This window comes from Scyliorhinus torazame, chromosome 17 (assembly GCF_047496885.1).
Source record: "Scyliorhinus torazame isolate Kashiwa2021f chromosome 17, sScyTor2.1, whole genome shotgun sequence".
Taxonomy (NCBI): Eukaryota; Metazoa; Chordata; class Chondrichthyes; order Carcharhiniformes; family Scyliorhinidae; genus Scyliorhinus; species Scyliorhinus torazame.
In genome coordinates, this window is record NC_092723.1 from 10,330,927 (window position 1) to 10,465,935 (window position 135,009).

General features: G+C 48.5%; 1 protein-coding gene across 2 annotated transcripts; it reads left to right on the top strand.

Moving 5' to 3' along the window:
* Positions 1-31,224: 31,224 nt before the first annotated feature.
* On the top strand, positions 31,225-109,205 carry LOC140393704 (solute carrier family 41 member 1-like). Of its 2 annotated transcripts, none has more exons than XM_072480003.1 (11): positions 31,225-31,375; positions 32,079-32,892; positions 77,548-77,655; positions 85,709-85,780; positions 87,721-87,865; positions 89,537-89,683; positions 91,616-91,763; positions 94,573-94,652; positions 96,443-96,577; positions 102,777-102,925; positions 104,719-109,205. In XM_072480003.1, the coding sequence occupies exons 2-11, from the start codon at positions 32,482-32,484 to the stop codon at positions 104,902-104,904; spliced, it is 1,581 nt and encodes a 526-aa protein (XP_072336104.1). In that variant the 5' UTR covers positions 31,225-31,375; positions 32,079-32,481; the 3' UTR covers positions 104,905-109,205. The 2 variants fall into 2 exon arrangements, with proteins under 2 accessions (XP_072336104.1, XP_072336105.1); XM_072480004.1 differs by lacking the exon at positions 31,225-31,375 and adding an exon at positions 31,427-31,590.
* The last annotated feature ends 25,804 nt before the right edge of the window (positions 109,206-135,009 follow it).

The following is a 135,009-nucleotide window of genomic DNA, read 5'->3' on the forward strand; positions in this document are numbered from 1 at the left end:
CCCTAAGCAGGGTAAATTCCTCTTCCTCATGCGCCAGGCTTAGCCTGATTCAATTTAAGGTGCTACATAGAGCACACATAACGGGAGCAAGATTGAGCAGGTTCTTTGGAGTGGAGGACAAATGTGGGAGGTGTGGCGGGAGCCCGGCAAACCACGCACATATGTTTTGGGCATGCCCGGCACTGGAAGGGTATTGGAAGGGAGTGACGGGAGTGATTTCGCGGGTGGTGAAGGCCCGGGTCAAACCAGGCTGGGGGTTAGCTCTATTTGGAGTTGCGGAAGAGCCGGGAGTGCAGGAGGCGAAAGAGGCCGACGTTGTGGCCTTTGCGTCCCTAGTAGCCCGGCGCAGGATCCTACACATGTGGAAGGAGGCGAAACCCCCCGGACTGGAGGCCTGGGTAAATGATATGGCGGGGTTCATTAAACTGGAGCAGATAAAGTTTGCCCTGAGAGGATCGGCTCAAGGGTTCACCAGGCGGTGGCAGCCATTTCTCGACTACCTAGGGGAACGTTAGAGGGAAGACAGATGACCAGCAGCAGCAACCCAGGGGGGGGGGGGGGGGGGAGGGGGGGTTTAGTTTAGGTCAAAGATAAAGGGGTTTTGTTACTTGTGTATTGTTTAAAATTTCTGTATTGTTATTGTTGCGTTTGCTTTGTAAGAGGGGAAAAATTGTTGTTTGGGAAAAAATTTTCAATAAAACATTTATAAAAAAAAAAAAAAAAGTGATCCTGGTGCAGCGAAAAGTGCGAGGGAGGAAAAGCAAGATGGCGGCGGGTGGAGACCAAGCAGCGTGGGCGCAATGGTCGCAGGAGCAGCAGGAGTTTCTTAAACGCTGCTTTGAGGAGCTGAGGATAGAAATGCTGGCGCCAATGAAGGCGGCGATTGAGAAGCTTGTGGAGACCCAGAAGGCCTATGGGGCGGCGATCCGGGAGGTGCGGCTAAATGCCTCGGAGAACGAGGATGAGGACGAGATCTTGGGCCTGGCGGTGAAGGTGGAGGCGCACGAGGCGCTGCACAAGGGGTGGGCGGAAAAATTTGAGGACCTGGAGAATAGGTCAAGGAGGAAGAATCTTCGGATTCTGGGTCTCCCTGAAGGAGTGGAGGGGCCTGATGCCGGGGCACATATGAGCACGATGCTCAATTCGCTGATGGGCGCGGGAGCTTTCCCGAGGCCCCTGGAGCTGGATGGGGTTCATCGGGTCCTGGCAAGGAGACCCAAAGCCAACGAGCCACCAAGGGCTGTAGTGGTGAGGTTCCACCGCTTTGTGGACAGAGAGTGTGTTCTGAGATGGGCCAAAAAAGTGCGGAGCAGCAGGTGGGAGAATACGGAGATCCGAATTTACCAGGACTGGAGTGCGGAGGCGGCTAAGAAGAGGGCTGGTTTTAACCGGGCTAAGGCGGTGCTCCATCGGAAGGGGGTGAAGTTCGGGTTGCTGCAGCCAGCACGATTGTGGGTCACGTTCCAAGATCGGCACCACTATTTTGAAACGCCTGATGAGGCATGGAACCTTATACAGCATTGTGGATAGCACAATTGCTTCACAGCTCCAGGGTCCCAGGTTCGATTCCAGCTTGGGTCACTGTCTGTGCGGAATCTGCACATCCTCCCCGTGTGTGCGTGGGTTTCCTCCGGGTGCTCCGGTTTCCTCCCACAGTCCAAAGATGTGCAGGTTAGGTGGATTGGCCATGATAAATTGCCCTTAGTGTCCAAAATTGCCCTTAGTGTTGGGTGGGGTTACTGGGTTATGGGGATAGGGTGGAGGTGTGGGCTTGGGTGGGGTGCTCTTTCCAAGAGCTGGTGCAGACACGATGGGCTGAATGGCCTCCTTCTGCACTGTAAATTCTATGATCTATGATGAAAAGTTGGACTCAAATTGAAGGTTTGTCGTGGGGGGATGTTTACTGTGTTTACTGCGTTTGGGGAATATTCTTTTTGTTTGAGTGCTGGGTGGGGATGGGTGAATGGATTTGATGTGGGGGCTGTGGGAGAGTGTGGGCGTCAGTGTTGGAGGGGCAGGCCCCCACGGAGGAAGAGGGGGGCTGGAGGCCCGGGGATGGGGAGTTGGGGTAAGGCCGCAAAAAGGAGGTGCGCCAAGAGGGGACGGGGCCGGCTCAGGAAAGCGCGGGCTTTTTCCTACGTTAGGGAAGGATGGGGCGGGGCTGGGGGGGAAGGGCGGTGCTGGAGAGGAGTGCACACTGACTGCCAAGGGGTGGGGGGATTCTCACGCTGTGGGGTCGATGGAATGGCGGGAGAGGCCGGGGTCAGCAGGAGTCAGCTGACTTACGGGAGTGTCATGGGGGGAGCAAAATGGCTAGATGAGGATCTAGCGGGGGGGGGCGAGGGGAAGGGGAGAGTGGGGGGGGGGAACTGGGTTGCTGCTGCATTGGCCAAAGGGGAGCTGGAAGTAGGAGAGGTAGTCGGGGCGGGGGTCCGCCGCCTGGGGGACTGGAGGGTGATGGAGGCGCAGGCACGTGGCAGGGGGGGGGGCAAGTAGCAGGGGGGGGCAAGTAGCCCCCTGATCCGGCCGATAACTTGGAATGTGAGGGGCCTGAACAGGCTGGTCAAGAGGGCCCGGGTGTTTGCGCACTTAAAGGGACTGAAGGCAGACGTGGTTATGCTCCAGGAGACACATCTGAAGGTGGCAGATCAGGTTAGGCTGAGAAAGGGATGGGGAGGGCAGGTCTTCCATTCAGGGCTGGATGCGAAGAACAGAGGGGTTGCAATGCTGGTGGGGAAGCGGGTGTCGTTCGAGGCACTGAATATTCTAGTGGATAATGGAGGTCGATATGTGATGGTGAGCGGTAGGTTGCAGGGGGTGCGGGTGGTACTGGTGAACGTATATGCCCCGAATTGGGATGATGCCGGATTTATGAAACGCATGCTGGGTCGGATTCCCGTTCTAGGTCCAGGACGGGTAAGAGGCCGGCTGCTTAATGTGATTATGATGACCTCGGTGGAGGGGGAAGCGGAAGTAGTGGCAGCTATGGACGCGGAGAAGGCCTTTGATCGGGTGGAGTGGGAGTATCTTTGGGAAGTGTTGCGGAGGTTTGGGTTCGGGGAGGGATTCATATAGAATATGAATATGCTATATAGCTATATGCTATATAGAGCCCCGGTGGCAAGTGTGGCTATGAACCGGCGGAGGTCAGAGTACTTTCGACTGTACCGGGGGATGAGGCAGGGGTGCCCCCTATCCCCCTTGTTGTTTGCACTGGCAATTGAGCCACCGGCCATGGCACTAAGGGAGTCCAGGAAATGGAGGGGATTGGTCCGGGGGGGAGAGGAGCACCGCGTGTCGTTGTATGCCGATGACCTGTTGTTGCGGATCCAGTGGAGGGGATGGCGGAGGTCATGCGGATCCTTCGGGAGTTTGGGGATTTTGCGGGGTATAAACTCAACGTAGGGAAGAGTGAGCTCTTTGTGGTGCACTCAGGGGACTAGGCAAGGGGGATAAACGGGTTACCGCTGAAGAGGGCGGAAAGGAGCTTTCGTTACCTAGGGATCCAAGTAGCTAGGAGTTGGGGGGCCTTGCACAAGCTCAATTTGACGCGGTTGGTGGAGCAGATGGAGGAGGTTTTTGAAAGATGGGATATGCAGCCACTCTCACTAGCGGGTAGGGTGCAGTCGGTCAAGATGACGGTCCTCCCAAGGTTTCTTTTTGTGTTCCAGTGCCTTCCCATTTTGATCCCCAAGGCCTTTTTCAAACGGGTAAGCAGGAGCATCATGGGATTTGTGTGGGCGAATCAGACCCCAAGGGTGAAGAGAGTGTTTCTGGAGCGTAGCAGGGTAAGGGGGGGGGGGCTGGCGCTGCCAAATTTGTGTGGCTATTATGTTGCGATGATCCGTAAGTGGGTAATGGAGGGAGAGGGGGCAGCGTGGAAGAGGCTACAGATGGCGTCTTGGCAACCAGGCACGAGCCTGAGGGCGCTGGTGACGGCACCGCTGCCGCTCTCGTCGATAAGGTACACCACAAATCCATTGGTGGCGGCGACGCTGAAGATCTGGGGGCAGTGGAGGCGACACAGGGGCAAGATGGGGGCCTCGGTTTGGTCCCCGATTCAGGAGAACCATCGGTTCATCCCGGGAAGGATGGATGGGGGGTTTCGGAGCTGGCATCGGGCAGGGATTAGAAGAATGGGGGACCTGTTCATCGATGGGACGTTTGCGAGCCTAGGGGCGCTGGAGGAGAGGTTTGGGCTACCCCGGGAAACGCTTTCAGGTACATGCAAGTGAGGGCGTTTGTGAGGCGGCAGGTGAGGGAATTCCCGCTGCTTCCGGCACAGGGGATTCAGGACAGGGTGATTTCGGGTGTATGGGTCGGAGAAGGCAAGGTTTCGGCGATTTACCAGGAGCTACAGGAAGAGGAGGAGGCCTCGGTGAAGGAGTTAAAGGGCAAGTGGGAGGAGGAGTTTGGGGAGGAGATAGATGAAGGTCTCTGGGCTGATGCCCTGAGTAGGGTTAATTCTTCCTCCTCTTGCGCCAGGCTCAGCCTAATACAATTCAAGGTTACTCACAGAGCGCATATGACAGGGGCGAGGTTGAGTAGGTTCTTTGGGGTGGAGGACAGATGTGGGAGGTGCTCAGGGAGCCCAGCAAACCACGTCCATATGTTCTGGTCGTGCCCGGCGCTGGATGGGTTTTGGAGGGGTTTTGTGAGGACGATGTCCAAGGTGGTGAATGCCCGGGTCAAGCCGAGCTGGGGGCTGGCACTATTTGGGGTAATGGATGAGCCGGGAGTGCAGGAGGCGAAAGAGGCCGGTATTCTGGCCTTTGCGTCCTTGGTAGCCCGCCGGAGGATTTTGCTTCTATGGAAAGATGCGAAGCCCCCTAGTGTGGAAGCCTGGATCAATGACATGGCAGGGTTCATCAAGTTGGAGAGGATAAAGTTTGCCTTGCTAGGGTCTGTGCAGGGGTTCCTCAGGCAGTGGCAACCGTTCCTAGACTATCTCGCGGAGCGTTAGGAGGAGGTCAGCAGCAGCAGCAGCTCAAGGGCGGGGGGGGTTCTTTTGGGGTGGCGTTTGGGTGAAGGTGGGGGGTTTTCCCTATTTGTGTTTTTAAATGTTACATGGGGGGTTATTGTATATGGGGGAAAGCCAATGTATAATTTCTGATTGTTGTGTTCTTGTTTCTTTCTTTTTGTTGGAGGGGGGGTTTGTTGAAAATTTGTTGAAAAATTTGAATAAATATATATTTTTTTAAAATAAAATATTCAGGTGTGAGGAACGAAACTTTTTACCCCATCGGTCTCAGAGTCTCTTTTCAGAATTAATTTCAGCATTTTCATGGAAAGAGTTTTGGCTTCTACTTGCATAACTTGTAACTTTTCAGAAAAAAAAATGCGTAATAAATTGTGCCTTCAATTAGTAACAGTTCAGTTTCAGTTACCCATTTGCCATTTCCAGGAAGGCTGCTAAATATGTACCAGAGCAGGTAGCATGTCACCATAATGGGCGATTGTGCGCATAGTGCCCAATGAGTCATTGGGCACTTGCGCCACAATAACATAAAACGTTATTTTTGAAACTGCTTCTAACAGCGTTTCCTGTGCCTTAATTGGGATGTTTTATAATGTTCTCGGTGTGATTATAAAAGCAACTAGCTGTTGTTGGCTACGATGCTTTCAAGATGGCGAGGTAAAAATCACCTCGTGTATGGCAACAGGGATATTCCAGCGTGCTCTGAACCCACAATATTCCCCAGTGAATTTGTACAACAGAAACATTGGCCTGAATTTTACGTTTGCAGGCAGGGTACACCCTCGAACCAACCGAGCGTAAGACAGAGTGAAACGATGTTGGGCATGTTTCCCGATGTCATTGTGCATGCATGCAGCATCAAGGTCGGCGGGCACACGCACAATGCGGGTTCGTGCCCACCGACAATTAAAGGGGCAATTAAGGTTTTTACAAGCCAATTGAAGCGGCTTCCGTTAGCGTTATGTAGGGGGAAGGGCACGGGCTAAATGGCTCCCGCTAGAGGACTGTACCTTTTGCCCCTTTCTCTCAGCATCAGGGGGTATTTTTTTTTCAAAAACTCACATAATTAATGGAATAAGGATCCTATATGATTGAAATGTCCCGGAAAGTCAAGGAAAAGAAGATGGACAGCAGAAGTTCATCGAAGGAGTTGGGGGCCTCTCAGAGTTCTTTGGCAGATAAAATGGCGGAGACAGCCTCTGGGGGTCCGGCCGCATCAGTAACGGCTGAGGTGCTTTCTAGTACCTTGGCGGAGGAATTTGAGAAACACTGGCAGATTGTGTCGGAGGACCTCTGGAAATCAATGGCGGAGGCCTTGGCCCCCATCCGAGCGGGTCTGGAGAAGACCAATAAAAACCGTGAAAGCCCATGGAGCCAAGATAAAAGACATGGGCCACAGTGATCAGGTTGCCTCACTGGAAGCGGAGGTGTCTCTGATGGCCGAAGTGAACCAAGTCATTGAAGGCCAAGGTTGATGATCTAGAGAATCGGTCCAGAAGGCAAAACATTCGAATTGTGGGGCTGCCAGAGGGGGTGGAAGGCCCAACGCCCACTGAGTACTTCGCAGAGATGTTCAGTAAGAGAGTGGAGTCTCCTCATGAGTTGGACCGAGCCCACCACACATTCAACCCCCCCCCCCCCCCAAAACCCATACAGAGCACCCCCAGCTCAATCATGGGCACACATAAAATGACGGCTTAGCACCCTGGCAGTGCCCATACGAGTTGGCAATGCCATCTGGCCACCCTGAAAGTGCCAGGATGGCACCCAGGTGGCACTACTAGGGTGCCCAGGTGGCAGCAGCAGTGCCAGGACACCCACCCCCACCCCACCCCACCCTGACCAAAAGGCATGCAGTTGGGGGCCTCTGATCCCCTTGGAGACCTCCATGAGTGCCGTTCCATCTGGTCCCCGTTTGTGGGGACCAATGCTGAACCAGCACTCACCCGAGGTCTCGGAGGTGAAGGGGATGAGGCCCCGAGGAACCTCAAGAATCTACACATTAGAGTGAGACTAGCTGTCTCATTCTGATATGCAGATTTGCCAAAAAGTGCTCCCGCCCACAATGGATCTCATGTTGGATCACGGCAGGCGTTGCAAACCGGGTAGGTCCCGGGAGCGGGGTCTCTCGGTTTCTATCGGCCACACCGCACCACAGCAAGTTGCATTTCGGGTGCAGCATGGTCATTGGACCTCACCCTCAATCTTTTGATTTGGTTTGGTGGCCATCTTGGGTGGGCCTGGTCGGTGGGGGAGTTGAGGGGCTGAGGGGGTGTAGCCGGCAGGGGAGTCTCACTTGGGACTGCGCCTCCGATCTGGCATGGTGCTACCTCCTGGGTGGCGGCTCCCCCAGCGAGGTCCAGAGCCCCCTGCTCATGGACGGTGAGGGGGTGCAGCACAGGTGATTCCCCCTCCGGTTCTTGCACGCTCACGATGGTTGTGGGCTGTCTTGTCCTGCGGGGGAGGGGGGGGAAAGCATCAGAGATAGGTGGTTAGCAGCAAGACGCCCAGATGTTGGCAACATTATGATGGGGGGCACTGGGCACCACGCCATGGCAGCTCGCAAGGGGGGGTGGTGCCCATGTGGGTCGGGTGCAACATGGTGACCCCCCATCCTGGCGCGCGCATCACGTGGTGGGGGGGGAAGGAGAGGTGGGGTGTGGCCCGGGGAACTCTCGGGGTACTTACCCTGGCTGCCCTCGTGAGGTTGTTGAGCTTCTTGTGGCACTGGCGGGGGGGGGGGGGGGGGGGGGGGGGGGTGGGGGGGGGGGGGGGGGGGGGGGGGAGGGGTGCCCCCACAGCGCTGACGGCGATGCCCACCTCACGCCAGCCACGCTTGACTGTGCTGGCCGGGTACCGGGGGCCACGTCTTGGGCACAGGATCGCCCCGCGCTCCTCCACTGCGTCCAGCAATGCCTCCAGGTCACTGTCCCGGGACCTGGGAGCGGCACGGCGGGGCGCAGCCAGCTCTCTGTGTCGGGGCCTGCGCGCGGATCGCGCACATAAAATGACGCGGTGCGGCGTCATCCGGGCGCCGCGTGATGACGGCGCCGCTCTGGCGCCACGCCCACCGCGTTTCTCGTGGCCCCGCTGCTGGCCTCGTTTCGGGGCCTGAATCGATGCTGCCGGCAGCCCGTTCGCGCCGTCGTGAAATGCGACGGCGTTCACGACACCGCGGACACTCTGACTCGCCATCGGAGAATCCCGCCCAAGTTATTGTCGGTGACTCTCTGGTGGGCACCCTGGTGGTTATGGTTAGTATCTACACCTCAAAATGGGAGAATACGAATTTTAAGAATAATCTGCTGGCCACCCTCCCCAATTTAGATTCACAACGACTTATTCTGGGTGGGGGCATAAAGTGTGTTCTGGACCCCAGTCTGATCGGTCGGTCCAAGCCCAAATCTCTGCCTGCATCAGGAGTGGCCAGAGCTCTGTTGTGTTTCATGGTACAGACTGGGAGGGGGCAAGATCCTTGGCGCATTTTACGCCCAGGTGGCAAACATCCCGCCTGTTTATCCAGTATGCTCGCGAGTCGATTTTATTGGGGCGGACCTGTCTCGCCCTCCGTCAGTGCTCCGTATTCAGCGATTCCGATTTTGGCCCATGCCCCGCATTTTATTGATTTGCCGCTGGAGTCTGGTCCCTCCCAACATCCGCCACGGAGATTAGACACAACGCTACTCGTGGATAAGAAACTTTGTGAACACCTGTTCACCGCCCTTGGAGTGGATATAAAATTGAATAAAACCGAGTCAACCTCAACTTCCACGCTGTGGGAAGCCCTTAAGGTGGGAGATGGCCAGTCGCCTTTCGACTCACCAACTTAAGCGGCAGGCAGCTTCCCGGGAAATCATACACAACTCGAGCGATAGCTTGGTTCCCGCTCCTCCTCAGATTAATAGGGCTTTTGAATTGTTCTATCGGGATCTTTGTGATCAGAGCCTTCAGCAGAGGGATTGGCCATGACTGACATTTTGGACAGCTTTTCCAACCCAGTGGTAGATATGGAAAGGAGCGATGAGTTGGAATCCCAGTTGAACCCAGATGCAATTATAAAATGCACTGGTTTGATACAGACTGGTAAAGCCTCTGGCCCGGATGGTTATCCCATTGATTTCGATAAGAAATTCGCAGGGCATTTGGTGCCTTTAATTCTGGACCTCTTTAATGATTCCTTATCCCACGGTTCATTGACCTCTACCTTCACACAGGCCTCTATCGCCTTGATTGTCAAGAAGGACAAAGACCCAACAGGGTGTGGATCGTATCAACTGTCATGCGAGAGTACCTTTAAGAAATGGGTGTTTATAAATGGGTGTGTATACAAGTATCTGTAGTGAGAGTACCTTTAAGAAATGGGTGTTTATTACTGCAGTGATGTCAGAGAGTGGGTGGAGCTGGGCTGTCTGTCAGCTTTTTACTTTTGTTTTAGGCTGTTTGCTGCAGGGTGTGTTTTAGTTTTCTTTTCAGAGCTGGATAGCTGCACTCACAGCCAGAAGGTGTATGAATCTCTCTCTGTAATCTAAAGACTGTAATTCGATCCTGGTGATTTAAAACTAATAACAGTAGTGACTTTAACCTGATGTGCTTCTGGTAAAAGGTGTTTTAAGTCTTATGGATGTTAAAAGGAAAGCTTAAAGGATTACTTAGTGTTGTATTCTTTGGGGGTTGTATTTGAATTGATGGTTGCTAAGATGTTCACTGTACGTTTTAAGAAGGTTAACTTGAGTTCATAGAATAAACATTGTTTTGCTTTAAAATATACTTTTCCATTTCTGCTGTACCACACCTGTAGAGTGGCAATTTTTGGTGTGTGGAAGACGCGGGAGTCCAGGGGGCGAGACAGGCTGATGTTTTGGCCTTTGCCTCCCTGGTAGCCCAGAGACAGATCTTATTGGCGTGGAGGGACTCGGAGCCCCCGAAATCGGGGGTATGGGTCAGTGACATGGCCGGGTTTCTCAGGCTTGAGGAGATCAAGTTCGCCCTGAGAGGATCGATGCTTGGGTTCGCCCGGAGGTGGCAGCCGTTTATCGACTTCTTTGGGGGAAATTAAGCTGTCAGCAGAGGGGTGAGGGGGTTGCAAAAGGAAAGAGGGAAGCATGGGGGTTGGTTGAGGTGGGAAATAGTTAGTGGGAAAGTGGGAATGGGGAATGGTGTATGTAAGCCATGTTGACTGGGTTTGGTTGTTGGTTGGGTGGGTGTTATTTGCTTTGTTGTTTTTTCTCTTGAAAATTGTTAAAACTATGTATGCCTTAATAAAATATATATATTTTTTAACTTATGTGTGCGGGTATGTGCCTTGTGCCCCCCCCCCCTTTCTCTGGCAGCAGCATTGGACTCAGCCTGCTGACTTTGCTATCCTGGTGACCATGGTGACTTTGGCACTCATCCTGTGGTCACGGAAGGCTGAGCAGGCTCCGCCTGGGAGTGTGGGTCCAGACACATGGCTGGGCACAACCTCAGTCACGACCACATCATCAGATGCAGAAGAGGGGTGGGGGAGCTGCTACCCTTGTGGTCTGAGAGGAGCTCACAGGGATCACAGCCAGCTCGTCCATCAGCATGATGCACCTTGTGGGCCTTCCTGCTCACCATAAATGGGCAGGCACCAAGCAGAGAGACGAGGTGCTTCATCCATCTCCCACATTGGCAGTGACCACTTGAGGTCACCACTGGTGTACTGGATTGTAGGTCCGACTGTGAACCCTGGAGCACCTGAGTCTGTGGCTGACGCTGCCTCTCCCTGAGAGTCTCCACTCTCTCTCAATGGAGGAGTCTGTGCGCTTGGAGCTCAGGGTCATCGCAGTGCTCCGACTCCACATAGACCATGGCGCACACAGCCTCATGAGTCTCCGCAAGATCTTCCCGCGCATCCCAGTAGACATCCTGCATCTGCCACCTGATGGACAACTCCAGAGGCTCGTTATCTGCCTCACACTCAGCACAATCCTGGTTTCCAGCAGTGCTCTCACAGTCGGCACACTGGCACCTCTGTGAGTGTGAAGTGCCGTCACCACTGTACAGCACCCGTGAAGCCGAAGACCTAATACCCACTGACATGTTAGTCTCTGCAGTGGTGCCTGCCTCCGAGACAAGGTGTGACACCAGGGCGGGTGTGATATCTTCTGCTGAACTTAATGGGGGGTCCTCGGGATCACCGGCAGCTCTTGCAGGTGGTGCATCTGTGGAAGGAACACAACATCTCAGTTCCTTCAATCAACACAGTCACCATGCATGCTAGGCAGGCTGGTGATTCACTGGAGATCTGCAGCACCAGAGCAGCGCTCTCATACTTGGTGAGGACACATAGATTGGATACGCCACTGCCCGTTCTGCGGAGCCCCGCAGCATTGTGGCTTTTCTTCTCCTGAAAGGGAAAAATAGAATTGTTTGTTAGTATCCCCTCTCCCTGAAGGTCTATTCCAGCATGCCCCTTCCCCCCAGCCCAATCACCCCCACCGACCCCGCAGTCAGTTAGTGGGGCATGTCACAGGGGCCCAACGCCCATTCTCGCCTGCACTGAAAGCCCAACCGGTAGACACGTTTTGTGTTGAGTGGGCCTTAATTGGCCCCCACGCCTGATATCACATGGAGAATGTGATCTTAGCCGGAGGCAGATTTTACATCAGCTTCGGGCCTTGCTGACTTGGCGCGTGAGAGTGAAACGCAGGCCATTCTTCATTTCAAAAATTACATTTTATGCGAGACTTATGATGTAAGAAAAACTCTCAACTGTGAAACGCGGGTAACCATATTTATTATATACCCCGGAGACAAAGTATCTGCATCACCCATGTGTCTACTCCAATTCTGAGTTATCCAGTTCTCTTCTGGGATAAGTTACATATTTGAAAGATAAATGTTGTTCCTGCATCACTGGCAATGTATATTTGCCCAACAGTGAACATTTGGAAATCAAATGCAAGTCCACCTTTAAAATGTACCCTGGTGTAAATGATATTATCTGAACTGAAATCTTAAGAGTTGCTTAACCGACAATCTCGTGGTCAACGTTTATTCCAGGCGATTGCCTCTTGTTCCTCTTGAACATCGCACCTCGTGGCCAACATCTTCCTTCCTTGTTCACAGCCGGGATTTTGCGGTGACAGAGAGTGGACTTTTGGCTGGAGCGCCCAATTTCCCATTCTCGTCGTAACGATCCCCGTCACGGACAAGACCGGAGAATCCCGCCCCATGTATCTGCCCTTGATTAAGTTATTTGACACGAGGGTTCTATAAGTGTTATTAGAAGGTGTGCATTCATTCTCAATGCTAATTCTACATTTGTCTAAATTGCCATTTAAAACATACATGTAATTACGGAATTTGTACCTCTGCTCTGTGGATGCAAAGATATTACAGACTCTGGAAGCCAATTGGAGTGTCATTGATGAATGAAGCTTTGGGCTTCTTGGGAGAAAAAAAGAGTTTTTAACCGTACATTGTTCAAACTTCATTTTATCACAATCATAAATCTAAGTTAGTTATATCCTCTGAGCTCAGTACAACTTATACTTGTTTATCACAAGGAAAGCAATAAAAATAAATAAATAGACTACTAGAGAGGTGGCAGCTGGTTACAAGGCTATCCTCCAATAAAGGACTGCAGGAGGCATTAAACGTCATGAGAGCGAAAAACTCCAAACAAGTTTCATTTATAAATACTGTTGTTTAATTGTTGCATCTCTGTCCTTGGTTATGCCCAATGATCAGGGCCCTGATCGAACTTTCTTCAATGACACCCTTCCTTCAATTAAGCCAATGTCGCAGTAATGATTGCTGTTTTGGGGGGAAAGTACAACATCTGCATTATCTGTCTCAATGCAAATGTTAAATCTTGGTCTCATTTATCAAGTGTTAGGCGGCACGGTGGCGCAATGGGTTAGCCCTGCTGTCTCATGACGCCGAGGTCCCAGGTCCGATCCTGGCTCTGGGTCACTGTCCGTGTGGCGTTTGCACATTCTCCCCGTGTTTGCGTGGGTTTCACCCGCACAACCCAAAAAGATGTGCAGGGTAGGTGGATTGGCCACTCTAAATTACCCCTTAATTGGAAAAAATGAATTGGGTACTCTAAATTTATTTTAAAAGAATGCACCGGAGTCTCAGCTTAATTTTATACTCAGGCCTCTCGAATCCAAAAGCTCCTGATTCAAAGGTGGGAATGCTGCCACCGAGCCACAGCAATCACCAATCGGATTCTAATCTATTCTGAATATATTTTCTCTCTCTTTTTTTTAATTTTTATTCATTCACAGGGTGTGGGCATTGCTGGCAAGGCCAGCATTTACTGCCCATCCCCTTGAGCAGGTGGTGGTGAGTTGCCTTCTTGAGTCGCTGCAGTCCATACGGTGCAGGTACACCCACTGTGCTGTCAGGGAGGGAGTTCCAGGATTTTGGCCCAGCGACAGTGAAGGAAGAGTGATATACAGGAGGATGTTCTGTACTCAATGGTACACTGTGCTCTGGAAGTTTAGCTTCTGAACAGAAAATACTCAGACTTTTCGGCAACCGAGGTTTTGGAGGGATTCAGTTCGATTGGCAGGCTGGGGGCCAATGAATTGGCAAACGGCCGTCTTCTGCCCGGCGACCCGAGTGGGCTGGTTTTCAGACGACGCAGGAAGAGAGAGCCCAATCCTGGATCGGATTGGATTTTGTTTATTGTCCCGTGTACCGAGGTACAGTCAAAAGTATTTTTCTGCGAGCAGCTCAAAGAGATCATGAAAAGAAAAGAAAAGAAAAAGAAAATACATAAAACGGCAACACAAGGTCCACAATGCAAATACATAGACACCGGCATTGGATGAAGCTTACAGGAGTGTAGTATTAATCAGGTCAGTCTATAAGAGGGTCATTTAGGAGTCTGGTTACAGGGGGGAAGAAGCTGTTTTTGAGTCTGTTTGTGCGTGTTCTCAGACTTTTGTATCTCCTGCCTGATGGAAAATGATGGAAAAGCCGGGTGGGAGGGGTCTTTGATTATGCTGCCCGCTTTCCCCAGGCAGCGGGAGGTGTAGATGGAGTCAATGGATGGGAGGCAGGTTTGTGTGATGGACTGGGCGGTGTTCACGACTCTCTGAAGGTTCTTGCGGTCTTGGGCCGAGCAGTTGCCATACCAGGCTGTGATGCAGCCCGATAGGATGCTTTCTATGGTGCATCTGTGAAAGTTGGTGAGTTGGATGCTGAGAGGAGCAGCTGTGAGTGTCTGCCTCTCTCTCACTCCAAATGTTGCCTATCTGTTGTTTTTCTGAACTTGCAGACATGTTTTTGAGACCTGGATGAATCTACAGTGAAAACCATTAAAGACTGAAAACAAAACCTCCAAATGAAGGCCTGGGTTGAAGGAAGAAGTACAGGAAATTGTCCATCTGAAACAAAGACTCATCCTTTTACTTTCACCATTATTTTTCTCCCCTCTTTCCCCTCTGTGTTTGTCTGTCTCGTGTGTGTGGAGGGTGGGGCAAGTTAAAGGGGGGGGGGGGGGTTAGGAATTAGATAATAGTTAACCAGTTGTATTTGCTGCATATTGTCATTAATAAAAACGAATTGAGTTTAAATTTACAAACCTGGGGTGAGATTCTCCGCCCCCCCCCGCCCCCACCGGTTGCCGAATTCTCCGGCACCGGTTATTCGGCGGGGGCGGGAATCGCGCCGCGCCGGTTGGCGGGCCCCCCCCCCGGCGATTCTCCGGCCCGGATGGGCCGAAGTCCCGCTGCTAGAATGCCTGCCCCGCCGGCGTGGATTAAACCACCTCTCTTACCGGCGGGACAAGGCGGTGCAGGCGGGCTCCGGGGTCCTGGGGGGGGGCGCGGGGCGATCTGGCCCAGGGTGGCCTGGCCCGTGATCGGGGCCCACCGATCCGCGGGCGGGCCTGTGCCGTGGGGGCACTCTTTTCCTTCCGCCTTCGCCACGGTCTCCACCATGGCGGAGGCGGAAGAGACCCCCTCCACTGCGCATGCGCGGGGATGCCGTGAGCGGCCGCTGACGCTCCCGCGCATGCGCCGCCCTGCAAAGTCATTTCCGCGCCAGCTGGCGGGGCACCAAAGGCCTTTCCCGCCGGCTGGCGGGGTGGAAATCAGTCCTGCGCGTGCCTAGCCCCTCAACGTTAGGGCTCGGCCGCTCAAGATGCGGATGATTCCGCACCTTTGGGGCGGCGCGATGCCGGACTGATTCACGCCGTTTTTGGCGCCGATCGGCGGACATCGCGCCGATTGCGGAGAATCCCGCCCCTGGTGTCTGTAGTTATTGGGCAGCCGAGGGCAAAGACTTTTGGTATTTTCTGAGAATCATTTATTAATTTCAATTTTGTCTGACTCTGGGTCAAGTGGCGCTGGAAGTGACAAGAACAAAGAACAAAGAAAAGTACAGCACAGGAACAGGCCCTTCGGCCCTCCAAGCCCGTGCCGACCATGCTGCCCGACTAAACTACAACCTTCTACACTTCCTGGGTCCGTATCCCTCTATTCCCATCCTATTCATGTATTTGTCAAGATGCCCCTTAAATGTCACTATCGTCCCTGCTTCCACCACCTCCTCCGGTAGCGAGTTCCAGGCACCCACTACCCTCTGCGTAAAAAACTTGCCTCGTACATCTACTCTAAACCTTGCCCTCACACCTTAAACCTATGCCCCCTAGTAATTGACCCCTCTACCCTGGGGAAAAGCCTCTGACTATCCACTCTGTCTATGCCCCTCATAATTTTGTAGACCGCTATCAGGTCGCCCCTCAACCTCTGTCGTTCCAGTGAGAACAAACCGAGTTTATTCAACCGCTCCTCATAGCTAATGCCCTCCATACCAGGCAACATCCTGGTAAATCTCTTCTGCACCCTCTCTAAAGCCTCCACATCCTTCTGGTAGTGTGGCGACCAGAATTGAACACTATACTCCAAGTGTGGCCTAACTAAGGTTCTAAACAAGTATGTCTTTCGGGACTTGTGGGAGGAAACCGGAGCACCCGGAGGAAACCCACGCAGCCTCCGCACAGACAGTGACCCAAGCAGGAATCGAACCTAGGACCCTGGCACTGTGAAGCAACAGTGCCAACCACTGTGCTACCGTGCCGGTCACCGTACCCAAGGGGATGTAACATCTTTGTCAATGGGATTCCAGCGGCAGAGGTTCACCGTAAGCAGAACCAAAAGATCCCACTGGCGAGACCAGCTGGGAACCCCCACACACCCCCACCCCCCACCCCCACCACAGTTTCAAGGCAGGATGTTGTGTGACTTTGCAGGTGGTGGTATTCCCAGGCATCTGCTGCCTCTTGTCCTTCTAGATGGTAGAAGGCATGGGTTTGGAAGGTGCTAGTGAGTTTCTGCAGTTCATCTTGTAGATGGTACACCCTGCCGTCACTGCGCCCTGGTGGTGGAGGGAATGAATGGGGGGCCAATCAAGCGGCGCTGCTTCGTCCTGGGTGGCGTCGAGCATCTTGAGTGTTGTTGGAGCTGCACTCATGCAGGCAAGGAGAGAGTATTCCATCACACTCCTGACGTGTCTTGCAGATGGTGGTCCAGGCTTTGAGGAGTCAGAAGCTGAGTTATTCTCCGCAGGATTCCCAGCCTCTGACTTGCTATTCTAGCCACAGTATTTATATGGCCGGCCCACTTCAGTTTCGGGTCAATGGCAATATTAGTCACATGCTTAGAAGGCTGAATTGGGTTTTGAAATTGAACTAACATTCGGCTCATACCAAACACCTCAGGCACTGAAGCAGTCTGGTTCCTGGGTAACCCCCAAGATGTTAACAGTGGCGGAATTAGCGATGGTAATGCCGTTGAATGACATGGGGAGATGGTTAGATAGTCTCTTGTTGGAGATGGCCATCGTCTGACAGTAGCTTGGCACAAATGTTATTGGTCACATATCAGCCCAAACCTGAATATCGCCACGGTCTTGCTGCATAAGGAACTGGACTGCTTCAGTATCTCAGGAGTTTGGTATGATCAGAATAGTAGTTCAGTTTCAAAACCCAATGAAGCCTTGTGAGCATGTGGCTATTGTTGATGAATGAGGAGTTTTCAGCTACGGATAATTAAAGCGGACCTGAATCCTGTCTGCACCTGACATCTGCACAATGTGTGTTCCCAAGCCTTTGAGTTATGAATAAAAGTTTAAAAGGAAGTGTCATATTGTTAAAAATTATGTAGCAGCAAAAAAAAAAAACATTGTACCCTAACTGCAGCAGTGTATTCCATATCATCTTGTTAATAATTCCTGTTTCTCTTTGTACAAGTTCCTTGTTGAGGTAACGCGGGTACATGGGAGCAGGAGTTGGAGCTGAAGCTGGTGACTGGGGGAGACTGGGTGTTTGGGGGACCAGCCAAACCCCACTCCCCAAACTCCCAGGCCTGCCAGGCTCTGCTGGATCAACCCTCCTCCCAGTCCTGCTGGTCCCCCACCGCCTCGGCATCCCTGGGCTTGTTGGAGCCCACCAGTCCCCTGGGTTTAACAGACCTCCTATCACCTTCTCAGGTCTTCCGGAACGCACCCCGCTCCAGGTCTGCTGTCCCCACCTCCCCCGCCCCGGCCTCCAGGCCTGCCGGAACCCCCTGGGCCTAACGGAGCCCCCTCCATCATGGTGCAAGTGCCCTGAAAAGCATACGTACTGCCCTCAAACATGGCCCTTCCCACGTCTGCAGGGCAAGAATGGGGGCACATCTCGGACATTTGTAGCCCAGGAATGTGAAACCCAAAGTGTGCCGGATAGACCCGGTAAGTGGGTTCATTTGGATATCCTTTGGAGAGGCAAGGTACTCCTTATGGTCTGGTCCTGGGACACCTTTCGTGGTGGTGGGGGAAGCTCGCCATTGGTCAGCGGCAGGATCAGTTAGGCTTCCCATTCAATGCATCCCTCGCTGCATCCCTCAATGCATCCTGCAGCGGGGGCGCACCATCGGCGGGCCCGGAAGATTCCGGCAGCGTGTACGGTCAGAAAATTCCGGCTGAGGATTGGCCTGTCAAAATCAGCTGTCAAAATTAGTGGTTAGCCCTGCCGCCTCACGCCGCTGAGGACCCGGGTTCGATCCTGGCCCCGGGGCACTAACCATGTGGTGTTTGCACATTCTCCCCGTGTCTGCGTGGGTCTCATCCCCACAACCCAAAGATGTACAGGGTAGATGGATTGGTCACGCTAAATTGCCCGTTATTTGGAAAAAAAGAATTGGCTACTCGAAATTTAAAAAGCAAATCAACAAGCAAAATTGTCAAGAGCACCTGTCAAAAGGAGCCATAAGTGTCAAGAGAAATTGCCAAAGGCAGCTGTCAAGGCATTTAAAAGTCCTGCTTTTAAATCTTTAAAAAATGTCTTGAGTAATTTTTTAAATGCATAATTACTTGGTATTTCGCTCTCTGTTGACAGGAACCTGAGGGTTTCTTTTACTGGATTATGTCTGCCTGACTAATTTCATAACCATCCATTATCATAATGAAATGAAAATGAAAACCGCTTATTGTCACAAGTAGACTTCAATGAAGTTACTGTGAAAAGCCACTAGTCACCACATTCCAGTGCATGTTCGGGGAGGCTGGTGCGGGAATTGAACCGTGCTGCTGGCCTGCCTTGGTCTGCTTTAAAAGCCAGCGATTTAGCCCAGTGAGCTAAACCACCCCAGAGTAGGGTGTCTGCCATTTCAGTGTTTGACTGGCAGCCACAAATGGTTCTAGACACTTTGAAGTGGGATTATGAATTCTAATACTGCACTTGAATGAAATGATTGCTGTTCTAAGGCTTTATGTAATTGAGGGAATGTAAACGTAATGAATGGGTTTATACAAATTGGAGTATTTTTTCAATAAAGTAAAGTCTGCAATAGACAATTGGAAGTTTATTTCATAGAAATGTATCTAATCTCCGTAGGGGTCCTGAGATCTGCCCACAGTGGATTGGTGGACACTGGGTGAGTAAATGCAATGACAAATGGTAGTGTGTGGGGGCATGGGTTGACATGAGTTAACACTCAGTTGCCATAAGCACTATAAAAGGTCATGTCGTGGTTACAGAGGCATAAATTGACATTGAGGGCAAGGTTCTTGAGGGGACATGAATTGGTGGAGGTGAGTGTATGCGTGTCTGAGGGGTGAGGTATTGTGGTTTATTGTTTTGAATTATAGGGCACAGTGCCTGAGCCCGAGGTAGGCCTTCCACTTCCGCACCCAGCAACCGCATCAGTTCTTCCAGAGACACCTGCCACCTCCCAAACCAAAAGTCCAATGTCCTGGCAACTGTTTTTTGGAAGTGGGGTTTGTGGAGCAGTTTCTACCCTACCCAAGGTTCACGCACTTGCAGCAAAATATGTTGAATCGTGATTGGGGAACGAATACGACCTGATCTCAAAATTTTAAAGGAAAAATTAAGACAGGTTCAAGATTCATTTCGAGATTGCTAGAATACAAGAGTAGGATTGTACTGCTGAGGCTGTATAAGGTTCTGGTCAGACCCATTTGGAGTATTGTGATCAGTTCTGGGCCCTGTATCTAAGGAAGGATGTGCTGGCCTTGGAGAGGGTCCAGAGGAGGTTCTTAAGAATGATCCCTCGAGTGAGGAGTTTGTCATATGGAGAGCAGTTGAGAACTCTGGATCTGTACTCAATGGAGTTTAGAAGGATGGGGGGGGGGGGGGGGGGGATATCTTACTGAAACTTACAGAATACTGAGATACTGAGAGGCGTAGATGAAAAAAATGAAGATAAAGTGGAGTGGAGAAGAGGTTTCCACTATTAGCAGAGACTAGAACCAGAGGGCACAGCCTCAGACTGAAGGGACGATCCTTTAAAACTGAGAGGAGGAGGAATTTCTTCAGCCATATGGTGGTGAATCTGTGGAACTCTTTGCCGCAGAAGGCTGTGGAGGTCAAGTGTGTCTTTAAGACAGAGATAGATAGGTTCTTGATTAATAAGGGGATTAGGCTTTACGGGGAGAAGGCAGGAGAATGGGGCTGAGAAACATAACAGGCATGATAGAATGGCGGAGCAGACTCGATGGGCCGAGTGGCCTAATCCTGCTCCTGTATTTATAGATGCTGCAATGGAAGGACTCCTAATGCTACCTACACTGAGAATAACTCACCAGCACAGAATGATTGAACTGGATCGTTCCTAATTCGTATGTTTCACTGGATCAATTTGCTGAACGAATATAAAATTAAAATGAAAAATGAAAATCGCTTATTGTCACAAGTAGGCTTCAAATTAAGTTACTGTGAAAAGCCCCTCGTCGCCACATTGTAATGTCGCCACATTAGTGGGACCTGCTTTATCACCTGTCTTAACAAGCCCAGGTGGTTGGCCGAGCGTACTCATATTCGATGAGTCCCACACAGAGAGAGAGAGAGCTATCGATAACGGTTTCCCCATGGGGGTTTTAACACCCCTCTCCCCCTCATCCCCCCGAACCCGTAAATCCACATCGACTGCCGGAGGCATTCTGTGCCCGCGCCAGAGCATCCATTTATGGTGGATCTGGGTCAGGTGGAGCTGCACGCCGCTTCCCATCAAAGGGGAACCATTGGGCCCTCAGTGCGGACACCCCGATGCCAGTCAGCCGTTGCCCCAAGGTTTGGAGGAGTAAGACTCAAACGGAGACGTCGTCCCATCAAGAGATCTGCTGGAGCAATCCCGGTGGTCACGTGCGCCGTTGTACGGTAATTGAAGAAGCGCACCAAACGCGTGTCCATAGACCAGGTCATCTGCTTTTTCAAACCTTGTGTTTGGACCGCCCTCTATGCCAGTCCATTAGAGGAAGGATGATATGGCACGGTGTGGATATGCCCAATGCCATTGCGCCGCTTACGAACTCCTCGCTGGTGAAAAGAGTTCCATTGTCCGTAACCAGGACCTCCAGAAGTGGGTACAAACCAGCCCCCCCCCCCAGCATCTCAATAGTAGCCCTGGAAGACATCCTGAAAACCTCCACCCACTTTGAGTGGGCATCCACAATTATTAAAAACATGGAGCCCATGAATGGACCAGCAAAGTCCGCGTGGTGGTGAATCGATGGAGGACCCGGCCATTCCCACAGTGGAGAGTTGCTGACGAGGGCAGATTCGGATGTTTGCATTGATACCCGGCTACCAAACACAGCTCCTTGCCAACATTTGCAATGTGGAAGCACCCGATGGCCAGCGTGCAAATCCTGTAACCGTCTGTAGTCTGCATGATGTGGTGATGCCGGCGTTGGACTGGGGTGAGCACAGTACGAAGTCTTACAACACCAGGTTAAAGTCCAACAGGTTTGTTTCGATGTCACTAGCTTTCGGAGCGCTGCTCCTTCCTCAGGTGAATGAAGAGGTATGTTCCAGAAACACATATATAGACAAATTCAAAGATGCCAAACAATGCTTGGAATGCGACTATTAGCAGGTGATTAAATCTTTACAGATCCAGAGATGGGGTAACCCCAGGTTAAAGAGGTGTGAATTGTATCAAGCCAGGACAGTTGGTAGGATTTCGCAGGCCAGATGGTGGGGGATGAATGTAGTGTGACATGAATCCCAGGTCCCAGTTGAGGCCGCACTCATGTGTGCGGAACTTGGCTATAAGTTTCTGCTCGGCGATTCTGCGTTGTCGCGCGTCCTGAAGGCCGCCTTGGAGAACGCTTACCCGGAGATCAGAGGCTGAATGCCCTTGACTGCTGAAGTGTTCCCCGACTGGAAGGGAACATTCCTGCCTGGTGATTGTTGCGCGATGTCCGTTCATTCGTTGTCGCAGCGTCTGCATGGTCTCACCAATGTACCACGCTTCGGGACATCCTTTCCTGCAGTGTATGAGGTAGACAACGTTGGCCGAGTCGCACGAGTATGTACCACGTACCTGGTGGGTGGTGTTCTCACGTGTAATAGTGGTATCTCTCACATGACACTCGCCATCCATGCTCGAGCTGCTGTCACCGGTGGGAGTCCATAAAATCTATGGCCGCAATCACCTTGTCTGCCACAAGCGTGGATGGGGCGCTCGCAGGCAAAGGCAACCAGCTGAGTGCGTCCACATGGTCGATCCTGGTACCCAAACGGTGTACTTGCGAGTGGCAGGCAGGAGTACCCCCCGCTGGATCCGGACTGACACAATCGGCCGGGTGCTCGTGTCCTCCCGGAAGAGGCCGAGCTTGTGGTCCGTTATGACAGTGAAATACCGACCATACACATACTGATGGAATTTCTAAAGTCCAAAGATATCACCCAGACCTTCCTTCTCAAATTATGCGTATGCCAAGGTTCAAGAAAAACGTAATGTGGCCGTCCAGGCCGTCACTCCACACATGGGCAGCGTCGTCCAGTGCCATAAGGGAAAGTATTGCACGTTAGAATTAAGGGTCTCAGGGAAGGTACAGTAGCGCAGTGGTTAGCACTGCTGCCCCACAGTGCCGAGGATCAAGGTTTGATCCTGGCTCCGGGTCACTGTAAACTTGGAGTCCCCACATAGCTGGACAGTTTTATCAGGTTTCATCACTGACACCACCGGCACAGCCCATTCTGCAAACTGTATGGGTCGGGTGACTCCTAGATCTTGCAACCATTGCAGTTCTGTGTCCACCTTAGGAAGTTCACCTTAGCGCATATGGAACCAGCCTTGCCCAAAAGTGCTGGGGCTGAGCATTAGGGTGGACATAAATGTGGGCTCTGGTACCCTTAATCCTGCCCAGACTTTCCTGAAAAACCTCCGGATATTTACTCAACGCATTGCAAAGATTGACGGAGCCATTTTGAATGATTTGCTGACAATCAAATTGAAGGACCCTCAACTCGTCTCTTCCAGGTAAGTTTGGACCTGGACTATGTGTGACTACTAGGGGCAGGTGGACCACCTGCTGTCCACATGCCTCCAGCGTCACAGTGGTCCCACAATTTTTTACTGGTTCCTCTGTATAGCATGAGTCCCATATGCAGCCATTCAACAGTGTGAAGGTCCACAATGGAGACGGCAGCCCCCATATCCATCTCCATGGATACCGGGTGCCCATTAACCTGTAAAGTAACCTGAATTGGTGCAACCTTTGGAGTCAAAACACAATTCAACTGCCTTTGAAGTCTTCGTCCTGGGAGTCCACGTGCAAGGTCCTCGTACAGGATGGCTGCTGCTGTTGTCGCGGGCGGCGTGTCCTGTGCTGCTCTGGGCGGTCCTGACGCTCACGAGAACTTCAACCACAATGGCGGCACCCCGTCCTCCTTCGAGCGAGGCACACCACCGGGCTGCGGCAGCGCCCGCGACGCGAACACCGTCATGAACCTGCCTTGGTGACTGCTCCGCTGGAGGAAGTCACGGCGGACCTGCATCGTCCCGTGGCTGACATGGCGACTGAACGAAAGGGCGACCCAAGTTATGCACACTATAAGCAAGGGCGCACACACACACACACACACACACACACACACACATAGGTGAGGACACGCATACACATCTGTCCTGTACCTTTTCTGCGGGATGGCCCGTCCAAGCACCGTAAATGAGTTTAAAAAGTCTGTAACGACGCACCGTGATGCACAATCAATACTCTCGAGACAAAGAGGAGTCATATCTAATCGGCTTTAATCAGCTAGAACTGTACCCAGCAGCGATGATACAGAAAGTGAAGGCTGCTGGGACAGCATCAGTTCTTATACCCCGCCTCTCAAGGCGGGGCTATGTACATGAAATGAAAATTGAAAATTGCTTATTGTCACAAGTAGGCTTCAATGAAGTTACTGTGAAAAGCCCCTAGTCGCCACATTCCGGCGCCTGTTCGGGGAGGCTGTTACGGGAATTGAACCGTGCTGCTGGCCTGCCTTGGTCTGCTTCCAAAGCCAGCGATTTAGCCCAGTGTGCTAAACAGCCCCTATCAGCCAATGGTAGACCCCTAGGTCTAGCCAATGGTCATTCACCTCTCAGGTATCGCAATACCTGGTATTACCACATCCGCTACCTTTGCATAATCACAGTTTGGGGTCCAAATCCATTGCCACAACTTCATTGAACGACCTGGAATCCAGTGCAGCTGGGTAGGTCAAACGTTTGACGTTTCCAAATTCCTGGGCCCCGCCGGCAATCAGAAGGAACTCATTTTGTCAGCCTTCCCCCAATATTGCATTTGCTTGGAGGAAGCATCGCATGCGCTCTGCGTACTGATTCCAATCCTGCAGCCCCGCATCGAAGGCATCCAATTTACCCAACAACAGTATTTCAAATGATGCAACGCACCACACTCAACATGAACTTCCTGCGGATAGGCGAATCGCCAGGCATGTCCGGGGCTTCCTTAGATCCTCGTCGCCACTATATTAACTCATAAGGAAGCTGTTGGTAATGAGGGTGAATTTATTTACAATTGCAAGCTTAGCACAGCATCTCACTCCCAGGGCAGACCTCGCTGGGAGGTTGGGTCTGATCAGGCCCTGAGTCGGGCCTGCTTTTATAACCTGCCATAACAGCCCAGGTAGTTGGCCTTCGCTCCAGGCCTAAGGAGCTCGTATTCTATGACTCCCACAGGGAGGTCAATGATTGTTTTCCCATGGTCCTCACGGGGGTTATAACATTCTCACATGAAAAGGCTGAGCTGTGATATGATTTCTGCATTGTGGAATGCCCTGGGTGCTGGATAATGGAGATCAAGACAGGCTTTTCACCTTGCCTGGAACAGTAGAACCAGAGGAGAAGGCCTGCGCTAAAAGGAAATGAACATCAAGACTATTCTGTGGTAATAATATAGGAGGCAAGTGGTTGCAGTAGAGAGGGTGCGGAGGAGATTCACCAGGATGTTACCTGGGCTGGAGCATTTCAATTATCAAGAAAGATTGGATAGACAAGGATTGTTTTCCTTGGGGCGGCTGAGGCTGAGGGGGGACCCGATTGGGGTGTGTAAAATTATGAGGGGTATAGAGAGGGTGGAGAGGAAGGAACATTCTTCTCCATTCCTCAATAGCCAGGGGATATAGATTTAAGGTAAGGGGCAGGAGGTTTAGAGGGGATGTGAGGGAAAGCTTTTTCACCCAGAGAGTGTTTGGAATCTGGAACTCGCTGCCTGAATGGGTGAAAGAGAGAGGAAATCACAACATTTAAGAAATATTTCAATTGAGCATTTGAAATGCCATCGCACACAAGGCTTTGGAACAAATGCTGGAAAATGGGATTAGAGTAGGTATGTTCTTGATGGCCAGCACAGACATGGTGGGTGAAAGAGCCTCTTTTCCTGCTGTAAAACCTCTATGTCTCCATGACGGTAACAATATTTGAGTGAGCAAAAGGTTAACCTATGAAATGGACATGCTGGGGATCAGTGGAAACAGTTAGTATCGAGCCATTCAAATGCAAAATCGATTCCTTTCTGAATCTGATTTTTTTGAGATTACGTCTATGTGTAATTGGAGCCATGAATTACAGTGAATGTAGAATATTTGGTAGCAAGAAGGTAACTTTGAAAACAAAAGTTCCCGAAGCTTTCCTCCACTGGGGATTTTCTGATGCCAGTTCTAGGGTCTGCTGTAGACTGATTGATGGGAAATTGATCCCTTCGGTCAGCCATCAATGTCATTCTATTGTGTGACTACAAGTTGAATGGATATTGGCATTTCTTCAGCCTAACCATTGCAGAGCCCCATAAACCCATTTCACTTCGAGGTTTTGCTCATTTGTTTTCTCATGAAATGATGGTTGGTGCAGGAAAGTGAATTTTTTTTAATGGGAAACATGAGAATCAGAATATCAGCTTTTGTCCCTTTTCTGCATTGCTGGATGAACTTGGTATGTCTTTGTCGTATGACTAACATAGCCTGCAACCAACCAAAACTGAGGGGCACATTCTTAATTCAGGGCCTTCGTGTTACTCACAGAATATTTTACAAAGCGGTTACAGTATTGTTAAACCATTACCAAGAAAGTGACATTAATATGTGTTTTGGATGGATGGCGGGCAGCAATATGGAAACAAAGTCTAACTCAAGTTTCCTGTTCTGATTACTTACTATGCTGTAAGTGCGAGTGTTAAACCCAAGTGACCCAAGAAGAACAATCTGTAGTTAGTCATATTTAGATGAGAACACAAATGGTGCTCCGTGTTCAGTCAGGCATGCATCCTGTACATGCCCATACCAGAATTTTCCATGCCCTATTATTATTGCTGTGTTTGGCAAAGAGAATCATTGTTTCACAATGTGCACACCGAAGGCTATTTTGCTTGCCCTTGTCAATAGTTATGATATCAAAAAATGTTATATCTTGGGCTGGAACCAAAGCAAGAAAAATGGGTACAGTGATTGTCATTTTATTTTAAAACATTATTCGGGTACTTAATCCTTGATGGTCCAGTATGGGAGCGTCCGAGTCTTTCCGATTCCAGATTGGAATATGCATCTCAGCTCTTTCTGCAAAATTTCAGAGATGAGAGTGTATCTTTATTCTAGCCAAGTACACAAGATTATATGCAGTATTGTACATTTGCGGTATATTCTGCATGCGTTCGTGTAAAAGATGAGTTTCTGAGACAAAATTCTTATCCAGAAAGTAAGGGGTTAACCACTAATCCGCCCCCCCTCCCACTATCACAGAGTGCCAGGTCGGAGACTTCCTGCATAACGTGCCCTCCAAAAATAGCTCAATAAGTATTCTTAATATTGAATTTTTATTCACGTCATGGAGACAGAGGGAGAGGTCTTGTGGTGCATTGTGTAGGGTCCCCGCCTCTGAGTCAGAAGCCTGGGTTTTAGCCCCCCCCCCACCCCCTAGGATTTGATGGCCAAGGAAGGTGCGTTCGTAATGCGCTGAAACTGGCTGTCAATCTGCAAAACTTGCCAATGGCTGGTGGTCTGACCTGGAGAGATCCTTGGTCAACCATGCTTGATGGGGGCTGGCGTCTCTTAAGCTATAAGCCCCTAGCAACAGATAAACAACCTGTTCCAGAAATTACTAACTATGGAAACAGAAAAAAGTCTGCTTTAGTGCTCCACTAGGGGTGGGGAGAAAAATGGAATTGGAATGGGGACAGAATTTACGCTAAATTCATCAGATTCGTCAAAATAAAGCAAAATAACTGTGCAAATTTGTAACATTTAATTCAATTTTGTTCACAGCACAGAAAGAAATACGGTTCAGTAGCAGAGCATAGAATCATAGAATTTACAGTGCAGAAGGAGGCCATTCGGCCTATCAAGTCTGCACAGGCCCTTGGAAAGAGCACCCTACCCAAGCCCATGCCTCCAACTTGTCCCCATAACCCAGGAACACCACCTAACCTCTGGGCACTAAGGGGCAATTTAGCATGGCCAATCCACCTAACATGCACATCTTTGGATGCACAGAACTTGTACTAAAATCCATAAAAAGCACTCTCCTCCTCATCTTCAAATACTGCACCCCAACCTGTTTTTTTGAATTATATCATCATATGGATCATCAACATCATCTTCATCAGCAATCATGTCATCATTGGCCATATCTTTCCCCAAATACTCATCTTCTGTACCATCAAGTGGATTGGATATCCCACATTTCTGAAATTATTTGCCGGCAATCTCTGTTCTGACTTCATCCTGGGCCTTTGCAACCCATCCACACAGGATGACTAACGACTGAACCATATGCCGCCTCACTTGGTGGATGTCTTCTCTCCTCTGATCATCCAGTTATTCCACTCTTTTCTCACACTATCCTTGAAGGGCTTGTTTAGAGAGACGTCCAATGGTTGAGCGAGACCGGTTAGAGATCACCGGGGATCATTGCTACATCAACGTTTTGGGATCTAACTCCAGCAAAAACATCATCGACAAGGTGTACATGGCCCAGATGTGAAAACCTTTCTCTTTACGTAATCCTCCAGGTTGAAAACTTGAAACTTTCCTCAGCCATATTTTCAAGCCACCTTCATCCATCCATCCTCTATGCGAACGTGGATAACCCACTCCTTTGGGAGTTGCTGTTTGCCCTTGAATATCACCATTGGCTTGAGCTTTGTCCCACTGGAAATACAGCGGGTGAATCTATTCTTTTCACGGCCAGTTGTTTTCACTAGCACTGTTTTTTCTCTAACTTTCCTCACAGTTTAAGCAGCTGGCATGTCAAAATTCATGGCAGTCTCAACCATGTTCCCAAGACAGACCAATCTGTATCCATTCTTTGTCGGTGTTTGATTCTAAAGCACTGAAATGCGATAGGTTTGTCATTACGTCCTGCTGCGTAATCTTGGCCTTCTGTTGCAGTGCACAATTGTCTCTCTTCGTAAACCTGGTCTACCATCTAGGGCTGGCTTTGGAATCTACAATACCTAATTTTCTTGCTTGTTTCAGGGTGAAGATTTGGGTAGATCCACGAGAAACTGAAAAGCCATTCTGGCGATTTTCATTGCCAGATTTTGCAACTTTATTTTCTGATGCAGTACAACAACAGGTGGCATTTATTTATTTTTTTACCCAGAGGTTGATGACTAATGTTGCTCTTTTTAGCTTTAGTTTTATTACCTCTGATTATGTCACCTTTGCTCACGAGTCGCCAGGTATCTTTCTGATACAGCCACGTGGTTCAAGCTCCAGTTATGATTAATAGGTCGGCACACCGCTTAGTAAGATTGAAATCAACGGTCATTTATTAGATACAACAATTAATGTTTACACAATAATCCTACTATCTATATCGAAACCTACCACTACTGGCCAATACGTAACTTTAGGAAGGGCCCGCCAGGTCAGGGAAACGAATGGCTTATCGAATCGGATCTGGCCCGCGGGATTCAAAAGGCTGATACGGGTCGATGGCTAGGAGTCTTTATCGGGTAGCGATCGCTGGAGTCAAACTTACAGTTTCTGGTCGATGTTCTTGCGAAGGTCGCGAGCAGGAGAAGAAGGGAGAGAGAGAGAGATCTGAACTTGGCCCCTCACTTTATAGGGCCCAGGGGCTTCCTGCCTCTCGGGGCGGCCCTTGACCCTGAGTCCCAAGTGATTGGACTTGTTCCCAGTCACTGGGTTCGATATGCTCCAATAGTGGGGCGATTCCTTGATCGGGGGGTGGTCGTTCACCTGTCTTTGTTTCGGCCACTGCAGGCGCCGACAGGTCTGGCCCGGCATTCAATTGCTAATATGTTGCAATTGTTCCCGGGGATAGCCGATTAAACTGCAGATGTCTGGGTTGATGTGCTGCTAATAGTCTTGAGTATCGATCTGGGCCAACTTCCCCAGAGCCGAATACGCTTTTCTGTCTGCAGCTGTCCGTTTGTGTCCTGGTGGCTGCTTTTCCCATCAGTCTTTTTGGTTAGCTATTTTAAATCGGGTTTTGGCCAAATTAATAGGGAATCAGCCATTTTAGGTGGCTACACTAACTGGAGCTCATTGGCTGAAGGGGTGGTGGGGTCGGAAACCCTTCTTTTATTTTTAAAAACACTTGCATATGCACCTCATGTGCTATCGCACTTACAGGGCTACAAACCAAGAGTTGCAAGGTGAGATTTGACAGGATAGCTGTTTTGTGGTTGGCACAGACACACTGAGACAAATGGTCTCCTTCTGTGGCCATTTGGTGATTAGAATCATAAAATTCCTACAGTGCAGAAGGAGGCCATTCGGCCCATTGAATTTGCGCCGACTCTCTAAAGGAGTACCCCATCCTGGCCCACTCACCCGACCTATCCCTGGAACCCCACCTAACCTACACATCTTTGGACATTAAATAGCAATTTTATCATGGCCAATCCACCTGATCTGCACATCTTTGGACTATGGAAGGAAACTGGAGGAAACCCATGTAGACACAGGGAAAGTGCAAATTACACACCGACAGCCACCCGAGGTCGGAATTGAACCCAGGTTCCTGCGCTGTGAGGCAGCAGTGTGCCACCCTGCCACCCTACAGCACAGGAGGAGGTAATTTGGCCCATTGACTCCATGCCTGTTAAACAATCTAGTCAGCCGCTTCCCCCACTCTATCCTTTCAGCTTGCAGATTTATTTCCCTTAAGCGCCCATCCAATTTCCTTTTGAAATTATTGATCGTCTCTCTCCACTTCCACCGCCTCTGCAAGGTGCTGCCTTCCAGAGTTCCACCCTGTAACTCTCATTAAAACAGCTATTTACAGGTGGAAACCTCCAACTCCAATGACGTTGTCATACTTACTGTGTTTCTATGGTGCACATACCAACCAGATTCACCTGCTCTTGGAACTAGTCTGTCCCTTTTGTGGGGGGAACGATGAATTGGATTCAATTTGAATCGGCTTTTGGAGCATGCAAGGAGATGGGTTAGGGGCTCACCCTGTCCACTTTGCTTACTGGCTTTGTAACTCTGGGATGGCACAGTGACTAACACTGCTGCCTCCCAGCGCCAGGGACCTGGGTTCAATTCCGGCGTCGGGTGACTATCTGTGTGGAGTTAGGCATGCTCACCCCGTGTCTGTGTGGGTTACCTCCGTGTGCTCTGGTTTCCTCCCACAGCCCAAGATATTCAGGGTAAGTGGATTGGCCACCCTAAATTGCCCGTTGGGAGTCCAAAGATGTGCAGGTTAGACTAAGGGGTTTGGCGGATAGGATGGGGGTGTGGGCTTGGGTGGTGTTCTTTCAGGGGGGTGGGTGCACACCCGATGGGCCAAATTGCCTCCTTCTGTACTGTAGGGATTTTAAAGGGTGGGGGGAATTGAAAACTTTGGAAAAGGTTTAAATGGGGGGTTTGCAATCTGCCTGAATGTTAATCATCACGTCACGGTTGGACTGTGGGGGAGGTGGCACAGTAGTACTGTGGTCAGCACTGTTGCTGCACAGCTCTAGGGTCCCAGGTTCGATTCCCGGCTTGGGTCACTGGCTGTGCGGAGTCTGCACGTTGTCCCCGTGTCTGTGTGGGTTTCCTCCGGTAGCTCCGGTTTCCTCCTACAGCCCAAAGACGTGTGGGTTAGGCGGATTGGCCGCACTCAATTGCCCCTCGGTGTCCAAAGGGGCAATTGGTGGGTTCCGGGTATGGGGGCAGAGGTGTAGGTTTAAAAGTGGGGTGGTCTTGCCAAGAGCTGGTGCAGACTCGATGGGCCGAATGGCCTGCTTCTGCACTGTGAACTGTAGATCTATAAATCCTCGCCCATTCCGCCAGCCCCAGCATTGGGCTCAGTCTGTGGAGTGGCAACTTTGCCCACTCGCTACTTTGCCCATTCGCTACTTTCTCTGATACATGGGGAGTTCCAAGGCGCCGTGACGCGGAGGGCGGGCTCTGCTGCCCCCCTCCCTCGGCCGACGCTGATTGGTCCGACCACCTGTCAATCCGCGGCGCAGGCGCTCCGATTGACGGGCGGTGATGTCATTGCCGGGGGGGGGGGCACGCGCGCGCCTGCGCGGGGATGGAGGGACGCTGCGCTGCTGGAGTGGCGCTGGGAGCCGGCGGAGGAGCTGCTGGAGCGGGAGGCCCCGTGTCACTGACTGACTGAACGGCCCGTTAATGAGTTACCGCCGGCAGTGCCTCACATCCTCCATCAGGTAACACTTTAACCCGAATAAAGGGAATGAGGTGTCTCAATCTGTCCAATCCCAGCACCAACTCCCCCTCCCCTCCTCCTCTCTGAGGGAGGGGGACAGCAAAGAAAACCCAAAAGGCAGGAGCCGGAGAGAGGGAGACACCCACCCACCCACCAGGAGAGGAGACCTGCAGGAGGCTCCCACACCAAAGCCAACCTGCTTCAAAGCTGACAGGGGTAACAAAGCGGTTCCTTCCTTCCCTCTCTGTTTGTAAATGTCTTTGGGGACCCACTGGCAGGAGGAAACTTTCCAAACTCTGAGAACTGGGAGTGGGAAATAATTGATTCTCTGGGCTCGATCCTCAAGCAATCTTTTTGACTGACAGTTCAGGATTGGAAATGCAATTTGATTTTCTTTCTGTTCTCTCTCCCCCCCCCCCCCCCCCCACACACACACACACACTCACAAGTTTTGTCAGAGGATTTATTTTAGTAATATTTATTAAATCTTCCATCCCCAATGTCATCATCATAGTCAGAGTGGGAGTTGAATGATCAAAATGTTGGCCGCCTTTTTTTTTTTTGCCACAGTGGTTTCCTGACTGAATCACATTGAGACTGGTTTCGAACAAAATGCAGTGTGTCGATTTGGCCCCCTTCCCTCCCCTAAATACATTACTTCAATGAAATGTTAAATGTGTCTTTTTTTCCCACTCTGTTCACAGAAACGAGATTGTAACTGTTTCCCATGCCAGACTGACTCGAGAGATACCACAGAAAGAACCCTTCGCCCTCACTGTTCCTGTTATTGCACTGGAAGGGAGTTTTTCTTTTAACGTTTGAAAAAGTGCCACATTTCCACCATGAAGCTGGTCGGGTGGATTGAATTCTGACGACAAGTACAGTTCTGCCAATTCCACCTGGGGATGAGAAGCTGAAAAGGATCTTTCTTGCCTAAATCTTACAGTCAGTTTGCAACCACAACAAAAACTGCAGAGCTTGCCTTTATTTTTTTTTGAGGGGGAAAGGGGAAACAAACATTTAAAAGCTTTTTAATATTTGAAACCGATTAAGAGGAAAAGAGAACAAGGAGACGGATTATGATATTCCAAAGATTGTGAATACACGATGTCTAACACCACAGAACAGAAGGAGCTTGGCCCACTTTACCACGCCAACGGGAATGTCTACCCTGTTGGCAGCTCTGATGAATTTGCCATTTCTATAATTCCAAGTTCCTCCATGGAGCTGGTTGAGGCAGACAGTTCAGACTATTTAACAGAGGGGCGAGAACAGGGTGAAAGAGTGGAGGCCGTAGCGAGAGACTCTCATGCCAATGCCAAGGGTCTGAGGGAGGAAGATGCCCTTCTGGAGAATGGCAGTCAGAGTATCGACAGCGATGAGATTATCAGCGAGCCAAGTCGAGGTCATGATTCCCTAAAAGAGACCTCTTTCTCTATAGGACTGCAGGTTGTGTTCCCATTCCTGCTGGCAGGCTTCGGGACGGTGGCAGCTGGGATGGTCTTGGATATTGTACAGGTAAGTGCACATATGTTTGTTTTTGTGTGTGGCTCCACCATCAGTAGCACCAGACAATCTCTCCAGACTAATAACTGCAAGTAGAGGACTCGGGTCTTCAACCAAACTGCTTCTGAAATAGCCCCAGGCTTTTTTCCTAAAAGTGGGAAGACTCCCTTTCATTCATCTCTCTGCCCGGAGGGGGAAATTAAAGGTGGTCTCCATTGCAGTGACCGTTCAACAATGTGGAAATTTTTGGCAGGGGACACGTACTCTACCACGTTCTGCAGTTGGCGCACTCCGGTGCCCAGTTAATACTTTTTCCACTGAAGAAAATGTAACTCCTCCTTTAAAGTCCACTTTGCATTTCCCTTGTAATGACTGTATGGTTTTGAAACTGGTTCTTGTTAAAATTGAAATAAGTAAAGTGTACATGGCATGCATAAAAATCACTCCCATGTTTACTTGTGGAATGTCAGAACCCCCTTGGATAGAAAAGGCTGCCTTGTGTGCCTTGTACTAGCTGCAATCCAGCAGAAATGCTAAATGTAACCTTTTATTCACATGTTATACTCAGTGGCAACTGTGAAATATCGTTGTTCTTTTTTTGTGAGGGGGAAAGAACTTGCTGGCAAGTTTCTAAATCTTTCTGATGGGCTAAGTGATTTGTTCAACCTCTTCAGTTTAGTATTTTGATATTTGCTTCGGGAGATTTGACATTTTATTGAACCACTTAATTCAGTTGTAAAAATTGATCAGTAGCGTACTCTACGCTGATGTTATTTTAGAATAATAATTTAGCTTTGCCTTTTCATGTTTTGCTCTCCCTAGACTCTGGTACAGTTTGTTCCTTTTATGTAAAATTGGAACAAAATTTGTCTATAAGCATTGAGAATTGGGTTTTGGCATTCTTTCATGAACCTGGTGGGGAAAATGACTTCAATGGCCGGCTGGAAAACCACAGTGGGTGTCATTTAATAGTGGCACTCTCGCTGTGTTGCGTGGGGTGCCCAGGTATCTTAACTGTACAACTGGAAGGATTTCTCTCCTTGAGATTGGCACCTATTGCAATTTGAATACAACACTGCAGAGTGATGCCACTTTGCTGGCCAAGAATTGCCCTCCTGTGTCCCACTCCAGCTCACAGAGTGCTTTTTAAAATGGGAGAAAAATATTTATTGCGGCTTGGAGACCGGGGGGGAGGGGGGAGGGGGAGATGTCATGCATTCTGAGTCACACTCCGATATTAGGGGAAATGGCCAAAAAAGATAGGCTTTAAAAAGTGCCTTGAAAGAAGAGAGAGGGAGTACCAGAGCGGTTTAGGGAGGTACTACCTGAGTTTAGGGTCTTGGCACATGGAGGCTTGGTGACTAGTGGTGGAGTAACTAAAATCCGGAATGCTCAAAAGGCCAGGGTTGTGAGCCTGGAGGAGGTCGCAGAGAGAGGGAGGGGGAAAAATAGTGGAGGGATTTGAAAACGTGGAGGTGAATTTTAAAATTGAGGCAATGCTTAAATCGATGGACCTGAAAATAGGCCAATAAGGATCTGTGGTGTGTGAGCGGGTTCAGTGCAAGCTCGGACACCGAGCAGCAGAATTTTCAGTGACTCCTAATTTCTGGAGAGTAAAATGTCCGAGGCTGGTCAGGGATAGTCAATTCTAGGGGTAATGTGTCAATGGGGGCTTCAGCGGATGAGACTCAACCGGATGAGACTCAACAAGGAGGAGATGACCAATGTTATGAAGGTGGACATAAGTGATCTTGGTGATTGGCCTGGGTAAATATGGGCGGCACGGTAACACAGTGGTTAGCACTGTTGCTTCACTGCTCCAGGGTCCCGGGTTCGATTCCCGGCTTGGGTCACTGTCTGTGTGGAGTCTGCATGTTCTCTCCTTGTCTGCGTGGGTTTCCTCCCACAAGTCCCGAAAGACGTGCTTGTTAGGTAATTTGAAAATTCTGAATTCTCCCTTAGTGTGGCGACTAGGGGCTTTTCACAGTAACTTCATTGCAGTGTTAATGAAAATGAAATGAAAATCGCTCATTGTCACAAGTAGGCTTCAAATGAAGTTACTGTGAAAAGCCCCTAGTCGCCACATTCCGGCGCCTGTTCGGGGAGGCTGGTACGGGAATCGAACTGTGCTGCTGGCCTGCCTTGGTCTGCTTTAAAAGCCAGCGATTTAGCCCAGTGTGCTAAATCAGCCCCATGTACTTGTGACAATCAAGATTATTATCATTATAACCTTTGCATTTGCTTAGCAAATCTTTGACAAAACTCCCTTTTGCCAGTTTGCCATTTTTAATGATTTGGGAGCCAAGAACGTAATTTTCTGCATACTAATGAAAATAATAATGTAAACAAATATTTTCCGAGACATTTCTTTGCCTAACTTCATCTTGCTGAAGAAAGGGAGAATTAATACAAAATATTGGTTGAGAGTAATTCCGCATTGGCATTCCCAAATACTTGTAGCACAAAGACAAAGAATGCATCCAATCCCGTTCTTCTGGTCTATGTTGATCTAAGGATCGTGGCTTGGGTGGTATGCGTGAATATCAATAAGGATTTGAAAAGTCACACCATAAAAATGGCACTTTAATACCATGTGCCATTAGTTGTTCTTTTTTTTAAAATCTATCAATTTGCAAGACAAATAGTGTGGTGTTAATAATCAGCTTAAAATTCAAATTCCATTGCCAACCTCTTGCAGCAATTTTACTTTGCATTCGGTGGGAAAGTGCTCATGCCTTAATCATGATAATCTTTGTTATTGTCACAAGTAGGATTCCATTACTGCAATGAAGTTACTGTGAAAGTCCCCTAGTCGCCACACTCCGGCGCCTGTTCGGGTACACTGAGGGAGAATTCAGAATGTCCAAATTACCTAACAAGCACGTCTTTCGGGACTTGTGGGAGGAAACTGGAGTCCCCGGAGGAAACCCACGCAGACATGGGGAGAACGTGCAGACTCCGCACAGACCGTGACCCCAACCGGGAATCGAACCTGGGACCCTAGTGCTGTGAAGCAACAGTGCTAACCACTGTGTTACCGTGCCAACCATCATATGGAAAAGCTGCTCTGAATTTGCCTTTTTTTTTACAATACCAGTTATCTGTAAGTCACGTTCACGGCTTCTCAAATTTTTGGCTATGGAAAACAGATGGCGTGTGTCTCACACGCACGCGCAGACGCACCGCACGCGCAGACACACCGCACGCGCAGACACACCGCACGCGCAGACACACCGCACGCGCAGACACCCCGCACGCGCAGACACCCCGCACGCGCAGACACCCCGCACGCGCAGACGCCCCGGCACGCGCAGATATCCCGCACGCGCAAATACCCCGCACGCGCAGACACACACGCATGCGGAGACACCACGCACGCGCAGACACCCCCGCACGCGCAGACACCCCCGCACGCGCGGACACCCCCGCACGCGCGGACACCCCCGCACGCGCGGACACCCCTGCACGCGCGGACCCACCCGCACGCGCAGACACACCCGCACGCGCAGACACACCCGCACGCGCAGACACACCCGCACGCGCAGACACACCCGCAGGCGCAGACACACCCGCAGGCGCAGACACACCCGCACGCGCAGACACACACCCGCACGCGCAGACACACACTCGCACGCGCCGCACGCGCAGACACCCCGCACGCGCAGACACCCCGCACGCGCAGGCACCCCCGCAGGCGCAGACACCCCCGCAGGCGCAGACACCCCCGCAGGCGCAGACACCCCCGCAGGCGCAGACACCCCCGCAGGCGCAGACACCCCCGCAGGCGCAGACACCCCCGCAGGCGCAGACACCCCCGCAGGCGCAGACACCCCCGCAGGCGCAGACACCCCCGCAGGCGCAGACACCCCCGCAGGCGCAGACACCCCCGCAGGCGCAGACACCCCCGCAGGCGCAGACACCCCCGCAGGCGCAGACACCCCCGCAGGTGCAGACACCCCCGCAGGCGCAGACACCCCCGCAGGCGCAGACACCCCCGCAGGCGCAGACACCCCCGCAGGCGCAGACACCCCCGCAGGCGCAGACACCCCCGCAGGCGCAGACACCCCCGCAGGCGCAGACACCCCCGCAGGCGCAGACACCCCCGCAGGCGCAGACACCCCCGCAGGCGCAGACACCCCCGCAGGCGCAGACACCCCCGCAGGCGCAGACACCCCCGCAGGCGCAGACACCCCCGCAGGCGCAGACACCCCCGCAGGCGCAGACACCCCCGCAGGCGCAGACACCCCCGCAGGCGCAGACACCCCCGCAGGCGCAGACACCCCCGCAGGCGCAGACACCCCCGCAGGCGCAGACACCCCCGCAGGCGCAGACACCCCCGCAGGCGCAGACACCCCCGCAGGCGCAGACACCCCCGCAGGCGCAGACACCCCCGCAGGCGCAGACACCCCCGCAGGCGCAGACACCCCCGCAGGCGCAGACACCCCCGCAGGCGCAGACACCCCCGCAGGCGCAGACACCCCCGCAGGCGCAGACACCCCCGCAGGCGCAGACACCCCCGCAGGCGCAGACACCCCCGCAGGCGCAGACACCCCCGCAGGCGCAGACACCCCCGCAGGCGCAGACACCCCCGCAGGCGCAGACACCCCCGCAGGCGCAGACACCCCCGCAGGCGCAGACACCCCCGCAGGCGCAGACACCCCCGCAGGCGCAGACACCCCCGCAGGCGCAGACACCCCCGCAGGCGCAGACACCCCCGCAGGCGCAGACACCCCCGCAGGCGCAGACACCCCCGCAGGCGCAGACACCCCCGCAGGCGCAGACACCCCCGCAGGCGCAGACACCCCCGCAGGCGCAGACACCCCCGCAGGCGCAGACACCCCCGCAGGCGCAGACACCCCCGCAGGCGCAGACACCCCCGCAGGCGCAGACACCCCCGCAGGCGCAGACACAGCCGCAGGCGCAGACACAGCCGCAGGCGCAGACACAGCCGCAGGCGCAGACACACGCGCACCGCAGACACACGCGCACCGCAGACACACGCGCACCGCAGACACACGCGCACCGCAGACACACGCGCACCGCAGACACACGCGCACCGCAGACACACGCGCACCGCAGACACACGCGCACCGCAGACACACGCGCACCGCAGACACACGCGCACCGCAGACACACGCGCACCGCAGACACACGCGCACCGCAGACACACGCGCACCGCAGACACACGCGCACCGCAGACACACGCGCACCGCAGACACACGCGCACCGCAGACACACGCGCACCGCAGACACACGCGCACCGCAGACACACAGGCACGCGCAGACACACAGGCACGCGCAGACATAGAACATAGAACAATACAGCGCAGTACAGGCCCTTCGGCCCACGATGTTGCACCGAAACAAAAGCCATCTAACCTACACTATGCCATTATCATCCATATGTTTATCCAATAAACTTTTAAATGCCCTCAATGTTGGCGAGTTCACTACTGTAGCAGGTAGGGCATTCCACGGCCTCACTACTCTTTGCGTAAAGAACCTACCTCTGACCTCTGTCCTATATCTATTACCCCTCAGTTTAAAGTTATGTCCCCTCGTGCCAGCCATTTCCATCCGCGGGAGAAGGCTCTCACTGTCCACCCTATCCAACCCCCTAATCATTTTGTATGCCTCTATTAAGTCTCCTCTTAACCTTCTTATCTCCAACGAAAACAACCTCAAGTCCATCAGCCTTTCCTCATAAGATTTTCCCTCCATACCAGGCAACATCCTGGTAAATCTCCTCTGCACCCGCTCCAAAGCCTCCACGTCCTTCCTATAATGCGGTGACCAGAACTGTACGCAATACTCCAAATGCGGCCGGACCAGAGTTCTGTACAGCTGCAACATGACCTCCCGACTCCAGAACTCAATCCCTCTACCAATAAAGGCCAACACTCCATAGGCCTTCTTCACAACCCTATCAACCTGGGTGGCAACTTTCAGGGATCTATGTACATGGACACCTAGATCCCTCTGCTCATCCACACTTTCAAGAACTTTACCATTAGCCAAATATTCCGCATTCCTGTTATTCCTTCCAAAGTGAATCACCTCACACTTCTCTACATTAAACTCCATTTGCCACCTCTCAGCCCAGCTCTGCAGCTTATCTATATCCCTCTGTAACCTGCTACATCCTTCCACACTATCGACAACACCACCGACTTTAGTATCGTCTGCAAATTTACTCACCCACCCTTCTGCGCCTTCCTCTAGGTCATTGATAAAAATGACAAACAGCAACGGCCCCAGAACAGATCCTTGTGGTACTCCACTTGTGACTGTACTCCATTCTGAACATTTCACATCACCCACTACCCTCTGTCTTCTTTCAGCTAGCCAATTTCTGATCCACATCTCTAAATCACCCTCAATCCCCAGCCTCCGTATTTTCTGCAATAGCCTACCGTGGGGAACCTTATCAAACGCTTTGCTGAAATCCATATACACCACATCAACTGCTCTACCCTCGTCTACCTGTTCAGTCACCTTCTCAAAGAACTCGATAAGGTTTGTGAGGCATGACCTACCCTTCACAAAGCCATGCTGACTATCCCTGATCATATTATTCCTATCTAGATGATTATAAATCTTGTCTCTTATAATCCCCTCCAAGACTTTACCCACTACAGACGTGAGGCTCACCGGTCTATAGTTGCCGGGGTTGTCTCTGCTCCCCTTTTTGAACAAAGGGACCACATTTGCTGTCCTCCAGTCCTCTGGCACTATTCCTGTAGCCAATGATGACATAAAAATCAAAGCCAAAGGTCCAGCAATCTCTTCCCTGGCCTCCCAGAGAATCCTAGGATAAATCCCATCAGGTCCCGGGGACTTATCTATTTTCAGCCTGTCCAGAATTGCCAACACCTCTTCCCTACGTACCTCAATGCCATCTATTCTATTAGCCTGGGGCTCAGCATTCTCCTCCACAACATTATCTTTTTCCTGAGTGAATACTGACGAAAAATATTCATTTAGTATCTCGCCTATCTCTTCAGACTCCACACACAATTTCCCATCCCTGTCCTTGACTGGTCCTACTCTTTCCCTAGTCATTCGCTTATTCCTGACATACCTATAGAAAGCTTTTGGGTTTTCCTTGATCCTTCCTGCCAAATACTTCTCATGTCCCCTCCTTGCTCGTCTTAGCTCTCTCTTTAGATCCTTCCTTGCTACCTTGTAACTATACATCGCCCCAACTGAAACTTCACACCTCATCTTCACATAGGCCTCCTTCTTCCTCTTAACAAGAGATTCCACTTCCTTGGTAAACCACGGTTCCCTCGCTCGACGCCTTCCTCCCTGCCTGACCGGTACATACTTATCAAGAACACGCAGTAGCTGATCCTTGAACAAGCCCCACTTATCCAGTGTGCCCAACACTTGCAGCCTACTTCTCCACCTTATCCCCCCCAAGTCACGTCTAATGGCATCATAATTGCCCTTCCCCCAGCTATAACTCTTGCCCTGCGGTGTATACTTATCCCTTTCCATCATTAACGTAAACGTCACCGAATTGTGGTCACTGTCCCCAAAGTGCTCTCCTACCTCCAAATCCAACACCTGGCCTGGTTCATTGCCCAAAACCAAATCCAACGTGGCCTCGCCTCTTGTTGGCCTGTCAACATATTGTTTCAGGAAACCCTCCTGCACACACTGTACAAAAAACGACCCATCTATTGTACTCGAACTATATCTTTTCCAGTCAATATTTGGAAAGTTAAAGTCTCCCATAATAACCACCCTGTTACTTTCGCTCTTATCCAGAATCATCTTCGCCATCCTTTCCTCTACATCCCTAGAACTATTAGGAGGCCTATAAAAAAACTCCCAACAGGGTGACCTCTCCTTTCCTGTTTCTAACTTCAGCCCATACTACCTCGGAAGAAGAGTCCCCATCTAGCATCCCCTCCGCCACCGTAATACTGCTCTTGACTAGCAGCGCCACACCTCCCCCTCTTTTGCCTCCTTCTCTGAGCTTACTAAAACACCTGAACCCCGGAACCTGCAACATCCATTCCTGTCCCTGCTCTATCCATGTCTCCGAAATGGCCACAACATCGAAGTCCCAGGTACCAACCCATGCTGCCAGTTCCCCTACCTTGTTTTGTATACTCCTGGCATTGAAGTAGACACACTTCAAACCACCTACCTGAACACTGGCCCCCTCCTGCGACGTCAAATCTGTGCTCCTGACCTCTATACTCTCATTCTCCCTTACCCTAAAACTACAATCCAGGTTCCCATGCCCCTGCTGCATTAGTTTAAACCCCCCCAAAGAGCACTAACAAATCTCCCCCCCAGGATATTTGTGCCCCTCAGGTTCAGATGTAGTCCATCCTGTCTGTAGAGGTCCCACATTCCCCAGAAAGAGCCCCAGTTATCCAGAAATCTGAATCCCTCCCGCCTGCACCATCCCTGTAGCCACGTGTTTAAATGCTCTCTCTCCCTATTCCTCATCTCACTATCACGTGGCACGGGCAACAACCCAGAGATAATAACTCTGTTTGTTCTAGTTCTGAGCTTCCATCCTAGCTCCCTGAAAGCCTGCCTGACATCCTTGTCCCCTTTCCTACCTATGTCGTTAGTGCCAATGTGGACCACGACTTGGGGCTGCTCCCCATCCCCCCTAAGGACCCGGAAAACACGATCCGAGACATCACGTACCCTTGCACCTGGGAGGCAACATACCAAACGTGAGTCTCTCACGCTCCCACAAAATCTCCTATCTGTGCCCCTGACTATCGAGTCCCCAATTACTAATGCTCTGCTCCTCTCCCCCCTTCCCTTCTGAGCAACAGGGACAGACTCCTTGCCAGAGGCCCGTACCCCATGGCTAACCCCTGGTAAGTCCCCCCCCCCCCACAAGTATCCAAAGCGGTATACTTGTTTCTCAGGGGAACGACCGCAGGGGATCCCTGCACTGACTGCTTTTTCCCAGTCCCTCTTACAGTTACCCACCTATCTCCAATCTTTGGTGTAACTAATTCTCTGAAGCTGCTATCTATGACCCCTTCTGCCTCCCGAATGATCCGAAGTTCTTCCAACTCCAGCTCCAGTTCCCTAACTCGGTCTTGGAGGAGCTGGAGATGGCAGCACTTCCTGCAGGTAAAATCAGCAGGGACACTAACTGCATCCCTCACCTCAAACATCCTGCAGGAGGAACATTGCACTCCCTTCCCTGCCATTCCTCTAACTTTCTACCAAGATCTGGCTAACAACTAAATTAAATTTTTTATAAAAAATAATAATAATATAATAAAATATGGTACTTACCTCAGACCAATGGGTTTTATTAATAGGTTAGAGGAGGAGGGCGGGTGGGAGACACTACACGTGTAGTGTCTCGGGTTTCCTCTCCACCAGAATTTATTGGTGAGGGTCTTCCCAGACGTCCGCGGGTCGACTTCCTGTTCCCGCCTAAAACACTAATTTTAAAAAAAAAATTCTCAGCTCCTGCTGAAATTGACTAACCAGCCAGCTCCACTCCCGCCGAAATCGACTGGCCTGCCCCTGCAAAGACAAGTACTTTTAAAGGACAGACTTACCTCCCAGCAGCCACTTCCGCACTGCTCCCGCTGAAACTGACTCACCAGCTGTTCTCCCTCCGAAATCGACTGGCCTGCCCCTGCAAAGACAAGTGCTTTTAAAGGACAGACTTACCTCCCAGCAGCCACTTCCGCACTGCTCCCGCTGAAACTGACTCACCAGCTGTTCTCCCGCCGAAATCGACTGGCCTGCCCCTGCAAAGACAAGTGCTTTTAAAGGACAGACTTATCTCCCAGCAGCCACTTCCGCACTGCTCCCGCTGAAACTGACTCACCAGCTGTTCTCCCGCTGAAATCGCTCTCTTTCTCGCTCTCTTTCTCGCTCTCTTGCTCTCTTTTTCTTTTTCTCTTTCTCTCTTTCTTTCTCTCTCTCTCTCTCTCTCTCTCTCTCTCTCTTTCTCTCTTCCTCTCTCTATCTCTCTTTCTTTCTCGCTCTTTCTCGCTCGCTCTCTCTCTTTCTCTCTCTCTTTCTCTCTCTCTTTCTTTCTCTCTCTCTCGCTCTCTTTCTCGCTCTCTTTCTCGCTCTCTTTCTCGCTCTCTTTCTCGCTCTCTTTCTCGCTCTCTTTCTCGCTCTCTTTCTCGCTCTCTTTCTCGCTCTCTTTCTCGCTCTCTTTCTCGCTCTCTTTCTCTCTCTCTCTCTCTCTTTCTCTTTCTTTCTCTCTTTCTCTCTCTCTTTCGCTCTCTCTTTCTCTCGCTCTCTCTCGCTCTCTTTCTCTCTCTCTCTTTCTCGCTCTCTTTCTCTCTCTCTCTCTTTCTCTTTCTCTCTCTCTTTCTCTTTCTTTCTCTCTCTCTTTCTCTCTCTTTCTCTCTCTTTCTTTCTCGCTCTCTCTTTCTCTCTCGCTCTCTCTCTTTCTCTCTCGCTCTCTCCTTCTCGCTCTCTTTCTCTTTCTCTCTCTCTCTCTCTCTCTCTCTCCTTCTCTCCTTTTTCTCTCTCTCTCTTTTTCTCCTTTTTTTCCTCTTTCCCTCTGTAGCATTCCAGGTCGTCTCCGACTTTGTGCGTTTTTTTTTAAACAAATGTTCTACCTCTTGGTGGTTGCTTCACCTTTAATCTGGTTTTCTTTCAGAGGAAGAGGAGGTTGATCTGGGTTACACTATTCTAGGATAGAAACACTTCTGATCTGACAGTGCAGTTTTACTTGTTTATCCAAGGGCAGCACGGCTGTGAAGTGGTTAGCACTGCTGCCTCACGGCACCGAGGTCCCGGGTTCGATCCCGGCCCTGGGACACTGTCCGTGTGGAGTTTGCACATTCTCCCCGTGTCTGCGTGGGTCTCAGCCCCTCAACCCAAAGATGTGCAGGGTAGGTGGATTGGCCACGCTGAAAATCCCCTTCATTGGAAAAATAATAAATGTGTACTCTAAATTTATATTTTTTAAAAGTTGATTGTTTTTCCTTTTTGCCCACACTGAAATGTTAGTCTTCCGATAGGAGGTTGCAACCGGACTTAAAATGGGCAGCACGGTAACATAGTGGTTAGCACAATTGCTTCACAGCTCCAGGGTCCCAGGTTCGATTCCCGGCTTGGGTCACTGTCTGTGCGGAGTCTGCACATTCTCCCCGTGTCTGCGTGGGTTTCCTCCGGGTGCTCCGGTTTCCTCCCACAGTCCAAAGATGTGCAGGTTAAGTGGATTGGACATGGTAAATTGCCCTTGGTGTCCAAAATTGGGGTTACTGAGTTATGGGGATAGGGTGGTGGGGTGGTGTGGGCTTGGGTAGGGTGCTCTTTCCAAGGGCCGGTGCAGACTCGATGGGCCGAATGGCCTCCTTCTGCACTGTAAATTCTATGAAATAAAAGTTGACTTCATCAGTCCAGGGCAGCACGGTGGCGCAGTGGGTTAGCCCTGGTGCCTCACGGCGCCGAGGTCCCAGGTTCGATCCCAGCTCTGGGTCACTGTCCGTGTGGAGTTAGCACATTCTCCCCATGTTTGCGTGGGTGTCGCCCCCACAACCCAAAGATGTGCAGGGTAGGTGGATTGGCCACGCTAAATTGCTCCTTAATTGGAAAAAAATGAATTGGGTACTCTAAATTAAAAAGAAAAAAGACTTCATCAGTCCAACTGGGTCCCAATTCCAGCATTGGGTCCACCAGCGACCCTAGATTTAACTCTCTGTTTTGGGAGTTAAGAGCTCAACAGCATAAGCTGGAAATTGTTTTCAGATGCTTGTGTAACCTTCTTCAGTTCCAGGCTTGGTGAGTTTGGGATGACCACCGTAACCTTTTAAGCAGCAGTGATCCAAAATAATGAGGGTTTAAAGTTGCTCTTTGTGGTTGGCCAGAAATTGCCACCTCCCCACCCCGTTCTCCGCAATTCAGTCTGTGCTTCCAGACTCCCGTCGTGTCTGGCTGCTCGCAAGTCCTATGCGGAGAGCAGAAATTTCCAGATCCAATCGAACGCGGCCAAAGAATCTTGATTATTTTGGAACGTGCTTGATTTTTTTTTTTACAGCCCAAATGAATCCTGTAGTTTATTGCCTGCTCCTGATCAGCTCAAAGAAAGGGGAGCGAGTAAACTTACCCAGAACCGTTTCTAGTGGAGCTGCTTAGTTACCGTTCCCTGAGTGAATCTGCAGCATATTCCTCTTTTAATTAAGAATCCATAAACATTTCCAAAGCCCTGAACAAACTGGATTGCTTTGGACAACTTGCTGTATGGTTAAAGCCATTTGCTCAACCTGGAAATATGAAAGACAATGTGATATACTCACAGCTCTGTAGTGAAAGTTCTTGCAGTGTGCTCTCATCATCCCATACGGGCTTTGACCTGCCCTTATTGTGATGTAACAAATTGTACTGCCGTTTATTTTTAAATCTGTACTTTTATTAGTCTGCCTGAAGTGCTGGACAGTTCATTCAGAGAGTAGAAAATTGTGAAATAGAGAACCATCTGGCTGTCCGAAAGCACTTTCTAACCAGTGAAGTACTTCAGAAGTATGGGCACGTGTTTGTTATGTAAGAAATGGAACAGTAGAACATGTGACTCTATGGAATTTCTTGCCCAGTGAAGCAGTTGAGGCTCCTTCATTCAATGTTTTTAAGATAAAGATAGATAGTTTTTTGAAGAATAAAGGGATTAAGGGTTATGGTGTTCGGGCCGGAAAGTGGAGCTGAGTCCACACAAGACCAGCCATGATCTCATTGAATGGTGGAGCAGGCTCGAGGGGCCAGATGGCCTACTCCTGCTCCTAGTTCTTATGTTCTTAAGACCCCACAAACAGCAACATAACCACCAGTAATCTGCTGACCAGCAATCAATGGTGTAAAATATACTTTATTCGCAAATTGTCTGAAAGAACGTCACAAGCATTTCAAATTGGCCATCGCAGAAAGAGCATTAATATTCAAGCTTTCTGGATAGACCAAGTTGTACTCTTCGAGGTGCTGAAGGATGATTATTGACAAAGACATGGGGCAGGTGGGCGGGAACTTCCCTGTTTTTCCACGTGGCAGAGTTTTACAGCACAAAGTGGTCCATTGTGTCCACACTGGACATCAAGCACCAATTGACTCGAATCCCATTTTCCAGCACTTGGCCTTGTATGCTGGGGCATTTCAAGTGCTCCATGTAAAAACGTCTGAAATGTTGTGAGGGTCCCTGCCTCTGCCACCCCTTCAAGCAGCGAGTTCCAGATCCCCAACACCCTCTGGGTGAAAATGACACACCGTCACAGTCTCTAACCCGGCAACACACACACACCGTCATAGTCTCTAACACGGCAACACACACACACACACACACACACACACCGTCACAGTCTCTAACCCGGCAACACACACACACACACACCGTCACAGTCTCTAACCCGGCAACACACACACACACACACCGTCACAGTCTCTAACCCGGCAACACACACACACACACACACCGTCACAGTCTCTAACCCGGCAACACACACACACACACACCGTCACAGTCTCTAACCCGGCAACACACACACACACACACACCGTCACAGTCTCTAACACGGCAACACACACACACACACACACACACACACCGTCACAGCCTCTAACCCGGCAACACGCAAACACACACACCCCGTCACAGTCTCTCTAACCCGGCAACACACACACACCGTCACAGTCTCTAATCCAGAAAAACACACACCATCACAGTCTCTAACCCGGCAACACATACACACCGTCACAGTCTCTAACCCACAAAAACACACACACACCGTCACAGTCTCTAACCCGGCAACACACACACACACACACCGTCACAGTCTCTAACCCGGCAACACAAACACACCCCGTCACAGTCTCTAACCCGGCAACACACACACGCACACACACACACCGTCACAGTCTCTAACCCGGCAACACACACACACTGTCACAGTCTCTAACCCGGCAACACACACACACACATACACACACACACACCGTCACAGTCTCTAACCCGGCAACACACACACACACCGTCACAGTCTCTAACCCAGAAAAACACACACACACACAGTCACAGTCTCTAACCCAGAAAAACACACACACACACCGTCACAGTCTCTAACCCAGAAAAACACACACCGTCACAGTCTCTAACCCAGAAAAACACACACACGCACCGTCACAGTCACAGTCTCTAACCCAGAAAAACACACACCGTCACAGTCTCTAACCCCGCAACACACACACAAACACACACCGTCTCAGTCTCTAACCCGGCAACACACACACACACACACCGTCACAGTCTCTAACCCGACCACACACACACACCGTCACAGTCTCTCTAACCCGGCAACACACACACACACACACACACACACACACCGTCACAGTCTCTAACCCAGAAAAACACACACACACACCGTCACAGTCTCTAACCCGGCAACACACACACACCCACACCCCGTCACAGTCTCTCTAACCCGGCAACACACACACACACACACACACACACACACACCGTCACAGTCTCTAACCCGGCTATATACACACACACACACACAAACACCGTCACAGTCTCTAACACGGCAACACACACACACCGTCACAGTCTCTCGAACCCGGCAACACACACACACACACACACCCCGTCACAGTCTCTCTAACCCGGCAACACACACACACACACCGTCACAGTCTCTAACCCGGCAACACACACACACCGTCACAGTCTCTAACCCAGAAAAACACACACCGTCACAGTCTCTAACCCTGAAAAACACACACACGCACCGTCACAGTCTCTAACCCCGCAACACACACACACACCGTCACAGTCTCTATTCCGGCAACACACACCGTCACAGTCTCTATTCCGGCAACACACACACACACACCGTCACAGTCTCTAACCCGGCAACACACACACACACCGTCGCAGTCTCTAACCCGTCAACACGCACACACACCGTCACAGTCTCTAACCCCGCAACACACACACACACCGTCACAGTCTCTATTCCGGCAACACACACACACACACACACCCCGTCACAGTCTCTAACCCGGCAACACGCACACACACCGTCACAGTCTCTAACCCGGCAACACACACCCACACCGTCACAGTCTCTAACCCGGCAACACACACACACACACCGTCACAGTCTCTCTAACCCGGCAACACACACACACACACACACCCACACCGTCACAGTCTCTAACCCGGCAACACACACACACACACCGTCACAGTCTCTAACCCAGAAAAACACACACCGTCACAGTCTCTAACCCTGAAAAACACACACACGCACCGTCACAATCTCTAACCCCGCAACACACACACACACCGTCGCAGTCTCTAACCCGTCAACACGCACATACACCGTCACAGTCTCTAACCCCGCAACACACACACACACACCGTCACAGTCTCTATTCCGGCAACACACACACACACCCCGTCACAGTCTCTAACCCGGCAACAAGCACACACACCGTCACAGTCTCTAACCCGGCAACACACACCCACACCGTCACAGTCTCTAACCCGGCAACACACACACACACACCGTCACAGTCTCTCTAACCCGGCAACACACACACACACACACACCCACACCGTCACAGTCTCTAACCCGGCAACACACACACACACACACACCGTCACAGTCTCTAACCCGGCAACACGCACACACACACCGTCACAGTCTCTCTAACCCGCAACACACACCCACACCGTCACAGTCTCTAACCCGGCAACACACACACACACACCGTCACAGTCTCTCTAACCCGGCAACACACACACACACACACACACACACACCGTCACAGTCTCTAACCCGGCAACACACACACACACACCGTCACAGTCTCTAACCCGGCAACACACACACACACCGTCACAGTCTCTAACCCGGCAACACACACACACACCGTCACAGTCTCTAACCCAGAAAAACACACACACACACCGTCACAGTCTCTAACCCGGCAACACACACACACACCGTCACAGTCTCTAACCCAGAAAAACACACACACACACCGTCACAGTCTCTAACCCGGCAACACACACACACACCGTCACTGGGCAGAATTTTCCGGTTGCTTCCTCCCCGGTCAACGGACCTTTAAATGGTCTGTCAAATTTTCCATTCCGCCTGCGACGATCGCCATGGCGGGCAGGATCGGAAGACTTTTCCACACCGTTTCCATCGCCGCAACGCACAAGGTCACAATTTTACGTTTTCCACGTTCTCCCTGCTGTCTTGCAAGAGGACGAAGAACCAACCCGAGGTGTGCGTGATTACAACAAGGGCCTCAGACCATTTAATCCAACCAGTTTATCTGTGAGAATGTGGCCCTAATTCCGTTAACCTGCCATCAGTTACCTTTCCCTCATCCACCTGTCCATGCTAATCCTAAATGTTATTGCAGCTCTTGTCTAAAACCACCAGCCCTGACTACACTCAGTGTTCTGGTACCACACAGCGTGAAGATTTAATTTTCAGATCAGGTTCTGTCTCCAGAGTGTCGACGGTTTCGAGACACTTGTCACAACAGGGAAGATTATTGTGACGCCCATATAACCGATTCCTTTGCAGTAATTATGATATTTTTGTTCTGTCTCTATTTCCCTTTCCTCAATTCCAGCACACATTTGGGAAGGCCTATTTCAAAAAATAAATAGTGGGAAATTATACTTCTGAGTTGTGGGAAGTGCCCACCATGTGCAAATATTCAGCTCAAATGGGAGATGAGGTTTTATTTGCTATTCCTACTCCAATATTGTCAATGGATTTATTTACCTTAGTGTTCCTAATCTAGTGTGCCTGTGGTCAGGAATTCAAATGTCACAGTTGCTTTCTCCAGGACGGCCTATAAAGCTACACTCCAGAATTATATAGTGCAGATTGCTGTACCTTGCTGTTCAAGTTGGATTCTTTAAAATACAATTTTGAGTTGACTTGGTAAAGTTTCAACAGATACACAGTTGTTCTTCGTGGAAGTCGCAGATTGTTCCCCAGGTTTATAGTATGACCACATTGGCTCGGAATTATGGAATTTACAGTGCAGAAGGAGGCCATTCGGCCCATCGAGTCTGCACCGGGCCTTGGAGAGAAGACCCTACCCAAGCCCACACCGCCACCATATCCCCGTAATCCTTTAGGGCACTAAGGGCAATTTATCACGGCCAATCCACCTAACCTGCACATCTTTGGACTGTGGGAGGAAACCGGAGCACCCGGAGGAAACCCACGCAGACAAGGGGAGAACGTGCAGACTCCGCACAGGCAGTCACCCAAGCCGGGAATCGAACCTGGGACCCTGGAGCTGTGAAGCAACTGTGCTAACCACTTTGCTACCGTGCTGCCCTTAGATAAGGGGACCAAAACCGTTCACAATATTCCAGGTGTGGTCTAATTGTGAGCCTATCCCCAATCTTAAAGACTTATTCTTTACCTTCACCCGTTTTGTTGTACATGCAGCGAGGCTAAACCCTGTTCACCTGGTTTTAATTTGTACCTTTCTACTTTTAGCATGCGAGCAGGGTTAGGGGAATTATTCTCTTCCTACTCTTCACGCCCCACAGAAAATAGTACGAAGTCTTACAACACCAGGTTAAAGTCCAACAGGTTTGTTTCGATGTCACTAGCTTACGGAGCGCTGCTCCTTCCTCAGGTGAATGAAGAGGTCTGTTCCAGAAACACATATATGGACAAATTCAAAGATGCCAAACAATGCTTGGAATGCGAGCATTAGCAGGTGATTAAATCTTTACAGATCCAGAGATGGCGTAACCCCAGGTTAAAGAGGTGTGAATTGTACCAAGCCAGGACAGTTGGTAGGATTTTGCAGGCCAGATGGTGGGGGATGAATGTAATGCGACATGAATCCCAGGTCCCGGTTGAGGCCGCACTCGTGTGCGGAACTTGGCTATAAGTTTCTGCTCGGCGATTCTGCGTTGTCGCGGGTCCTGAAGGCCGCCTTGGAGAACGCTTACCCGGAGATCAGAGGCTGAATGCCCTTGACTGCTGAAGTGTTCCCCGACTGGAAGGGAACATTCCTGCCTGGTGATTGTTGCGCGATGTCCATTCATTCGTTGTCGCAGCATCTGCATGGTCTCGCCAATGTACCACGCTTCGGGACATCCTTTCCTGCAGCGTATGAGGTAGACAACGTTGGCCGAGTCGCATGAGTATGTACCGCGTACCTGGTGGGTGGTGTTCTCACGTGTAATTGTGGTATCCATGTCGATGATCTGGCACGTCTTGCAGAGATTGCCATGACAGGGTTGTGTGGTGTCGTGGTCACTGTTCTGAAGACTGGGTAGTTTGCTGCAAACAATGGTTCGTTTGAGGTTGCGCGGTTGTTTGAAGGCAAGTAGTGGGGGTGTGGGGATGACCTTGGCAAGATGTTCATCGTCATCAATGACGTGTTGAAGGCTGTGAAGAAGATGACGTAGTTTCTCCGCTCCGGGGAAGTACTGGATGACGAAGGGTATTCTGTCGGTTGTGTCCCATGTTTGTCTTCTGAGGAGGTCGGTCCGGTTTTTCGCTGTGGCGCGTTGGAACTGTCGATCGATGAGTCGAGTGCCATATCCCGTTCGTACGAGGGCATCTTTCAACGTCTGTAGATGTCTGTTACGCTCCTCCTCGTCTGAGCGGATCCTGTGTATACGGAGCGCTTGTCCAGATTTAATCACCTGCTAATGCTCGCATTCCAAGCATTGTTTGGCATCTTTGAATTTGTCTATATATGTGTTTCTGGAACAGACCTCTTCATTCACCTGAGGAAGGAGCAGCGCTCCGAAAGCTAGTGACATCGAAACAAACCTGTTGGACTTTAACCTGATGTTGTAAGACTTCGTACTGTGCTCACCCCAGTCCAACGCCGGCATCTCCACACCACAGAAAATAGTAAGACCATGTCTTTTTCATTACAAGGTTTCCCCCTTAAGGAGATCTAGAAGTTTCCAGCACACAACATCATGTCTGTGTGCATTGATTTGATTTGTTTGTACAAATGATGATTCCTCTGAAGGTGAATTGGTCACCTCCACTATCGAATACACGCCAGTTCTTGCCCATGTGGGTCTCGCATGCCCCTACCGAGCCTGGAGTGGCATTTGAGTTGGGAATGCTTTTGTCTGTTGTTGAGGGTGAGATTGGGAGAACAATATTCATCAGCTTTTTCGTGAGTTGTAAAAATGGTGTAGGCTTGAGCGACAGACGAGCGACGTTACAGACCTTGCAATTTTCACTGCAGCCACTCCGTGTCCTGGTAATTGATTGAATTTCAGGAGCTGAGCTGTGTACGTGTGGATGAAACAGCACCATGGAAATGGGGCGACCGGGAGCCTCATGTGAACAGTTCACGAGGCCCGTTTCAGTTCTTGCACGCAGTCCTTTTGCACATTGTCCCCCCCAATTATGTTTGTGGCTAGCCAATTCGATTCACTCCCGATTGGGCCAATCTGAAAAGGGTTTGTTGCAAAGTAATTACTTTTGGGTGAGCTGATGTGTTGCTCGTTAGGCAAGACTGCATCAAATCGATTTTCAAAGCAGTGAATACGTTTTCTTTTGAGGTCTTGGCATCGTTTTGGGAAGGTCATGTTTGAACTCGGGAGCACACGCCTGGATTCTGTCCTCGCAAAATGAGTGTAGTTTACTGTGACGCCGAGGTGCAGAGCCAAGGTCCAGAGTGTAAGACCTCGCCAATGCTCGGAGGAAAGACTGAGGTCGGTGGAGAAGGGGCGCAGATTTGAGTTTTGAGGTTGTCGGTGGAAGGGAAGACCAAAGGAAGTAATTTGTTTCTAATTTGGATTTGAACGGCAGTACTGTGTCTTAATTGTCAACAAATGGTGGGTACTCAGCGAGACCTTGGTGTCCTCGTGCGTCAGTCGCTGAAAGTAAGGATGTAGGTACAGCAGGCAGTAAAGAAGGTAAATGGTATGTTGGCCTTCATGGCGAGAGGATTGAGTATAGGAATAGAGATGTTTTACTGCAATTGTATAGGGCATTGGTGAGGCCACACCTGGAGTATTGTGGGCAGTTTTGGTGTCCTTCTCTGAGGAAGGATGTTCTTGCTGTGGAGGGAGTGCAGCGAAGGTTTACCAGACTGATTCCTGGGATGGCGGGACCCCATAGAAGGAGAGATTACGTCGGTTAGGATTATATTCACTGGAGTTTAGAAGAGTGAGAGGGGAGGGCAGCACGATGGCGCAGTGGGTTAGCACTGATGCCTCACGGCGCCGAGGTCCCAGGTTCGATCCCGGCTCTGGGTCACTGTCCGTGTACAGTTTGCACATTCTCCCCGTGTTTGCGTGGGTTTCGCCCCCACAGCCCAAAAGATGTACAGGCTAGGTGGATTGGCCACGCTAAATTGCCCCTTAATTGGAAAAATGAATTGGGTACTCTAAATTTATTTTAAAAAAAGAAGAGTGAGAGAGGATCTCATAGAAACTTGTAAAACTCTAGCAGGATTAGACAGGGTAGATTCAGGACCAATGTTCCCGATGGTGGGTGAGTCCAGAACTAGGGATCATAGTTTGAGGATAAGGGGTAAACCTTTTAGGACTGAGGTGAGGAGAAACTTCTTCACCCAGAGAGCGGTGAATCTGTGGAATTCTCTCCCACAGAAAGTAGTTGAGGCCAAAATGCCAATTTCAAGAAGGAATTGGATATGGCTCTTGTGGTTAATGGAATACAGGGGGAAGGCTGGATCAGGGTATTGAATGTGATGATCACCCATGATCATGATGACTGGCGGAACAGGCTCGAAGGGTCGAATGGCCTCCTCCTGCGTCTATTTTCTATGTATGTTTCTGTGCAATAAAAGCGCAATGCTCAAAGTCTTAAAGCAGAAAATGTCAAAAACCCATCTACCTGTGGAGAGAACAGATGAATTCATGCAACAACAAAAAATGATGAGAACCTAGAAGTATGGCAGTAAAGTTGCTGTTTGCCCAAACTTGTCACCAGGCTTGTACCCGACTCCCCAGTTCTGATGCATTGATACACCTGCTCTCTCCTGAAGTTAAAATATTACTGACAACACTGGGGAGATGAGAGAATCTGTGATTATTCCCCTGAAAGAGCAGAGGAGATCCGGGAAAAGTTCTTAATAGGAATGTTGAAAGATTTTGGTTAGGGTCTAGATCAGGAAAAAATTGTGCCACTGGCTGGGGGGGCAGGGGGGGGGGGGGGGGTCAATACTCGGTGGGCAAAAGAACCAGAGGGGGAGACGAGGGAATATTTTGACGCAGCAAAGTTGTGGTCAGGAATGCACTGGTTGATGGAAACAGAATTAGTAATAACTTTCCAAGGGCAGCACGGTGGCACAGTGGTTAGCACTGCTGCCTGACGGCGCCGAGGTCCCAGGTTCGATCCCGGCTCTGGGTCACTGTCCGTGTGGAGTTTGCACATTCTCCCCATGTCGGATTGGATTTCACCCCCAAAGATGTGCAGGGTAGGTGGATTGGCCACGCTAAATTGGCCCTTAATTGGAAAAAATGAATTGGGTAATCAATATTTTTTTTTTAAAGTAGTAACTTTCAAAAGGCAATTTGATGAATGCCAGGAAGGGAAAGCATTGCGAGGCTCTGAGAAAGAGCAGGGGTTTGTTGGATAAGTCCTTGAAGTAGCTGGCATGGGCATGATGTGCTGAGGGCCCTCATCCATTCTGTTTAATCCTATAAACGCTATCTACGCCACGACAAATCATTGCTGGATGAGGACAAAATGGAGAGATTGGAAGTTTTTTTTATTCACCGTATTGCCACCCGCTGTGCTTCAATAACGTCCCCATCCTGACTAGGCTGATGTGGCCGTAAATGCGAGGACTTGACACCTGCTGAGAATTTGCATTGTTGTGAATGCTTGTAAACCTCCGTGCTTTTAGTCTGCAGAGGAGAGGGAGAGAAGGGGAGAGACGAGGCGTGGGCTCTGCTGAGACGTTCATGCAAAATAGGCATGGTTTTGTTTCTCTAGCTTGTGCATTGCTGGCCCAAATGTCTGAAATGCTGCGGAGCTCTGGGCTTGGCAGTGTGGTGACAGTCGCTGATTTGAGGTTGTGCCACGTAGAATGTGCCCCTACAGAAAGCCACTCGGGGGAAATAATGATTCTTTTGAAAGGCATGGCAAAAGGTCACAAAGCTAAGATTTAAAATGAATGCCAGCAAAAAAAAAACGCAGCAACCTTCCATTTTCCCCCTGTTCTTCCTCCACCATCGTCAACACCACTTGCTCCAAACATAACAACAAACATTACTTTCCCCTCCTCCTCCTCCTCTTCAGCAGTGTGGCTGCGGTGGGCCATATTTTGTCAGAATTCAAACTAAAACGTGCAATAAGTTTAAATTTATCCCAGATGTATGAATGCATTCTGAGTAACTGGCAATTTATATTCCAGTTAATTTCAGTAGCAGTTCAACAATGTTTTATTGCGCACGACTTTTAAAGTTCTTTTTAAATAGGTCTGCCTTTTCCTCTGATTGTCTCGTAGTAGCTGCGAAGATTGAACCATGTTTCTGTAACTGTTGCAGCCGCTCCTAGATAAAATGTCTGGAGCGTGGTTTGATCCTGATGCGATTCCCTCATGCCATTATATCTGGGCAGTCCCAACAAATGCATTAAACCCGCACACTAGCTCAGTTCAATACATAATGAAGTCCCGATCAGATCACCAGGGTATGAGATTATTTCCTCCAATTGCTGCAACACACTCGCTTAATTCTCACACTGTACAATATATATTAATTAAACTGTCGCTACCTTGCTGCTTATTTTCCCACACAATGACAACCAAGGAAAAATATTACACCCAATTGCGTCCTTCAATAAGTATAATTACTTCTTGGAGTTGCTAATTATCTCTTCTCCTCTTCCTTATTATCTTCACCATCTCTGATTATCTCTCTGGTGCATAATTTTCAGCTCTGCAGCTCTCTCTCCTTCCTGTTCCTTCATGCATTTTATTTACTCTTTCTTCCCACATTCTGACCTTCTCCTGTTAATCGTAACAGTGCCCTGTACAATTGCAATAAATACATTAACCTATCTGCAAATAACAGCCTCTTTTTTTTAATACAGTCCCTTCTCCTTCCTCTTGAAGAAACAGTTTGCGGCGGCAGCACGGTGGCCCAGTGGTTAGCACTGCAGCCTCACGGCGCCGAGGACCCGGGTTCGATCCCGGCCCCGGGTTGCTGTCCATGTGGAGTTTGCACATTCTCCGTGTCTGCGTGGGCCTCACCCCCACAACCCAAAAAGATGTGCAGGGTAGGTGGATTGGCCACGCTAAAAATTGCCCCTTGATTGGAAAAAAATAATTGGACGCCCTAAATTGATTTAAAAAACGAAACCGTTTGCATTTTATAAGCATCTTTTATGGTAGCCCATTGATGCACTGAGGTCCCTCCAACAGTAAATAAAAAGAAAGCCTCATTTTTTTTTTGGTTGGTGGCGGTCATTAAGAGTGTTACCCGGGGCCGAATGAGAACTTCATACTCCAGTTCACTTGATGCCACAGAAACACACTTTCACACGTACATAAGGCGTCTATTTAACACCTTTCTTGGGAAAATAAATGGAACCGCCAACAAAGAACTTGCATTTGTACAAGGCTGAGGTCTATGGATATCTCAAAGGGTTAGTTAAGGACTTTCGAAACGTAGCACTGTTGTGCTAGAGGGCAAGCTGAAGCCAATTTGCACTGAGCACTGAAATAAATGTAAACCCTTCCTTTTTAACGTTGGCTGAGGTGAGATCTCCCTGTATGTAACAATATAAATTCTCTGCCTAGATTATGTGCTCGGGTCCTTGAAACATAGCGCACTGATTTGGGCAAAGTGCTACAATTGAGTCAAGCTGACCCGATGTGCTTCCCCTGTAACTGAAAGTTCTGCTCTGTTGATGTCCGTCATTTCTTGTTTTTGTCCCTTTGCTGTTGGCTTTCTCTCTGCAGCCCCCCCCCATCTTTCGGCTTTCTGCATTCCAACAGTTTTAAATGCTGAATGCTGCTTGTGTGTTGCTCAGAACTGACTTTCCCACACCAGCTGTCTATTAGAGTACACCCTCCACACAGCTGAACCGCACCCCCACTCCCACCTGCGATGATCTCTCTCCAGAGTCCCCCAAATCTTTTTTTAAATTTTTATTAAAAAAAAAAAAAAATTGTTTTAGAATATCCAATTAAGGGGCAATTTAGCGAGGGCAATCTACCTACCCTGCACAACATTTTGGGGTGCGGGGGCTGAGACCCACGCAGACATGGGGAGAGTGTGCAAACTCCACACGGACAGTGACCCAGGGCCAGGATCGAACCGGGGACCTCTGTGCGTGAGGCAGCAGTGCTAACCACTGCGCCGCCGTGCCGCCCAAAGTCCCCCATTCTTTAACCTCTGGGAACCGAGAGTTCAAATATAGAGGCGCAAAATGTACCTCCCAATACTTAACTACTCTACGCTATCACTTCAGATATCGCCCTGTTGATTGTTTTATGTATAAGTTGTTAGATAAAATTCCACATTTTCTTTCATAAGTTAGCCAATGTCCCCATGTTATTACAGGGAGCAGTCTTCAAGTGACTAGGGTCTGGGGGTGAAAAATAATTGGACCAGGATGTACAAACATTTTCATTATCTGCAAATAATACTTGTATATTGTTATTTATAGTTTCATAGCAAAACCTGGTGGAATCTCGAATGTTGCAAAGGTTAGTTATTTGGAAAATAGGATTTTCTCTGCCATTTTCCATGAAGCTGTGCATTGGAACAGGAGCCTGCAGCACCATTGCTGGTGGGAGGATGTAATTACAAAGTAACAAGATTATATAACCCATTTCTACTGTAAAGGTGGGCATGACTTGTATTGGATATGGTTAAAAGATGTGCGACAATAGGATTTTGCAGATAGGTTAATGTATTTATTGCAATTGTATAGGGCATTGGTGAGGCCACACCTGGAGTATTGTGTGCAGACTTTTTGTGTCCTTGTCTGGGGAAGGGTGTACTTGCCATGGAGGGAGTGCAGTGAAGGTTTACCAGGCTGATTCCAGTCTTAAGAGGAGAGACTAAGTCGGTTAGGATTATATTCATTTGAGTTTAGAAGAATGAGAGGGGATCTTGTAGAAACATCCAAAATTCTAACAGGATTAGACAGGGTAGATTCAGAAAGAATGTTCCCGGTGGTGGGGGGGTCCAGACCTAGGGGACAGAGTTTGAGGATAAGGGGTAAACCTTTTAGGACTGAGGTGAGGAGAAATTTCTTCACCCAGCGAGTGGTGAATCTGTGAAATTCACTCCCACAGAAAGTAGTTGAGGCCAAAACATTGTGTAATTTCAAGACGGAATTAGATATAGCCCTTGGGGCTATCAAGAGATATGGGGGGTGGGGGTGGGGGTGGGGGGGGGGTCAGGGTCAGGGTATTGAACTTGATCAGCCATGATCATAATGAATGGTGGAACAGGCTCGAAGGGCCGAATGGCTCCTCCTATTTTCTATGTATGTTTCTGTGCATTTTCAAGCTTTGAAATGGCTTCTTTATACAGCACGGTTATCTAATCGGGTTGGCCTGTTGAATTTAACTTGAAAACATGGAAACAAATATCTTTTTCTATCAATGATCCTCCTTGTGGCACTTAAATTTCAGGGCACTCATTGGGCCACATTGTATTAACATTGCTGACTTGACGTAACCGCGAGTGTCAAAACTTTCGTAGGTTGGCAATAGTGTATCAGTAGAAACCTCCCAAGTCTCCAGCAGCTTGAGCCTCTCAAGACATTGGGTAGATTTCATTGCATTTTTGGAGTATGTTTCTTGTCCTCTGATAACAAACCCGAGCTACACAAATAAGTACTTCCGTAGCCACGCACATTGATCATCCAATAAAGTGCTGCTTCCATCATCTTATCATGTAGGCTTGCTTAGAAGATCCCTCTTGCAATCTCCTCGAGTGCTGAAGTCTTAGTGATGTCTTTATAGACTTAATAGTCTCTTGAGTTGGCACAGCTAATGCAGCTTAGGAAATAGAAACCTTTAGTTAAATTAAATTGATCAAGATTGCTGAATGATTTACTGTTTTGGGGTGGGGTTAATGGGGGGAAGCTTGTTAGCAGTTTGGTATGAGTGGACAATTCTTTACAACAATCTCCTGATATTTGGAAATTAACTTTTTTCTAAAGTCCCAACAAAACTTAATTTAAGAATTGGTTGAATAGTACACCAGGGGAAAAAGTCAAAATAATTGTGTTTATGTTTTTTTCCCCTGTTTTGGCAGGTTTGCGAATGCATCTTGCTAAATGGACAGAGGGGATAAAAGTTATTTTGGCCCACTTACCATTTTTTAAAATAATCTTTATTGTCACAAGTAGGCTTACATTAACACGGCAATGAAGTTACTGTGAAAAGCCCCTAGTCGCCACACTCCGGCACCTGTTCGGGTACACGGAGGGCGAATTCAGAATGCCCATTTCACCTAACAAGTACGTCTTTCGGGACTTGTGGGAGGAAACCGGAGCGTCCGGAAGAATCCCACGCAGACACGGGGAGAACGTGCAGACTCCACACAGACAGTGACCCAAGCTGAGAATCAAACCTGGGACCCTGGCGCTGTGAAGCAACAGTGCTAACCACTGTGCGACCGTGCTTTTAAAAAGGGATCTGGTGGAGTGGCAGTCGGCATCGCCACCGGGGGTGGCAGCATGATTGGGTGACCTGTGTGACTTCCTGCGGTTAGAGAAAGTATGAGTTAAGGGGCTCAGCAGGGGAGTTTGAGAAAAGGTGGAGGATGATTGTGACCATGTTTGAGGAGCTGTTCGTTGCAGGGGGGTGGGGGGGATGAAAAAGGAGAAAACTCTGTACAAACTGTATAGTTGATTGTTGGGAAGAATGTTTCCCGGGGTGTTTATTTGCTGTAACCTACTTTGATACAAGTTTGAATAAAATGCGTTTATTTAAAAAAAAGGGATCTGGCATTTGATGTAACTGTCGAGTGCTTGGTACTCGATTTTAAATGCTAAGACCTTCTAAAAGGCTGAGGGAGGTGGCATCTATACAGATTTAAAATCTGCAACATCCCTTCCCAGGATGCACATCCTGGCTGATGCTTATATTAACTTACCAGGCAAGCTGAAAGTGACGTTTCAGATGCTGTCGTTCTCACCCGCAGTAAATACAAGAGTTTGGAGATGATTGGTCAGTTTTTAAAATTCCTCCTCTTGCTTCCTGCGTTATTCCCCTCTTTTTCACAGCCCCACTCTCATTTTCTCAGTTCCTGTTCTTCATAAAGTAACTCACACTGGAATCTGGTTCTACAAAGGGCAGCCCTATATGACTTGGATTTGATTTATTGTCACGTGTACCGAGGTACAGATCATTCCATCGGGTGAAGCATACAGGAGTGTACTACTCACTAGAGAACATGTGCAAAGGGTCATTCAGGAATCGTAACAGTGGGGAAGAAGTTGTTTTTGAACCTGTTCGTGCCTGTTCTCAGACTTTTGTATCTCCTGCCCGATGGAAGAAGTTGGAAGACGGGTGGGCGAGGTCTTTCATAGAATTTACAGTGCAGGAGGAGGTCATTCAGTCCATCAAGTCTGCACCGGCTCTTGGAAAGAGCACCCTACCCAAAGTCAACACCTCCACCCTATCCCCATAACCCAGTAACCCTACCCAACACTAAGGGCAATTTTGGACACTAAGGGCAATTTATCATGGCCAATCCACCTAACCTGCACATCTTTGGACTGTGGGAGGAAACCGGAGCACCCAGAGGAAACCCACGCACACACGGGGAGGATGTGCAGACTCCACATAGACAGTGACCCAAGCTGGAATCGAACCTGGGACCCTGGAGCTGTGAAGCAATTGTGCTATCCACAATGCTACCGTGCTGCCCTTTGATTATGCTGCCTGCTTTTCCATGGCAGCGGGAGGTGTAGACAGAGTCAATGGATAGCAGGTGGGTTCATGTAATGGGCTGGGCTGTGTTCACGACTCTCTGTAGTCTCTTACGGTCTTGGGCCGTGCAGTTGCCATACCAGTCAGATAGGATGCTTTCTGTGGTGCACCTGTAAAGGTTGAGTGGACATGGCGAATTTCCTTCGTTTCCTGAGTGAGTGTAGGCGCTGTTGTGCTTTCTTGGTCATAGCGCCGACGTGGGTGGACCAGGACAGACTGTTGGTGATGTGCACACCTAGGAATTCGAAGCTGTCAACCATCTCCACCTCGGCATCATTGATGTAACCACTGTGCCACATGACGTCCAAGGGAGAGATTGTTGTCGCTGCACTGTTGCTAACTTTGCCTTAGTTTAATTGCTCTGTTTTATTACCTTTGCTCTTGAGTCCCCAGGTATCTTTATGATACCCCCACGTGGTTCACGTCCGAGTAATGATCAATAATCCAATACACCTATTAGTAAGATTTAAATCAAAGCACATTTATTATACACTACTCATGCACAAATTCTACGTTTAAGCTACTTCTACAACTAACTAACAGGCCTATACTTAGCTTGGAACTGGCCCACCAGGTCAGGGAAACAAATGGCCTTTCATTCGGGTTCTGAGCCTGCGGGATTCGAAGTTGGTACGGATTGATAGCTAGGAGTGCCTATCTCGTAGCGAGCGTTGAAGTAAGACTTACAGTTTTGATCAGCTGCTGAAGAGCTTGAGAAGCAGTGGAGAAGAGAGCGACTTGAACTTGGGGCTCAATTCTTATAGTCCTCAGGGGCTTCCCGCCTTTCGGGGCGGACCCTGTACCTGGTCCCAAGTGATTGGACTTTGTCCCAATCGCTTGGTTCGATTTTCTCCAATGCTGGAGCGGTCCCCTGGTCGATGGGCGGTCCTGAGGTGGTCGTTCACCTCCCTTTGTGTCGGCTTCTACCGGCGCCGAAGAGTCTGGTTTTGCTTTTTGTGTCTAAATGTTGCTTATTGTTCCCGGGGATTGCTTATTAATATGCAGGTGGCTGGTGTTTTGTTATGCTGATGGTTGCTGAATCGATCTTGTCTGGCCTTTCCAGAGGTAAATACACAGCCAACCTGCAGCTGCTGGTTTTTGTCTTGTTGGCTGACTTTCCCATCAGCCTTTCCCGTTCGCCATTTTGAATCGGGAGTTGGCCATTTTAAGTGGCTACAGCACCACTCCACGAGGCTCTCTATCGTCTTCCTGTACTCTGACTCATTGTTCGCGATCCGACCCACTATGGTCGTATCGTCAGCAAACTTGTAGATGGAGTTGGAGCCAAATTTTGCTACGCAGTCATGTTTGTATAGGGAGTATAGTAGGGGGCTATGTATGCAGCCTTACGGGGCCCCGGTATTGAGGACTATCGTGGAGGAAGTGTTGTTGTTTACCATTACTGATTGTGGTCTGTGGGTCAGGAAGTCGAGGATCCAATTGCAGAGGGAGGAGCCAAGTCCTCGGTTTTGGAGTTTTGATATGAGGTTGGCGGGGATTATGGCGTTGAAGGCGGAGCTGTAGTCAATGAATAGGAGTCTTAACGTAGGAGTCACTGTCGTCGAGATGCTCCAGGGATGAGTGTACGACCAGGGAGATGGCTTCTGCTGTGGGGCGGTTGTTGCGGTATGCGAATTACAGTGGATCAAGGCATTCTGGGAGAATTGAGTTGTTTTCCCTCATGACCAACCTCTCAACTTGTCCCGAATGGCCATTTTATAAATGTGAACCTGAAGGAACAAAGGGATTTGAATTCGTATTGAGGCCTTCACGACCTCTGAAGCTCCCAATGCACTTTGCAACCAGTAATGTTCCTTCAAAATGTACTTCCTTACAGCAGCTAATCTACACACAGCAAGGCCCATAAACAGCAGTGGAGAATGACCAGATAACCTGCTTGTTGATTTAAGGCGTAGATGCTGGCCAGGACACCGGGTAGAACTCCCCAACTCCTCTTCAGTCTCATTGGACCGTTTTGTGCTACCTTCTCAATCAGGGTCTCCATTGAATGTTTCATCTGTGAGGCAATGTAACCCTCCCATCAGTAAGGCACCATTAAATGCCAGCCTCGATTTATCTGCTCCAATCTAGAGCAGATTTCATCAGTGTTATTGCATTTGAGGCTGAGCCTGTGTGTAGTCAGATGCTGGCTAAGAACGCCACACACCTGCACCTTCCTAGAGTGGTCATGAACGAGAGATCTAGCTATTTACTTTTCCCTGTTCCTCTCCCTTCCTCCGACGCGAGAACACTGTCCAGCTATAGCCCCGCACTGATTACTAGTACAAAACGATCCATCGTTGGTATAATTCCATCCCACACACCATGAGTTGCATTCATCCACTGGGGCACAGTGGAACTAGGCCAGGTCGAATTTATTTTCCTGCTTTAGAACAAGAAATGTGAAGCAGGTTTGACTAGAATTTGGTTATCAGTTTGAAATCCAACGATGAACAATGTTTCCAAGCATGAATACGTTTTGTGAGCTTGAGATCCAGCCCATAACATACAAAATACGTTTTGGCAAGTCGATGCATATGCTGACCAAATTATCCTCTTTTGCCACCTCCGCCTCCCCTACCCTCCCAGGCCGTCTTTGATCAGAATGTGTAGCAATGTACAGCACACTGGGAAACTGTTTACTCTTCTAAAAGTAAAATTAAATAGTTTTTATATCCAGTAGAGGTGATAACTATTTTGTTACTTGAGCAGTAAGTCTAGCGAAGGTGATTGACTTCCTGTGAGCCTTGGGAAGTGACTACACACTTTAACGTGCATTTGTAAAATCTTCACACTGAAGTTTTCCTGATGCATTCGAAATATGAATAGATGGAAGGACTTGCAATTGTGTATGGGCGGCACAGTGGTTTGCACCGTTGCTTCACAGCGGCAGGGACCTGGGTTCGATTTCCGGTTTGGATCACTGTCTGTGCGGAGTCTGCACGTTCTCCCCATGTCTGCGTGGGTTTCCTCCCACAAGTCCCAAAAGACGTGCTCTTAGATGAATCGGACATTCTGAATTCTCCCTCGTGTACCCGAATGGGCACCGGAATGTGGCGACGAGGGGATTTTCACAGTAACTTCATTGCAGTGTGAATGTAAGCCTACTTGTGACAATAATAAAGATTATTATTATTATGGTGCCTTACAGCACTGCCCAAAGTGATTTCGAGCCAAGTAGTCACTGTGAATATATGGTTGAAGGGTGGTAAATGCAGAGGCTCAATCTGGGGGAGACCTAGGGGGATTCTGCTGACTGATAACACTCCTGTGCTGTAACAATTCAATGATTTTTTTAACCACCCCATGAAAGTTTTGATACTCATGTTTCCATGAGGTGAGCAATGTGAATATGACAACGTGGCCCAGTTAATGCTCTGAAATTTGAGTACCACAAAAAAATAGTATTTGCTGATGGGTGGCAATTGAGCGTTACTGGAATAACCACAAAAGAACAGCGTAGCCGCGAGTTTTTAGGCTACGGCTTATGTGTACAGTAAGATCCCATAGCACTTATCCTCCAGCTGGTGTTGTTTGACTCTTATGTTGATCACGACTCCGGGAGCGCTCCGTGTTTACTTCTCTCAACCAGCACGGTAGCATTGTGGTTAGCACAATTGCTTCACAGCTCCAGGGTCCCAGGTTCGATTCCCAGCTTGGGTGACTGTCTGTGCGGAGTCTGCACGTTCTCCCCGTGTGTGCGTGGGTTTCCTCCGGCAGCTCCGGTTTCCTCCCACAATCCAAAGATGTGCAGGTTAGGTGGATTGGCCATGCTAAGTTGCCCTTCCAAAATTGCCCTTAGTGTTGGGATGGGGTTACTGGGTTATGGGGATAGGGTGGAGGTGTGGTCTTGGGTAGGGGTGCTCTTTCAAAGAGCCGGTGCAGACCTGATGGGCCGAATGGCCTCCTTCTGCACTGTAAATTCTATGATTCTATGTCATGCTGCTTGCATTCATCTGAGGGGCCAGGTGGGACTTGGGTGCGTCATCCCATGTGTTTGAAATATATCTTTATTTTCTCCCAGCGTGGGAAGAGGATTCTTACAACTCCAGTTCTAGTATTAATTGAGCAGCAGTCCCAAAGGTACGACAGAACCAATATTGACTCCAGACCTGCCAGATACAGAAATCACTTTTTGGGTATTGAATAATTTACAAACTCTGTGCTGCTCAAACCCTCGGGACACGAGTGGCGCCAATTCATATTCTGCTCCTCAGGGGCCCTGGTTTTATTTTTCATGTGAAAAGAAAAGTAGCCTTTTTATGATTTTTGTTTTCCCCTTCCCAGCCTTCTAATGTTCCTGATGTTTTTGCATTGCTGCTATTGCTGTATTCAGATGGAACCTTCCTTCCTGTAGGCCGTTAATCTCCCACAGCGCACCAAGCCAGAGTACTAGAGTGTCATGGAACTGAATGCTCACTGGACGGTTCAGGGTACAGAATTTAGCTTTTTCTGTTACAAGGAATTGAGAACTGAAGTTAGTTGGACTAAATGGTTACTCAATATGATCACTTGTTGCTGTGCAAGTAAGGACTTTAATGATTCATATCTGGTCTTGTCTTTTTTCTAATTAATTTACGGTATGTGGGCCTCGCTGGCTGGGCCAGTATTTATTGACCATTCAGAAGGTGGTGGTGAGCTGCCTTCTTGACTGACTGCAGTCCCCAAGGTGTAAGTACACCCACCATGCTTTTAGGAAGGGAGTTCCAGGAGTTCCAGAATCCCCCCCCCACCCCCCCCCAACCCAGGGTGTTGTTAGCGGGGGATTCGGCGATGGAAATGCCTGGGAATGTCATGGGGCAATGGTTAGATTCTCGCTTGTTGAGATGGTCATTGTCTGGCACCTGGATGCGATTTGTCCATCTCTTCCTGCATTTGGGCACAGACTGCGTTAGTGTCTAAAGAGTTGTGAATGGTGCTGAACACATGCAGTCATCCACGAGCATCCCCACTTCTGACCTTGTGATGGAAGGAAGGTCATTGATAATCAGCCGAAGATGGTTTGGCCGAGGATACTAACCTGAGGACCTCCTGCAGTGATGTCCTGGAACTACGATCACTGGCCTCCTACCACCACAACCAGCTTCCTTTGGGGTAGCACAGTAGTTAGCACTGTGCTTCACAGCACCAGGGACCTGGGTTCGATTCCCGGCTTGGGACACTGTCTGTGCGGAGTCTGCATGTACTCCCCATATCTGCGTGGGTTTCCTCCGGTTGCTGGGAGTCCCGAAAGACGTGCTTGTTTGGTGAATTCAACATTCTGAATTCTCCCTCCGCGTATCTGAACAGGTGGCAGAATGTGGCGACTAGGGGATTTTCACAGTAACTTCATTGCAGTGTTAATGTAAGCCTACATGTGACACTAATAAAGATTGTTATTGATAATATTTATGAAACAAAATATCACAAGTGGTCATTTAAGGGGATAATGGTGATGTCCAAAATCTGTTCAAAGAGATAATTTTTTTAAGGGGTGTCTTAAGAAGCAAAGCAAGACAGAGAGGCGGAGGGATGGAGTGGGGGAGTTTCAGACCTTGGGGTCTCGGCAACTGAAGGTGGCGGAATGATTAAAATCGGAGATGGTCAGGAGTCTCGAATTGGAATGGGGCAACTTCCTGGAAATCCCTCCCTAACAGCACGGTGGGTGTACCTACATCTCAAGGACTGCAGCGGTTCAAGAAGGCAGCTCACCACCCCCTTCTGAAGGGCAACTAGGGATGGGCAATAAATGCTGGCCCAACCAATAAATGCTCGCCCACATCCTGTAAAAATGAATTTTTAAAAAAATACTGAGTGCAGATACCTTGGAGGGGGGTAGGCCACTGATCAGAGGCGTGAAGGACACTGAAGAATAACAATGAACTGATGTTGGCTATCACTTCGCAATGGATTTTTAAAAATAAATCGTGCAGGCTGGAGGGGCTACGTTCTGTTCCTATTTATCAACTTGGTGACCACTGATGGCACAGCTCTTGTAGCTACATTTCAGTATTAATTGACGCTACATACGAGTGGCCTTGATTTTCACCTCTTGCTCTGCACAAAGACCACTATTTTAGATGTCCTTAAGTGGAGTTGGAATGAGCAGTCAGTGCCAGTCCGTATATGTATGTGTGTGTGTCTTTGTATGTGTGTGTGCACACATCGATAAACATTAAAACATGCCTTCTGCAGTTTTATTTGTTGTGCAGATGAACCTCCCTTTAACTGAAGGCTCGGTAACACTAAACCTTCTTGGCTACGTTTGATTTATAGCCAGTGGAGTGTAATGAGACGCACGTGGATGCCCGGTATGGATCTTTCCAAACAGCTGTCGGATTACTTGCGTTCAAGTTTATCCTTTAAATAGGATACCCTGCTCTGTATGGTCGCCTTCCTGTTGCGCAGATGCAGGCTGACATTCCAAACCATCCAGTTTTACCCTGCTTATCCAGAAAAATGACTTTAAAGATACAAAGAAACTGAATTCCGCATTCTCAGTACTGGTGGAAGCTCTTTGTGTTCTCGGATGCATCGTTTGTTGTTTCGCTCTCTTGAACATTTCAGTGCATAGGGAGTGGGAACATCAGACCTGGGAGCGAGTGTAGCCCACTCTGCCCTTTGTGCCTGCCCCGTCACTTGATAAGATCACTGTTGATCTAATTGAAGCCTCAACTCCACTTGTTTTTTTTTATTAAATATTTTATTGAAAATTTTTGGTCAACCAACACAGTACATTGTGCATCCTTTACACAATATTATAACAACACAAATAACAATGACCTATTTTATAAACAAAAAACAAAAAAAAAAAAAAGAATAAATAATAAATAACAAAAATGAAAACTAGCCCTAATTGGCAACTGCCTTGTCACAAGTAACACTCTCCAAAAATATAATTTAACGGTCCAATATATAATTATCTGTAGCAACGACCTATACATACTATACAGTATATATTAACAACCCTGAGAGTCCTTCTGGTTCCTCCTCCTCCTTCCTTTCTCCCCCCCCCCCCCCCCCCCCCCCCCCCCCCCCGATCCTGGGCTGCTGCTGCTGCCTTCTTTTTCCCATTCCGTCTATCTTTCTGCGAGGTATTCGACGAACGGTTGCCACCGCCTGGTGAACCCTTGAGCCGACCCCCTTTGGACGAACTTAATCCGCTCTAGCTTTATAAACCCCGCCATGTCATTTATCCAGGTCTCCACCCCCGGGGGCTTGGCTTCTTTCCACATTAGCAATATCCTGCGCCGGGCTACTAGGGACGCAAAGGCCAAAACATCGGCCTCTCTCGCTCCTGCACTCCCGGCTCTTGTGCAACCCCAAATATAGCCAACCCCCAGCTTGGTTCGACCCGGACTCCTACTACTTTTGAAAGCACCTTTGTCACCCCCATCCAAAACCCCTGTAGTGCCGGGCATGACCAAAACATATGGGTATGATTCGCTGGGCTTCTCGAGCACCTCGCACACCTATCCTCCACCCCAAAAAATTTACTGAGCCGTGCTCCAGTCATATGTGCCCTGTGTAATACCTTAAACTGAATCAGGCTTAGCCTGGCACACGAGGACGACGAGTTTACCCTGCTTAGGGCATCTGCCCACAGCCCCTCCTCGATCTCCTCCCCCAGCTCTTCTTCCCATTTCCCTTTTAGTTCATCTACCATAGTCTCCCCTTCGTCCCTCATTTCCCTATATATATCTGACACCTTACCATCCCCCACCCATGTCTTTGAGATCACTCTGTCCTGCACCTCTCGTGTCGGGAGCTGCGGGAATTCCCTCACCTGTTGCCTCGCAAAAGCCCTCAGTTGCATATACCTGAATGCATTCCCTTGGGGCAACCCATATTTCTCGGTCAGCGCTCCCAGACTCGCGAACTTCCCATCCACAAACAGATCTTTCAGTTGCGTTATTCCTGCTCTTTGCCACATTCCATATCCCCCATCCATTCCCCCCGGGGGAAACCTATGGTTGTTTCTTATCGGGGACCCCCCCAAGGCTCCAGTCTTTCCCCTATGCCGTCTCCACTGTCCCCAAATCTTCAGTGTAGCCACCACCACCGGGCTTGTGGTGTAGTTCCTCGGTGAGAACGGCAATGGGGCTGTCACCATAGCCTGTAGGCTAGTCCCCCTACAGGACGCCCTCTCTAATCTCTTCCACGCCGCTCCCTCCCCCTCTCCCATCCACTTACTCACCATTGAAATATTAGCGGCCCAATAATACTCACTTAGGCTCGGTAGTGCCAGCCCCCCCCTATCCCTGCTACGCTGTAAGAATCCCTTCCTCACTCTCGGGGTCTTCCCGGCCCACACAAAACCCATGATTCTCTTTTCAATCCTTTTTTAAAAAAAGCCTTCGTGATCACCACCGGGAGGCACTGAAACACAAAGAGGAATCTCGGGAGGACCACCATCTTAACCGCCTGCACCCTCCCTGCCATTGACAGGGATACCATATCCCATCTCTTGAAATCCTCCTCCATCTGTTCCACCAACCGCGTTAAATTTAACCTATGCAATGTGCCCCAATTCTTAGCTATCTGGATCCCCAGGTAACGAAAGTCCCTTGTTACCTTCCTCAACGGTAGGTCCTCTATTTCTCTACTCTGCTCCCCTGGATGCACCACAAACAACTCACTTTTCCCCATGTTCAATTTATAACCTGAAAAATCCCCAAACTCCCCAAGTATCCGCATTATTTCTGGCATCCCCTCCGCCGGGTCCGCCACGTATAGTAGCAAATCGTCCACATACAAAGATACCCGGTGCTCTTCTCCTCCCCTAAGTACTCCCCTCCACTCCTTGGAACCCCTCAACGCTATCGCCAGGGGCTCAATCGCCAGTGCAAACAATAATGGGGACAGAGGGCATCCCTGCCTTGTCCCTCTATGGAGCCGAAAATATGCAGATCCCCGTCCATTCGTGATCCACGCTCGCCACTGGGGCCCTATACAACAGCTGCACCCATCTAACATACCCCTCTCCAAAACCAAATCTCCTCAACACCTCCCACAAATAATCCCACTCCACTCTATCAAATGCTTTCTCGGCATCCATCGCCACTACTATCTCCGTTTCTCCCTCTGGTGGGGCCATCATCATTACCCCTAACAACCTCCGTATATTCGTGTTCAGCTGTCTCCCCTTCACAAACCCAGTTTGGTCCTCGTGGACCACCCCCGGGACACATTCCTCTATTCTCATTGCCATTACCTTGGCCAGGACCTTGGCATCTACATTTAGGAGGGAAATAGGTCTATAGGACCCGCATTGTAGCGGGTCCTTTTCCTTCTTTAAGAGAAGCGATATCGTTGCTTCAGACATAGTCGGGGGCAGTTGTCCCCTTTCCTTTGCCTCATTAAAGGTCCTCGTCAGTACCGGGGCGAGCAAGTCCACATATTTTCTATAGAATTCGACTGGGAATCCATCCGGTCCCGGGGCCTTTCCCGCCTGCATGCTCCTAATTCCTTTCACCACTTCTTCTACCTCGATCTGTGCTCCCAGTCCCACCCTTTCCTGCTCTTCCACCTTGGGAAATTCCAGCCGATCCAAGAAGCCCATCATTCTCTCCCTCCCATCCGGGGGTTGAGCTTCATATAATTTTTTATAAAATGTCTTGAACACTCCATTCACTCTCTCCGCTCCCCGCTCCATCTCTCCTTCCTCATCCCTCACTCCCCCTATTTCCCTCGCTGCTCCCCTTTTCCTCAATTGGTGTGCCAGCAACCTGCTCGCCTTCTCCCCATATTCGTACTGTACACCCTGTGCCTTCCTCCATTGTGCCTCTGCAGTGCCTGTAGTCAGCAAGTCAAATTCTACATGTAGCCTTTGCCTTTCCCTGTACAGTCCCTCCTCCGGTGCTTCCGCATATTGTCTGTCCACCCTCAAAAGTTCTTGCAGCAACCGCTCCCGTTCCTTACTCTCCTGCTTCCCTTTATGTGCCCTTATTGATATCAGCTCCCCTCTAACCACCGCCTTCAACGCCTCCCAGACCACTCCCACCTGGACCTCCCCATTATCATTGAGTTCCAAGTACTTTTCAATGCACCCCCTCACCCTTAGACACACACCCTCATCTGCCATTAGTCCCATGTCCATTCTCCAGGGTGGGCGCCCTCCTGTTTCCTCCCCTATCTCCAAGTCCACCCAGTGTGGAGCGTGATCCGAAATGGCTATAGCCATATACTCCGTTCCCCTCACCTTCGGGATCAATGCCCTACCCAGCACAAAAAAGTCTATTCGCGAGTAGACTTTATGGACATAGGAGAAAAACGAGAACTCCTTACTCCTAGGTCTGCTAAATCTCCACGGGTCTACACCTCCCATCTGCTCCATAAAATCTTTAAGTACCTTGGCTGCTGCCGGCCTCCTTCCAGTCCTGGACTTCGACCTATCCAGCCCTGGTTCCAACACCGTATTAAAATCTCCCCCCATTATCAGCTTTCCCATCTCTAGGTCCGGAATGCGTCCTAGCATCCGCCTCATAAAATTGGCATCATCCCAGTTCGGGGCATATACGTTTACCAAAACCACCGTCTCCCCCTGTAGTTTGCCACTCACCATCACGTATCTGCCCCCGCTATCCGCCACTATAGTCTTTGCCTCGAACATTACCCGCTTCCCCACTAATATAGCCACCCCCCTGTTTTTCGCATCTAGTCCCGTATGGAACACCTGCCCCACCCATCCTTTGCATAGCCTAACCTGGTCTATCAGTTTCAGGTGCGTTTCCTGTAACATAACCACATCTGCCTTAAGTTTCTTAAGGTGTGCGAGTACCCGTGCCCTCTTTATCGGCCCGTTCAGCCCTCTCACGTTCCACATGATCAGCCGAGTTGGGGGGCTTCCTACCCCCCCCCCCCCCCTTGTCGATTAGCCATCACCTTTTTCCAGCTCCTCACCCGGTTCCCACGCAGCTGTATCTCCCCCAGGCGGTGCCCCCCCCGCCCATCCTCTCCCATACCAGCTCCCCCCTCTCCCCAGCAGCAGCAACCCAGTAATTCCCCCCTCCCACCCCCCCCGCTAGATCCCCCGCTAGCGTAATTACTCCCCCCATGTTGCTCCCAGAAGTCAGCAAACTCTGGCTGACCTCGGCTTCCCCCCGTGACTTCGGCTCGCACCGTGCGACGCCCCCTCCTTCCTGCTTCTCTATTCCCGCCATGATTATCATAGCGCGGGAACCAAGCCCGCGCTTCTCCCTTGGCCCCGCCCCCAATGGCCAACGCCCCATCTCCTCCACCTCCCCTCCTCCCCCCATCACCACCTGTGGGAGAGAGAAAAGTTACCACTTCGCAGGATTAGTACATAAAACCCCTCTTTGCCCCCCACATTCGCCCCACCACTTTGTTCGGACGTTCTTTTTAATAACCCGCTCATTCCAGTTTTTCTTCCACAATAAAAGTCCACGCTTCATCCGCCGTCTCAAAGTAGTGGTGCCTCCCTCGATATGTGACCCACAGTCTTGCCGGTTGCAGCATTCCAAATTTTATCTTCTTTTTATGAAGCACCGCCTTGGCCCGATTAAAGCTCGCCCTCCTTCTCGCCACCTCCGCACTCCAGTCTTGATAAACGCGGATCACCGCGTTCTCCCATTTACTGCTCCGAGTTTTCTTCGCCCATCTAAGGACCATTTCTCTATCCTTAAAACGGAGGAATCTCACCACTATGGCTCTGGGAATTTCTCCTGCTCTCGGTCCTCGCGCCATCACTCGGTATGCTCCCTCCACCTCCAACGGACCCGCCGGGGCCTCCGCTCCCATTAACGAGTGCAGCATCGTGCTCACATATGCCCCGACGTCCGCTCCCTCCACACCTTCAGGAACACCAAGAATCCTCAGGTTGTTCCTCCTTGTGTTGTTTTCCAGTGCCTCCAACCTTTCCACACATCGTTTCTGATGTGCCTCCTGCGTCTCCGTCTTCACCACCAGGCCCTGTATATCGTCCTCATTCTCGGCTGCCTTTGCCTTCACGACCCGAAGCTCCCGCTCCTGGGTCTTTTGTTCCTCCTTTAGCCCTTCGATCGCCTGTAGTATCGAGGCCAACAGCTCTTTCTTCATTTCCTTTTTGATCTCTTCCACACAGCATTTCAAGAACTCTTGTTGTTCAGGACCCCATGTTAAACTGCCACCTTCCGACGCCATCTTGGTTTTTGCTTGCCTTCCTTGCCGCTGTTCTAAAGGATCCACTGCAATCTGGCCACTCTCTCCTCCTTTTTCCATCCGTATCCAGGGGGGATTCCCTTCTGGTTTACCGCACAGTGTTTTTAGCTGTCAAAATTGCCGTTGGGGCTCCTATCAAGAGCCCAAAAGTCCGTTTCACAGGGAGCTGCCGAAACGTGCGACTCAGCTGGTCATCGCCGCACCCGGAAGTCTCAACTCCACTTGTTTGCACCCACCACCCCGTTCACCCTTGACTCCCTCGTGGGTCAAAAATCTATCTAAATCGGCCTCGAGTATATTCAATGGCCCAGCCTCCACAGCTGTCTGGGGAAAGAGAATCCCAAAGACCCTGGGCCACAGGATTACCGTGTACAGAAGGTTCATCGTGGACTCCGAGAGCGACCCGAACAGAATGAACGCTGGATTGAAATTGTTTCGGCAAAGAAAACCTATTTTCAAATGTTCTGTTATTTTCCATTTTCGAGAACTATTACTCCTCACCCTGAAGCAGATATGCATTTGAGATTGCTCACGCATGTGGTGAAGATCTAACTGTTTGGTGAAGGATCTCCACTTGCCCATTGAATGGTTATTAATAATAATAATAATAATAATAATAATCGCTTATTGTCACAAGTAGGCTTCAATGAAGTTACTGTGAAAAGCTTTGAGTCGCCACTTTCCGGCGCCTGTTCGGGGAGGCCGGTATGGGAATTGAACCGTGCTGCTGGCATTGTTCTGTATTACAAGCCAGCTGTTTAGCCCACTGTGCTAATCCAGCCACTATTAATTAATTTAATGGTTGTTAATCGGCGACTCTGTAGTTTTAGTGGGACACCCGCTCACTGAGCTATGATCCCAAACCTACGGCTAAACCTTTAACTTGCTGTAAGAATAGTTTAGTCTTTGATTTCACTGGGGAGGATGAAAAAGATTGAAGACACTCTGTAGATGAGTAATTGCCATTCGGACTACCCAAGCTTTTAGTCTCTTTGGGCCCCTTGCATTTTTAACAGAAGGCCTCCTGGATCACTCACAGTCCGACTTGCGTCCCCATTAATGTGCGCTTATTTCAAAACCAAAATCGTGGTCGGATTTCGGGTTTACAAATTTCGGGTTTTGAAAATTCAAGACCTAAGAAGAGCTGAGTTGTATCCTGTCACCTGGGTAGGTCTAATGTCCTACTCTTTGCCATGATGCAGCATGGTAGCACAAGTGGATAGCACTGTGGCTTCACAGCGCCAGGGTCCCAGGTTCAATTCCCTGCTGGGTCACTGTCTGTGCGGAGTCTGCACGTTCTCCCCGTGTCTGCGTGGGTTTCCTCCCACAGTCCAAAGACGTGCAGGATTGGTGGATTGGCCATGATAAATTGCCATTAGTGTCCAAAACGGTTAGGAGGGGTTACGGGGATAGGGTGGAAGTGAGGGCTTAAGTGGGTCGGTGCAGACTTGATGGGCCGAATGGCCTCCTTCTACACTGTATGTTCTATGATAGCTCAGAAGCATTCGAAATAGTGCCTGTCAAATCTTGAGCATCAGTTTTCTTCCCCCTCCCCATTTTGATGAGAATGATATTGAGTGCAGCACGGTAGCACAGTGGTTAGCACGGTTGCTTCACAGCTCCAGGGTCCCAGGTTCGAGTCCCGGCTTGGGTCACTGTCTGTGCGGAATCTGCACGTTCTCCCCGTGTGCACGTGGATTTCCTCCGGGTGCTCCGGTTTCCTCCCACAGTCCAAAGATGTGCAGGTTAGGTGGATTGGCCATGATAAATTGCCCTTAGTGTCCAAAAACATTAGATGGGGTTATGGGGATAGGGTGGAGGCATGGGCTTGGGTGGAGTGCTCCTTCCAAGGGCCTGTGCAGATTCGATAGGCTGAATGGCCTCCTTCTGCACTATAAATTCTATGAATGAATGGCCACTCGCATTAACGGCTTCATCAGAATTTCTCAAATTTAAATTTGGGCAAAAATCAAACACCACCTAAAGAGTGTGTGTGGTGGGTGGCTGGGGACTTGAACGTGCGTGTGCGGTTTTGCTTAATAACCCGTTTCCGATTCTTGGGCTAGTGTTGAGTCACATTGTCCGGGAAATTAGTGCCAGCCTCCTGAACCATGCACAGCTCATCCTTCCCAAGTGAATTTGCTGGCATCTGCCCTGCAAGTGGGCTGATGTGGACGGGAAGAGAAGGGGCGATGTGGAGCTGGTGGAGCGGAGAGAGGGGTTACCTCTGTGCAGGCCCAAGGCCCAAACTCTGCTTTCCCATCCAGCCAATCATTTGATAAGTAGGATCATTGAAAAATTGCAGTTAATATAATTGGAACTGGCTGGGGGGAATTGCGAAAATCATGATGAACTGCATTAATTAGCAGCCTATCCTTCAGCCAGGATTCTTCAAAGCTACTGACACAGACACAATCGGTGATGTATTTTACATCTCCCCTATTCTATTGGCTCTTAGAACAACATAGAACATACAATGCAGAAGGAGGCCATTCGGCCCATCGAGTTTGCGCCGACCCACTTTAGCCCTCACTTCCACCCTATCCCCATACCCCAATAAACCCTACTAACCTTTTTTGGACACTAAGGGCAATTTAGCATGGCCAATCCACCTAACCTGCACGTCTTTGGACTGTGGGGGGAAACCAGAGCACCCAGAGGAAACCCACGCAGACACGGGGAGAACGTACAGCCTCCGCACAGACAGTGACCCAGCGGGGAATCGAACCTGGGACCCTCGTGCTGTGAACCCACAGTGCTAGCCACTTGTGCTACTGTGCCTCCTATAAAATGGTTGCCATTATTTTGTCAGTGCTATTTAAAAATGTTTTAGTTCAACTTCCAGCTGGCGGTGAAAAATAATTGATTTCTTCCCAATTCCCTGTAAGCCTTTCCGTGTGGAGTGTATCAGTGGTGAAACTGCCTCGTAAGTGCAGATGCCACAATTGATTATTAACTCGGGCTAGTTTTACAAGTTCAGTGTCGCAAAACCAGCAACCTCAGGAATGCGGCTGTGCTGGATTTCAGATCTTGTCGGTTTTCGGATAGGGCGCTTCGGGTCCTATCGGGTTGGCCATGGTGAGGGCTACTTTCTTTCTTCGGATCAGGATTGCAATTTTGAAAGAAATGGAGATGATGCTGCTAGATAGGCCAGGAGAGCCTTTGGAGCTGATTGGGATACGCCATTGTTCCTTTGCAGGAAGCGTGGCAGAAGCTCTGAGGGTTGCTGCTGCGTTTCAATTAAATGTTGGCGGTGGGGTGAGAACATCTGTAAGGAGTTTCCCAGACTTACAGTCAGATCAAAGAGGTTGGTGAGGGGAAGAAAGTCAGCTTTTTTTTAATGTATTTAACTTTCAGACATTGCCACAGCTCGTTTGTGTGCGACAAACTCCCACAAAGAGCAACATGATCATGACCAGATAATCTTTTTGCAATTTTGATTGAGGGATGAATATTGGCCAGGACTCCAGGGGTAACTCCCCTTGGAAATAGTGCCATGGGATCTTCTATACCCACCTGAGCAAGCAGATAGGACCTCTGTTTGATATCTATTCCAGTACAAGGTTGCTCTGGTGCCAGCTTTGATTTTGGTGTTCAGTTCCTGGAGTGGGAATTGGACCCGGGATCTTGCGACTTTGAGGCGACAGTGCTCCCAACTAAGACACAGCTGGGTAGCATGGTAGACAGTGCTTTGCATTGTTGCTTCAGAGCTCCAGGGTCTGAATTGTGGATTGGCCATGCTGAATTGCCCTTCGTGACCAAAAAGGTTAGGTGGGGTTACTGGGTTATGGGGATAGGGTGAACGTGTGGGCTTAAGTAGGGTACTCCTTCCAAGGGCCGGTGCAGACTCGATGGGCCGAATTTCTGCACTGTAAATTCTATGATTCTATGACACAATTTGGATGAGGGAGTATAACAGAAATGACCGTAGTCAATGAAGGGGCCATTTGGCCCACCTGTGCTCTGCGCATTCATCCAGAATGACCCTAAAATTGTACTTATTGCAACAAACATTTTTTTTTGTTTGAGCGATTCCCATTCATAGCAAATATTGTTCAATGGTCAAATCAGTTGGAGTTATTGAGGAGTGCCTAAGCAGCGTTTTGTATCAGTTGCTATTGTCTCCTGATTTAGAAGAGGTAATGTCACAATGATGGGTGTCTGACAAAGTGGTGGGGGTGGGGGTGGGGGGGGAGAGCAAAACTAGAGGTCATCAATATTACATAGGTCACCAAGAAGCCAACCAGGGCATTGCAAAGAAAGTTCTTTACCCTGAGAGTGTGTGGAACCCACTGCCACGGGGAGTGGTTGGGGCCATTAGTACACGTGCAGTTGAGGAGATGCCAGTTAATCATATGAAGGAGCAGGAAATAGAGGGTGATACTGATGGTTGGGGTTGGGGAAAGATGAGAGGAGGTTTGGGTGGACTGTAGATGCTGGAATGGACACTTCAGGCTGAATGACCCATTTCCGAGTTGTATTATCGGTGTAGTCTGACAGAATAGCTTAAGCTGGTCCTTGGGCGAGGTTACCATGTTATCAACATTGATGTTTGCTGACTCTTTTGATGACATCCTGCCACACGTGTGTTTATTCTTTTCTTTTCTCCTGCAGCACTGGAATGTGTTTAAAGAGGTGACGGAGGTTTTCATTCTCGTCCCTGCTTTGCTGGGTCTGAAGGGCAACTTGGAAATGACCCTCGCCTCCAGACTCTCAACCGCAGTGAGTACACTGACATTAAAAGCAACCTGTTCTCGTTGGTTTTCAGCGAGGTGCACAGCTTCAACCTTCTGGGGGAGGGTGCAGGTGTCGTTCAGTGGCTATACAAATCAATATATTTTGATTTGAAGTTTTACCTGTTCACACTTTTTAGTCAGATTCTTCTTACTGAAGTGGGGATGGGGAGTTTAGTAATGCAAATCTGGGTTAAGGTGGCAAGCTCCTAGAATTATAGAATTTACAGTGCAGAAGGAGGCCATTCAGCCCATCGAGTCTGCACTGGCTCTTGGAAAGAACACCCTACCTAGGCCCACGCCTCCACCCCATCCCAGTAACCCCACCTAATCTTTTTGGACACTAAGGGCAATTTATCATGGCCTATCTGCCTAACCTGCACATCTTTGGACTGTGGAAGGAAACGGGAGCACCCGGAGGAAACCCACGCACACGCGGGGAGAACGTGCAGACTCCGCACAGACAGTGATCCAAGCCGGGAATCGAACTGGGACCCTGGAACTGTGACGCAACTGTGCTAACCACTGTGCTACCGTGCTGCCCATGTTCTTGATAATTTGAAGTTATTTTCATGTCTCTCTCTCTCCCTACCTCTCTCTCCCTACCTCTCTCTCTCTCTCCCTCTCTCTCTCCCTCCCTCTCTCTCTCCCTCTCTCCTTCTCGCTCTCCTTCTCGCTCTCCTTCTCGCTCTCCTTCTCGCTCTCCTTCTCGCTCTCCTTCTCGCTCTCCTCTCTCTCCCTCTCTCTCTCCCTCTCTCTCTCCCTCTCTCCCTCTCTCTCTCATCCTGACTAAAATGAAGATCAAGCTTATCATTCAAATGTAATGGAGAGTACAGGACAGCTCCAAACTTGTGTTTAGAATCTGGATTCACCACTTGCCAAATATGTTTTCTGCCTTTTTCTGAAATAATGAATCAGGAAACGTCGTATTGGTTGCCTCAGTGACATCGACCCAAAACCAAAGCAAAGTAATCCTTCTTCAAAGGGGCACAGCCGATCAGGAATGCATGGTGGCATCGTGGGAATGTCACTGGGCTAGCAATCCAGAGGCCCAGGCCAATGCCCTGGGAAATTGGTTCAAATCCCACCAAGGCAACTGGTGAATTTTAAAATTCAATTGATGAAAATCTCCTTACAGCTCACCCTCCACCCATCTTTGTGCCATCAGCAAACCTGGAGTTATTACATTTAGTTCCATCCTCTAAATCCATTAATATATATTGTGAATAGCTGGAGTCCAAGCACTGGCCCCTGTGGCACCCTGCTGGTCACTGCCGACCCGTTTATTCCTGCTCTTCGTTTCCTATCCCCCAACAGTTTTCAATCCATCTCGATACACTACCCTGAACCCCATTCGCTTTGATTTTACACACTGATTTTACTCACTAATATGTGGAACTTTGTCGAAAGCCTTCTGAAAGTCCAAATAAACCACATTCACTGGCTTCTCTCGTCAACTCTACCAGTTACATCCTCAAAGAATTCCAGCAGATTTGGCGGGCACGATTTTCCTTTCATTGGTCCTCTGTCGGATCCTGTCACTGTTTTGCAAGTGGTCTGCCGTTAAATCTTTTGCAATCGACTCCAAAGTTTTCCCCGCTACTGACGTCCAGCTGACTGGTCTATAATCCCATGTTTTATCTCCACCTCAATAGTGGGGTTGCATTAGCTACCCTCCAATTTGTAGGAACTGTTCCAGAATCTGTAGAATTTGGGAAAATGACCACCAATGCATTCACTATTTCCAGGACCACTTCCTTAAACACTCTGGGATGTAGATTACCAGGCCCTGGGATTTGTTGGCCTTCAATCCTATCAATTTCCCCAACCTCATTTCCCACCCTCCCAGGGTCTGTGTCACATCACTCCAGGGTGCTGGGACCGGGGACGGCACTGTCGAAGGCAGGGTGGTGATAACCTGCAAAGAGCTGAGCGCTGGTGCTCCTCAATCTGTGCCATAGTCTGACCTTTGCCTATCTACTGGGTGCTCGCTCACACCCAGTACGCGATGTGCCCGGGGAGGGGGAGATGCCTGGAGAGATGGGCCAAGGTTTCGGAGGTCAGTCCGCATTGCAGAAGAAAGGGACAGTAGCACTGGTTGTGCTCAACGGTGTTTATTGTGTGTGACAATTCCTCACTCTGCCCTCAGTGATTCTCAATGTGCTTTGCCTTCCTAGCTCTACTGCTACGTCTAGGTGTGTCCCCAGGAGGCACATCTTGAGGTGGAGGCAGCCAGCTGCTTACCTCGTCCGGTAGCCTTCGATGCTCCTGGTGGGTGTCCGCTGGGGCAATCAGGCCCCGGCTCACTTGTCGCGGCACATGCACAGCTATGCTGAGTGCAAGACACGGCCTTATCAGAGGGGTGGAACGTGGGGGAGCTGGTGGCCACGTCGCCATTCCATGGCACGGGTCCAGGTTGGCACCCAGCGCCCCCCTCCATCTGGTTGGTGCCCTTACGGCCCTGGGGTTCACCATGGGGGCGGAGGGGCAGCTGATTCGAGCCCCGGCTGCTCCTGCATCATCTGGCTCTACCAGCCTTGGCTGCCCATGGTCTGCACCATCCTGTCGACATTTTGTGTCCAAAATTGCCCTTAGTGTTGGATGGGGTTACTGGGTTGTGGGGATAGGGTGGAGGTGTTGACCTTGGGTAGGGTGCTCTTTCCAAGAGCCGGTACAGACTCGATGGGCCGAATGGCCTCCTTCTGCACTGTAAATTCTATGATCTATGACATCCTTGGCAATGCTCCTCAGTGACTGGGACATGCCCTGCAGCACCTCGGCAATGCCCACCCGCGAATGGGACAAGCTCCGCAGCGCCTAAGCCATTCCCATCTGAGAGCGGGACATGTCCTGTAGAACCTCATCAAGGTCACCCTGGTACTGGGTCCCAGCGAGGCCGACGTTCTGTCGAAACTCTCAGCCATGGCCGTCACTGACTGGTGCGCTTGACAGCTGTGAACACCTAAAATGAATACCTGTAGCAAGGGAAAAGTCAACAGACTTCGATGTTTACAGCAGTGTAGTGTTAGCTGAAAAACACAGATGAACTGAGAAGAGAGAGGAAACATTAGCATTTAGCAGCCTTGGGAGTATTGTAAATTAAAATGCTAAGCTCTGTTTTCTTTTCATGATGTTCTTGGCCAATCATTTTGGTAAATTTGATTTTACATACTTGATTTTGGAGTCAAATTTAAATAAAGAAAATAATTACAGATTACACCTTGTGCTTTAAACCATGTTTTATTCATTCCCACGAGAGGGAGTTAAATTCATACTCAATATTAAACATAATGCGTGCATGATTAATAAATGACACTTCTGATTTTGTAAATAGACTTTTTAATTTCGAGAGAACATTTCCTTGTCGATCAATATCAACAGTTTAGATACAATGGCCATATTTGTTTTGCTCTATTGTAAAGAGGGGTCTAGAGGAGGTTTTCTGCTGCAATGGGCAGAGCCCCTGCCTCTGGCCCAGAAATTGATGGACAAAGAAGGTGCATTGGTAACGCGACTAAATGGGCCTAACACATGCCAGGTGGCAAGAGTGGGAGAGATTCCTAGTAATCCATGTAATGGAAAAGAAGTGGATCCTCTACCATCACCTATCCATAGCTCCAGACTGCAGCGCATATGTAAAAAGTGCAAGTCTCCAGGTCCCGATGGACTTCATTGTAGGGTCTTAAAAGCAGTGGCAGGTGCATTGGTTTTAATTTTCCAAAATTTCCTGGAAATGTCCCATCAGATTATAAAATAGTGGATGTAACTATTCAAGATAGGAGGGGACAGAACGCAGGAATCCACATGCCAATTAACTGAGATGAGGAAGAACTACTTCGCTCAGCGGCTGGGGAATCTTTAGACTTTGCTACCTGTGGAAACTCAAATGGTTGAACATGTATGGCAGCACAGTGGTTAGCACTGTGGCTTCACGGTGCCAGGTCTCCGGTTCGATTCCTGGCGGAGTCTGCACGTTCTCCCCGTGTCTGCATGAGTTTCCTCCGGGCGCTCCGGTTTCCTCCCACAAGTCCCTAAAGACGTGTTTGTTTGGTAAATTGGACATTCTGAATTCTCTCTGTGTACCCGAACAGGTGCCGGAATGTGGCGACTAGGGGATTTTCACAGTAACTTCATTGCAGTGCTAATGTAAGCCTACTTGTGACACTAATTAAGATGATTAGTATTAATTTGTTCAAGATAGCAACCAATAGACTTCTGGGTATTAATGACATCAGGGGATGGGGGGGATAGCACTGGGGGGTGGTATTGATGTAGATGATCAGCTTTAGAACATAGAACATACAGTGCAGAAGGAGGCCATTCAGCCTATCAAGTCTGCACCGACCCACTTAAGCCCTCACTTCCACCCTATCCCCGTAACCCAATAACCCCTCCTAACCTTTTTGGTCACTAAGGGTAATTTATCACGGCCAATCCACCTAACCTGCACGTCTTTGGACTGTGGGAGGAAACCGGAGCACCCGGAGGAAACCCACGCAGACACTGGGAGAACGTGCGGACTCCGCACAGACAGTGACCCAGCGGGGAATCGAACCTGGGACCCTGGCGCTGTGAAGCCACAGTGCTAGCCACTGTGTTACCGTGCCGCCCTTTGAATGGTGAAGCAGGCATGAAAGCTGAATGGCCTATTCCTGCTCTTATGTTCCGAAAGGAAAATTCACTCGCTGTTTTTATTTCGGAAAACTTGCTGATTTGGCATAAAGCATTTAGGAACCTCCTTTGAAGTTTCTAAATGGGCCACTTTTTTAATTGAACGCTGGACACAGATGGTCTCATTAACATTTTGTAACTTCCTTTATGTCGGTTTTTGGCTGTTGGCTGCGGTAATAGCCGTTCTCAAGTAACCGGCGGTGGTGCCAAGATAAACTCAACTATGTTTTTTTTTAAGAGCAGTGATCAGGAAGATCTATTTGCTACTTGTCAAATGTCACAGCCACGTGTGCACACATAGAGGCCCCACAGTGCCAGCAGTTCACGCACAAGCTGCCAGGGCATAACAAAGTGAAACGGTGCATAGTCAGCCTGACCGAGACACCGTGCAGTGTAAAAGCAGCTTGTTTCACATTGTTGCCTTTTCAGCTTTTGCCCTTTTTTATCTTAAGCCTTCGTTTGTACCCTTCAACCTTGCCCTTATGACCCTTGACCATACACCTTGGTTTCTCGATGAGTAAACAGATTGTTGGCTTCTCGACATGTGGGAGATTTAGGGCAGAGGGCAACAAATGCATTCGGCATTTTAATTTTGGAGTGTATGTTTCACCTCGCCTTGATGTATCATTAGTAGTCTGGCACAAGCCTCCATCAAGCAAAGTGATTGGGGTTGTTGGGACGCACGGTTACACAGTGGTTAGCCCTGCTGCCTCATGCCGCCGAGGACCTGGGTTCGATCCCGGCTTCGGATCACTGTCCGTGAGGAGTTTGCACATTCTCCCCATGTCTGCATGGGTCTCACCCCCACAACCCAAAAAGGTGCAGGGTATGTGAATTGACCACACTAAAATTGTCCCTCAATTGGGGAAAAAAAAAAAGAATTGGGTGCTCAAAATTTATTTTTAGAAATGTTTTTTAAGTGATTGGCATTGTTTGCTCTGTGGAGGGTAAACATTGACATGGAGTGTTTCCATATGTTAACTTCTAACTTCAAGTACACGTGTAATCTTTGCAGCTCATTAGACTGGGAAGACACAAAGCAACTACACCTGCAGCACTGTGCATTACCAGCCCCTGCTGGGACTGTGGGCTGCTTGATCGAGGTTGTGTTTTCTGTTTACTCCTCCTGATCCACATCATTCTTTTATGATTTGCGGAAGGTATTGTCAGTTCTTGAGTGCTGAATGCTGCTGAAATTAATCCAAGCCCTCCACTGTTGAATAATCCTTTTTAAATTAATAATGAACCTTGTGTGGAAACCGTCAGGATATTCAAACAAAATGTTAATTATTTCTTCACTTATATTTCTCATAAATGCCTAGATATTTCAAAATGGAAACTTTTCTTGTAATCAAAGTAGACAACACAGACTACTTCATTTTTTTTTAAACATGAACCATATTCTAAACTGCATTAACTTTGCAGAACCTGGTTCGAAGAAAACATTTTCTTTGTCTCTTTTCCCCATGTGTTTTCTCATCTTGACTCCAAAGAAATTTCCTGACTGTAGTTTGGTTAGTGGGGAACACCTAGCCCTTTGAAGCCTGGTTCCAACAACACCTTGATTTTGAAATTCTCATCCTTATTGACAAATCACTCCCATGGCCTCGTCCCTCCCTATCTCTGTAATCTCCTCAGGCCCTACAAACCTTGGGAGATCTCTGTCCGCTTCCAATTCTGGCCTCCAGCACATCTTCAATTTTCCATCACTCTGACAATGTTGACCGTACCTTTTATGCAAAGCAAATTCCTTCTTTAAACCTCTCCACCTCTTTCTCTCCTCCTTTCTGATATTCTTTCATTTGTTTTTTTAAGGCAGCTTCATCTCCCTGGGCGGGGAAAGAAAATTGAATGCAAAGTTGCATTTGTCTCTTACTTGTATTTTCCCTAAGAAAGGAAGGGAAGAAAGTTGTCATAGAAAAGACTCAATTACAAGGGGGCACAGGTTCAAGGGGAGGTGGGCAGAGAAAGTTTCACGCAGAGGGTGGTGGGTGACTGGAACGCGTTGCCAGTGGAGGTGGGCACGATAGCAACATTTAGGATGTGTCTCGATGGACTCATGAACAGGTGGGGAATGGAGGGATACAGATGGTTGGGCAATAAGTAGTAAGTCTAAATAAGGAATCTGGGGCGAAATTCTCCCCCAACGGCGCGATAACCGCCGACTGGCGCCAATCAGACGGGCATCGCGCTGGCCCAAAGGTGCGGAATGCTCCGCATCTTTGGCGGCCTAGCCCCAACATTGAGGGGCTAGGCCGACGCCGGAGGGATTTCCGCCCTGCCAGCTGGCGGAAATGGCGTTTGTTGCCCCGCCAGCTAGCGCGGAAATGCGGCGCATGCGCAGGAGCGTCAGCGGCCGCTGTCAGTTTCCCGGCGCATGCGCGGGAGCGTCAGCGGCCGCTGTCAGTTTCCCGTGCATGCGCAGTGGGGAGAGTCTCTTCCGCCTCCGCCATGGTGGAGACCGTTGCGGAAGCGGAAGGGAAAGAGTGCCCCCACGGCACAGGCCCGCCCGCGGATCGGTGGGCCCCGATCGCGGGCCAGGCCACCGTGGGGGCACCCCCCAGGGTCAGATCGCCCCGTGCCCCCCCCCCAGAACCCCGGAGCCCGCCCACGCCGCCTGGTCCCGCCGGTAAATACCAGGTTTGATTTACGCCGGCGGGACAGGCAATTTCTGGGCGGGACTTCGGCCAATCCGGGCCGGAGAATCCAGCGGGGGGTCCCGCCAACCGGCGTGGCCTGATTCCCGCCCCCGCCCAATCTCCGGTACCGGAGACTTCGGCGGGGGCGGGATTCACGGCGGCCAACGGCCATTCTCCGACCCGGCGGGGCGGGGTCGGAGAATGACGCCCCTGGATCAGCGCAGGCTTGGTGGGCCGAAGGATCTGTTCCTGTGCTGGGTGGGCACGGTAGCACAGAGGTTAGCATTGTTGCTTCACGGCGCCACGGTCCCAGGTTCGATTTCCGGCTTGGGTCACTGTGCGGAGTCTGCACGTTCTTCCTGTGTCTGCATGGGTTTCCTCCGGGTGCTCCGGTTTCCTCCTACAAGGCCTGAACGACGTGCTTGTTAGGTGAATTGGGCATTCTGAATTCTCCCTCCGTGTACCCGAACAGGCGCCGGAATTTGGTGACGAGGGGCTTTTCACGGTAACTTCATTGTAGTGTTAATGTAAGCCTACTTGTGACACTAGTAAAGATTATTTAATATTCTTTGTTCTCAAACACTGACATCTTTTTTGAGACGTTGTTCCGTTTTTGCACCACAATGCAAGATAAAGATTTGGCTGATGAACAAACCAGTCTATTTATTGTGTTCAGACACGGTTGTGAAACTGAAATGAGATCTCATGGTGCTATCCTTTGTTCTTCTGCAGGCCAACATTGGCCAAATGGACTCCGCTGCAGAGCAATGGAAGATGATCACAGGAAATCTAGCTCTAATTCAGGTGCGTGTGTGAATGGGGCTTACAACATCCAGTGTATGGACTGGCTAATGTTACTGTTAAATATTGGGAAGGCAGGGTAACTTCTGATCATTTTAGCTTTTTATGGACTGTTGTGTGGGGTGGAGGCGGGGTCGGACTCTCAGATGTACGAGGTGTGTCAAAAAGGAATATCGAGCTCCCATACCCTGCCCCGACGATATGCTTCAACGTGACCCTCACAAAAGCACCCTCACCTTGCTCCTCCAGTCAGACTTTTTCCCCATAAGCACAATGGATACATGGGAATGATTGGAATCTAATCTGAAGATTATTCTGAACTTTTTTTCTATAGGTACAGAATTATAGCACTTTAAACACTGAGTTCAGACAGTATTTGTAATTCACTGTCTTGCAGTCTCTCCAAGCGTTCGGGATTCAGTAGATTTTTTTTTTCTCCATTCCATTTGATTTTCTGCTCTCCTCACCGATGCCCACGTATGTGGATTGATTGATTGATTGATTGATTTTTATTGTCACCTGTATCAAAGTACAGTAAAAAGTATTTTTCTGCAGCCAAGGGAAGTTACACAGTACGTACATAGTAGACAAAAGAATAATTGACAGAGTACATTGACAATGATACATCAACAAACTTTGATTGGTTACAGTGCGGAACAAGGGCAGCATAGGGCGTCGTGAATAGTGTTATTACAGGGAACAGATCAGTCCGAGGGGGAGTCGTTGAGGAGTCTGGTAGCTGTGGGGAAGAAGCTGTTCCTATGTCTGGATGTGCGGGTCTCCAGACTTCTGTATCTTCTGCCTGATGGAAGGGTCTGGAAGAGGGCGAAGCCTGGGGTGGGAGGGGTCTCTGACAATGCTGTCTGCCTTTCTGTATGTTTCCCGGGAAATGACTGTGCTGCAGTGCCCATTGCACCGTGTGAGCCTAGATAGCCTACGGGCCATTCAAATCTAGAGGACAATTAGTCCTGCCCTCACTTGGACGTGTGCATTCCAGCAGTTTTACATTCAGGAATAGGGGTGGTAACTGCTTGCCAATTTTCCCTCCTCCCACCCAGCCCCTCCTCTCTGACAGAAGCTGGAGATATTAAACCCAGGGTGGTGGTCCAATACTACCCCAAGCACGGTGAGATAAAATGTGCACAGATCAAAGTTTGAGCTTGTTTATCACACCGCGCCAGGTGGGGCATTTACATAACCACGTTAACATCAATCTGTTCACTTCCAGTGTGTTTTATTTGTAACCACGATCATTGATTCCACAGTGTGAAATGGAGGCATTACTTGGAATTTAGTGAGGAATGGTTTGCAGTTGATTTACTGGGAACTCTCATATACGGACTATTGTACGCAATAGTTCTAATAGAGTTTAGCATTATTAACGAGAAGGGTCAGGTTTTCGAAGGTAGGCATTGGTGTTATGTAGGGATTGTTTTGGAGTACTCAAGTTGTGCAGAGGAGGGGGTAGTTTTAAGTAAGGTGCACCTTTCTGTAAATGCACAGAATGCAATGAAGTAAAGGGATCTGGAGCTGAATAATTTCTTCAGAGTTACTTGATTCACATCCAGATTCCGCTTCCGGTGACTTGGACCCCGTTGTCGTTCATTCAAAAAGAAATCAGGAGAATGCCAGTTTTTGAAACGCGTAATTTTGAAATGTGCAATTTCTAAGGATACAGTTTTGTCGGTCAGTTAATTGCGGAGAAAATTGGCAGTTACGCGGCTTTGTTTAAAACAGAATTTCGTATACTTTGCATTTTGCTCTCGGTGCTTCCTGTCGGGTAGCAATAAAAAAAAAAGTGGCCAAGTTTCCCTGCCTGGGTCAGAGACCCTGGAAGATTTTGAGTTGATGAATTTTTTACAGCTCGTCCCAACCCTAAAACAGACACTTCCTTGTGAAAAGATGAAAATGTCAACTCTGGCCTTCTGTTTATCTCCTCTTAGGTCCAGGCCACTGTGGTTGGTTTCCTGGCATCTGTGGCTGCTGTGGTGTTTGGTTGGATTCCTGAGGGTCAGTTCCGACTGGATCACGCTGTCCTCCTATGTGCCAGCAGTATGGCAACGGCATTTATAGCTTCCCTCATATTGGGTAAGACAGGCACTTTGCAGTGACCTGTAATCAAGATTGTCTGCGTCGGGTTTGGAAGCCATTTCATTTGACGACTGGATGGCTTGACCTGCCCGATGTTGGAAGCAAATATAAATGGATTACAACAAAATGCTGATGGCACGGACCTGTTTTAGCTTTTGACGCAGCTCATTTTGTTTGATTGAACACGTGAACACATTAAACTGATGAGATTACCAACATTGTCCAAAGCAACTGGTTATAAATGGAGTAGTCATTGAAAATGTGAAAAAGGAGGAGAATAAAAATATTTTTTAAATAAATAAATAAATCGAGTAGTCATTAATGAACCCAATGAACCACTCGGGAGAAACTTGTGATTGGAAAGTCATGCAATATGCGGACGTCGCTGCAGCTTGAGGTAGTTATGGAATAGCGTAGATGCAGTTAAAAAGAAGGTAGATAAATACATAAGGGAGAAAGTAATAGAAAGGCGGCACGGTGACACAGTGTAAAAAGTTTTTTACACAGAGGGTAGTGGGTGCCTGGAACTCGCTGCCGGAGGAGGTGGTGGAAGCAGGGACGATAGTGACATTTAAGGGGCACCTTGACAAATACATGAATAGGATGGGAATAGAGGGATACGGACCCCGGAAGTGTAGAAGATTTTAGTTTAGACGGGCAGCATGTTCGGCGCAGGCTTGGAGGGCCGAAGGGCTTGTTCCTGTGCTGTACTTTTCTTTGTTCTTTGTTCGTAAATTGAGAGAGGTGGATACTCAGCGAGACCTTGGTGTCCTTGTGAATCAGTTGTGTTGCTCAAAGTAAGGGCGCAGGTACAGCAGGCAGTAAGGAAAGCAAATGATATGTTGGCCTTCATGACAACAGGATTTAAGTATAGGAATAGAGATGTTTCACTGAAATTATATCGGGCATTGGTGAGGCCACACCTGGAGTATTGTGGGCAGTTTTGGTGTCCTTTTCTGAGGAAGGATGTTCTTGCTATGGAAGAAGTGCAGCGAAGGTTTACCAGGCTGATTCCTGGGATGGCGGGACTGTCATATATGGAGAGACTTAAGTGGGTTCAGATTATATTCATTGGAGTTTAATGAGAGGGGATCTCACAGAAACTGAAAAATTCTAACAGGATTAGACAAGGTGGATTCAGAAAGAATATTCCTGATGGTGGGAGATCCAGAACTAGGGGACAGAGTTTGAGGATAAGGGGTAAACCATTTAGGACTGAGGTGAGGAGAAATTTCTTCACCCAGAGGGTGGTGAATCTGTGGAATTAACTACCACAGAAAATAGTAGAGTCCAAAACATTGTGTGATTTCAAGAAGGGATTCGATACAGCTCTTGGGGCTAAAGGGATCAATGGATATGGGGGGGGAGGCGGGATCAGGGTATTGACCTTGATGTTCAGACAAGGTAATGAATGGTCTAATCCAGCTTCTATTCTCGATGTGTGTTTCTACGTAGCTGCTGCAGAGATTTAAAAACCAGTATTGCAGGATAATCATGTCAGTGCCAAATATGTCCAGTGACTATGTGCCCGTTTAAGAGGCTGCGCAAAAAGTGACAGAAGCAGGGTGGTGCATAAGCTAAACGCTCTGTATTTCTGACTTGCGCAGTGAAATGTTAGTCACCTTGCAGGAAAATGATGAATTTTGTGATTTTGTTTTTCCCGTCCAGGGGTAATCATGGTTGGCGTAATTATTGGCTCAAGGAAGATAGGGATAAACCCTGATAATGTGGCCACACCCATTGCTGCTAGCCTTGGAGACCTCATTACCTTAGCACTGCTGTCTGGAATCAGCTGGGGTCTCTACATCCAGCTACGTAAGTAACAACAAATGCAATATTGCTAAGCGTCCGATTCATTGTTCTGTTAATAAACCAAACGTTTTTATTGTTCATCAACATGCACCCATGGTCAACACAGCAGCGCAACTCTTCGCACCTGCAACACGTATTGTGGCAGGAATAAACCCTGATTCTGAGTCAGACGTTCTCCACCATCCCTATCGATATTAACTCCTTTTTGTCCCACTTCCCCGGAAGGTGCTGGCTTAGTCTGGGGGATGATTGTACCACTGCCAGAATGTCACCACTGCCTTCTCCAAATGCCCAAGCATTTTGTGCGAATGGGGATTGGGCAGGCTGTTCAACTGTGGGCACATCACAGTTAACTCCACCTTCTATCAGGCGACATAGGGCGGCATGGTAGCACAGTGGTTAGCACTGTTGCTTCACAGCTCCAGGGTCCCAGCTTCGATTCCCGGCTTGGGTCACTGTCTGTGTGGAGTCTGCACGTTCTCCCCGTGTCTGCGTGGGTTTCCTCCGGGCGCTCCGGTTTCCTTCCACAGGTCCCGAAAGAACATGTTGTCAGGTAATTTAAACATTCTGAATTCTCCCTCTGTGTACCCAAACAGGTGCCGGAATGTGGCAACTAGGGGCTTTTCACAGTAACCTCATTGCAGGGTTAATGTAAGCCTACTTATGACAATAATAAAGATTATTATTATCAGCACTGACACGGTTAATGGGGGATGTCTAGCTTGTCCACCCATTTTCTGGCCTTCTGAGGCACTGAGTGGAGCAGTGAGGAGGCCCCTGCAAGTTGATGAGGTGATTGTTCCGTGGTCTGGAACTGGTGGTCATAATCTCTCTTAAGACGCCCTTCGTTTTCAACTTGTGGGGCAAGGAGGCCCCTCCTTTCCCTGCCCTGTGAGGATTTGATTGAGTGCTGCCCACAAGCCTGAGGGGGCAGGGGGGGGAGGGGGGGGGGGTTACTGTTGTGTTACAGGTGGGAAGAGTTGCGCTGCCGTGTTGACCATGGGTGCATGTTGATGAACAATAAAAGCGTTTGGTCTATTAACAGAATAATGGATCGGACGCTTAGCATTTTCGTGAAAGTTTGTTTTTAAAAATTCTTTCAAGGGCTTTGGCTGGGAGGGCCAGCATTTGTTGCCCGTCCCAAATTGCCCTTGTGAGGGGTTAAATGAAATGAAAATCGCTTATTGTCACAAGTAGGCTTCAAAATGAAGTCGCTGTGAAAAGAGTCAACCACATTGCTGTGGGCTAGACCAGGTGGGCAGTGCAGATTTTCCTCTCCACAGGACCTCTGAGCCAGCCGGATTTTTATGACAATTGATGATAGTTTCATTGCTGAGACTAGGCTAGCTGTTCGAGTCGAGGTTTTTCAAACATAATTGGCCTTGTTGTTTATTGCAGCGACTGACTGCTATGGTGGGGATCGGAACCCATGTTCCCAGAGCGTGAGGGGCATCATTGGCAGGGTCGATAGGGAGCAGCTGTTCCCCTTAATTCAAGGGTCAGACACCAGCCCGAGGGGACACAAGTTCAAGATGAGGGGCAGGAGGTTTTGGGATGGGGGGGGGGGGATGTGAGGAAAAACCTTTTACCCGGAGGGTGGTGACGGTCTGGAATGCACTGTCTTGTGATAAGAGGCAGGTTGCCTCGCCTCCAAGTACCTGGATGAGCACTTGGCACGGCATAATGTTCAATGGGATTTGGTGGCTAAATCAGGTGCTTTTCATGCGCCGGTGCAGACTCGATGGGCCGAAGGGCCTCTTCTGCGCTGTGTGATTAACCTGGGCCTTTGGATGACGAGTCCGGCCACGACACTGCCATCTCCCTCACAAGCTTTTACTTGAAGCCGGGCTGAAAGCTGATGAGACCAGCTCCAGGTGTTGCTGGAAATGCTTTTAGTAAAATGCTGTATCTATTTTTTTTTTTCTCGAATTACAGAGGAACATCCTTACATCAACCCACTCGTGTGTGCTTTCTTTGTGGCTTTGACTCCTCTGTGGATCATCATATCAAAAAAGAATCCAGCCACACGAGAAGTCTTGTATTCTGGTTGGGAGCCCGTTATTATTGCCATGACCATTAGCAGGTACGGATTTCTAAAGCTTCAACGTATGTCGCGAAACTGGTCGGGGAAAACTGTAAACTAAAATATACAACGTTACCAAATGACCTCCAAGTGGAGAAATTACCAACGTGATTCAACTTTACGTTAACACAAATCAGAACCAACATAAATTACACATTAATTAACAAGTAATTATACTTCAAATAAAGGTAAATTTCACTTAAAACCGACAACACAAATATGATGTCATGTACAACCACAAACGCATACATCACTTCTTGCAGTCATGTGGCACTACATAATGACACAGTTTGAGATTATTCTATTCTTTATTCATGCAAGGTGGGTTAGGAGTCCTAACCAATAATTATCATCAACCAGGTACACTCTCCCTCGGGTCACAACATTTCTGATGGGGTAGCTTTCCCCGAGTTCCCTTTCAACTGACCAACCAATAACACCCGAGTTCAGGCATTGTCAAACTCGGGGGCGCGACCCGCAGGTGGGCCGCGGGCGGGCGTCGGGAGGGTTGCGGAGCCGTCCGTCGCGGCGCTCCCGATCGCGCAAATCCACATGCAACAGCCACAGCAGCCGGCTTTTAACTATGCTGGCTGCAAGCAGCCTTCAAAATGGCCACAAACATATTTTTAAGATTTGGGCGCACTGCGCATGCTTGCCCGATCATCTGTGCGCATGTGCAAAACTATGCGCACCGATGATCGGGCACACATGCGCAGTGCGGCCGCATTTTTTTAATACGGTCGCAGCCTTTTTTTTTACAAGTTCGGGGGGGGGCCAAAGGGACCATTGGGGCCAAAGGGACCCAAAACCATTTCCTCCATTTTTGTCAGCAACAAACAAGGTAAGAGAAAATGGTGGGTCGCGAAGGTCGGCCGGCGTGGGTCGCGGAGGTCGGCCGGTGGGGGCGCAAAGATCAGCTGGGTTGGGTCCCGAAGGTTGGCCGGTTGGTAAAAATGGGTCCCCGGAAAAAAAGTTTGCAAAACATTGCCCTAGTTCACGGCATTCCAGGTTTTTAACCCTTTTAGCCAGTTCCCACGGTGCCCCCAAGAGCTCCATCTCTTCTGCTGCCAAACAGAAAAATTAACCTCCTTCCTCAGAGCGATTTGCTTTTTCTCTCAATTCTGCCTGCTTTCTCTTTGTGTCTGCATCTGTGTGCTGATCACCGTATATCACCAGCTCTCCTGTAAGCTTCATTGTCTGTCTTTTCTTGGTTTTTTTTGTATCTCAACTTCCTCCCTTTTGGTACTGCTTCCAAGTCAAGTGGTTGTCAGGTCAAACAGACCAGTATTTCTTCTTATCCAAGAAAATTACATTGACCCTTTTACAATTGATGCAAACTCTTAAACGTCCTTTCCAAACATTTTTTTAAATTCCTGTTGAATTCTCTTTAAAGAAATACTACATTTCCTTGCCACACAGTCCTGAGTCAAAGTTCATGCAATTACTCCACTAACAGGTCTAGTGTGCACTTAGAATTTTACTTGGTGTATCCACCTTTCTCGTCTGCAATGACTATTACACCCTGTTGGGCCTTTCGTAAGTAACCTCACGGCTGTAGAGGCATCCAAAGCTCTCAAGTGGCAGAGGGATCTTGCCTAATGCCCTATGTCTGCTTGCCTGGCAGCCGGCAGAGGATGTAACAACAGTACTCCCTGTTGTGACCTGAGTGTTTGTGTATTTTCCCCCATGAATTTCTTTTTTGGAAATGGCTGACCTTTTTTTTAAATCTGAAATTCTGCCGTAAAACTCCCTTTTTAACCTAAGGAGTGAATCATAGAATCATAGAATTTACAGTGCAGAAGGATGCCATTCGGCCCATCGAGTCTGCACCAGCCCTTGGAAAGAGCACCCTACTTCAGCCCACGCCGCCATCCTACCTCCGTAACCCAGTAACCCCACCTAACCTTTTTGGACACTAAGGGCAATTTAGCATGGCCAATCCACCTACCCTGCAGATCTTTGGACTGTGGGAGGAAACCGGAGCACCCAGAGGAAACCCAAGCAGACACGAGAAGAACGTGCAGACCCCGCACAGACAGTGACCCAAGCTGGGAATCGAACCTGGGACCCTGGAGCTGTGAAGCAACTGTGCTAACCACTGTGCTACCGTGCTGCCCCAAAGTGGGTGGGTTCAATCTAATGAACACAAGCCTATTACCTTTAGCAGTTGGAGCATGGCTAAGGATTTTCATAAAAGCCACCTATATTTCTGTTGAGCAGATTTCTATTGGGCTTACATTCTCTGGAGTTTAGAAAAATGAGAGGTGATCTCATTAGAACGTAGTAAATTCTGAGGACTTAACCGGGTAGGTGCCGAGATGCTGGATCCTCTAGTTGGAGAATCTAGGACTAGAGGCCAAAGCCTCAGCATATGTAGTTGGTCATTTTGGACCGAGGCCAGGAGACATCTCTTCGCCTGAGGGTTGTGAATCTTTGGAACTCTCTATCCCAGTCATTGAGTAGGTTCAAGATTTGTGGACATTCTGAGCAGCAAATGGTACGGGGATGGAGGAATCGAGCGTAAGTCATGTCATGATGTTGAATGGTGGAGCAAACTGGAGGGACCAAGTGGTGTAATCCTGCTTCTATTTATCATGCTCTTATGTTCTTACCAAGCAAACCTACCGCCTGGTTCATAGTCAAATTCCTACGATTGTACTTTAGGATTTTCTTGTCAACTTTCATGAATTTGCTGGGATTGCTGCAATTGTTTTTTTTTGTAATAGTCTTTCCGCGGTGAAATTTTAACTTGTTACGAAACGTTTATCTGTGCTGTGTTGTAACTGTGCGCAATATGATTGTGTTTCAGTATTGGTGGGCTGATTTTAGATAAAACGGTATCGGATCCAAACTTTGCAGGGATCGCTGTTTTCACTCCAGTCATCAACGGCAAGTACATTTATTCATCTGCTGCGAATGTTTGCCAGTTGTGAGGCTCAGGAAAAAAAACCATACAAACGCAGGGAAGTCAGTCTTATCTTCGGGGGGGGGTGTCGGTCCTATCTTCTGGTGGGGGGGGGAAGCATGTTTGCCAGAAAAGTACAGACACTGGTCGCAGAATGGTGTATTGGCTGGGCTGGGCACTGTACAGCAGGCGGCGCCATCTCCTAATTTATAACGAGGGGGAAAGAAGAACATTTGTTTCCGTTGGAGTGTTGGAAACCTCTGCGGATTTGACTGATTTCGCTTGCAGATCTTCACTAAGCAGACACCAGTAAATAATTATTATTCGGTAAATAAGTGGGCAGCGACGGAGGTTGAAAATCTTCCACTGTGGACTCTGGCATCAGAATGCACTGTAAACATTGTGGTCCCTCCATTAACTGTTTCTCTGAATTCCCAGTTATCCATCAATTTTTAAATTTTATTTTTTTGCAAGTGTCGGGGAACCTGCAGTGTCAAATTTTTAGGCACCTGTAAAATATGCTTTACTTGTCCTGTTGAGGACTGAGACAAATTGGGGCCCTAGGACGTTTGGCTAAAAGACTGAGTGGAGGGGGGGGGTTGAGGGTGGGGGTGTGTGGACACGACCTCGATCCGTGACAGTTGCAAGCTCCTTGGACGCTTTAAGGCTGGGAAAGAGAGATTTCTGTTGTCCCAGGGAATCGAGGAATATGGTGATTGGGCAGGTTGAAGCCCAAGGTCAGTCATGCTCGTATTAAATGGCGGGGCAGGCTTGGTGGGCCCTGTGGTCTACCCCTGAACCATTTGAGTGGCTCAACTCGGAAGGCTGTAATTTAACACTCCCGCCAGTGGTGCAATATCTTGGTTTCATGTCTCTCGGCTTGTCGTCTGCATGGGGCTATAGATCCCTCCCCCACTCCAAAGAAGCCTGCACCTCGAGTCAATTAACCATGGACTTTGCGATTAATAAATAAGACTCGAAGGGTAAAAGTAAGCATTTTCTTTTAAATGTGGATTGACTCACACCCGAGCATACAGTCGAATTAACCTCTCTACCTGAAAACTACATTGGGCCTGATCCCTTGTGAGCAAATCTGTAGCAAGGTGAACAGTTATATATTAAATACTTTTTTTAATTTAGAGTATCCAATTCTTTTTTTTTCCAATTAAGGAGCAATTTAGCGTGGCCAGCCCACCTACCCTGCACATCTTTGGGTCGTGGGGGTGAAACCCACGCAGACACGGGGAGAATGTGCAAACTCCACACGGACAGTGACCCGGGGCCGGGATCGAACCCGGGTCCTCGGTGCCGTGAGGCAGCAGTGCTAACCACTGCGCCACCATGCTGCCCAAGTTTCTCACTTCACAAACTTAGCTTGAATTTATCAATGTCTCAAAGACACCTCAGTGGTTATAAAACAAAGTGTGACACCGATGACGTGAGAAGGTATTGGGAGAGATGAGCAAAAGCTTGGGCCTGAGGGATAGGTTTTAAGGAACGGAGAGGATTTCTTCCTCAAACGCGCGCTGCTGCGTTTCAGTCGGCGCATTTTATTGATGCTTCCATTGTTAGAAAACAGGGTGTCCTCCAACCTGCTGTGAACATTGCCATGGGTCATCTATTAGCACCAAGGATGAAGGTTAGACCAAAGTTGAGAAAACATTTGAGAAAGCTGTGTTTTTTTTAAATTCTGATTAGAATGAGATTCCTCTGAAAAGCGAGATGAGTTGTAGGCCTCTGTCTTTATCCTTTGTGTTCTTCCCTCCTTTCTCAGGTGTTGGCGGCAACCTAGTAGCAGTGCAGGCCAGTAGGATTTCTACCTACCTCCACCTCTCCTGTATGCCTGGCGCAGCGCCGGAAAACCCGCACAAGACCTGCCCGAGCCCTTGTCGCACTTTCTGTAGTTCAGGTGAGAGCCCCTCCTGAAATGGCCAATAAGCCACTAAAGTACCACTTTCATCCCTCGAGCGGTCCACAGTTCACCATGCTGCAGTTAACGAGGGACAAGTGTATGTGTGTGTTCTTTGAAAAGCCCAAGTAAAGGGCCAAGGGCATCAGTAAAGTTGGAATGGAAATCCGACAACGTAAATTGATTAGATGATGGTTTTGGTTCCAGCATTGTTGCATCTATTCTGATGAGTGCAAGGTGAAAACTTCAACAGCACGTCTCCTTTTTTTTACCGATACTCTTAAATTCTGTATTACCAAGTGTCATTAGACTGTGGAGGAGAGCAGGTAGATTGCCACAGTTTTGAGGTGGAAATGTTGTAAAAATTCTTGATTGCAGCAGATTGGATTGGATTGGATTTGTTTATTGTCACGTGTACCGAGGTACAGTGAAAAGTATTTTTCTGCGAGCAGCTCAACAGATCATTAAGTACATGGGAAGAAAAGGGAAGAAAAGAAAATGCATAATAGGGCAACGCAAGGTATACAATGTAACGACATAAGCACCGGCATCGGATGAAGCATACAGGGTGTAGTGTTAATGAGGTCAGTCCATTAGAGGGTCATTTCGGAGTCTGGTAATAGCGGGGAAGAAGCTATTTTTGAGTCTGTTTGTGCGTGTTCTCAGACTTCTGTATCTCCTGCCCGATGGAAGAAGTTGGAAGAGTGAGTAAGCCGGGTGGGAAGAGTCTTTAATTATGCTGCCCGCTTTCCCCAGGCAGCGGGAGGTGTAGATGGAGTCAATGGATGGGAGGCAGGTTTATGTGATGGACTGGGCGGTGTTCACGACTCTCTGAAGTTTCTTGCGGTCCTGGGCCGAACAGTTGCCATACCAGGCTGTGATGCAGCCCGATAGGATGCTTTCTATGGTGAAGATGATAAACAACCCTCGGTACCAATAAGCAAGAGAACACTAAATAGTCAAGTTGTCCTTTTTTTCATCACCAAGCAACAAGTAGCACAAAACTTATTAAATTGCTCAATTTCTTAAGTCTACCAATTGTTTCCTCCACATTGAGGAGGGAGGAATGTAACGTACCATCAGCCCCAAGGAGCAGTCTGGGAAACTTAAGTTTACTGATGAATAATCCCCATTTTACAGTTCTGCCACTTCATTTCTGGTTGGTAAGGAAATCGCTTGATATACAATGTTCAGTACAAATTAAGTATCAGTTTCTCAGCGGTGACTAATTTGAGCGCTTGATTTGCTTTTTAGGAAGTGGCAGCCTCTTGGATAATCTGTCTATTTTAAATGTGTTGTGGAGCTGGCCTATATTGTAACCGAGCGTTATTTAATTTGTACCAGAAGAGGGCACCAATCTTTCAGTTGTCCACATGTTTCCGAGATATTTGTACGTTCACTGTGAGTCACTGGCAATTGTACATCCTCCTTTTGGGCTTTGTGTTTCAGACGGGCAAAGGGGTCCCCGAGCCTTCTCTGACTGGGTGTTCAGCCTGAATTGAGTAGATGTGTAACAAAATAATAATAATATAATAATAATAATCGCTTATTGTCACAAGTCGGCTTCAATGAAGTTACTGTGAAAAGCCCCTAGTCGCCACATTCCGGCACCTGTTCGGGGAGGCCGGTACGGGAATTGAACCGGCGCTGCTGGCTTTGTTCTGCAGTGCAAGCCAGCTATTTAGCCCACTGTACTAAACCAGCCCCAAAAGGCGTTGAGGCAGCCTCGAAGGGGTCCATTTTTCACCCCCAACCGCATCTCTTTTCCACCCCCCGCCCCAAGCTAAACTGCATACCCACACGAGAAGTCAGTCGTCGTCACACCTGCCCGTAGCTCCTTTAGAACTGACTGCTGCTGAATCGAAGAGGCTCCTCTGCTCCGTTGTTGCCACAGCTGTGTAATAGTGTTTTTTTGACCGTAATTCTCCATGTAGACAGAGTGTTTTGGGGGTGAGAGGAAAGGAGGACTATCCTGCATAATTGGAAATGGTCAGTTAATTGTGTGCATATTGTTTTGTGTGTAACTGTACAGGCCCCCCTGCTGCCCTGACACCACTTTTTATATTTTCCTCCCTTCCCTACCTTGGTTTGCGTGTGTGTGTGTGTGCGCCCGCGCGCCCGCTTGAGTGCATGCCCTCGTGTGAGCGCCCCAGGCCAGCTCAGTTTAGGGTTGGGTGTGGGCGAGTAACATTTGATGAGCTTTCTGGGGGAAGCTGAAGGAAGGGCCATTGTGTACTTTGAGGTTGATTGGAGGAAATGCAGACGCACAAACTCTAGGCAATGCAATTAGTCCACGGCTGGAGTAAAATAAAATAAAGGCGTTTAGATGAAAATAAAATGTTTCCTAGATATTGACAGACTAATACTCATTGTTTAAGTTCTGCTGTGCATTTTTACGTAGAATTTTGGCAAGCAATCGTGAGGCAAACTGTATTTTGATACTTTGCTCCATCAAAAAGCAATTTGACACTGCTCTTAGGTTTTGGCGTAACGCACAAAATCTGTGAACAACATTGACTGCCAAAGGCATTGGATAGAACTCAAGATTGGTAGCGGTATGCTTTGTGACCTGCGGTGATATTATAGAAGAATCAATTAAGGGCAGGAACTGCAGCCTTTAAAAGCATAACTGGAAATCAGATTTGTCTTATTATTATTCTGATTCCTGTGGAGATGAACGAACCAAATTTACCAACCAACCCCCAACAAGAAAACCAATGGACAAGGTTTTGCTTTTAAAAAAAATAATGCTTACATTAAAGACAAATTTGTGGCAGAAGGCATATCTTAAATTGAATCTCAAAGATTTATCCATTCAGCGTATATGGCACCAATCTCGGGTGCCAATCCTTCAAAGCTCTTCCTTCTTCAGGTTCCAGTCCTGGACCCTTTCTTCATGCAATATTTAGCTGTGGACATCATCTCCGACATGAACTCGCAACCAACCGGATCCCTCAGGCAAGGTCTTCACAAACTGGTGAACTTTCATTTTGGTAGAGTTCCCTCACGCTCTGCTCATCGTGGTTGCGATGACGTGGATCCATCAAAGTGCCCCATGCACCATATGGGCGGCTCTGGTTAATCAGTCCCTTTTAAACTAACTGAAGCGCCTGCAGTAACTTCACATTTCTTATCCTCTCTTTGGACCTGGCCTTCGGACTCTCTTCTTTAAACTGCCTCACACGCAGCTCTCCTCAGCCTGCCTGCACCAGACTGTGCTCCTGAGATTCTTTTAGGGCGGCACACTGGTTATCACTTCTGCCTCACCGCACCAGGGTCCCGGCTTCAAAGCACAGTGGGCTAAACAGCTGGCTTGTAACGCAGAAAAAGGCCAGCAGCAATTCCTGTACCGGCCTCCCCGAACAGCGCCGGAATGTGGCAAGGGGCTTTTCACAGTAACTTCATTGACGCCTACTTGTAACGATAAGCGATTGTTATTATTATTATTATTCCGGCCTCAGGTGACTCTGCGGAGTTTACACGTTCTCCCCATTGTCTGCGTGGGTTTCCTCCGGGTGCTCCAGTTTCCTCCCACAGTCCAAAGATGTGCAGGTTAGGTTTAACTGGCTGTTCTAAATTGCCCCTTAGTGTCCAAAGGTTAGCTCGGGTTACAGGGATGAAGCGGGTGTAGTGGCCCAAAGTAGGGTCCTCTTTCAGAGGGTTGGTGCAGACTCTATGGGCTGAAAGGCCTCCTTCTGCATTGTAGGTAGACTATGATTCTCTCCTCTAGATTCTGTCGTTTGTCTGGTTTCAACTTGGTCCTGTTTCCCAAATCTAAAGCCTTAACTTATTTTTTAGTTAGGGCAGCACGGTGGCACAGTGGTTAGCACTGCTGACTCACAGCACCGAGGACCCGGGTTCGATCCCGGCCCCGGGTAACTGTCCGTGTGGAGTTTGCACATTCTCCCCCTGCCTGCGTGGGTTTCACCCCCACAACCCAAAGATTGCAGGGTAGGTGGATTGGCAACGCTAAATTTTCCCTTAATTGGAAACATAATTGGGTACTCTAAATTTTAAAAAAACCTGAGGTGCTGTCACTAAGCCAAGATGGATCCTTAAAATATGCAACTTGCAAAAAAAATGGAAAAATATGTTCAGTCCATGACCACGAAGGGAATGAATAAATAGCAAAAAAAATTGATGAATAAATTGGTTTATTTTTTACTAAATCGTTTTTCACTCGACAGAGTGCACGCACCACAAAACTGACCACCTTGACCAAATTGCTCCCTGTGAATTTTGTCTGCCAATTTTCCTCTTTGACGCATGTACCACCAGAAGCATCGTTAACCACACAGAAAAATTACTCACTTTAAGAAGCACTCAACCACCCCATAAAATTGTTCAATTTCCTTCTGAAAACCCTGCCCATCCGTCTGGAGTTTAATTTGGACGTTTCTCCTTTATTCTGCTGTTCGAACATCCAGACACATTTGGTTGATTTATTGGACGGGAATCTCCGCTCTGGTCTGTGGCGGGACCCCGTTGCGAGCGAGAACGGAGAATTTGGTGTTCCAGCCGAAACTCCACTAACTTTCAGCAGCACTTGAAAATCCCAGCCGTGAATGAGGATGGAAGATTTCGGCTATTGTCTGTGTGCGAGCACACGCCTGTCTCTGATTGCTTCTCTGCGTGCAACTCTCTCGCTATCCAAGGATCAGGATTTCTGTTCACCTGTTCTCGTGGTAGCCAAAATGCACGGCCTCAAGCAGAGACAAATGGATGTGGCAGATTGAAATCGCTTGGAAATGTAAATTGGTGGGCGGCACGGTGGCGCAGTGGCTAGCACTGCTGCCTCACGGCGTCGATCCCGGCCCCGGGTCACTGTCCGTGTGGAGTTTGCACATTCTCCCCCTGTCTGCGTGGATCTCACCCCCCACAACCCAAAAGGTGTGCGGGGTAGGTGGATTGGCCACGCTAAATTGCCCCTCAATTGGAAAAATGTTTTGGAAAAAATGTAAATTGGGCATGTTCTAAGTGGGTGACTGATTAATAGAGCCTGCTTGTTGCAATTGACAGTGCTGGAAGATCCTGCCTTCCGGGAAGGACCAGAAAGTCCTGCCCTATACCTTTCAAGATCAATAAAGTATGTAAAATTTTTACCACCAGTCAGTCATCTGATGCATCGCACAAGCTGCTGCCGTACTTGGGCTGTACAGGACTGTAGTAAGATTCAGAAACTGCCCGAGACCACCATGTTTCATCATAGTCTATTGAACTGAAATTGGTGCCAAATGTTCTTGGATGACACTTTGGTAGATTGCGTCCCTAACTTTAAAATGTGCCATACAAACATTGTTGAAAAGGCTTAAAGCATTTTGGGGGCAGATTCTAACTAATCCTTTAGCATGGACGCCAGACATTACTCTTGTCCATTATTTCTCCCATGCCTCCTCAGTCAACCAGCATTATCATCTCAGGCACAGGTCAGCAAAATGTAAGATATCATGTTTTTTCTATATTAGTGGTCTCGAGATCCGATGTATCTACAGGAGTAAGCAAAGGTCACTAACATAGGGTTGTGATAAACAAACTGACAGTGGAAAAACTTTGATTTATTTTTAACCTTTTAAAAGGGAGAGCACATCTTAACATTCTAAATGAAATTGGAATGGTTAATGCTGGGCAGAATTCCAAATGCAATCACAACTGGGGGAACAAAAGGACATAGATACCTTATGGGTATGTTAGGACCGATGCAAGGTAGAGGCCTTAACAGCGCCAATAAATAATAGCGGCAGTCATCTCGCAGATCAAGAAATTGAGTGAAAACCTCTGATGTTGGTTTCTATGGAAGGATTTTGATGTAATCTCATCCTGTGGTTCAAATAATTGCAACGTTTTGTTCTTGTGGTTCGTGTCTGGACATGTTCGTCATTTAAATATTGGTTTCATTTTATTTTATAGGCTGAGTTCCTCATTTGCTCAGAGATGGCTACAGTAAAGAATAACTGTTAACAGACAGTAGACTGTTTCACCACTCATTTAAACCTAGGTTAAATCAAGGACTCCCAAGCCGAAAATAGCATTGGTCAGAAGTAGAGTAAAGCTCCCTCCAAACTGCATTTCCTGATGTATTCCTCCCACCCCTATATCTGTTTATTTTGGTGACCTGTATTCGCTTTCAATCCAGAATTAGAAACTGGAGTATTTGAGTGTGTACAGTACCCATGATTCAGGTATCTCTATTCTTTTGCAGATTTGAATTCGAGATCGGCTCGGGTCTTGTTCCTTCTAGTTGTCCCTGGACACCTAGTCTTTCTGTACACCATCAACTCCATGCAAGGGGGACACACAACTCTAACGCCAATATTTATAACATTCTACATGATGGCTGCTTTATTACAAGTACGTTGCATTTTTTTTAACAGTTGAAAGTATCTTTTCGGGTTCTATCGATGGTGGACGTTTCAAAAGTATTGTTTCAGAATGTTGCCCCAAACTATCCCAGGCGCTATTAAAATCTACGCCTGGTGGTGAGCCAGTTATGAGTAACTAAACATTAGAATGTGGGTTCTGCCGTTTGTTAGCACAGTTAACAATTCACAGTTTGAGCCCGAGTGTTTGGATCATAGAATTTACAGTGCAGAAGGAGGCCATTCGGCCCATCGAACCTGTACCGGCCCTTGGAAAGGGCACCCTACCTAAGCCCACACATTCACCCCATCCCAGTAACCCCACCTAACCTTTTTCGGACACTCAGGGCAATTTAGCATGGTCAATCCACCTAACCTGCACATCTTTGGACTGAGAGAGGAAACCGGAGCACCCGGAGGAATCCCACACGGACACGGGGAGAATGTGCAGACTCCACCCAGACAGTGACCCAGCAGGAATCGAACCTCGGATGCAGCCCAAATTTCATTCCCTGTCCGGGAGGTGCAAATAAAGTCAAAGTTCTTCGTCAACGACAGGGGTCCACCTGAGGGGAGGAAGAGAAGAGAATTGGGGAAAATCTCAGACTGCACGTCACACATGAAAGAAAAGGGAGGAAATAACCAAATCAAGAAAGTTACTGGGCTTCAATAAGAAAACTAAGGACTCGAGATTATTAGAAATTACAACCAAGAATATGCATTAAAGTAGATGAACTAACCAGGTTCTAGGGAGAATGTTTTGATGCATAATTTAGAGTTTTGATGATCTAATTTGTGCAGAATGTGGACTGCAGTCCACATTCAGTCATCTCTGGTTACGGAAATGCCAAAGAAAATGATTGCGGTAGAGTTGTCCTAGACACTGCAAGATTTTGGCTAAGTATTTGTCCCTGCTCAAAACCTGATAGACATATAGCTGAGAAAGGGGCGGCACGGTGGCGCAGTGGTTAGCACTGTTGCCTCACGGCGCTGAGGGCCCGGGTTCAATCCCGGCCCCGGGTCACTCTCCTTGTGGAGTTTGCACATTCTCCCCGTGTCTGCGTGGGTCTCACCCCCCCACAGCCCAAAAAGATGTGCAGGGTAGTTGAATTGGCCAAGCTAAATTGCCCCTTAATTGGGGAGAAAAAGAATTGGGTACTGTAGATTTATTTAATAAAAGATAAAAAGCTGAGATAAATACTAATCCATTAGGCGAGCCCTCCCTCAAAATGAAACAATCACCACTTTTGTGACTAGTTGCTATAAATATACATAACTTTGGTCCAATGTGGTGTAAACATGACAGATCTGGAATATGGATTTGGTAGCATAATGGTTGTGTTATTTGACAAGTAACCCTGAGGCCATGAATTCAAAACCCACCATGGCAACTGGAGAATTTAAATTGAACGAGTTACATAAAATCTGGAATAGAAAGCTTGGATCAGTAACAGGTGTCCATGAAACTACTGGATAGTCATCATTCAAAATCCTGTAGGGAAGGAAATCTGCCAACGTGCCTGTCCGGTTTTATTTTTAATATATGATTTCAGACCCAAAACCATTTGATTAACCCTAAATTGCCCTCTCAAACGGCCTGGCAACCTACTGGGTTGTGTTCAAGGGGGTGGCTCATCTATGGGCAATTAGGAATGGGTAATAAATGCTGACCTTGCCCATGACACCCACTGCCCTTAAGTGAATGATGCTGAGATGCTAAACTGTTTTAGAAGGAATATTGATGGTCTGATGAAACAGGACATGTGATTTTATGTTGTAACACAGGTGCTAATTCTCCTCTATGTTGCTGATTGGATGATTCACTGGATGTGGGGGCGTGGCATGGACCCGGATAATTTCTCAATCCCCTATCTGACGGCACTGGGTGACCTGTTGGGGACAGGGTTCCTGGCGCTCAGCTTCCACATTCTCTGGTTGATTGGTGATCGAGACACCGATGTTGGTGACTAAACTGAAGGCCCCTCGTCAAATGGAGACTAAAATCATGAAGTGCAATTCAATGAAATCTTACACTATGAAGACTGTGTTTCATGTACAACCCCTTGTGCGAAACAACTAATGGGGACGTATCCACGTGGACTACAAATACTGCTCGACCAGGAGAGATCTCAACGTGTATTAAAACTGGATTCTGCAGCCAGGCAAGACTTGGTAAACTGGACACCTGACTTCAGAACTGAAAGCTACTCATTTGAATTAACGGTGTTTAATTTCTTTTGTACTAGGAGGTGCAACCTGTTATTTGGACTTTGAGAACTATATATTTTGTTTTCCTTGAATGCAAAGAACAATCTTCCTGCGGCATCTTGTTGTCTCAGTTGGTCGTCTGAGGGGGCTATTCTGGAATAACAGGGTGGGGATCTATATTTTACACTTTTTAAAAAAAAAAGGGACAATTGTGAATTCACTGATCGTGATCAGTGTCGCAGGCATAAGTGTGCTTCACCTACATTGCTGGATGTGGAAGAAGGGTCAACAATGTATCTAGCTTATTTATTTATATATAATATATAATATAATATAAAATATATAACATATGTTATATAAAATATAGTATATTATATATAAACAATATATGTTATGTGTATATGTAAATATACATTTTTATTGCCTATTGTTCGTTAGAAGCTGCCAGCTCTGAAGTCGACAACACTTACAATCATATCGGTGTTCCTAATGAATTATTTTTCTTGCATCCGCACTTAACCAGCTGTCCAACATGGGCCTGATGTAGATGGAGAAGCTCTCTTTCTTTCTTTCTCTTTCCCCCACCCTCCCGAATGCATATAACCGCTTTCGTTCTGCCTTTACATGGTTAAGCATAAGCTTATACCTCTACTAAAAGGCACCCAACCCCAATCAATGCGAAGTAGAAAATAGCCAGCTGGTTAACCCCGGCCAGGGCTTTAGGCACAGAAAGTGGGCCCGGCTCAAATTAGGTGGGCTGAGCCTGTGTTAGGCATTGTTCAGTTTGCAAAACGGTTTGATTTCCTTTGCCATTAAAATAATGTGACGGGCAGCACGGTGGCACAGTGGTTAGCACTGCCTCCTACGGCGCTGAGGACCCGGGTTCGAATCCCGGCCCTGGGTCACTGTCCGTGTGGAGTTTGCACATTCTCCCCGTGTCTGCCTGGGTTTCACCCCCACAACCCGAAAGATGTGCAGGCTCGGTGGATTGGCCACGCTAAATTGCCCCTTAATTGGAAAAACAATAATTGGGTACTCTAAATTTAAAAAACATAATGTGACACCCTCCTTGGGCTGGACTCCAGGCTCTGGTCTAGATGTAGAATTTTAGGTTGGTATGTTTCATTTTGTGTTGTGAAATTATTTTGAACATTTTATAGCATTCAACCAATAAGTGCCAGCAAAATGTTAACAGGCCTGTTTGACTGGAGCCAGAGTTATCACCATTGGCCATCACGGGAAGAAAATTGTGCTGTTCTCACTGTAGTTGCATTTAATGAGTGACAGCTTACGTCCTGCAGCTTGATCTGAATTTATTTAATTTCTCATGTACACAGGTGGCCGCAGAGCCCTCCCATTTTAAACAAACCAAAGTCCATGGCATCCCAACCATATTGCTGACTCAGCTAATGTCTAGTTGTCCTGGACCCATCCGGGACCCATTGTCACACACAGCCTTTTTTGTGAGGCGTTTCTGAATCGGATTTATTTAAAATCTGACAAATCATTGCACTCATTCAGTGGACCAAGTCCTTTATATTCGGCATGTCGGTCACATGAGAAAATTGTACCACACAAAATTACTGTTGCTTCCAATAGGAGCTGTAATTCTTAATTAAATATATCCTGACTCCCTGACTGCGCAATGGTGCAGCTAATTTTAGTAAGTCTGAAATTGCCGAGTGTGTTTTGGCAAAGGCAAATAAATTTCTGCGCATCCCAGCCCCTGCTACACCATCATTGTTTAAGGGATCTGTGACGCAGAACCCGTAATCTATCCCTTTTTTAAAAAACATATTGCACTTTTCTTCAGAGCTTGTAAGGTTTTTTATAACGGGGAATTAATCATGTCGTGGAAAGATAGAGAATAGCCCATGGGATTTCAAACATACAAGTTTTACGCTTCTCCCCACTTTCTTATCATGACTGATTTACAGTGTTGTTTATGGACCTTTACTTGGGGCGAGACAAGACAGTGGAATGGTTTATCATTGATATCTCCAGTGACTTTAATCAGTTTCTTTGTCTCCCCCCCCCCCCCCCCCCCCCACCCCACTTGATGTGGACTTTAATTATGCAGAGGGTGATTTGTGACTTATGATTTATGGACTGACATTAACACTGCAATGGAATTACTGTGAACAGCCCCTAGTCGCCACACTCCGACACCTGTTCGGGTACACAGTGGGAAAATTTAGAATGTCCAATTCACCTAACAAGCACGCCTTTCGGGAATTGTGAGGGGAAACCGGAGGAAACCCACGCAGACACGGGGAGAATGTGCAGACTCCGCACAGACAGTGACCCTGCGGGGAATCGAACCTGGGGCACTGACGCTGTGAAGCAACAGTGCTAATCATTGTGCTACCGTGCTGCCTATTTGAAATATTGTGTTGACTTTAAGCAGTGTATGCTCTTAAAGCTGCTTAAAAACGGGAAAAACTTTAGCTAAAATAATATGAAGGTAACCCAATTTTGTAAATCATTGAACAACTTTGTATAATATCACTAAAATCTTCATTGTGGGTGCCTCCTCATTGATGTTTGTGCAGATACAGCTTATCATCGTAAGCTGGAGCCGTCAGCCGTGCTCTTATCTTGGTATAAACGGGGTCACAGAAAATGCGAAGCTCTGATCTAATTGCCCTAAGGTTACCCCAAACCTTCTCAGTAACCTCAACGCATTTTATTTGTTGAAAGCATCTTTTGGGTGTGGAACCTGCTGCAGCTCATCTTGGATTTCCACTGAAATCAAAGTCATGGACCATAAGAATGTACAATGCCCACGCCACGATTGGTTCATATTATTCCCAGTTCCTGATTGACCCGGAGACCATGTTCTGGGGAATAATGGATCAGATGTATCAAAATCGTGATCATTCGCTGGGGGTGAAAGAAATCTTAAATTATGTTGAAAAGGTCAAGTGTTCACTTTTTTTGGTATTTTTAAAATGATATTAGAAGATCCTGGGCATCTCCTTCCCAACAAGCAAATGGACTGGAAGCACTCTGTAACAGTCTATAAGTGTTTTGATGATGGTTATTAAATATTTCTGAATTAATTGAATCTATATGATGAATGATTGCGCACTCTTATGTGAACTTATCAAATGAATGGTTTAATTATTTTATTTTGCAAGACTAGAGTATATTTTTTAATTGTTTTGCGCCTTCCTTGGCTTTTTGACTGGTATATTAAAAAAGAGAAAATTGCCAACTTAATTCTGTGATTGTTCTGTTTGTTGGTGACTGCTGATTATGAAGAAAATCTGGACAGCTACGCTGAATCTGCTAATTCACAATTGTTGAAATCATAGAATCCCCACGGTGCCCAAGGTAGCTGAACCCGAGTGTGCATTGGCCCTCTGAAAGAGCACTCTGCCTAGGACCACTCCTCCGCCCTCCCTGCCCTATCCCTATAACCCCACAACCTAATCTGCACATCCCTGGTCACTCGAGGCGCAATTTATCACTGCCAATCCACCTCGCCCGCACATCTTTTGGACTGTGGGAGGAAACCGGAGCACAAGGAGGAAACCCACTCGGACACGGGGAGAACGTGCAGACTCCACACAGCCGGTCACCCGAGGCCAGAATCGAACCCGGGTCCCTGGTGCTGAGGCAGCAGCGCTAACCACCGTGCTTCCCTGAATGCTCAAATAAAAATTGTATTCGGTGCAATCGTTGAGTAGGTTTTAAGATGAACTCCCCTGAGAAAGTCACGCTTCATTTATCAAAGCTTTAACTGAAGAGTTTGTCATGTTTTTTCTGGCTGGGCACTTTTAACTTTGTCGGTGCGATGTGATCTGCAAAATGTGCGGTCCAATTACAATGTTTGAGCCGCGAGCAAACTGCGTTTGTTTTGTCCCAACTTCATTCTTGTACAGTGAATGAAATTTCTTCCAGATCCAGCCCTGCTGTGCTCAGTGTTCTAATCCAGTTTCCTGCATAGTATGTCCGAATTTAATATTTATATTCTAATTTGCCAAGATGTTGTGAATGTTTTGGGAGTCTGTATTTGATAAAATAAACTGTCATACAATGATGACCTGCTTTTATTTTAATTCATCTTTGATTTTATTTCCACCCCCCCCCCCCCCCCCCCCCCGACTCTGCTACGTTTAACGATCGGTACCTAGGCATTGAACAATTATTAAAACCTCCTGGGGCGGGGCATCACAGTGGCGCAGTGGTTAGCACTGCTGCCTCATGGCGCCGAGGTCCTATGTTCAATCCCGGCTCTGGGTCACTGTCGGTGTGGAGTTTGCACGTTCTCCCGGTGTTTGCGTGGGTTTCGCCCCCACAACCCAAAGATGTGCAGGGTAGGTGGCTTGGTCACGCTAAATTGCCCCTTAATTAGAAAAAAAAATGAATTGGACACTCTAAATTTTATAAAGAAAAAAAAAACAACTCCTGGGGCGTCCCAACATTGAAAATCCCAACGTGTAAACTATGCAAATTAATTTTGTATCACACGAGTCGGGAGCAGTTGTGTACCATTCGGCCCGTCGAGACTCTTCCGCCATTCAATATGATCATAGCTGGGCATCAATTCCACTGAGAGCAAAAATCTGTATCCCAGCCTTCAATGTATTAACTCACAGAGCATCTACAACACTCTGGAGCAAGATTCTCTATCCTCTGAGTGAAGCAATTTGTCCTCATCTCGATCCTAAATGATTGCCCCCCCCCCCCCCTTATCCTGAGACAGTGCCCCTTTTCTGGGTTACCCAACCAGCGGAAACAATCTCTCAGCGTCTACCCTATCGAACCCTTTCAGAATCTTGTATGTTTCAATGAGATTGCCTCAGATAAAATTGTACCAACTTGCTCAGCCTCTCATCATAAGACAACCTCCCCTCATCCCAGAGACCAATGTAGTGAGCCCTCACTGTAACACGTCCAATGGAAGTATATATTTTTTTTGATTTGGAGACCAAAACTATACACACTACTGCAGATGTGGCCTCACCGAAACCCTGTGCTGCTCTAGCTAGATTTCTGTACGCCAATCCCCTCGCAATGAAGGCCAACATGCCACTTGCCTTCCTAATTGCTTGTTGGGTGCTGACTTTTTGCATTCCTTGTACGAACCCACCCAAGTCTCCTCTCCTTTTAAAAAAATATTCAATTTTTCTATTATGTTTGACCAAAGTGAAAACTTTGTACTTCCCTGCATTATAATCCACCTGCCATCTTGTTGCCCAGTCGTTCAACCTGTCTACGGGCGGGATTCTCCAGCCGCGTTACATTGTCGGTCAAGCGTAACGAGGCCGGTGAATAGCGGGAGAGGCCAAAAACGAGATCCGCGCTAGGCACCAAACAGTTTGCGATACAACTGGCCCGCTCCCATAGACTAAATCGGGATCTCGCCATAGCATGGCGAGATACCAATTATCACCACTTAAGTCCAATTTCCAACCAATTAGGCGAATCACCCCATATCCAACGGCCTCCTGTCATTCAGCGGCCTCCCCAGCAAGTGGTCACGCTGGCGCCGGTTAGTACTCCATTTGAAAAACGGGAACCTGACAGAAGGGTTTCCGTGGGGAGCTAAGATGGTGAGTAGCCATCTTTGCTCATAGTCAACAAGTCCGGGGGTGCTGGGCTTGCCCCCCCAGTGCTCAGTGGGGGCTGGGGGACCCTCCGCAGGGGTGGGCCGCCATGGGGGTGGGGATACACTGGGGAAATGAGCAACGGGTTCAGGGGTCAACCCATATTGCAGAAGGAAGTGACGGAGGCATCATGATGGTTTTGCGAAAAGGTGTTTCAAATGCTGCACAAATCCCACTCCGTACCCACCTACACCCCCTCCCCCCGATGCACCATCAGCGGTGTGGTGCTCACCAGATTGTGCCCCCAAAGCCTGTCCATTAACATGTCCCACTGAGGTGTGTGTCTCTGCGCTGGTGGAGGGTGGGGATGACAGCTGTGCCGCAACCACAGTTGCATCCTCGAAGCTCTCTGATGTGTTCTCTTCGGAGTCAGGAGAGGGAGCTGCCTGGGATGGGCCGGCGCCGTCAGCTGGAGGGCCTGAGGGAGAATGGACATGTGGTCAGTGGGAGGGATGGGTCAGTCAGTAAGGCGATAACTCACGTTTGACAGGTCCTCCGGGTGGAGCCCAGTGGTCCTTCACCTCTGCGGTATCCTCTAGCCTCCCTGTGGCTGACCAATCTATCCTCGGCCACACTGGTCACCTCCAGGGCACGATCCTCAAAGGAGGTAAGGATTCTTATGTCTGGCACTCCTCCGCTGGTCTGGGCCCTTTCCCAGCGATTATGGGAGAGCTTTTCCTGAGGAGACATAGGACAACGTTTTCCACATGCATGGTTCACAGTGATGGGAGAGGGGGTGTGAGGGTTGGGGGGAGGTTGGGAGGGGGAGGGGTCAATTGAGGGGGTGTCCCCTTGGTGGAGAGGGGGGGGCGTTGGTGTCTACTCACTCATACTGCCCAGTGTAGGTCGTTGACCTTCCTGCACTGCTGACCAGACGTCCTGGTCACACGTCCCGAGTTCACAGCTGCTGCCATCTCGTCCCAGGCGGTACTAGCTGCCGTGTGGCTCACCATCCGGGACCCCCGGGGGAACAGGACATCCCTCCCGGCCTCCACCGTGTCCAGGAGCCTCCCCAAGTTGGCGTCCCCGAATCTTGGGGTTGGTCTCCTGGGCACCATTGTTGCGAGCTGGGTGGGGTTGACTGAGCAAGTGCAGCTTAAGTGTTGCTCGCCCTTGTTAGCGGGAAGCTGGCAAATCAGCTAGCAAGCCTTCATTTGCGGCGAGAAGCCTGTGAGGCCTCGTTAAGTGAACCAATTAATGTTGAATTGCTTTGCCGGCCGAGCCTGGGAAGCACACAACAATTCCCACTCACTACCACACTTAGAAATGTTTCCGTAGAATTGCGCCCTATACCTCTTTGCAGCCTCTCTTGTATCCTCCCCATAACTTACCTTTTCACCTAGCTTTGTATCATCAGCTAACTTACTCTGTCTCTTCATCTAAGTCATTAATATATATTGTAATTAGCTTAGCCCTAACACTGACCCCTGTGGTACTTTACTATTTATCACCAAAGTGAAAATGTCCCATTTATGCCTGCTCTCTGCTTCCTGTCCATTAACCAATCCTCTATGCATGCTAATATATTACCTCCAATTCCACGTACACTTTTAGTGCCTATTAACTTACTATGTGCATTTTGGAAATCTCGATATACTATATCTAGTAGGGCAGCATGGTTGCATTGTGGATAGCACAATTGCTTCACAGCTCCTTGGTCCCAGGTTTGATTCCGGCTTGGGTCACTGTCTGTGCGGAGTCTGCACATCCTCCCCGTGTGTGCGTGGGTTTCCTCCGGGTGCTCCGGTTTCCTCCCACAGTCCAAAGATGTGCAGGTTAGGTGGATTGGCCATGATAAATTGCCCTCAGTGTCCAAAATTGCCCTTCGTGTTGGGCGTGGTTACTGGGTTATGGGGATAGGGTGGAGGTGTGGACCTTGGGTAGGGTGCTCTTTCCAAGAGCTGGTGCAGACTCGATGGGCTGAATGGCCTTCTGCACTGTAAATTCTATGAAAAAATCGACTATTTCCTATCCATCTTATTCATATCGTCAAAAACCTAGAAATTTGTTAAACAGGAGTTTCCCATGTTGACTTTTTCTAAATATATGCTTTTCTAAGTGCATGGTTAGCACTTCCTTTCTAATGGATTCCAGAATTTTCCCAACAATTGATGCTGGGCTAACCGGTCCTGTGGTTCACTGGGCGCGATTTTCCGCTCCCGCGCCGGTTGGGAGAATTGCCTGGTGCGCCATTTTTCCCCGCGACGCCGGTCCCACGCCCTCCCGCGATTCACCCAAGCGACGAGAACGGCCCCGTCGAGTTCTGCGCGGCGCAGGCCGGAGAATCGCCCGGGACACCAAAAATGGCAATTCGCTGCTACACCCGCTATTCTCCAGCCCGGATGGGCCGAGCGGCCTGCCCAAAACGACGGCATCCCGCCGGCGCCATCCACAACTGGTCGCTGCCGGCGGGAACAGCGCGGGAACGCTGGGGGGGGGGGGGGGGGCGAGGGGGGTTCTTTCACCGGGGTGGGACTGAAAAGGGGTCTGGCCCGCGATCAGTGCCCACCGATCGGTGGGTTGGCCTCTCTGAAGGAGGACCTCCTTTCCTCCACGCCCCGCAAGATCCATCCGACATCTTCTCGGGGAGGACGGCAACCACGCATGCACGGGTTGGCACCGGTTGGCGTCGGCCAACCAGTGCATGCGTGGGTGACGCCAGTTATGTGGCGGATGATGCGGCGCCACTTTTATGCGGCGCCAATGCCCGACGCGCGATGACGACGCTGCTTTCGCAACACGCCCCCCGGGTTTCTCGCGGCCCCGATCCTAGCCCATTTTCGGGCCCTGAATCGGTCAAGATCGGGGCCGTTTCGCGCCGTCGTGAGCCTCGACGGCGTTCACCACGGTGTGGGCACTTAGTCGCGGGAGTGGAGAATCGCGACCCCTGTGTTCTCTCTCTTGTGTAACATTTGCCAACTTAACGATCTGATGGGACCATTCCCAAATCCAACGAATTCTGGAAAATCACAGTCTTGTGCATCCACTATCTCTGCAGCAATCTCCGGTAGAGTCATCGGGCCCTGGGTATGGGTCGCAATTTAGTCCCTTAAATTTCTCCAATTCTTTTTCTCTGTTGATATTCATTTCCTTTCATACCTGCTTTTTAGCCCCTAGCTTACTGTCGACTTCTGGAGTGAAACTTGTGTTTTCTACTGTGAAGACAGACACAATATTGTTCAAAGCCTCTGCAATTTCGCCATGCTGATTTCTCCTCTATCTGAATCTAACGGATCAAATTTCCTTAGCTACTCTTCCTTTTTGTACTCATTCTATTTTGTTTCCCTTTTTATCAATGTTTTGGTTGCCCTTTGCTGGTTTCTAGAATCCTGTTTTAGCAACATTGTAAGCTTTTAATCTGAAATTGTCCTAAACTTCCTGAGTGAGCCACAGATGGGTCTTTCTTGCTGAGTTTTTCAATGATATGTATTTTTGTTGAACATTTGGAATTATTTTCCTTGGCCAGTTCTCCCCTCAGAACAATATAATTGGCTTTTTTTAAAGTTAAGTTTCCTGTTTATGATTGAAGTATGTCACTTTCAAATTTAACTTTGAATTCAATTGTCTTATGATCACTCTTTCCAAGTGGATTTTTTACGACATTACTAATGAACCCTGCTTCATTAAACAATACTATAGCCAAGATAGCTTCATTCCTAGTTGATTCTAGTATGCATTGCTCCCAAGACCACTCATTTGATTGTCCCAATCTATATGAAAATGAAAGTACCCCACAGGGGCTGTTTAGCACAGGGCTAAATCGCTGGCTTTGAAAGCAGACCAAGGCAGGCCAGCAGTATGGTTCAATTCCCGTACCGGCCTCCCCGAACAGGCACCGGAATGTGGCGACTAGGGCCTTTTCATTTGAAGCCTACTTGCGACAATAAGCGATTTTCATTCATTTTCATTCACAATTATTTCATTGCCTTGGTTACAAGCTCCAACGATTTCTTATTTAATGCTCAATTCAATGCTATTACTGCTACAAACAACTCCCAGCAGTATTTTCTGAACTCTTGCTATTTTTAATTTCTACCTATACATAGATACATACATAGAAGATAGGAGCAGGAGGAGGCCTTTTGGCCCTTCGAGCCTGCTCCACCATTCATCACGATCATGGCTGATCATCCAACTCAATAGCCTAATCCTGCTTTCTCCCTTTGATCCCATTCTCCCCAAGTGCTATATCTTGCCGCCTCTTGAATATATTCAAAGCTTTAGCATCAACTACTTCCTGTGATGATGAATTCCACAGGCTCACCACTCTGTGTGAGGAAATGTCTCCTCATCTCTGTCCGAAATGGTTTGCCCTGAATCCTCAGGCTGTGACCCCTGGTTCTGGACACACCCATCATTGGTAACATCTACAATCTATAGTGATTGTACTTCATGATCTTCTGAGACCAGATCCTTTCTCACTATTGTCCTTAAGTCAATCTTTACTCTCAAGGTTACCCTTCCACCTTTGCCATTTTATCTGTCTTTCCAAAATATTGTGTACCCTGTAATATTTGCCAGGAGTATACGAAACAAGGTAGGGGAACTGGCAGCGTGGGTTGGTACCTGGGACTTCGATGTTGTGGCCATTTCGGAGACATGGATAGAGCAGGGACAGGAATGGATGTTGCAGGTTCCGGGGTTTAGGTGTTTTAGTAAGCTCAGAGAAGGAGGCAAAAGAGGGGGAGGTGTGGCGCTGCTAGTCAAGAGCAGTATTACGGTGGCGGAGAGGATGCTAGATGGGGACTCTTCTTCCGAGGTAGTATTGGCTGAAGTTAGAAACAGGAAAGGAGAGGTCACCCTGTTGGGAGTTTTTTATAGGCCTCCTAATAGTTCTAGGGATGTAGAGGAAAGGATGGCGAAGATGATTCTGGATATGAGCGAAAGTAACAGGGTAGTTATTATGGGAGACTTTAACTTTCCAAATATTGACTGGAAAAGATATAGTTCGAGTACAATAGATGGGTCGTTTTTTGTACAGTGTGTGCAGGAGGGTTTCCTGAAACAATATGTTGACAGGCCAACAAGAGGCGAGGCCACGTTGGATTTGGTTTTGGGTAATGAACCAGGCCAGGTGTTGGATTTGGAGGTAGGAGAGCACTTTGGGGACAGTGACCACAATTCGGTGACGTTTACGTTAATGATGGAAAGGGATAAGTATACACCGCAGGGCAAGAGTTATAGCTGGGGGAAGGGCAATTATGATGCCATTAGACGTGACTTGGGGGGGATAAGGTGGAGAAGTAGGCTGCAAGTGTTGGGCACACTGGATAAGTGGGGCTTGTTCAAGGATCAGCTACTGCGTGTTCTTGATAAGTATGTACCGGTCAGACAGGGAGGAAGGCGTCGAGTGAGGGAACCGTGGTTTACCAGGGAAGTGGAATCTCTTGTTAAGAGGAAGAAGGAGGCCTATGTGAAGATGAAGTGTGAAGTTTCGGTTGGGGCGATGGATAGTTACAAGGTAGCGAGGAAGGATCTAAAGAGAGAGCTAAGACGAGCAAGGAGGGGACATGAGAAGTATTTGGCAGGAAGGATCAAGGAAAACCCAAAAGCTTTCTATAGGTATGTCAGGAATAAGCGAATGACTAGGGAAAGAGTAGGACCAGTCAAGGACAGGGATGGGAAATTGTGTGTGGAGTCTGAAGAGATAGGCGAGATACTAAATGAATATTTTTCGTCAGTATTCACTCAGGAAAAAGATAATGTTGTGGAGGAGAATGCTGAGCCCCAGGCTAATAGAATAGATGGCATTGAGGTACGTAGGGAAGAGGTGTTGGCAATTCTGGACAGGCTGAAAATAGATAAGTCCCCGGGACCTGATGGGATTTATCCTAGGATTCTATGGGAGGCCAGGGAAGAGATTGCTGGACCTTTGGCTTTGATTTTTATGTCATCATTGGCTACAGGAATAGTGCCAGAGGACTGGAGGACAGCAAATGTGGTCCCTTTGTTCAAAAAGGGGAGCAGAGACAACCCCGGCAACTATAGACCGGTGAGCCTCACGTCTGTAGTGGGTAAAGTCTTGGAGGGGATTATAAGGGACAAGATTTATAATCATCTAGATAGGGATGGTATGATCAGGGATAGTCAGCATGGCTTTGTGAAGGGTAGGTCATGCCTCACAAACCTTATTGAGTTCTTTGAGAAGGTGACTGAACAGGTAGACGAGGGTAGAGCAGTTGATGTGGTGTATATGGATTTCAGCAAAGCGTTTGATAAGGTTCCCCACGGTAGGCTATTGCAAAAAATACGGAGGCTGGGGATTAAGGGTGATTTAGAGATGTGGATCAGAAATTGGCTAGCTGAAAGAAGACAGAGGGTGGTGGTTGATGGGAAATGTTCAGAATGGAGTACAGTCACAAGTGGAGTACCACAAGGATCTGTTCTGGGGCCGTTGCTGTTTGTCATTTTTATCAATGACCTAGAGGAAGGCACAGAAGGGTGGGTGAGTAAATTTGCAGATGATACTAAAGTCGGTGGTGTTGTCGATAGTGTGGAAGGATGTAGCAGGTTACAGAGGGATATAGATAAGCTGCAGAGCTGGGCTGAGAGGTGGCAAATGGAGTTTAATGTAGAGAAGTGTGAGGTGATTCACTTTGGAAGGAATAACAGGAATGCGGAATATTTGGCTAATGGTAAAGTTCTTGAAAGTGTGGCTGAGCAGAGGGATCTAGGTGTCCATGTACATAGATCCCTGAAAGTTGCCACCCAGGTTGATAGGGTTGTGAAGAAGGCCTATGGAGTGTTGGCCTTTATTGGTAGAGGGATTGAGTTCCGGAGTCAGGAGGTCATGTTGCAGCTGTACAGAACTCTGGTCCGGCCGCATTTGGAGTATTGCGTACAGTTCTGGTCACCGCATTATAGGAAGGACGTGGAGGCTTTGGAGCGGGTGCAGAGGAGATTTACCAGGATGTTGCCTGGTATGGAGGGAAAATCTTATGAGGAAAGGCTGACGGACTTGAGGTTGTTTTCGTTGGAGAGAAGAAGGTTAAGAGGTGACTTAATAGAGGCATACAAAATGATCAGGGGGTTGGATAGGGTGGACAGTGAGAGCCTTCTCCCGCGGATGGATATGGCTGGCACGAGGGGACATAACTTTAAACTGAGGGGTAATAGATATAGGACAGAGGTCAGAGGTAGGTTCTTTACGCAAAGAGTAGTGAGGCCGTGGAATGCCCTACCTGCTACAGTAGTGAACTCGCCAACATTGAGGGCATTTAAAAGTTTATTGGATAAACATATGGATGATAATGGCATAGTGTAGGTTAGATGGCTTTTGTTTCGGTGCAACATCGTGGGCCGAAGGGCCTGTACTGCGCTGTATTGTTCTATGTTCTATGTTCTATTTATTCCCAACCTTAATCACCTTGCAACCATGACTCTGTAATGGTGATTGGATCTAAATCATTTCCCTTCTTGTGCCAGTAGTTCATTTATCTTATTGCAGATGCTTTGTGCATTCAGGTGAGAACTTTATTTTATTTTACTTCTATTCCCAGCGATGACCTTATTCATTGGTGTACAATTATTGTTAAACTCTCTGTTCCTTCTTGTCCCATTCTGCTTGCCTTTACCCACATTACTACATTCCTCCGATGCCTCACCCTCTTCCTCTCCCTAACCTCTGTTAGTTTAAAGCTCTGTCCACAGCCCTGGTTAAGGATTGGCTAGGATACTGCCCACAGTCCAGCTCAAGTATAGCCCATCCCAGTGGAATAGCTCACTCTTCCCCAAGTACTGATACCAGTGCCGAATTAATTGAAACCCCGTCTTCCTTTGAGCCACACGTTTATTTATCTAAACTGCTTGATTCTATGCCAATCGGCTTATGGCTCAGAGATGGTATCATTGCTCGGAACTCCAGGTATAATTTGTTTTAGACAGCCAGATTCTGATAGAGGTGCACATTGGAATTTGTGCTGTATCTTCTTGCAATTTCTCTCCGTATCTTTTCAAAGATGTTTTCTGGTAGAATATAGCTCAACTGATGTCAATAGCACTGCCCAGGTGCCCATCTTTCACTGGACAGCAAGCGTGACCAAACTATGCTACTGCGAGCTTTCAAAACTGAAATTGATTGATCAGGTTTTGTAGGTATAGGTCTCAAAAGAGCAAAAGCATGAAAAGGAAGTTACAGTACGAATCAGCCAGGATCTAATTGAATAGCGGAACAGGCACTAGCCAAATGGCCTGCTCTTGTTCTGAATGTTGTTATCACTCACTAAGTCTTCTACTACTATCCATCCATTTGCATCTTCCAGCAAGACGCAAGGGATGGTCCAATTTAGAAGCTTGGCCTGAATTATTTTCACCCCTATCCACTGCCAGTTTGGGAACGCATTGCTGACATAACCGAGTTAGCACCGATTGGACATTGAGCCATGGGCTTCCTGGTTTCTGGGATGGAAATTATGCCACTGGAGGAACAGCTCGAGAGGTCTTGGAGAAATCGTGGGGGGGAAAAGACCAGCATTGGTCGCAATATTGGTTGTACGTGGATACAAAGCGGCTGAAAGTACTTTACAATTCCGAGGAGGGTGAAATTTGACAGCAAGCAGATCAGCTGATTGCAAGGATTTGTTTATGAGAGCAGCTCTACATATCCGAGTTGCTCACTTTGCTTTGTCTCACTGAACAGATGGGCATGGTGAATAATGTACGAAAAGCACAAATTGTGATTAATGAGCTTTGATTGCTGTGTAGCAGCAAGAGCTATTGCAATTAGAAGGTTTGAGGTGCATTCCACTACTTTGTGGTGATATACAGCGGAGCCCCAATGTGCTGAAGTACCGTACAGCTGTAAGGTCCAATAACCTTCCTGTGTCCAGATGATCTTCAGAGTTCTCCAACGCAAAGGTTTGGAAATAAGGCACATCTGAAACAGAAATAACACTTTGGGTTGAAATCTTTTGTCTGAAGTGGAAAAGGAAGAGACGGAGCTCCTAAATGTTAATCTTTTTTTTCTGTTTACACCAGTATGGTGCCTTTTTTTAAATTTAAAGAGCCCAATTCCTTTTTTTTCCAATGGAGGGGCAATTTAACGTGGCCAACCAGCTACCCTGCACATCTTTTGGGTTGTGGAGGTGAGACCCAGGCAGACACGGGGAGAATGTGCAAACTCCACACAGTATAGCGCCTTTCAGGTGCTTCACAGGAGTGTTAGAAAGCAAAATGCGACACCCAGCCACAAAAGGGGACATCGGGAAAGATGACCAAAATCTTGTTTAAAAGTGAAAAGCACAAAGCAGTCACTACAATTTTAGATTTAGGTAAAGCCGACTTTATTGTGATAGATGGAGGCTGTCCGCGGTAAACTGGGAAAATCTGCTAATGGGTCAAACAACTGAGGAACAGTGGAAGATATTTAAGGAAATATTTAATGCAATACAGAACATTAAAGGGAAAAAGCTCCAGTGCACAAAAAATAGCCACGGATGACTAAAGCGATAAAACTAAAATAAAGGGCTTATAAAAATGCAAAAAACAGCACCGCTCCTACCAAATGGAAAAGATACAAAGACCAGCAAAGGGGCATAAAGCAGCTTCTAAGAGCTACTAAAAGGGATTATGAACAGAAACTTGTAAGGGTCATCCAAATCAATAAGAAATTTTATAAATAGTTACATAAAGGGAAAGAGTGCTCAGGAGTAATGTTGGGCCGCTATAATATAGACCGTAAGTGGAGATTTTGTCAGTGAATGTGGAGACATGTTAAATAATCGCTTCCCGAATCGCACGCCGGAGAATCCTGCTCGGCTGGCGATCGGCAGCACCACCCACAGCTGCAGACTGGCTGGCTGACCTCTCGGAATCTCTCCACCTGGAGAAGATTAAGTACGCCATCCGAGGGTCAGAGGAAGGCTTCCTGGATACTTGGGGGCAGTTTGTCGGCCTGTTCCAAAACCTGTTCGAGGCCAGCAACGAGGAGTAAGCTAATAAGAATTTTTTTTTAAAACACCAAGATAGATGAGGTACCAAAAGACTAAATTTCGAGTACCCAAATCATTTTTTCCAATTAAGGGGCAATTTAGCATAGCCAATCCACCTACCCTGCACATCTTTGGGTTGTGGGGCCGAAACCCACGCAAACACGGGGAGAATGTGCAAACTCCACACGGACAGTGACCCAGAGCCGGGATCGAACCTGGGACCGTGGTGCTGTGAGGCAGTAGTGCTAACCACTGTGCCACCGTGCTGCCCCCCCCACGAGGACATTAATAGCAGATCGGGAACAAGGACTAAATAAAATTAACGTAAGCAAAACATCGATAATTAGGAAATTAATTGAACTGAAGAGTGGCAAATCCCCAGGACCCGAAGGTTTCCATACGAGAGTGTGAAAGGAAGTAGGCGTGCACATCGTAGATACCCTAACTGTAATCTTTCAGAGCTCCCTAGATTTAGAAGTCGACCCTCTGGATTAGAAAATTGCACATGTCACTCTGTGTTTTAAGAGGGCAAAAGAGGAAATCCAGGGAATTACAGGCCAGTTAGCCTAACATCTGTGTTGGGAGTCTATAAACAAAGATAGGGGGTGGGATTCTCCACTCCCACGCCGAAGTGGCCGCGCCGTCGTGAACGCCGTCGAGGTCCACGACGGCGCGAAACGGCCCCGATCCCGACCGATTCAGGCCCTGACAATGGGCCAGGATCGGGGCCGCGTATTCTACACGCGCCAGGCCTTGTCGCGCGCGTCAAGGCGGCGCCGCATAGATGACGCGGCCGGCGCCGCATAACGGGCGGCATCCGCGCATGCATGGTTGCCGTCCTCTCTAAGTCCACCCCGCAAGAAGATGGCGGACGGATCTTGCGAGGCCGCGGAAGGAAGGAGGTCCTCCTTCAGAGAGGATGGCCCGACGATCGGTGGGCACCGATCGCGGGCCACCCCACATTTAAGGTACCCCCCGGTGCAGGATCTCCCCTCCCCCCCCGCCCCTCCCAGGCCACCCCCTCAGCGTTCACGCACCGTTCACGATGGCAGCGGCCAGGTGTGGACGGCGCCGGGGGGGAACCCGCCGTTTTGGCCTGGCCGCTCGGCCCATCCGGGCCTGAGAATAGCAGGGGTGCCGGAGAATCGCCATTTTTGGTGTCTCCGGCGATTCTCCGGCCTGCGGCCCACGGAAATCCACGGGGCCGTTCCTGCCGCTTGGGAGAATCGCGGGAGGGCGTCGGACCGGCGTCCCGGGAAATTTTGGCGGCCCAGGCGATTCTCCCAACCGGCGCGGGAGTGGAGAATCGCGCCCAGGGTAACTGAACACCTCGAAAATTTTCCATTATATCCGCATGAATTCAAGTGTAGGCCATGCCTGACAAATCTCATTGACTTTTTTGAAGAGGTGACTAAGGTAGTGGACAGGCAAATGTCTATGGATGTCGTTTATATGGACTTCCAGAAGGCATTGGATAAAGTCCCATATAAGAGACTGTTAACTAAGGTAGAAGCCCACGGAATTGAAGGCATGTTACTGATGTAGCTGGGAAATTGGTTGAGTGGCAGGCGACGGAAAATAGGGATAATGGGTAGATATTCAAATTGCCTGGATGTGACTAGTGGTGTCCCACAGAGATCAGTGTTAAGGCCTCAACTGCTCACATTATTCATTAACAACTTGGATAATATCATAGAACAGTCAACTTGGAGATGGTCAAGATGCCAGAATTTGAGGAGACCAAGGTACCTTGGAGGGGAAGTGGGCGGGAGGAGATTTCAGGAATAGGAGTGGTGAAGCCGTGGAGGGATTTGAAAAGAATTATCAGAACTATCAAGTAGAGGCATAATTTAATCTGGCATCAATGGACATCAGCAAGCACAAGTGAATGTGACTTGATGTGAGTTAGTTCACAGGCAAAACATGGGCAGCACGGTAGCACAAGTGGATAGCACTGTGGCTTCACAGCGCCAGGGTCCCAGGTTCGATTCCCTGCTGGCTCACTGCCTGTGCGGAGTCTGCACGTTCTCCCCGTGTCTGCATGGGTTTCCTCCGGGTGCTCCGGTTTCCTCTCACAGTCCAAAGACGTGCAGGTTAGGTGGATTGGCCATGATAAATTGCCCTTCGTGACCAAAAGGTTTAGGAGGGGTTATTGGGTTACGGGGATAGGGTGGAAGTGATGGGCCGAATGGCCTCTTTCTGCACTGTTATGTTATATGTAATGGGCCTGCTAACTGCTTTCATTTAAGATTTCCAGAATGTATGCGATTTTAGCCTCTCAGTTTTATATTCGGGTCCATCTGTTCCTGCAACGCAATCATGGAACTGCTCTTAGTGTGTAGATTTCTACCTTGCTGCTTCAGATCCCTGTGCCTATCACACAAATAGAGCTGAAATAACAGCGGACACCCAGTGCAGGGGGAAGCGGACAAATCGGAGGACTTCCTTGTGGGTCTGCTCCTATGCCTGGGCAGGGTGGGGCCATCCACAGATCCAGGTTTGACGCAGGTCATGGGGTGGTCACTCTGGCTGTCTGTCTTCCTTCTGGGGCCATATCGGTGCCCTGCAGACTTTGGAGCTGGAGCCCGCTGTCCCTCCTGGTCGAGGCCTTTGTTACGACACCCTGGGCAATTCCAGCCCCCCTAATCCTGGAGTCACAACACAAGTGAATTAACCACAATTCTTATAAAAAGTATCCAAAGTCTTTGGCCCTTGGCTGCCGAATAATTACAGTCACCAGGTTTGTAAGTTTAAACATAATTACTATTTATTTATATCAAGACCTATCATGGAAAAATTCAGTAAATACAACTGGTTAACTATCACCTAACCCTTGACTCTCACTTTGACTGCCCCACCCACACAAGACAGACACACACAGAGGGGGGAAAGGGGGGGGGATAATAAGGATGAAAGTGAAAAGATAAGAGTCTTTGCTTCAGATAGTAGTTCTTTAGCACACTTTCACCACAGCAAGCATGATGATTAAAGTCTCTGGTATACAGCCAATGGTCTTTGTAGAGTCATTCATTCAGGGTCCCTGTATCTTAGAAAATGCAGTACTCACGCGCAGCAGACTTTCTGGAAAGACACTTTATTTCTCATCAAACTGGACTTTCAGCTTCAGGCTTGCATTCAGGCTTCTATGAGACAAACGGAGAAGAGAGGATAGCAGGTCCCTCCTTGGGGCTGCAAAGACCAAAACCAAAATGAAACTCAACCCTTGGAGCTCTGAAAAACATTCCAGTCGGATCCGATCCAATCACCACCAGTTCACCGGGCAGAACACAGCATTTTGGGTCAATTCTTTACTTTAGAAAAAAAAAGTTAGAGTACCCAATTTTCTTTTTCAATTAAGGGCCGATTTAGCATGGCCAATCCGCCTACCTAGCACATCTTTGGGTTGTGGAGGGTGAGACCCACACAGACACGGGAAGAATGTGAAAACTCCACATTAATGGTGACCTGGGGCTGGGATTGAACCCGGGTCCTCAGCGGTTTTGGGTCAATTCATTGGCCACCAGCAAAATCAATCAAACCAAGTCCCAGACATTGTCTGTCATGGGTGTTGGTCAGTCCACAGCTCCAGTTTGAACCAGCAGGGTGATATCTCCTGCTGTTGAAATTCTCTGCTTGAAGTAAAGGCACAGGCCACTTGCCTTAAAGACACATGTCCATGAATCATCCATGAATCAAAAATGCAACAGCAAAATAAAAGAAAGGGGAAATAAGGGAACAAATAAGAAGGACTCTTAGACGTTCCACAACCAGTGGGCAGTGTGGGACTGGAGTGTCATGTAAACAGCAGTAACAATGTCACTTCATTTCATAAGTTTTCTTTGTTTTTCATCTTTGGTTTGGTTCCTTACTGGTTTTCCCCTCTTAGAAAATGGGCACTTCTGTTTCAAACAAAAATAGAGGATGCTGTAAAATGTCAGCAGGTCAGGCAGCATCTGGAGGGAGAGAAAACAGTTAAATGTTTAGAGTCTGTTTGACTCTTCATCAGAACTAAAGAGGGGGAGGATGTGTTGGATAATAAACTGTAGCTGGGAGAGATTGCAACAAGATGTAGCAACTTTAAGAACAAGAGGCAAATGGCCCGATGCAGGGCAGTGGGGCGGGGGGAGGGGGTCTTTTGCATTGAGGCAATAAATGTATGGGAAATATTAAAAAAGGGGGTGTTTAAGATGTAAGAGAAAGGTCACAGTCTAAAGTTTTATTTTTAAATTTAGAGTACCCAATTCATTTTTTCCAATTAAGGGGCAATTTAGCGTGGCCAATCCACCTAACCTGCACATCTTTGGGTTGTGGGGGTGAAACCCACGCAGACACGGGGAGAATGTGAAAACTCCACACGGACAGTGACCCAGAGCTGGGATCGAACCTGGGACCTCAGCGCCATGAGACTGCAGTGCTACCACTGCGCCACTGAGCTGCCCTGTCACAGTTTAGAGCTGAGTTGATTCCTAAGGGCTGTAACATGCCTCGTCGGAAGATGAGATGCACTTTTGTTTGGTTTGGGGTTTATGATGTATTTTGGGATCAATCAACTAAATAGAAGAACAGAAATTAACTAAATGATAAATTAAAAGGGGCCGCTCCTAAAAAACCAAATGGAGCACAGCCCAAAAATAACAAAGAGGAACGGAAACTTAAAAACATTAAATCAAAATGTGAAAACTGGGGTCGATAAAGCAATCCAACCCCTGCGGTGCCCACCGAGCACGGAAGGTTTCGGGTTTATGACACTGGGGCGACTCAGTGTCTGTTTAGAGGTTTGCTTAGAAAAGGAATACTTTTGAGACCTGAGGAAAAAGAAACCAACATCACTTTGTAATGATTTACTATCTTTCACTTCAAACATTGCCCCCAGCACTTCACACAGGCAAAAGGAAAATGAGCCTTTGAGCCAATGCAGGAAAAAATAGGAGGTCTGACAATTTGGTCAGAAATGAGCCTTGACAGGGGACTGAGTGTGGGAAATGTGGAAGAATACATGGAGGAAATTGCAAAGCGTGAGGCCTAGGCATTAATGACTATTCCCATAGATAGATGTGCTGAGGTTGTTGATCATAAGGAGGAGGTGGTAGCAAGCAATCATTGTGCTGGTGAATATGTGGTCAAACAGGATGCTGAAGTTTGGTTCAACCCGGGATAGTCACCAAGGAGGGGAATTAAGTAGATGATGAGGATAGGGAACTTGCACTGGAGCCTGTGGTGGAAGAAGTTATGTCACATCCAAAAACATTAAATCAAAACTGGATAGGAACATAGGAATTAGAAGCAGAAGTCGGCAATTCAGCCCTTCAAGCCTGTTCCGCCATTCAATCAGATTGTGATTGATCTCTTCTTGGTCTCAAATCCATCTTCCCACCTGTTGCCCATATCCCTTAACCCGTTTATAAATCAAAAACATATCTATTTCTTTCTTGAAACCATTTAATGACTCGGATTCCACCGCATTATTGGGCAGCGAGTTCCACAAATTCACCACCCTCTGCGAGAAGTAGTTCCTCCTCATCTCAGTGCCAAATCTACCGCCTCTCAACCTATATCTGTGACCTCTCGTTCTAATGTCTGACAAGCAGTCTGGGTAGAGCTTGTGTCACATCACTGTACGTGTGAAAGTATAAGAAGAGAAGCCATTGTGAGAGCTTTGACAAAGGGTCACCTGGACTTGAAACATTAGCTCTTTTCTCTCCCGACAGATGCTGCTGAGATTTTCCAGCATTTTCTCTTTTGGTTTCAGATTCCAGCATCCGCAGTAATTTGCTTTTAAGCCATTGTGAGAGATGCTGTGGCTTTGATAGGATAGGTAAGATTAGAATAGAGCGAGGACGGACCCACTGTGCTTGAATTGGGGGCGAGGTGTTAAAGGCTGAATCACTTGCTATGTCAAAGTTGCATTTAAGGATGTTTGTGAAGGGTTTGGGCCATTTCAGTGCTACAGGAGGGCGGAACGTTTCATTTTAGAAGAAGCAAAACAGAATTTCCAGAAACGATAAGCATGAATATTGGAAGTAACATTACTATCATGAAGATCTGTTTTATGCTAAATAATGATTTTTAATCTACCAGCTGGAAACATGAATTGCACTTTTGCAAAATAACATGTTTTAAATAACAATCTAAAGTGGCTTCAACCCAGCCAAGGTGGCTACCAAATTTGCATTGCTGTACATTCCAGTCCTACCCATTGAGATGGAGGCAGCATGTAACTCTGTGAATTAACCATTTTTCCTATTCCATTAGCACAATGACCAAACACTCAACATGAATGAATGCAAACCATTAAGCCTAATTGCTTGAACAATGGGAACCTGGCTAAGAGGAGGCCGGATCAAGTTTGGAGTATACAATCATGCTTAAATTGTTGGCCAGGTGGGGCAGCACGGTGGCGCAGTGGGTAGCATTGCAGCCTCACGGCGCTGAGGTCCCAGGTTCAATCCTGGATCTGGGCCACTGTCCGTGTGGAGTTTGCACATTCTCCCTGTGTTTGCGTGGGTTTCACACCCACAACCCAAAGGTGTGCAGGGTGGGTGGATTGGCCATGCTAAATTGCTCCTTAATTGGAAAAATGAATTGGATACTCTTAATTTTTTTTAAATTACTGTCCAGGTGGAGAGAGTGGTTACCATGACAAGCCAACCCTCTGTGCGTTTTAAGGAAACGTTTTCTGAGCAGAACTGAGGACATGCAGCTGAGGGGTCCTTACTCTGTCTTTTTCTCTCTCTCACTCTCTCTCCTCCAAACATTTGAGCCCTGTCTGTTATTGTTTGACTCTCTCTGCATGTGCAGTAGACTCTAAAGTAATTTAAAGAAAGAACTCAACTCCACAACTGTGTCTCCAGAATAAAGGATCAATCATCTTTATCATTCCCCACTCAGTAAACTGTATCTTTATGTGTGTGCGTGCAAGTGGTGCGTATTTTACTATTTTACTTCAATTGGTTTAAGTATAATTAAGCTGACCTCTTTCTCTGTTCAAGTCAAGAAAGCCTGTTGTATTCGTTATTTTCTAATCACAGTGTGTAAGCAGTTAAATACTCAACTGAATTGGTAAATATCGCCTCTTCAAACTAGATAGCCTCTTGCATTCAAGCGAGAAGAGGGCGGGGGAGGGGGGGGGGGCATGTGGCCCCTCCTCACAAGGTCGTAACAATACATTTAAGGTCCTGGGAGAGGTGGATAGCATGTGAGGAAGGGGGAAAGGAGAGTCAACGTACACACAATTGGATTTTCCATTAAGGATTCAGCCTTGAACTATTTGACTTGCACAATATTACCAGGCTCACTATTTTGTACGTGTCTGTTTATTAAAATTGCTTCACAAAGATTTATTTCACTAGTTCTGTTCTTGTTTTGCGACTGGTGACCGTACCCTGGATTATTTGAGCTGAAATCTGTGATTTATCTTCCTCTCTTCCCGATGTGTCTGCCTTGGATTTTTTGTCATACCTGCTGTGAGTCAAACTGCTTTGCGTAGGCACAGCATCATTCCCACTTGTAATAAAGGGCAGGAGCGAGAATTATTACTGAAATGAAATGAAAATCGCTTATTGTCACAAGTAGGCTTCAATGAAGTTACTGTGAAAAGCCCCTAGTCGCCACATTCCAGCACCTGTTTGGGGAGGCTGTTACGGGGATCGAACCGTGCTGCTGGCCTGCCTTGATCTGCTTTCAATGCCAGCGATTTAGCCCAGTGTGCTAAACAACCCCTTGGGTCTATAAAATGAAGGGGATACATTGGATGGTTCGGGTATAACAACAAAAGATGCCCCCGGTCTGTCAGTGAGCCCAGCCAGCGGTGTTTACCATGTACAAGAAGGCATGGTGGCACAGTGGTTAGCTCTGCTGCCTCACAACGCCGGGGACCCGGGTTCGATTCCGGACTCGGGTGACTGTCTGTGTGGAGTTTGCACGTCTCCCCGTGTGTGCCTGGGTTTCCTCCGGGTGCTCCGGTTTCCTCCCACAGTCCAAAGATGTGCAGGTTAGGTGGATTGGCCGTGATAAATTGCCCCTAATTATCCATCAATGTGCAGGTTAGCTTAAGGACATATTGGGATAGGGCAGCTAAGTGGATTTGGGCAGAGTGCTCTTTCAGAGGGTGGGCGCAGACTCGATGGGCTGAATGGCCTCCTTCTGCACTGTAGGGATTCTATGATTCTAAGATGCATGACACTAACTCATCAAGGATCCTTTGACAGCACTATCCAAACCCACGACCACTACCACCTGGAAGAATGCATGGGAACATCAACACCGGAAAGATCCCCTCCAGGTATCCTGATTTGGTAGTACACTACAGTCTCTGGAACAAAAACCTGGAACTCCCTCCCTAACAGCATCGTGGGAGTACCTACACCACACATATTGAGTGGTTTCAGTCGGCAATTCGTCAGCACTTTCTCAAAGATAAATTGGACCCGACAATAAGTGCTCGCCTCACCAGCGACACTCTGATATCATAGATTATTATAGAATTTACAGTGCAGAAGGAGGCCATTCAGCCCATCGAGTCTGCACCGGCTCTTGGAAAGAGCACCTTACCCAAGGTCAACACCTCCACCCTATCCCCATAACCCAGTAACCCCACCCAACACTAAGGGCAATTTTGGACACTAAGGTCAATTTAGCATGGCCAATCCACCTAACCTGCACATCTTTGGACTGTGGGAGGAAACCGGAGCACCCGGAGGAAACCCACGCACACACGGGGAGGACGTGCAGACTCCGCACAGACAGTGACCCAAGCCAGGAATCGAACCTGGGACCCTGGAGCTGTGAAGCAATTGTGCTATCCACAATGCTACCGTGCCGCCCCTTGATATGAACCTTACAGATCCAAAAGAGGTTGGTTAGAGGTTCGATCTCTGATATTTTATTATGGAGTTTGCAGCATGGGTGATACTATTATAATATTATATACTACAAGATTTTATGCAAGGGAAAAACAAATTCACAAACAGGATATCAGAACTGAAAGGATAAACATGTCAGGGAAACCTGAGACTCTCTACAGTGCAGACGGAGGCCATTCAGCCTATTACGTCTGCACCAACCCTCCAAAAGAGCACCTTATCTAGGCTCACTCCCCACCCCCATCACCCCACCTAACCTACAAATCTTTGGACACTAAGGGGCAATTTAGCATGGTCAATCCATCTAACCAGCACATTGTTGGACTGTGGGAGGAAGCTAGAGCACGCGGAGGAAACCCACGCAGGGACGGGGAAAACATGAAAATTCCACACACACGGGGCGAAATTCTTCGGAAACGGCGCGATGTCCGCCGACTGGCGCCCAAAACGGCGCAAATCAGACGGGCATCGCGCCGCCCCAAAGGTGCGGAATGCTCCGCATCTTTGGGGGCCGAGCCCCAACCTTAAGGGGCTAGATCGGCGCCGAACGAATTTCCGCCCCGCCAGCTGGCGGAAAAGGCCTTTGGTGCCCCGCCAGCTGGCGCGGAAATGACATCTCCGGGCGGCGCATGCGCGGGAGCGTCAGCGGCCGCTGACGGCATTCCCGCACATGCGCAGTGGAGGGAGTCTCTTCTGCCTCCGCCATGGTGGAGACCGTGGCGGAGGCGGAAGGGAAAGAGTGCCGCCACGGCACAGGCCCGCCCGTGGATCGGTGGGCCCCGATCGCGGGCCAGGCCACCGTGGGGGCACCCCCCGGGGCCAGATCGCCCTGTACCCCCCCCCAGGACCCCGGAGCGCCGCCTTGTCCCGCCGGTAAGGTAGGTGGTTTAATTTACGCCGGCGGGACAGGCATTTTAGCGGCGGGACTTCGGCCCATCCGGGCCAGAGAATCGCGCGGGGGGGCCCGCCAACCGGCGCGACGCGATTCCCGCCCCCGCCGAATATCCGGTGCCGGAGACTTCGGCAACTGGCGGGGGCGGGATTCACGCCAGCCCCCGGCGATTCTCCGACCCGGCGGGGGGTTGGAGAATCTCGCCCACGGAGTCACCTGAGGCCGGAATTGAACCCAGGTCCCGAGCGCTGTGAGGCAGCAGTGCTACCCTCTGTGCCATCATGCTCTAGTTAAACGGAGGCTGTGGGGTGACCTGATAGATAGTGTTGTACTTATGAATAGGCTTGATGAGTTGGATGACACAAATTTGACAAAGCAAAATGTTGCAAGGTGCTGAACAAGATTGTTATCAAACAATGACCATCACTAAGGAGAAGGTTCTTGGGAAACTGAAAGGACTGAAGGGGGATAAATCATCTGGACTACACCCCAGGGTTCTGAAGGAGATAGCTGAGGAGATTGTGGAGACATTGGTGGTGATCTTTCAGGAATCACTGGAGGCAGGAAGGGTCGTAGAGGTCTGGAAAGTGGCTAATGTAACACCATTGTTTAAGAAGGGAGGGGGGCAGAAGACGGGAAATTATAGGCCGGTTAGCCTAACTTCGGTCATTGGTAAGATTTTAGAGTCCGTTATTAAAGATGAGATCGCAGAGTACTTGGAAGTGCATGGTAAAATAGGACTGAGTCAGCATGGCTTTGTCAAAGGGTGGTCATGTCTGACAAATCTGATGGAGTTCTTTGAGGAAGTAACAAGGAAGTTAGACAAAGGAGAAGCAGTGGACGTGACTTATTTAGTTTTCCAGAAGGCCTTTGACAAGGTGCCGCACAGGAGACTGTTAAATAACTTCAGAGCCCATGGTGTTAAGAGTAAGATCCTGACATGGATAAAGGATTGGCTGACTGGCAGAAGGCAGAGAGTGGGGATAAAGGGGTCTTTTTCAGGATGGCAGCTGGTGACTAGTGGTGTGCCTCAGGGGTCGGTGATGGGACCACAACTTTTCACAATATACATTAATGGTCTGGAAGAAGGAACTGAAGGCACTGTTGCTAAGTTTGCAGATGATACAAAGATCTGTGGAGGAACAGGTAGTATTGAGGAAGCAGGGGGGCTGCAGAAGGATTCAGACAGGCTAGGAGAGTGGGCAATGAAGTGGCAGATGGAATACAATGTGGAAAATGTGAGGTATTGTACTTTGGACGGTTGAATGGAGGCATAGACTGTTTTCTAACTGGGGAAATGCTTAGGAAATCAGAAGCATGAAGGGACTTGGGAGTCCTTGTTAACGATTCTCTGAAGGTTAATATGCAGGTTCAGTCGGCAGTTAGGAAGGCAAATGCAATGCTGGCATTCATGTCGAGAGGGCTAGAATACGAGAGCAGGGATGTAGTTCTGAAGCTGTATATGGCTCTGGTCAGTCCCTATTTTGAGTATTGTGGGCCCCGTATCTAAGGAAGGATGTGCTGACCTTAGAAAGGGTCCAAAGGAGGTTCACAAGAATGATCCCTGGAATGAAGAGCTTGTCGTATGAGGAACGGTTGAAGACTCTGGGTCTGTACTCGTTGGGCTTTAGAAGGATGAGGGGGGGATCTTATTGAAACTTACAGGATACTGCAAGGCGTGGATAGAGTGGACATGGAGAGGATGTTTCCACTTATAGGAAAAACTAGAAGCAGAGGACACCATCTCAGACTAAGGGGACGATGAGGAGGAACTTTTCAGCCAGAGGGTGGTGAATCTGTGGAACTCTTTGCCGCAGAAGGCTGTGGAGGCCAAATCACTGAGTGTCTTTGAAACAGAGATAGGTAGGTTCTTGATCAATAAGGGGATCAGGGGTTATGGGAAGAAGGCAGGAGAATGGGGATGACAAAAATATCAGCCATGATTGAATGGCGGAGCAGACTCGATGGGTCGAATAGCCTAATTCTGCTCCTGTGTCTTATGGTCTTAAAATGTGACACAGCCACATGTGATGCATAAAAGGCCAGAATTAAAGAAGGGAAGCGATCTCGGACGGTTGTAAAATTGGAGCTGGTCAGAGGAGGGACAAGGCCATGGAAGGACATGAGAGCAAAGTTGGAAACTAGTCGCACTTTGTTCTGTTCCTGAATGGCAATTTCAGAAAGGATAAAAGGAAACAAAAACATTGCCACAAATTTACTAACACCCAAGGTTGCATGATTCATTGCTGAGGTGACCAACAGTGGTATCTAGGGTGTGGTTTCTGGAATGTTAATTGTGAAGACACACTGGCACTGGAGCGGGTCCAGCGGAGATTCACACGGATGATCCCAGGAATGGTAGGCCTAACATACGATGAACGTCTAAGGATCCTGGGATTATATTCATTGGAGTTTAGGAGGTTGAGGGGAGATCTAACAGAAACTTACAAGATAATGAATGGCTTAGATAGGGTGGACGTAGGGAAGTTGTTTCCATTAGCAGGGGAGACTAGGACCCGGGGGCACAGCCTTAGAATAAAAGGGAGTCACTTTAGAACGGAGATGAGGAGAAATTTCTTCAGCCAGAGAGTGGTGGGTCTGTGGAATTCATTGCCACAGAGGGCAGTGGAGGCCGGGACGTTGAGTGTCTTTAAGACAGAAGTTGATGAATTCTTGATTTCTCGAGGAATTAAGGGCTATGGAGAGAGAGCGGGCAAATGGAGTTGAAATCAGCCATGATTGAATGGTGGAGTGGACTCGATGGGCCGAATGGCCTTACTTCCACTCCTATGTCTTATGGTCTTATGGTCTTAAGACAGAAATATTAAATGGTTACTCATTGGCAAATGTGCTAATTAAATATCACTGAACCACAGAATGGTTAAAGCACAAAAGGAGGCCATTCGGCCCATCGTGTCTGCACCAACTCTACAAATGAGCATCGTGACTTAATGCTGTTCCCCTGCCTTTTCCCCGTACTCCTGCACATTATTCCTATTCAAGTAATCATCTATTGTCCTCTTGAATGCCTCAGTTGAACTTCCCTCCGCCACACTTCCAGACTGTGTATTCCAGACCCGAAACATTTGTGATGTCAAAGTTTTTTCTTGCATTACAGTTGCTTCTTTTGCAAATCACTTTAAATCTGCGGCCTCTCGTTCTTGGTCCTTTTACGAGCGGGAACAATTTCTCCCCGTCTACTCTGTCCAGCCTTCTCATGGTTTCAAATATCTCTATCAAATCTCCTCTTGGCCCTCTTCTCTCCAAGGAGAACAGTCCCAACCACTCCAAGCTATCCTCATAACTGAAGTTTCTCATCACTGGAATCAAGGATAGAGGATTGGTTGACTGATAGAAGACTGAGCATTGGGATAAGAAGAGCATTCTCAGGTCGGCAAACTGAAACTAATGGAGTGCCCCAGGGATCTGTGCTGTGGCCGCAATTATTACAATATATATTCATGACTTGGAGGTGGGAAGTGAATGCACTATTGCCAATTCTGCAGATGACACAAAAATAGGTGAGAAGACAAGTGGTGAGGATGACACAATGAGTCTATAGAGGGATAAAGACAGGTTTAGGTGAGGGGGCAAAAAACTTGGCAGATGGAATGTAATGTAGGAAAATGCACTTTGGTAGGAAGAATAAAGGAGCTGAATATTATTTAAATGGAGAAAGACTGCAGAAAGCTGTAGCATAGGAGGATTTGGGTGGGCATGTGCATAAATCACAAAAAGCTAGCATGCAAGTCCGCAAATAATTGGGAAGGCAAATGGAATGTTGGCCTTTATTTCAAAGAGAATGGAATATAAAAATCGAGAAGTCCTGCTAAAAATATACAAGGCACTAGTTAGACCATGCCAGGAATACTGTGAACAGTTTTGGTCCACTTATCTCAGGAAAGATATATTGGGCACAATTCGGCTATTGCCTTGCACCGGGTGCAGAGCCCAGTGTGATGGGTGAATCCGGGAGAGGTTCAAATTGGGCTTTGCACCAGACATTGGGCCGATCACGAGCCACCCGCATTGCTACATCTGCTGTGATCTGGATCACGCCCTCGCTGGGTCCCTCTGCTTCTGCAGCGCTTGAAGAATTTTACGCCTCTCTCCATGTTATTCCCACCAAAATGCATCACCTCACACTTCTCCATATTGAACTTCATCTGCCAAATGAACCATTATGTCCTTTTGAAGTTCTACACTGTCCTCTTCACAGTTTGCAATACTTCCAAGTTTTGTATCATCCGCAAGCTTTGAAACTGTTCCGTGCACACATCTAGATCATTAACATGTATCAGGAAATGCAAGGGTCCCAATACCGATCCTTGGGGAGTACCACTAAAAACCTTCTTCCAGCCCCAAAAATATCCATTGACCATTCCTGTTTCCAATTATTCAGCCAATTTTGTATCCATCTTGCTACTGTCCCTTTTTCCCATGAAGTATAACTTAAATATAGATAATGTACTAACAAAAACGCAATCACAGGATCTTTTTATTGCCAGTTAGTAGCTTAACCACCCGTTAAGTGGGTTAATTGTAAAGGTGGGACTACAGGGGGGTCTCCT

What these genes read in the sequence shown, in the direction of transcription:
- LOC140393704 (XM_072480003.1), top strand. Translation starts at nt 32,482, where the DNA reads ATGTCTAACACCACAGAACAGAAGGAGCTTGGCCCACTTTACCACGCC. An exon ending in TATAGCTTCCCTCATATTGG is followed by an intron (nt 87,866 to 89,536) that starts GTAAGACAGGCA and finishes TTTCCCGTCCAG; the next exon opens with GGGTAATCATGGTTGGCGTA. An exon ending in TTTCACTCCAGTCATCAACG is followed by an intron (nt 94,653 to 96,442) that starts GCAAGTACATTT and finishes CTCCTTTCTCAG; the next exon opens with GTGTTGGCGGCAACCTAGTA.